The following is a 140,493-nucleotide window of genomic DNA, read 5'->3' on the forward strand; positions in this document are numbered from 1 at the left end:
TGTGCCAAATGCCTCCAACTACCACATTCCCACAGATACCTGGCTCTTGGGATGAAATGGAGTCTGACAGTTCGCTTCCGGTCACTTCACCTCTTTGAGCCTCACTTTTCTCATCTGCAAAATGGGACCAATAACATTCCCGCCTTCATCTGGGGTTCTTACCTTTGGCACTATTGATATTTGGATATTATTCTGAACATTTCTTTGCTGTGAGGGCCCATCCTGTACATTGTAGGATATTTAGCAGCATCCCTGGCCTCTACCCGTTAGATCGCAATAGCACAAATACCCCCAGACCGCACAGTTGTGGCAACCAAAAATGTCTCCAGACATTGGCAAATTTGTCTTGGGGGACACAACCTCCCCCAGTTGGGAACCACCATTTGACAGGGTTGTTGTGAAGATTAAATGAGATCATGGACTCAGAGGGCCCAGTGCCAGGCACGTGATCAGGGCTGCTTCTTTCTCCTCCTCCCCATTCCAGTCCTTTTCTACCTTTCAATACAAGCAGGGGAGCTATCCCGGAGCCGCAGGGGTCTAGGGAAAGGGCACACTCTGCGGTCACCACCACCCATGGCCAGATTTCTTCTCTAGCCCCGCCTGATGGTTTCCAGGGGGATGATGACAGCGGAAGTGGCACAAGTGAGAGTCACTCACCCCGCCTTCCTCCTGGAGGAAGACCTCATCCTTACACACCTGCCCACCGGACCTCAGACCACCCTCCCTTCTCCTCTCCAACCCCTCACTCCATTTCTGGCCATGACACAGGTCCTATGGGCAAGGCGGACATCTCATTATGGCTGAGGGCAAGCAAGGTCCTGTCTAATAAAAACATTCCCAAACGAGCTGTCTGGGCAGGAGGCAGTGAGATTGCAGCAGAGGCTGCGTGACTCACTGGGATTTTGCCCAGGGGGCTCTAGCATCTGGTTGGCAGCTGGATTCGATGAGCTTTTACGTCACCCTGGAGAAGTGATGAATCTGCAGTTCCAAGTAATCTTTCCCATGATGTGGCAGAACATCACCCTTCTGCCCACATGGCCTGGAGTTCCCAGAGTTCTGAGTCATTCCTTGGGGGCACTTCTGTCTCTGTGTGTGACCATAGAAAAAAGAATAGGTGAACATACATCAAAATATCACTACGATTATCTCTGGGCAATGGGATCAGAGGAGGGAAGGAAAATTCCACTCAATAAAATGAAGAGGACTGGCTCTGGAGCCAGATTACGTGGATCTAAATCTAACTTCTACCTTATATGAGCTGTGTGATCCTGGGTAAGTTGTTTAATTTCTCTGGATCCCAGTTACCTGGAACAATAATATTAGCTACCTGATGGGTAATAAGGTAATACATGTAAAGTATGTGTTTGCCTAGCACATAGTAAGCACTCAATAAATGTTAGTGTGTTTTAAGTGGTGGGATTATGGACAACTATTACCTTTTTAGAGTGAATTTTCATATATTTTTCTGATAAAAATTAACTGAATATAGATTTTAAAAGATTTTATAAATGCTGAATATACTTTACATAGTTATTCTTGTAATAGCCATAATCTCCCTTTAAAGCTGGGCACCACCTAAGTGTGGCAGCTGATCCTGGAGGAAATTGCATGTGGCTTGAAGGTATGGTGCTTCAACTGCACAAGAAGTATTTACCAAGTAACTGTTGATATCATTTGCTGTATGTCATCTACTTAGTAAGCATGGTTAAATCTTGAGTCTTATAATTTCAATACTAGGTCTTTAAAAATTATCTACTTTTTCTAAATTGAGACTTAAAAAATTCTGCTAAAATTTTTTTTCGAAACAAGCAAATTTCACAGCAACTAATTTGTCTTTAGGACTATTTTTGCTTTCTACTCTAATTAAGGCACAAATTATTGCTCCAGAACTCCTGTGGATGTCTCAAAATTTAGAGTAATTTTAAAAGGGTCTCATGGCCAGATAATGCTAGGAAGGGCTGATCTAGATGCACATTGGTCTCAAGATTTATTTCCTTATTGATCCCTGATTGCCCAACACACTCTGGGTGTAGAGGGAAGGACTTGTGGCTTAGCTTAGACCAGAGCATCACAGGGAAACAGTGCCACCATGTGGGGTCCAGTCTGTGCTGGAGGTGGGAATCAGCCCCTCCCTGGAGAAACTTTTTCTTTCTTTTCAGAAAGGCTGCGATTCTCTAATAATTCTCTTTCATTTTTAAGGCATTATGCATCCGACTATGGCAAGACCCATTTCGGTTGGCAGATCTCTTTGGTCAAAGCCTGGCCTGATTTCTACCCTGATGGGCATTCTGACCTCAACTCGATCTTGAACCAGAAGCCCAAATGTGCCTTTCTGGATGAGATGGCCAGCTATGTCCCAGACTTTCTCTGATGACTCATTTGAGGGCCTTCCTTCACTCCCCAAACCCAGGTATTAACCTTCTAGAATCCAGCCACTACAGATTTTACAATATCAACATCACTTCCACATCTAGCAACAAAGAGGAACTACCTCTTGTTTATTGCATCTCCCTAGCACCTGGCGTGGTGCTTGGCATATGGTAGGTGCTTGGAAAATATTTGTAGAATAAATGAATGTGCCCCTGAGAAGAGTGCTCCAGCCTCTCCCATTCCCTTCTATAAGAGGGAAAGGAATGCCAAGAAGGAGGGGGCATTTGTAGGCCAAGTTCCCTTCCAGGAACAAATGGCTTACACAAAAGGGCTGAATTATCAATCATTTTAACAGGGTTCTTTACAGAGGAGTGGGCAAGAATAAGGGAACCAGTAAGGGAAGGGATCGTGATGCATCCAAAGACAGGGAGCTGTTAACACCCCCACAATTGAAAGAGCAGGGAGAAAGAATTGTGTTATTGGAACTGAGTGAGCACCAGAGCCATGGAAGAGGGACCACCAATAAGAGCTGTAGCTGCAGAGGAAAGCAGCCCCTGTTTAAACCACAGCAGATGTGGAGGGAGTAGGAGGAAGTAAAGACCCCAACTTATTTCTCCTCCTGGCCTCCAAACTCTTGCCAATATCGTCCCTTGACTCGACCCATCAGTAAGCCAGTAGGCTGGGAGCCTGGGTGATGCAGTCCAGAGGGGGTCAGTCTCCTTGGGACAGAGCAGGACTAAGCAGAAAGAGCATAGGTTGGTGGAGGGGGCAGGAGAGGAGAATAACCAGCACAGTGGTCAAGGATGTCAAAGGCAGCAGAAAAGCCAAGAAGGGGAGGACTAGGAGGAGGCCACTTGTGACTTCTAAGGATCAGATTCAAAGGCGCAGTTGAAGAACATGGACAGCAAAGCCATCTCTAAACTTTTTTTTAAATAAAAGAAATACAAGATACAGAAGCAAGAAGAACTACAATTCTGCAGCCTGTGGAAGGAAAACCACACTCACAGAAAGAGAGACAAAATGAAAAGGCAGAGGACTTTGTACCAGATGAAGGAACAAGATAAAACCCCAGAAAAACAACTAAATGAAGTGGAGATAGGCAACCATCCAGAAAATAATTCAGAATAATGATAGTGAAGGTGATCCAGGACCTCGGAAAAAGAATGGAGGCAAAGACAAAGAAGACGCAAGAGGGCTTCCCTGGTGGCACAGTGGTTGAGAGTCCGCCTGCCGATGCAGGGGACACGGGTTCATGCCCCGGTCTGGGAAGATCCCGCATGCCGCGGAGCAGCTGGGCCTGTGAGCCATGGCCTCTGACCCTGCGTGTCCAGAGCGTGTGCTCCGCAATGGGAGAAGCCACAACAGTGAGAGGCCTGCATACCACACACACAAAAAAAAGATGCAAGAAATGTTTAACGAAGACTTAGAGGAATTAAAGAACAAACACCTAGAAGAATTAAAGAACAAACAAACGGAGATGAACAGCACAATAACTGAAATGAAAAATACACTAGAAGGAATCAATAGCAGAATAACTGAGGTAGAAGAACAGATAAATGACCTGGAAGACAGAATGGTGGAATTCACTGCCACAGAACAGAATAAAGAAAAAAGAATGAAAAGAATTGAAGACAGCTTAAGAGACCTCTGGGACAACATTAAACCCAACAACATTCGCATTATAGGGGTCCCAGAAGGAGAAGAGAGAGAGAAAGGACCCGAGAAAATATTGAAGTGATTATAGTTGAAAAATTCCCCAACATGGGAAAGGAAATAGCCACCCAAGTCCAGGAAGCGCAGAGAGTTCCAGGCAGGATAAACCCAAGGAGAAACATGCCAAGACACATAGTAATCAAACAGACAAAAATTAAAGACAAAGAGAAATTATTAAAAGCAACAAGGGAAAAATGACAAATAGCATACAAGGGAACTCCCATAAGGTTAACAGTTGATTTCTCAGCAGAAACTCTACAAGCCAGAAAGGAGTGGCATGATATTTTTAAAGCGATGAAAGGGAAAAATCTACAACAAAGATTATTCTACCTGGCAAGGATCTCATTCAGATTTGACAGAGAAATCAAAAGCTTTACAGACAAGCAAAAGCTAAGAGAATTCAGCACCACCAAACCAGCTCTACAACAAATGCTAAAGGAACTTCTCTAAGTGGGAAACATGGAGAAGGAAAGGACCTACAAAAACAAACCCATAACAATTAAGAAAATGGTAATAGGAACATACATATCGATAATCACCTTAAATGTGAATGGATTAAATGCACCCACCAAGAGACACAGGCTCGCTGAATGGATACAAAAACAAGACCCATATATATGCTGTCTACAAGAGACCCACTTCAGACCTAGGAACACATACAGATTGAAAGTGAGGGGATGGAAAAAGATATTCCATGCAAATGGAAATCAGAAGAAGGCTGGAGTAGCAATACTCATATCAGATAAAATGGGCTTTAAAATAAAGAATGTTACAAGAGACAAGAAAGGACACTACATAATGATCAAGGGATCAATCCAAGAAGAAGATATGAAAATTATAAATATATATGCACCCAACATAGGAGCACCTCAATACATAAGGCAACTGCTAACAGCTATGAAAGAGGAAATCAACAGTAACACAATAATAGTGGGGGACTTTAATACCTCACTTACACCAATGGACAGATCATCCAAAGTGAAAATAAATAAGGAGACAGAAGCTTTAAATGACTCAACAGACCAGATAGATTTAATTGATATTTATAGAACATTCCATCCAAAAACAGCAGATTACACTTTCTTCTCAATCTTCAGGATAGATCACATCTTGGGTCACAAATCAAGCCTCGGTAAATTTAAGAAAACTGAAATCATATCAAGCATCTTTTCTGACCACAACACTATGAAATTAGAAATCAATTACAGGGAAAAAAAGGTAAAAAACACAAACACATGGAGGCTAAACAATACGTTACTAAATAACCAAGAGATCACTGAAGAAATCAAAGAGGAAATAAAAAAATACCTAGAGATAAATGACAATGAAAACACTACTATCCAAAACCTATGGGATGCAGCAAAAGCAGTTCTAAGAGGGAAGTTGATAGGAATATAAGCCTACCTAAGAAATAAGAACAATCTCAAATAAACAATCTAAACTTACACCTAAAGGAACTAGAGAAAGAATAACAAACAAACCCCAAAGTTAGTAAAAGGAAAAAAATCATAAAGATCAGAGAAGAAATAAATGAAATAGAAACAAATAAAACAATAGCAAAGATCAATAAAACTAAAAGCTGGTTCTTTGAGAAGATAAATAAAATTGATAAACTTTTAGCCAGACTCATCAAGAAAAAGAGGGAGAGGACTCAAATCAATAGAATTAGAAATGAAAAAGGAGAAGTTACAACAGACACCACAGAAATACAAAGCATCCTAAGAGACTACTACAAGGAACTCTATGGCAATAAAATGGGCAATCTGGAAGAAATGGACAAATTCTTAGAAAGGTATAACCCTCCAAGACTAAACAGGAAGAAATAGAAAATATGAACAGACCAATCACAAATAATGAAATTGAAACTGTGATTAAAAATCTTCCAACAAACAAATGTCCAGGACCAGATGGTTTCACAGGTTAATTCCATCAAACATTTAGAGAAGAGCTAACACCCATCCTTCTCAAACTCTTCCAGAAAATTGCAGAGGAAGGAACACTCTCAAACTCATTCTATGAGGCCACCATCACCCTGATACCAAAACCAGACAAAGATACTACAAAAAAAAAAAAATTACAGACCAATATCACCGATGAATATCGATGCAAAACTCCTCAACAAGATACTAGCAAACAGAAATCCAACAACACATTAAAAGGACCACACACCATGATCAAGTGGGATTTATCCCAGGGATGCAAGGATTCTTTAATATACGCAAATCAATCAATGTGATACACCATATTAACAAATTGAAGAAGAAAAAACATATGATTATCTCAATAGATACAGAAAAAGCTTTTGACAAAATTCAACACCGATTTTTGATGAAAAACTCTCCAGAAAGTGGGCATAGAGGGAACCTACCTCAACATAATAAAGGCCATATACGACAAACCCACAGCAAACATCATTCTCAATGGTGAAAAACTGAAAGCATTTCCTCTAAGATCAGGAACAAGACAAGGATGTCCACTCTCGCCACTATTATTCAACATAGTTTTGGAAATTTTAGCCACAGCAATCAGAGAAGAAAAAGAAATAAAAGGAATACAAATTGGAAAAGAAGAAATAAAACTGTCACTGCTTGCAGATGACATGATCCTATACATAGAGAAACCTAAATATGCCACCAGAAAACTACTAAAGCTAATCAATGAATCTGGTAAAGTTGCAGGATACAAAATTAATGCACAGAAATTTCTTGCATTCCTATACACTAATGATGAAAAATCTGAAAGAGAAATTAAGGAAATACTCCCATTTACCATGGCAACAAAAAGAATAAAATACCTAGGAATAAACTTACCTAGGGAGACAAAAGACCTGTAGGCAGAAAACTATAAGACACTGATGAAAGAAATTAAAGATGATACCAACAGATGGAGAGATATATACCATGTTCTTGGATTGGAAGAATCAATATTGTGAAAATGACTATATTACCCAAAGCAATCTATAGATTCATTGCAATCCCTATCAAATTACCAATGGCATTTTTTACAGAACTCGAACAAAAAGTCTTAAAATTTGTATGGAGACACAAAAGATCCCGAATAGCCAAAGCAGTCTTGAGGGAAAAAAACGGAGCTGGAGGAATCAGACTCCCTGACTTCAGACTATACTACAGAACTACAGTAATAAGACAATATGGTGCTGGCACAAAAACAGAAATATAGATCAATGGAACAGGATAGAAAGCCCAGAGATAAACCCACACACTTACGGTCAACTAATCTATGACAAAAGAGGCAAGGATATACAATGGAGAAAAGACAGTCTCTTTAATAAGTGGTGCTGGGAAAACTGGACAGCTACGTGTAAAAGAATGAAATCAGAACATGCCCTAACACCATACACAAAAATAAACTCCAAATGGATTAGAGACCTAAATGTAAGACCGGACACTATAAAACTCTTAGAAGAAAACATAGGAAGAACAGTCTTTGACATAAATCACAGCAAGATCTTTTTTGATCCACTTCCTAGAGTAATGGAAATAAAAACAAAAATAAATGAATGGGACCTAATAGAACTTAAAAGCTTTTGCACAGCAAAGGAAACCATAAACAAGACAAAAAGACAACCCTCAGAATGGGAGAAAATATTTGCAAATGAAGCAACGGACAAAGGATTAATCTGCAAAATATACAAGCAGTTCATGGAGCTCAATATCAAAAAACAAACAACCCAATCAAAAAATGGGTGGAAGACCTAAATAGACATTTCTCCAAAGAAGACATACAGATGGCCAAGAAGCACATGAAAATCTGCTCAACATGACTAATTATTAGAGAAATGCAAATCAAAACTACAGTGAGGTATCACCTCACACCAGTTAGAATGGACATCATCAGAAAATCTACAAACAATAAATGCTGGAGAGAGTGTGGAGAAAAGGGAATCTCTTGCACTGTTGGTAGGAATGTAAATTGATACAGCCACTATGCAGAACAGTATGGAGGTTCCTTAAAAAACTAAAAATAGAATTACCATATGACCCAGCAATCCCACTACTGGGCATATACCCAGAGAAAACCATAATTCAAAAAGACACATGCACCTCAGTGTTCATTGCAGCACTATTTACAATAGCCAGGTCATGGAAGCCACCTACATGCCCATCGACAGACGAATGGATAAAGAAGATGTGGTACATATATACGATGGAATATTACTCAGCCATAAGAAGGAACGAAATTGGGCCATTTGTGGCGACATGGATGGATCCAGAGACTGTCATACAGAGTGAAGTAAGTCAGAAAGAGAAAAACAAATTCCCTATATGTGGAAACTAGAAAAATGGTACAGATGAACTGGTTTGCAGGGCAGAAATAGAGACATAGATGTAGAGAACAAACGTATGGGCACTAAGGGGGGGAAGTGGCGGGGGGTGGTGGTGGGATGAACAGGGAGATTGGGATTGACATGTATACACTGATGTGTATAAAGTGGATGACTAATAAGAACCTACTGTATAAAAATAAATAAAATAAAATTCAAAAATTAAAAAAAAAGAAATACAAGATAATAAAAGAACACCAACTGAAGGGGCAGCAGAGACAAACGAGGGGTTTTCAGGACAGGTGAGACTGTGCCCATGTGAACACGGAGGAAAAAATGGCTCTGGGGTGGGAGGGTGGTAGAACTTAAGGATACCGGAAGAGAGAGGACATAGGTGAGAAAGCAAGTTCCTGGGGATTGTCAAAGGCAGGGAGGTGGGGAGAGAGAGACAGAAAGAGAGAGAGAGAGAGAGAGAGAGAGAGAGAGAGAGAGCAGTCATCTTAGAAAAGGAAAATGGAAATCTGGGATGGACATAGACAGGAGGAAGAAAGAAAGAATTTAGAGAAAAATATATTGAAGAGGGAGGAAAATAATGCCAGCTCCTTTTTTTGAGCACTTGACAATGTGCCATACACATTTACATACCCAGATAGTGAGGCCACCCGGAGAGTTAGGAAACCTGCCCAATAGCTAGTAAATAACAGAGCTGGGCTTACTCACCGTAAGAAGCAGAGCCTGTGTGCTTCACCCCTACTCTGTAGTTTCAATTTCTGTCCCACTCAGCCTACCAATCCTACACTCTGCCCCATGCTCAGGCTAGACATCTTCCCCTGCCCCTGCCAGATCTGGATCACCCCTGATCCAATCAAGTGGCAGGTGAGATTCCCTACACCTATGATGTCTTTCACCAGGTTCAGTGCCTGGGTCCCTTCTTCTAAGCTCCGGTGTTCTCAACCAGATCTTCCCTTTGGCTGGACATCCTGCCTCACTATGGCCCCTGGACAGGGGTTGAGATCTTTAGCTTAGAAAATATGAGATCTTAATAATGGGAGAATGGCCTCAGCTGGAAGTGGCAGAGAGTGACAATGCAAATACAAAGAGAGAGGTGGGAGCACGTCAAGTCTGTGAGGGATGAGAAGTGAGAGAGACTTTGGGGGTGAAAGGCAGGGGTTTGGATCCAGGAAGATGAGATCAAGCAAAAGCAGGACAGGACCAAAGAGGGAAGTGGGAAAAGGAAATCTTAAGTGGCTGCTTAGCAGCAGATGATGTTTGTAGGTTCTAATGTTTGTGGTTGGCGGTCCCAGCTAAGGGTGGAGTGGGTACCAAAAGTCACTCTCTCAAGCCCACTTCTCAGGCAGGGCTGGGCAGGGGATTTCCCAGGTTGGGCTGACGGTGTGCCTGGATAGAGTTTGAGTTGTTCCAGTTTTGAGAGGCTTATTTCCCTGCCAGTTGTTGGCAGCCACACCCTTCCCCATCCCAGGGCCTGTCTGGGTGCTGGCCATGGTCCTGACTGGACTCTTGTACTTCTCTGGCCGCCCAGGTTGGCGAGAGTGGGGATAACAAAGAATCTGAAAGAGGCTGAGGATGTTCACATGTGTTGATCTTGATTTATTTCTAGGGAAGGAGGGGGAGGAGAGCGGTGTATTTGAGGATAGTGACGATTTGGAAGAGCTGCTCTAGGCAGTTTACTAGGAAACTTCCAGACATTCTGAAAAGGATTACCCAGCAGCTGTGAAGTCTTAGCCAAAGTTAGACATCAGGAGTATGTCAGGTGTCCAGTCATGCCTCTGGTTCTAGGGCTTCCCTCAGCAATGGTCACCGCTGTATCCAGGAACACTGAGGCTCCAAGAGACCTGAGTTCTCCAGCACATACATGGTAGTTGAATAAATGCATGCATCCGTGAATGATGGCGTTCAGCTGGACTGATGTAATAGAGAGGAAAAGATCTCTGTGCCCAAGTGTGAAGTGGCAGGTATCTTTGAACTCAGATTTAGCACAAGGAAAGGAAGGACCCTGTGCTTGGGAGTGGGGTGGTGCAGAAATGTTCCTATGCTCAGACATGAGAATTAGGGGATTGAACTACAAATGAGCACAAGCTAAGAGAAGAGAGAGTTTGATGTGCACATGCTGTGAATTCATATGCATGAATTGGCAAAGATTTCTTGGTGCCTGCCCTTTGCTATGAGGCTTAGAGGAATAAAAAATACGCTTTTCTCAGGTAGGAAGGATGTGAGAAGAAGAGGTCAGAATGGAGCACAAGTGGGACAGAAAGTAAGATAAAGATTCATGGGATTTCTGAGTTCTGCTTCTGCCTAAGATACAGAAAGCTAGAAACATTTAAAATAGCACCAAAATCATGACATACTTAGATAGAAATTTAACAAAATATGTGCAAGATTTGTATGCTGAAAACTATAGAACATTGGTGAGAGAAACCATAGAAGAAATATGTCCATGGATTGGAAGACTCAATAGTGTTAAGATGTCTAGTTCCCTCCAAATCGAGCTATAGATTCAGTGTAATCCCATCAAAAGCCTAGCAGGCTTTGGGGAGAGTGTAGGGGGGAGAAATTGACATACAGTGTCTAAAATTTAGATAGCAATGTTACTAGAACAGCTAAAACCATTTTGAAAAGGAACAATGTAGTTGGATTACTCACATCACCTGATTTCAAGACTTGTTATAAAGCTACAGAGAGTAGTCAAGATGGGGTGATATTGGTAAAAGGATAGACACATAGATCAATGGAACAGAGTAGACAGTCAAGAAGTAGACCTACATGTCAAGTGATCTTCAATAAAGATACTAAGGCAACTGAATGGAGAAACGGTAGTCTTCTAAACAACTGAGAAGGCTGGTACAGGCAGGACAGTGGACTGTCCTCTTGGAGGTCTGGGATCCGCTGCTGGGTTGCAGTCGTGGCTCCTCCTCTCCTCTCCTCCCCCACCCTACTCCCCCTCCTTGAATCATAAAGTCAGATCCCAGTCCTGCTGATTGCTCAACCTCCAGTAGCCAGTTCCTGTGGGCAGTGCCCGACGAGCCTGACCCTCTCCTTTCTGCAGTTCAAGGGAAAGACGAGATCTTGCACAAGGCACCCTGCGTCTGTCCTCCACAAGGGAAGGGTGACATGGAGCCTCTTGGGCTGCTCATCTTGCTCTTTGTCACAGGTAGGATTCCCTCCCTCCGCTGCCTCCTTTCCCTCTCCTTCCTTGAGTATATGGCAAGTGCATGGGTGGGTAGGGAGCACTGAGCCAAAGTGTGAAGATGGCTGAAATTCTCGGCATGTCCTGCACCCCCTCTTCTCACTGTGCCCCATATTCTTCATCATCTCCCTCTCTCCCCAGCATCAGATTCTTCATGTACACGGAAGTGTCAGAGGCTGGTGGATTCGGACACCTAGAAAGGGAAGGAGTTCTGATGGTGGCATCTCAGGCACTAGCTATTAGTTGGGGGAAGTTCTGGGGGGCACTGGTAAGAGCCCCTAAAATTATGAACCACTTAACTAGTCCCAGAAGAGTAGCAGCATGGGAGGGAGAAAAGAACCTGGTACTGGCAATCTGCATCTTTCCCATGCTCTGAAGGTCCTCTTGTCCTCAGCCCTGGATGGGAGGTGAAGGGGCTAAAGATTTTGTGATTGAGCTGGGGGGACTGGCACCCCAGGTTCTTGCACATGACGGCCTTTTCTCGTTGGGGAAGGGTGCCTCTTGCTCTCCCGGAGCAATAGACATACCTGGGTGAGAGGAGAGACTGTTCCAATGGAGCTGGAGCTTCTTGGCTGGAGGTGGAGTAGGGGAAGGGGGATGCGTTGGCCTGCCCAAAGGCAGAGGGATGGTCTGGGTAGTATGGAGGGGGCACTGCTCACCAGGTCTCTCTGGTTACAAAAGACAGGTCACCAGCTCCCCAATCCTTTTTACAAGTCTCTGTCACCATGTGGTTCAAGATGTAGTTGAAGAGAGGGGAGGCTAAGGCAGAGGGCACTGGGTGATTCTCTTATAGCCCCTGCCCTGGCAACAGACTGGCACTCTAAGCCCACCCCAAGGAGGGTCCCTAAAATAGCAGCCTCATGTCTCTCCCAAAATAGTTCTGAGACGCATCCCTCTTGAAAGGGGAACAAAGGCACAGAAATAGGGAAGCTGGAAGCTAAAGGTCAGAAAGAGGAGAATGCAGTGCTGGTATGAGCGTGGGCAGCTGCAAAGTAAGCAAGGATGGTGGGCGTGGGGAGGGGGTGCCCAGCCCCACGTGGGACCAGGCCCAGGCCTGAGAGGGCCACTGGCCCTGCTCTCTTGAGATGGAGTGGGAGAGGGGAGGGCTTGATTTCATGTGACAGGAAGAACATGAGCGGACTAGGACTGGAGGGAACATCAAGACCAAATGTCTCTGGAAATAGGCCCAGAGAGGGTCAGTTATTGCTCTAAAGATGTCCAGCAAGACCAATGGTGATAAAGCCAGATCCAGGACCCGGGTTTCCTGGTTTTCAGCTTCCTATAAACACATACCTGGGTTATGTCACCTTCTCCCAACCTGTGTAAAGGCCTGAGTTCCTTAAGTGCAGGATTTCTGTCTCTTCTGTTCATTGAACATAGTAGGTGTTCAATAAACACTTGGTAAGTGAAGGAATGTCTCCTCCCCAGAGCTATCTCGAGCCCACAACACCACGGTGTTCCAGGGCATGGCAGGCCGGTCCCTGAGGGTCTCCTGCCCCTACAACTTCTTGAAGCACTGGGGGAGACGCAAAGCCTGGTGCCGCCAGCTGGCTGAAGAGGGCCTGTGTCAGCAGGTGGTCAGCACTCACCCCTCGTGGCTGCTGTCTTTCCTGAAGAGGTACAATGGGAGCACGGCCATCACGGACGATGCCCTGGGTGGCACACTCACCATTACGCTGAGGAATCTTCAAGCCCACGACGCTGGCCTCTATCAGTGCCAGAGTCTCCATGGTAGCGAGGCCGACACCCTCAGGAAGGTCCTGGTGGAGGTGCTGGCTGGTGAGTGGGCAGCTGACTGCAGCGTGGCCTGCCCTTGGGTCTGGGGTCATCTTTAGTGTCTGAGCACAGGACCGCCCTCAGGGCTTTCGGGGACCCTGGGAAATCCCACAGTGTGGATCTTGTCCCTCCCCACCCCACAACTCAGGGTCACCTCAGGGTCACTGTGGATGGTTGTGCAGGTTGCTAACTGCACAAGGGGTCACAGTCCACCCCTGCTGTCTCTCTCCAGGCTGTGCTCCCTGGTGGAGGACTGCATCACGTGCAGGAAGGGTACAGGTCTCTAATTTGCACAAGGCGCTTTATGAGCTAGCTGTGGTCCTGCTTCCCCCAAACAGCGTTACCCAGTTGGCATCTGGTTAGGACGTGAGCACTGAGGTGGTCCTTAAGGAGTAGGAGGATATTCATCTATTCCTTCACCCAGCCACCCAATGGACCTACCAACATAGATTAAGCACCAACCTGGTACAGAGAAACAACCCTAGAAAGGAACACTGCTGTGACCCTGGGCAACGTGCTTCTCCTCTCTGGGCCTCCATTTATGACATGACAGAGTTAAAAGTGCTTGGGGGTGACAGTCATTGCCCCAGCCTCCTGCTGCTAACTGCTTGGGATCCTCATTTTAGGCTTGACTAGGTGAGATGGGCAGTGGTGGGGTCCTTCTCATCCCTGAGCTTGCACAGGGGATGCCCTTCAGGAAAGCTTTCTGTCTGTGTCCCCAGAACGTGATTGTGTCCCAAAGGAGAACAGATCTGAGGTTACGTATCCCTTTTCTGACTCTCCCCTTGTCCAACCCCTCTCCCCAACATGGCCCCTCATCATGGAAATGAAGGTTGAAAGTAACATTTGTCTAAGGTGGGGAGGGTCGGGGACACCGCCTGCCTTAGACCCCAAACCCTACCTCCATGAGAGTAGGGGGCGAGGACACACAGATTTTCAGCCCTATCAGGGTCTAAGGCTCAGCTGACTCCCAAGAGGATAGCAGGAAAAGAATAACAACAACAACAACAACAACAACAACAATAACAATAACCCATAGCTGGTATAGGCAGCTTGACTGTTTACACAGGACTTTCAAAAACACCCATTATTTCGTTTGATCTTCCTAAAGACCCTGTGTGATGGGAGGGTGGGAGTTGCAGTTACTGAGCTCCTGTGAGGGGATGGGCACTACACAGGATGCTTTCACTGTATCCTGCAACACTATTATTAAGAAGGTGTTCCTAATTGCCCCACTTTACAGGTGAGGAAACTGAGGCTCAGAGAGGTTAACAACTTGATCCACCCAGGGCCATGTCCCAGAGAGCCTCACCCCACCCAGAGAGGTTCTCCCCACTGTGGCATCAAGGAGGGGGGCTAGAAGCTCACAGGCTCTGTCTCCCACAGACCCCCTTACTTACCAGGACCCTGGAGATCTCTGGATCCCTGAGGAGTCTGAGAGCTTTGAAGATGCCCAGGTGGAGCACAGCATCTCCAGGTAAGGTGACAAGTCTTTCCTAAAATCCCTGGGCAGACCTCCACCCTGCAGAGCCAAGGCATGGGGTGGCAGCTGGGGGGTGGCATGTGCCAGGAGTACAAATTCCACGGCAATTAGAACACTAAAGTGTCTGCATATGATCTTGTCTAAACACCCCTCCAACCAGCCAGTGTGTGTTGGTATGACTGTGCCAGTTGTTAAAATATTGCAAAACTTCCCTAACAGTTTGTAAGTAGCTGCTGCTCCAAGACTCCTGAACGGTCGGCCTCCCACCCCTTCCCCTGGCAGCCCTCAGACATCTCCACAATTCAGCAACAATGAAACTTTTAGTATTTTAGTACAAAACTGGTACCCTCAGACCCCTGCTTCCCTGATGGGACCAGAATCAGTTCCGACTGGTTCTTGATTGGTGTTTAAACACTGTGAGTATAACCATGAAGTGCACATGTGCATGCAGACACACACACACACACACACACACACACACACACCATACTACACCATCATGCAGAAAACTGCTCAGCAAGGGAGGTAATTGTTTAAAAGCAGTCAGCAGGCAGATCCATGCCTGGAACTCAGGTCTCCTAGCTACAGGCTCCCCCAAGCCCCGCAAAGCCTCATCCAGGGATGGTGCTGGATGGGGAGATATCCTCAGCCCCCGGAGCTCCTGGTGTCTCCCCATTCCTTCTATGAGGGCAGATTCCAGTCTGTGGGTCCCCTCATGGCCTCCCACATGTCCTCTTTTTTTCTCCAAGGAACCTTTCTGAAGAGAGCCCCTTCCCACCCATTTCCATCCTTTTCCTCCTGGCCTGCATCTTTCTCAGCAAGCTTCTGGCAGCCAGCGCTCTCTGGGTTGCAGCCTGGCATGGGCAGAAACGGAGGACACCCCATGCCAGGGGGCTGGACTGTGGCCATGACCCAGGTTACCAGCTCCAAACCTTGACAGGTGAGCTTGGCGAGTACGGTGGCGGCTGGGGGCTGGTGAGGTAGGGCTGAGAGGGGCCGAGTGAGTACTCTGTCTGTTGCAGAGCTGAGAGACACGTGAGAGGAGGACCCACGGTGGAGGAGAGGCCCGGGAGCGGTCTGCACGGACCACCCCAGCCTGCTGCACACCCGCCCCTTGGCCACCAAGTCTCCTGGTTCTGCTTTTACAAAAGGCCACTCTGCCTGTACCCTGCTTCTCCTGGCCCCTGGAAGCAGGGATTTGTGCGTGTGTGTGTGCATGTGTGTGTGTGTGTGCATGGGAGGTGGGAAGGACATCTACCAACTTCTGGACATTGGACATTAAACACTCTCACAAATAAATCCGAGACTTCATGTTTAACCAATGGTTTAGGGCATCATGAAGGTCTTCTCTTTTGCTACAGGGCTAGGAGAGTGAATTCAGATGAGGAAAAGATAAAAGGTCTGGCTCCTTGGGGCCTAGGGTCTTAGGATGTCATGTCCCTCCATTCCCACAGGCTCCAAACTGGCCAATCGTTTTTTTTTTTTTTTTTTTTTTTTTCTTTTTGTGGTATGTGGGCCTCTCACTGTTGTGGCCTCTCCCGTTGCGGAGCACAGGCTCCGGATGCGCAGGCCCAGCGGCCATGGCTCACGGGCCCAGCCGCTCCGCGGCATATGGGATCCTCCCGGACCGGGGCACGAACCCGTATCCCCTGCATCGGCAGGCGGACTCTTAACCACTGCGCCACCAGGGAGGCCCTGGCCAATCGTTTTATTCTTCTCTCTCCCTCCCAGAGATCTGATTACCAAGCGCTGCCTCCTCCTGTGGAATTTCGCTAGCACCCTCTCCTCACCTCCTCCTGCCTCCTGTCCATCAGTTCCCTAGGATGACTGCTGGGCCCCCTGCCCCAGGGCCCCTTCCTCCCTCCGCCGCCCTCAAGTCCATCCAATTCCCAGCTGACTCAAACCTCTAGCAAACCTAGAGGTCAGCTTTTATCATGTTACTCCGCCTCCGGAGAAATGGCAAGGGATTGGGTCGCAGAGTGCAGCGAGCCAGAGCTGGGGACTTCTGGTGCGAGCCCCTTACCCTGTGGAAGGAAAACTGCGGCTCAAAAGGGAAAGGATTTACCCAAAGTCCCTCGCAGAGCCTGGAAATCCTACTTTCACTTGGCGTTCAAGGTGTCCTTCCCTCTAGCTCAATCCTACTCATTTATTTGTATATTTATTCAAGAAATATTTTCTGTGCCAGGTACTAGTCTAGGCATTGGAGACACAACAGTGAACAAAACAAGCAAAGATTTCTGCCCGCACAGAGCCATGTTCTAGTGGGAAGAGAGCAGACAAACAGAGTAAGTCAGTCAGTCAGTCAGGCTAGGAGTACGGGGAGTGCAGAAGGCACGGGGGATGATGCAGTTCTGAAGAGTACTCAGAAGGAACCACTTGAGAAACACTTTGAGGAAGCAAGGGGGGAAGAGTATTGGGGGCACAGGGAACAGCCGAGGCAGCTCAGGGAACCTTATCTCTCTCTTCAACACACACATGCCACCTGAGGTGGAGTGAGGAGAGTGGGATGGAGACTACCCTGAGGGTGGGTTGCCCCGAAGAGGAGGAAACAAGTTGGCCACATCCTCAGGTTCTCTGTCCTGGGCCTCAGAGAGGTGGAAGCCCAGGAGCCCCTCTGGCCATGGCCACACGGGGCTGCGTTGCCCCCTAAGCTGGGGGTGGGTACCTGGGGTTTTGAATCACTGGGAAGGAGCCCCTGATGCAGTCCTGTGTTCCAGCCTCATGTCAAAACATCTCTCCCCTAACTGCAGTCCTGCCCCAGCCCCGCCTCACCCACTCCCTGCTTAGGCTGCTCCGCTGTCTCTGTCCCCAGCTCCAGGTCTCTGGTCCAGTCTGTGTTTCCCTGGTGTCCCTGACTCAGCGGCACATGAAACTTCCCCATCGGGTCCTGGGGCAGTCGTCTCCTTCCTGCAGACACAGGCACAGTCTAGGAGCCAAGGCTGAGCAGAGCCCAAACTGAGCCCCCTGCAGCTCCCTCGCTCCCGCCCCGTCTGGGCACCGAGGGTGATGAGATGGAAGGGGAGGCTCCAGGATGTGCCTGGCGGTGGAGTGCCGCTGGAACTTTCCTCCCCTTGGGAGCTCAGCCTTTTCTCCTGCCTGCTGTGCCATGTCAGAGACATCTACCCTGGGATTCGGATTGCCATCGGGATCCCCTGCCTTGGACTCTCTGGAGTGCACACTGAACAGAAGGGCTTTTCCAATTTCAAGTTTGCCTCCTACTAAGAAAACTTAAGCAAATTCCTTAACTCCTCTGAGCCTCAGGGTCCTCACATGTGAAAACAAACAAAAAACCCAACACCAAACGAAAACAAAACAACCCTACTCCGGTGTGTTTTTATGCGATTGAAAGGAATAACATTAAAGTCCTGGCCGGATGTGTGGCACATAGTAGGTCCTGGATGAGCACTGGCTTCCTTCCTCTTCTCTAATGCCCAGTGATAGGACACCTCCCTGGATCCTGGCCACCTCTGTCCTAGGCACGCAGCAGCTACTGTATCTGTTTTAGGCACTCAGTAAATATTGAAGAGAGGTCTCCTCCTCACACAACGCTCCCACATGGCTTGTTAGTGTGAAAACAATTTTCTTATGGGGAAATCAAAGAAAGCCTGATACATACTGGCAGGACAGATATACGTACTTCCATATCACTCACTGGGGAGACCCAGCTGTCCAGTTAGCCAGAGACTCTGCCAGTGTTAGCACTGAAGGTCCTGTCTCCCAGAAACACCCCCAGTGCCAGGTAAACAGGGACAACTGGTCACCCTATCACCATGTCCATGAGGCTCAGCTTAACGTAGAAGCCGGCTTTCTCGGGCTCCTGATCCCATTTTCCCATTCTCAACTCCCTTGCTCCTGGAGGAAGGAGAGAGGCAGAGAGAGGGGAGGAGGAGAGAAAAGAGGACAGAGGAGGGAGGGTGGCTTTTTCATGCCCCTTTCCAGGTGTGACCATCTAGGTCAGAGCAGTGTGTCCTCCCAGCCATCCCCACCTTGACTGCTCCTGTCTCTCTGAGCACTGGTGCTCCCCCGGTGTCAGCAGGTTTATTACTCACATTCCATGCAGGATCCCCAAACCCCAGTTCTGCACAAGGTGACGTGAATGAGGGCCAGATGTTCCCTGTGCAGGGAGTGGGTTTGTGTCATAGGACAGGAACCCCAAATTATGAGACTTGGAGCTTATATAGAACATCTGGCACGTTGGCCCTTCTTCCTCTCTGGGGAGGGAGGGAGGGAGGGAGGGAGAGAGAGAGAGTGAGAGAGAGAGATCTTTACTCTGGAACATGAACTAATCTTCTCCAGGGAGGGAGGGGAAGGATGGAAGCAAATCTCTCTGGAGCTGACACACTGTCTCTAACTCCCAAGGCATGTTTGCTCTTCAATCGCCCTGGAACAAAGCTTGTTCAGTGCCCTTTCCTGGGAAGGCCCGAAAATGTTCATAGAGAACTGTCTCCTAACAAAGAGGATAATGCATTCATGAAACAAAAATAATATGCTATAAATAAGAAATGCTTGGAGAATAAAAAGTCTTGTAAATTAAAAGCACTAAGGGATAAAAATCTGAAGGACAAGGAGAGAAGGGATGGAAGAAAAAGATGAGGCTATCTTCTAAGAATCAGAACAAAAAGATGGAAACTGAGAGAGAAAAGCTAGGAAGATGAGATGAATACATGAGGTTCAATATCCAACTAATTATCAAAGCAATAACGCAAATTCTAGAACTGGAGCACGTGGTCCACACTCAAAGTGTCTAGGGAGCGCCCATCTGAGGGAATGAAGACAGGCCAGCCCAGGGCGCACCATCAGGGTGGGGCTTCCTGGAGATCTCCTGAGAGCTTGGGCGGGGCACTCACGCAGAATTTAAAATCAAGATGGCCTCGGGCATGAGAAGGACACTGTACTTCCCTCTGTCACAGCTCTGCATCATCGGAGTCTATATTTGGAATACCCTGAGGATCATCTTCCCCCTTTCTCTAATGCTCTCTGGTTGTCACACTCCTCCTCCCCGTCTTCATTCCTTAGCGGGGGGCAGGCTCCCAGCCTTCTGCTTTTCCTTGGGCCTTCTCACCCTACCTTGCCCATTCCTACCCTCAGGGATAGTTCCTGAGCACTGAACCAACCAGGGCTTGAAAGAGCTCCTTCTCCCCACCCACGGAGGGGCCCACCAGTGCCTGCTTCCCACCCCATGGTCACTGAGGACCCCACGTGACTGTCTGAGGCAAAAGTTTCCTGCCCCCAGGGGAATGCTGTGTCAGTGTCCAGGCAAGCCCCAGAGCTGACGTCTCCCTGCCCAGCCATGGGCCCCAACCTGCTGCTGCTGCTGCTCCTGGGACTTGCAGGTAAGGTTCAGAAGGAGCTGCACTCTGGGCCCCATGTACCCCGCTCCATGAGCAGGAATAAGGGCATTACCATGGCAACAATAACATGTAGGCCCAGAAGCTGGACCTCTAGATCCCTGTGCCCCTATGCAGTGGGTGGGCCAGGAGATGCCCTGTCCAACATCCCTGCAACTTTCCTTCCCCAGGCCAGGGCTCGGCTGGCAGCCTCCCTGAGGTGCTGCAGGCGCCTGTGGGGAGCTCCATCCTGGTGCAGTGCCACTACCGACTCCAGGATGTCAAGGCTCGCAAGGTGTGGTGCCGGTTCCTGCCAGAGGGATGCCAGCCCTTGGTGTCGTCAGCTGTGGATCGCAGGGCCCCAGCCAGCAGCCGTGTATTTCTCACTGACCTGGGGGGTGGCCTGCTCCAGGTGGAGATGGTTACCCTACAGGAGGAGGATGCCGGAGAGTACGGCTGCGTGGTAGAGGGAATCTCAGGGCCCCAGACTGTGCACAGAATCAGTCTGGATGTGCTCCCTGCAGGTGAGTTATCCCAGCCTGGCCACCACCGCTCTAACCTGCCTTCCTGCCCCACCAGCTGCTCTTGGGTCCTTGGTGGGTAGGGGCCCTTGTGGGGGAGGAATTGGGAGCAGATATCCTTTTGACAGCTCTGCAGGGAACGGAAACCAAACTGGGTGAGAAGTCTGAGATAAACCAGCCACATAGCAGTCCCCTTTCCCCTCCCGCACAAGTGGGTCTCCCCACAGGAAGGCAAATTCTCTTTCCCCACTCAGGGCCTTGGCCTCCTTGTCCAGCATTTTCAACATACTTGATGCTATTATTTTGCTTAGAAATGTTTTAAACAAAGTTTTAATTCAGACATATCAACTGGAGTTAATTTTTTTTACATCTTCCAGGTTTTTATTGCTGTAATAACAAGTCTGATGGCTTAAAAACTATTGAATTTATATCTTATTTAATTTTATAGGTCTTCACTGAGCATCTAGTATGTGCCTCACCTACAGGCAGGGTACATTCAATGCCTGAATTCCTTCAACTCATTCAGTTTTAAAAACAGAAAAAAGTGTCAGCAATAGTTAATATTATAGGGTTGAGAATAGTTGATATTCTCAACCCTATTTTCAGTATAGAAACTATTTTCACAGGTTTCATTTTCATAGCCTGTAACTTTCTCATGTCTAAATATTTATTGAAAGTACATTTTAAAGTATTAATTTTTTTCCAGAAAAATAGGATATTGTAAAAAAATAAAGTGCTCTGTCGGGAACATGGTCAGCTACCTGAGGAAGCAGAAACTGTCCTACCTTGCACTTATGGATGCTGACATTTTTTTCATTTTCAGGTCTTCCTTTTTCAAGTAATTGGTGCCAAATGCCCAAAATAATGAAATTTAGAAAGGCATTTTTCCTTCTCTCAGTTTTTTCTCCATCTTTTAATTAGGAGGATGGGCTAGGCTCTCATTAGAATCCCTCTTGAGTCCACAATCATTATTTATATTATAAATATACTTCTGTTAACCTTAGTCATCCTTTGTTCTCCTTCTTCCTTGACACTAAGGTTTAGTAACTCAAGGTTAGAACTCCCTAAATGGCAAGCTGTGACAAGACAATGCACTGGGAATAGGTGGCAGGGAGACAGGTACCTGCAGTGAGGCAGGTGCTGAGGATCCCAACAGCTGTAGAGAATGGATGTTCAGGCAAGCAGGTAGAGCATGGTATCCAGGGAGGATGTGGGTGATTTAAAAAACTCCAGGAGGGGCTTCACTGGTGGCGCAGTGGTTGAGAGTCCGCCTGCCGGTGCAGGGGCGCGGGTTCGTGCCCCGGTCCGGCAACATCCCACATGCCGCGGAGCCTGCGCGTCCGGAGCCTGTGCTCTGCAACAGGAGAGGCCACAACGGTGAGAGGCCCGTGTACCGAAAAAAAAAAAAAAAAAAAAAAAACTCCAGGAGATCAGGACATATGCAGCAAGATTGGGGCCATAGCGTCTCCAGTTCCTGGATTGTAATGGGTTGGGTAGTGGGAATGGTGAATCTCTAAGAACATGGCAAGACTCTCCTCTCAGAGGGTCTAGAAGGACTGCCCGGGTTCCCAAGGCAGATCCTCAGGCCCAGAGAAACCAACCCTGAGTCCCACAGACAGAAGTTAAGCATGTTGTTGGGATGACAGAAACCTTGTCACAAAACTGAGTCTCAGGGTCCAAGCAAGGCTCTCAGCAAGGATCAGTTGGCATTGTGTCACATCAGGGCTGACCCTTAGCTCCTGAGTGCAGAGCTTGGGGTGGAGCTCAGCCAGCCTGCAGGGGCGGTCACAGGGTTGCAGGTATGTGGAGAGGTCTAGCAGGCTGGGCTGAGGCTCCTTTGGAGGACAAGTGATGAGAGCCAGGAGCAAGGTCTCCAATGAGATGAGTGAGGTTGGGTAGGGAGGTGGACACAGATTAGCCAATAGGGTTTCTGCATAGTCTGAGCAGCCTGGGTACAAGGGGAGCAGGTGGAGAAGAAATGCAGGGGGAGAGGGTTGGGAGCTGGTGGTAAAGGGGAAAGTGAGCATATTCACAACCAGATAAAGACATAAAGAGGCCACTCCCTGACCTCCAGAATGAGAGGCCCCTAAGGAATATCCCAAGCACCCCTTCTTTGTGCTCCTTACTTGGGACTTCTCCTTCCTCAGCTCCACTCCCCCAGTCCCTCAGATCTCAATAGGCCCTTGAACCCTGCCCACAATGGGTATGTTACTCATTAAGTATTTCCTTCTGACTCAGCTCCTGGCCTGAAAGAGGACGAGGAGAACCATCAGGTCAGCAGTCTGGCTGACATCTCCTCTTCAGATCCTGTAGGCAGCGCCAGCCCATTGGATCCCAGCCGAGATAAGAAGAGGTACTGACAAGAACTGTATTTGGGCAGCTGGGAAGGGGTCGTGGTGAAGATACGGCTTGTTTAGAGCCCCAGACTAAATTGAAAAGAAACTTTATGATTCTTTCCACTCCTGGGGAATTTCTGACCAGGCAGGTAGGCAGACAGACAGACATACCTCCCTATCCCAGTTCAGCACTGACCCCCTTCATCCCAGATCTCCAGCCAGGATACCCTGATAGTGTCTCTCTCTGCCCTGCCTGAGTCTGTCCTCCTCATTCCATTCCAAAAATCTTTCTCCAACCATGGCTCACCAAGAACTGCACCTCTGTGCCACTTCTCTAGAATTCCTGGCAAGCAGCTCCCTGCCAGCTTCAGGGCTAAGTTCACCTACTACTTTGTATCTCTCAGCAGACCCTTGATTTGGGGTGTTGTGCTCCTGCTGGGCCTGCTGGTGCTGGCGGTGGTGCTGTTTGCTGTGATGGCCAAAAGGAAAGGTAGGTAGCTGTCCACCTGCCTATCTCAGAATGGCCCCCTGGTCCTGTATCAGCCAGTCTTGCATTCAAGGCTGAGAATCTAGGTCTGCTCCCCCTACAGATGGGCTTCAGTAAGGGTCTCCAGACCCTAGAATTCCCATGGCTGAGGGGTAGAGGAGAGCAAAGAGATTCAGTGGGAGGCGGCCTGGGGAGAAACAGGAATTGGAGAGGGTGAGACAGTGGGATTGGGGAGAGGTGACTGGAGGAGGTGGGGGATTTCGGGAGATGGATTGAGTGTTGAGGCAGGTTGAGGGGAGCTGTGGAAGCAGTAAGTGGGTGGGGGGAGAGTTAGGGCTGGCTGGGGGTGGGGGCTGGGGAGATGGAAGGGGAAAACTTTGCTGGTGGGAGTGGGGAAGGTGAGTATGGGCTAGGACAGAGGTTTCCAAAGTTTCTGAAGGGCGTGAGGGGGGGCACTGAGTCAGCACAAGAAGCAGACTGTGCGTCTGTCCTCTGCCCTGCCAGGGAACAGGCTTGCTGCCTGTGGACGATTTCAGAGCAGTGGAGTCTCAGGCTTGGTAAGAGACCTCCGCAGGCCCCCAGCCAAATTCCCCAGGCCCTCCCTCTGCCACAATCATTGAGAAGTCCCAGGATGATGGGGTGGAGAAAAGACTGGGACCCAGTAGAGGTCCAAACCCTCTTCCTAAATGCTGTAAACTTGGCAACAATGGGCTCCCACCTTCCCACCTTGCTATCCACCTCCCCAGATTTGTAGAGAAACTTGGGGCTTGAAAATCTTCAAAGGGAAGCCTTCTTGCCCACTGACATGCTCAGGATTGAAGAGACAGATCCAGTCTGGTCCTAGGCTTCCCATCTAAGGGAACTGGGGCAGAGGGAGGCATTTTCTCTTTGCCTGACTTGCCTGCTTCTGTTACAGGCCCCCTCCTCCGTGGTCCACCACATCAGTGACTCTGGACTGGCTGCTGACTTGCCATCGGATGTACCGTATGTTAGGCTCGACTCGCCACCTTCCTTTGACAATAACACCTACACCAACCTTCCTCTTGATTCCCTGTCAGGGAAACACCCACCCCCAGCCCCGTCCTGTTCGCCCCCTCTGCCTCCTAAGGCTGAGATCTGCTCCAAGCCTGTGACATACGCCACAGTCATCTTCCCTGGAGGGGACAAGAGTGGAGGAGCCTCCTTCGAGCCAGCCCAGGATCCACCTAATAGCGAGATTCCACCCAGCTAAGCTGTTCACCATCCTGTAAACTCACAGAGATCATCCCCAGGGTTCTGTGTAGCCATCCACGCAGCCTGTGCCCTAGATCCTTAGGATATCAGAGCAACGAGGGTCTTTAGGATCTGATCTAATACCTTGACTTTTCTCACCTGGTGATACTTGGAACGATTGAGGTGTCTGGGGAAGCCCCCCCAACGCTAGTTCCTCTGCCATTACACCACACGGCTAAATAAACTCCAAATGATAATATATGAGCTCTTGATGCTTGAGGGGGAAGGAAAGGGCCCAAGTTTGACTTCACACGGCCCGAGAACTGAAAAGACTGGTCCAGGGTTTGTGCTGTATGATCTCCTGCCTGTTCTGCTAGTGGGGAAGTGGTTTCCCTCCCTGGTCAGAATACTGCACACAGTTTGAATTAAGGGGCATCAAGAAGACTTCTTCAAAAGTATTTCCTGCCTTTATCAGGATACCTGAAAGTATAGAGTCATTTGCTTGAGTCTAGAAATCTCTTCTGCTTTCTGCTCTATACCTTGTAAACAAGTGACATCTTGTGATGTAACGACGTATGGTGGGAGAAGGGGGATAATAATTAGTTAAAGGAGACTCAGGACAGGTGGGGTATGAGAGATGGAGTTGCAAAGAAACAGGAGTAAGATCAGAAGCTGAAATAGATACCAAGCTTAATCCTTGGCCGGACAAAGGATTTTCAAGCACCAGGAAATAAAAGAACTTTGCAGACCTCCGTTTTACCAGAGCTGGCTCCTTCTCAACTGGGTGATCATCTGGTAGTTCTGTTCCCTTTGGCCTGAACTCTGAGCCTGGGACGAGTCCAGTGGAAAAAGGGCATGGGGGTGAGGGGAGGAGGAATAAATGGTAAGGGTATGGCCATGGTTAAGTGTAAATGAAAGCTAGTCCAGGCTGGGGATAGGAGGCCTTTTAAGGTTTCTGCCATGATTTCTTCTCAACTGTTCAGTTTGAAAATATTTGCCCATACTGAGATGAGAGACTTAAATGGAGAAGATGAGGTGCTCAGGAACCCAGTCTTTTATAATCATGGAGAACTAAGCAAAAGGAGGTTTTCGCCATCTGGACCATCTGGAAGGGCCCTAAGCTTGGTCTAGGTATCTGAGGAGAAGGAACAGGCAGGGACTGTGTAAGTCTAGTGATGCTATTTTCAGGAAGCTCTGGCAGGATGTTTTGAGCTTCCTCTGATAAAGTCTCAGCCTGTGACAGAACCTAAATTTACTCTGTCCCTTAGGGAGGCAGGAGCTGCCCACCAATCAACTAAGCCCTCATTTCCCCTGGCTTAGATGACTGGGGACTTGCCTGGTGGGAAGACAAGGTGGTGGTGGTGGGGGGAGGGCAGGAGAATGTGGGGGAAGGGCAGAATAGGTCTAAAAAGCACCCCTCTGGGAGAAACGTACCCTGGTCTGAATGTAGTTTGAACTTTGTAGAACGTGACAGAAGTAAAGGTATATTTAACAATACAAAAGAAAATACTAAGATAATCAATTGGCTGGAAGAGAAGAGGGAAGGAGAAATATATTAATTCCATCATTGCTTTGGTTGGTATTCATAGACTTCCAACCAGAGTCATAGGTGTAAAAGTAACTGCTAAGATGAAAATGCTAAACTAAATTTCATTATAAGAAACACAAAAACAAAGCAAAGAAAATGCAGGTGACATGGTGAGATGACTGCTTCATATCAGAACCTTTGGAATTCAGTTAAAGAAGTTCTCAGAGGAAAATTCACACCCTTAACAAGAAGTAAGCATCTTACTCAAATAGCTAGTTAATTTTAAAGGAGAAAAATGACATAACTAATACATAAATAAAAGAGCTTATTCTTTGAAGTAAAATGAAATAACAAAGTGTTAGCTAACTTTACTCAAGAAGATGGATGAAATAAATGACAAGGGGGAAATCATCACAGATATAAACACAAGGAATACTGCTAAGACAGCAATTCTCTGCAAATTGATTTATAGATTCAACATAATCTCTATCAAAATTACAGCTCTCCTTTTTGTGGAAACTGTGGAAACTGACAAGCTGATCTAAAAGTCATATGGAAATGCAAGGGACCCAGAATAGCCAAAACAATCTTGAAAATGAATAATAAAGTTGGAAGACTCACACCTCCTGATTTTAAAACTTAGTACAAAGCTGCAATAATCAGGACTGTGTGTATTGGCATAAGGATAGACACATAGGCCAACGGAATAAAACCGAGAGTTCAGAAAAAAACCCATATACCTAATAAAACCATAAATCAACAGGAGTGTTCAGTCATTTAAATGGGGGAAAGAATAGTCTTTTCAAAAAGTGGTGCTGAGAAAGTGTATATCCACATGCAAAAGAATGAATTTGGAAACTTACCATTCACTATATGCAAAAATTAACTCAAAGTAATCAAAGACCTAAATAAAAGCTAAAACTATAAAACTCTTAGAAGAGAACAGAGAAAAAGCATCTTTGTGGCCTAAGATTGGCAATGGTTTCTAAGATATGATACCAAAGTATAAGCAACCAAAAAACAAAAACAAAACAGATAAACTGGACTTCATCAAAACAAAACACTTCTGTGGTACAAAACAGTACCATCATGAATGTGAAAAGACAATTTATAGAATGAGAGAAAATATTTGTAAATCAAATCTGATAAGGGTCTAGTATCCAGAATATATACGAAACTCTTCAAGCTCAACAAGAATGCAAATATTCCAACAACAAATGGACAGAGGATTTGAATAGACATTTCTCCAAGAAGATATACAAGTGGCCAATAAGCTCATAAAAAAATGATCAACATCATTAGTCATTAAGGAAATGCAAATCAACACCACAATGAGATACCACTTCACAATCACTAGAATGGCTATAATCAAAAAAACAAATAATAACAATTGTTTGTGAAGATGTGAAAAACTGGAATGCTTACACATTGCTGGTGGGAATGTAAATGGTACAGCAACGTTGGAGAACAATTTGACAGTTCCTTTAAGAGCTAAACAGAGAGTTTCTGTATGACCCAACAATTCCATTCCTAGGTATATACTGAAGAGAACTGAAAACATATGTTCATACAAAAACCTGTACACAAATGTTTATCGTAGCATTATTCATAATAACCAAAATGTGGAAACAACCCAAATATCCATTAGCTCATAAATGGATAAACAAACTGTGGCATATCCATAAAAAGGAATGTTATTCAGCCACAAAAAGGAATTCTACAACATGGAAGAACCTTGAAAAGATTATGTTAATGGATCTCATCTTATTATATAAGATGGAATCAGTTCATCTCAAAGCCTCCCTGGCCTCCGGTCTAGCTCTGATTCTAATTTCTGCCATAGTTGCATTAATGACTGTTAAGAGTTAAGAAAGATCTAAGTTTCATGCTTTAGAAACACAGGCTTTTATTTTGACAAAGATATAGATAAAGGCTAGCATATTTAATATGTTTACTATACAGTATCTTAAAAAGGAGACTTGAGGGGCATATCTTTGTATTACATGGAATAAAAGAATCATGGTTCCTTCAGATGATTTTTGTTCGTTTGTTTTAACATATATATTCTTGAATTTCTTCTTCATCTTTATTCTCCTTGACATCAGCCACTCTGACAAATCCTGAAAATAGGAACATAAAGAGTAATACAAACACAAAGAATTTCCTCAGCAATTACAAATTTGACTCATGGCCTGGAATAGGAGGAGATTTGCTGGGCCCTAAAGCAAGAAACTATATTCTTTCCTCTCTTTTACTTGCCCATATCTTATCATTTACCTTCACAGACATTGTGGTTTCTAAGGCCTTCTTTCTCCCTTAGTGACCATCCAGCTACTCCAAGGGAACAATCTATTTGTTTAAGCTGGGACCAAGGAGGAACTTCCTATGCCTAAGGGTTATAGATGCTGAAACAAAGGGCCAAGAGAGGCTCTTACACTGTTGAACAATATAAGGGGTCTCTGTCTAGGCTGGGTCCGGCACTGTGAGAGGAGGACAATTACCTCTGGAGCAAGGACTAATCCTAATAATTATCTGCATGTCCCTTCTTATTTGGAGGTACAGTCTTTGACTGCTTGTGAGTAAGAATCTGAGACTGTTCTTTATGTCTCTCAGACAAGGGTTCCAGGAAGGAATGCTTACTCTGCAAATTTCCTTCAAAGGAGTTATCTTCCTCCAGGAATTCTCCCTCTATCCAAATCCTGGTCAAGCAGGTGTCAAAAGGTCTGATGACGTTAGTCAAGGACATGGACTCTCTCTTTCCGTATCTCATTACAGAGGCTTTAAGCTCAGAGACCCACTGGTGATAGACAGGGCAGGTCACACATCGAGAGAAGAACTCCTTAAAGTACTGAAAGGAAGCGAAGGTCCATTAGCTCAGGGATTAGTACCTTCCTTCCTCCACTCCACTCCACTCCATCAGAACTTACAGCAGTCCCCACTCAGCATACTCACTCAGGGCTGGGTTAACAGAAAGGAGTAAAAGTAGGCCCAGATGGTAAAGTAGGCCCAGAAAGTCTGTTTTGAGATACAGAGGAACTGGAATGTTTTAGACTCAGAAGGCAGGGATGCAGGGAGATGTGTCAAACTATAGACTGAGCCAGAGTGGTCCACTGAGAAAGGCTAAGGGTTAACATTTTAATGGTACTGGGTAGTAGCTGTGCAAATCCAGAAAGTTAAGGAATCCAGTCCTGACCATGCAAGAATATCTGGGAGGATACATGAGGTAGGTGGAAAGACTTTCTAGGTGGAGTAAAAAAAGGGTTCAAGGGGGAAAAAGAGACAGAGGCAGCAAGGAGAAGAGTAAGGGAGAGATGCAGGTGGCAGAAAGAGTACCATAACTTAGGTGTTAGTTGAAGGGTAATGGAGATAGGTACCTTGAGGGTTTGGCGGGGAGTCTCTGAGGGAGTATGCACGAAGACACCCTCTGGCATCTTCTGTAACATTAGCACATGGCATTCTAGGAATCGCACAAAGCCATGTGAACCAAATAGTGAGGCATTGGTTCTTTTCACCAACTGGCGAGCCTTGGAGAAGTGGTGCTCAAATAGCTTCCACTGTGAGTCCTGGGCAAACCTGAAAGGGAAGAATCACAGCTCTCAGCTCTCTCCCCTGCTTACCAACCATGGCTCTTTCATAGAACTGTCACTTTTTTAAGGCTCTAAGATCTCCTAGATAGTCAGAATTGTGATTCTGGTAAGTGGCCAAGGCTACTAACTCACATGTAAGGAGACTTAAAAGGAAACCAATGATATTCAGCCTTGCCATGGGTTATCTTGCACTTAAATGTAACTCTAAACCAAACCCTTAATCTATAAGCCCAAACCTGTTAAGGGACAAGAAGAACCCTACAAATAAGATGGGGGGTAAATGGGAGGTGGTCTTTAGAAGTGGGTTGGATGAGAGAAGCCGCCGCAATAAGAAGCCCACACACTGCAATGAAGAGTAGCCCCCGTTCGCCGCAACTAGAGAAAGCCCGCACGCAGCAACGAAGACCCAACACAGCCAAAAACAAATAAATAAAATAAATAAATTTATTAAAAAAAAACAAAAACAAAGAAGTGGGTTGGAGATGTGGAACAGTCCTGCCTGGGAGGGCAAAAGGCAATAGTTTAAATGAGTTCATGGTGTCCTCAAATTTCTACCCTTTCCCACAGCCCTGAGTAACACACTGGTACCCCACATTACCACATAGCTAGAGAGGAGTGGACCCCCAGCATGACATTGCTCTGAGAATTTAGAATGCAGCTATGCTCATAATGTTGAATGAAATGCAGACATTCCCCAAAGGGCCGACACAGCCATCCTGTGGACAGAGAAAGTAACCAGGTTAGTATAAGTTGTCCACGTAGGAAGTGGTATAGAAGGTGTGTAGTACAGGGGAGGAGACAGCACCTGAAAGGCAGACATCCCTGAATCACAGCGTGGTTCCTAGACCTTAAGGAACCAGAGGCCAGGAGCAGAGGCCATGCCTAAGGGACAGGCTCATGACTGCCTATGTTCCAAACCCAGGGCCCCACCTGAGGTCTGAATCCCTCAGGAGTACAGCAGAGCCCAGCACAAATTTACCTTTTCCATAGAGCAGCAGATCTAAGCAAGCAGAATAGAAGCAGGCCAGGCCAAGGACATCATGACCCTGGGAAATGAGCGCCCACTGACTCTCCAGCACACGGACACACAGGTCAAATCTGCCGAGAGACAGAGCCACTGGGACCGGCTAGAGAACGGGGAGGGCAGTATAGGAGGGGAGGGGATCTTACACCTTCAAAGCAGACTAATATCCCCTAAATCTCCTCTCCATAACTCTATTTATATAGAGAGCATCTGTGCCTGGGATCAGACCTGTCACTAAGGCAAAGGAAGTGGGAAAATGACTCTGAGACAATTTCCAGGGTCTTGATCAATTACCTACCTCCCTGCAGAAAAATGGGGGAAAAAAGGAATATTCGGTAGCTCAGACTCTGCATTTCTACTCCTGACCCCTCAAACTTAGGACAATGCTTCCTGGAGTGACTAGAGAAGAGCCAGTCCTGGCTGTGGAGAGGGGACAATTTCTCCGTCTCCTCTAAGCTTCTCTGGAAGGTCATACCCTCCCTTCTAAGGCAGCAAATACAAAGGACAGAAAATGATCTCAATACTTTTTCTTCAGAAATGCAGATCTGAAGAGAACTGAGAGAACCAGATTCTCCAGAGCTGGTTTCTTGAGGTGTCTGCACATCTCACGAGCTTGAAGACCTAAGGAGGTTAAAGAGCATCCTGTGAGGTCTAGAGGCGAACCTGGCCTCTCTAAAAGCCCTAGGCCCACCAGCGTCAGGCCCCATTACCCAGCCTGATGGAGAAGTCAAGATGGCCAAGGCAGAGCTTGGTGTAGGCCAAGGCCTGCACGAGCTGGGCTGTGGCCAACAATCCCTCCCTGGAGAACCAACATAGGCTGTTCTTCTGAATGGCCATCTGTTCACAATGCAGCCATTTCTCCTTGTCACCCATGTTCTGGGAGAACTGGGAGAGGGCCACGTAGGTAGAGACAACCTGCAGGGCAACAAACATGGGGTAAATATTCAGACTGTACAGTCAGGCTGCATCTCCATCTCGTCCCTTTCCTGCATAAGAGCCCCCTGCGTGCTTTGCGGCTCACTCAGTCAGCACTCCTGGGGGCCCCACCACTCACCTCAACTCCAGCTATGAAAACACACTCCTTCTCACCCCTACACTTCTAATTTGGTCATTCTCACTGCCTGTTCTTGAAACAAACCCCTTTCTCCATCTGTGCCTCTTGTTTCTCCCCAATCTGAGACTTTCCCCTTCAAAACGCTGGCCAAACTGCACCTCTTCTATGTTTTCTCTAATTAAGTCCTCTGATTCTTGCCCCTTAGAACTCTTCAGAACTGCTGCCTAGATCTCTGTTATCAGTTGCATGCACACGTGACATCATTGATGACACTCTTGAAACACTGTGTTCGTTAGGTTTCCAATAGAATAATCTTATTAAAATATAAGCAGACTCGGTCACTCCACTTCTAAGAAGCCACTAACAGCTTCCCACCTTCTTTAGAGTAAAAGCCAAAACCCCTACAGTGGCCTCCAAGGTCGGCACCATCTCCCATCCCCCTCCCTAGACTCTGACTCATCTCCTGGGTCTTCCACCTCTCCTCCCTCCCCTCTAGTCACACTGGCCTCCTCACTGTTGCTCAAACACAGAGGACATGCCTTGTGCATTCGCTATGCCCTCTTCCTCTCCACTCTTCACTCTTCTCCCAGATAGCCATGTGGCTTACTTTCTCATCTCCTTCAGATAGTTGCCCACAAGCCACCTGCTCAGTAAGGCTTTCCCTACTATCTTATTAAAATTGCATCCCCCCCCGCCCCGCCCCGCACCCAGTTCCCAGAACTCCATGTCCTCTGGTCTTCACGTAATTTTTCTTCATTGTATTTATTATCACCTAACATAGGACATATTTCACTTATCTGTTTCCCTGGAACCAAGATCAGTGCCTGGCACAGAATAGGTGTTCATCAAATATTTGTTGAACAGATGGATAAAAGAGAGATATAGACAGATGGACACTAAAATTAGGAAGACATATTGCCCTTTCTTCTTTTTTCCTAAGTCAGCAATTCCGATCCTTTTTTTAGACCACTGGCTTCTTTGAGAACCTGATGAAAGCTATGATCCCTTCCCTACTTCCTATCACTCCCCAAATGCTCTTTTGAACATACACACACAAGTCAACATTCAGTGCAGAGTGTTCACAGATAGCTTCGTACCTGAAAGCCCATGTATAAACTGCAAATTGAGAACCCTGCTCAAACACAAGATCAGTGGTGTCCTGTTAAGTCTGGGTTACTGTGGACCCACACTTAACCAGGGACTTGGCAGGGTCTCTCCCTACCATTTTAAGTTTCTGAGTGAGGACAGACGTAAACCAAGGGCTGGCTTACCTGGGCTTCACTGGCAGACTCCTTGGCTGAATTCTCCTGCATAAGAATGGCCAGGCAGGCAAACCTGCGGCTGCTGGCTGTGGCCTCCAGGTTGTAGAGCTGCCAGAGCAGGGAGAGGCATTGCACCTGCTGCTGCAGGATTGCCAGCTTCTTCTTACTGGTGTGAAGCAAAGGGTGGTTAGCATGCCCTTATTCTTCACCAGTGTCTGCTATCCTTCCCCACAAGAAATCTGAGTCTACTCACCCAGACTTTCAGACTCAGAAAGGTTCCTGGGATCCCACTACTTCTAACCCAATATGCCTTTGAAATTCATCCCTCTCAACCAGAAAAAAAGTTTTCAGAGAGGTTTTTTAAAAAAGGTTTCATTCTTTGAATTGCTCTTTTGGTTGAATACATTTCCTATAAATTATTATAGCTCAATAACCAGGTAGCAACTTAGTATTATGTGTATATATATATCCGAGAAATAATATTGATATTAAGTTGCCATATATGTGTATGTGTACACACAATACACATATATGTATCTTTATTTGAAAGAGACAGGATAATACCATACTCCAAAAACTAAAGAAGTCCTCATTCAGCTACACTGAATTGGCTGTAAAAAGAGCAGTCTTTATAGTCAAATAGGCAAAACTCCAGGCTGGGTCCTAGTTTAGTTCTCTGTGGCCCTAAATGGAAGCAGGACAAGTTGGTTAGGCTTCTCACTTCTCACTAGGATTGTCTGGGGGTTGGCTCTGGGAACAGGAACGCCAGCATTTCTCTAGGAATGTTTGGAAAACGACACCAAACCAGGTCCAAGGGAAACTCCTTTTCAGCAGACGAAGGGCTTGCCTAGCCAATGTTTTGGCCAAGGTGATCTGTCCCATGTTGAAACAGACCTGGAGACGGTAAAATGAGAAACAGTAATGTAAACGTGGGAAGAGTATTGAGGACAAGGTTCTGGATGTAACACACTGGCTTTTATTTTGGAATGTGTACTTGGGGCCCTTGAGCTGCTCGAGTGAGCTGAGTTGGAGCAGAGCCTGGCCACGCTACCAGGCACCAGTGGGGCCACGAGCCAAGTAAAGGAGTGAGAAAACAGAATTAGGGAGAAAGCACTCTCCTTTCTCATCTCCCACACATTTGTCAGTGAGTAGTAGAGGAAGGCTGTGATTTAGAAAGTGATGCTGCTAGACTCAGATGGGATTATCATTTGGGCAGAGACTGAGATGCTTCAGATGCCATGGAAAGCATCTGAGATATCATCCAATCCCATATCCCTCTTCATAAACAAGTTGTACCACCATAGTGCATTTGAGGGCAGGATCTGAGGAACTACCTTGAGGTTATCATATACCTGCATGTTCTATGGCTAAATCCTCCAAGAAAATGATAAAGTCTATGGTAATTTCTGAACAATCTTAGGAAGACTGCACAATAATTCTTTCTTATAAAGGGAAAGAAATAATTATTTAACTTTGCTCTAAAGACCTTTTGGTTGAAACACAAAGAATGCAATACCTTGGACAACTCTAATATTCCCTTTGGTGTTCAAAGGCATTTATACACATTAGGTTTACTCTCCTAACCAAGGTATCTTAAGGTTCACATTGAAACTAGTTTTTATTTATTTTATTTTAAAGCTCGGCTCTCTAACAAAACATCCCCCATGGTTTTATGAAGTCATAATTTATAACTTGATAAATAATCATTCCAACATATTTTGTTCTGTTGGATTTAACAGTAATGAGGCTGGGAGAAGTTGCTGTTATGAGTTATTCATCCAGAATAAGTAAGTTTACCCTTATTTGTCTTTTGAAAATGGAATATCTCATGGCATGCTTTCCCCAGAGTTTCTATTTGATATACAAATCTCATTCCCTGGGGAAATTTGTTATAAATGATATAGAATGATCTACAAGGTATATTTATTTATTTATTTTAAAACAAGATGTGGAATGGAGTATAGAGAGCTCCTATTTGTATATAACAAAGGAAGGGGAAAGATTATATACATTTATGTATGCTGAGCCCCTCTGGTAGAATACATAAAGAGAGGACACAGTGGCTCAGTGGTAGGATTGCAGGGAGAGACTTTGAAATGTATGTTCTTTTCTTCCTTCTAGCCTTATTGAGATATATTTGACATATAACATTGTGTAACTTTAAGGTGTACAATGTGATGATTTTTTAAATTGAGGGATAACTGACATACAACATTGTATTAGTTTTAGGTGTATAACATAATGATTCGATGTATGTATATACTGGAAAATGATCACTACAGTAAGTTTGATTAACATCCATCGCCACATATAGTTACAATTTTTTTTCTTGTGACAAGAACTTTTAAGGTCTACTCTCTTAGAAAATTTCAAATATACAATACAGTATTGTTAACTACCGTCCCATGCTGTGCATCACATCTCCAGAACTTACATCTTTTGACTACCTTCATCCATTTTGTTCACCCCTGCATCCCCCTGAATTAGTTTATATACACTCCAGTGAGCAAAGGACATGACAGGCAATTCACAGAAATAAATGACCAATAAACATTTAAAGAAGACTTATAATATCTGATGTTGGTAAGGATGTGAAGAAGTGAGAAAAACTCAAGTTCATATAATACTGGACAATTTGGCATTATATTTATTAATTGTGAAATCATTCATATTGTCTGCCTTAGCAAAATTTCCACCTCTGGAAATTTCTCTTACAGAAACACCCTCACAAGGGAATAAAGAGATATTTACAAAAATATTCACTGTAGAAATGTTTATAATAACCCCAAATTAGAGACAACCTAAATGTACATGAAGAAGGAAATGGCTAAGTAAATTTGATATATGGATATAACGTAGTACTTGGCACCTGTTAACTATGATTGGATGTATGCCAATATGCAAATATGTTCCATCTGTATTTTTAAGAATAAAAACCAGATGCAGAAAAAAGACAATGTAGAATTATGATTCTACTTTTAAAATAATGGAAAACAATAATGATATGACTATGTGTGTATAGCTGGTGGAATTCACACCAATTATTAACTATGCTGGGGGTGACATGGGATTAGTAAGCGCTCTTTCACTTTCTACATGTATTTCTGTTTTGAATTTGAATCACATTTATAATTGCACACAAAAAAAGAGATTTTAAAGGAAATAACAGGATATTCCTCAAGGAGAAACAACCCAAACTTCAAGGTTACCCCGTCCTCACCTCTGACCGAAGACAGCAGAAAGTGGCCTCCTCAAACTGACAGATCTTCACCTTGTGCTTTTTAAAAAACGAGAATGCTGAGGGTTGGCCCAGAAGGCTGCTTGCCTTCCTCAAATAAAGGAAGGCCTCCAAACGAGACAAGGGATGGAGAAAATGGATTAGGATTTGGATGTTGCTAAGCGTGTGACTGGGGCGAGGGCTAGATCAAGGTTATGATGAATTTGAACTGGGGCAGGATTTAGTTAGAAATGGGGAGCTGGACTGTGTGTGCAGGAGTTGGGGCAGGGCTGGCAGCACACGGTGCTCCTTCACCCCCACTTCATATTTTCTCCTAGACCCCTTACAGCTCCTTTCTCTCTCCCACTTTCCTCCACTTTTCATTGCAAGTTACTTGATGGTAAGAAATCCCTATGACATTCCCCTAGTCATAGGGCTCAGCTCAGGGGCAGAGAGCAGAGCTTGCTCACCATGTAATTATCTGACAGGTCCAAGGAGGCAGCAGCAGCCTCCAGCAGGTAGTAAAACGCACAAGTGGTTTCTCCAATGACCAGGCAGTGCTGGGTGAGGGGTGACAGCGCTAACTTCAGGACTTCCTTACAGTGGCAGGGCTTCGTGGTCAACATGCCTCTCTCGGGGCTGGTCTGAGCCAGTTTCTTGTTCACTTGATCAAGGAACTCTTCCTCTGTTCTTTGTGGAGAGAAGATGAAGAGCTGAGAGTGGCCGCCCAGTAGCCACTCTTGCTGAGGCATTACCAGGTCTCAAAGCCACTTTGTCCAGGAAGCTTTCCTTTGTAATTCATTAATTCTATGTCTATCTTTCTCCTCCATTGCTTCATAAGGTTTTGAAAGTCAGGGACCTGGTCTATAATGGCAAAGCCCTATCAGGGAGTTTTAAAAACCTAAAGCCAAAGTACCTCACAAACTAAAGGAAACGGCCACACCTGAAGAATAAACTAACACTGTTACATGAAAACATAAAAATGATACAAAGCAGTAAGTAATAATACCTTTATCTATTACCACATTTGAACTCCATCATGGCATATTTGAATATTATTTTATACAATACCACCACCTTATCCTACAATAACCCTGCCATTCAGGTAGGCAAAAAGTACCTCCCTCTTACAGATGAGGAAACTGAAGCTCAGAGAGGTTAAGTGACTTATGTATGACCTCACAGCTCCTGAGTAGAACCAAAACTAGAGTTCACCTTTCTGACTACTAGTCCAATGCGCTTTCTAAAGGCACCACGAGTTCAAAAGAGGTCTGATCTCTCTGAGATAGAATGATCGAAAAAAGTGGGAACTGAGGAGGGCTTTGAAGGATGGTGAACATTCTGTTAACTGGAAGGATGTGGATGCCACTGAGTATGTTTAAAAGGGAGAACTGTGTGAGCAGAGACACAATACGTGTGGGGGTGATTCATGCAGAATATAGATTTTTGTTTGAAAACTGAAGGAAATCAGGTTGGATAAGTATAACAGGAAACTCGAGAGTGGCTGGTGAATTCAAGGTAGGAACATGTAAAACTGATAAGACAGGCATTAGAAAGCCAGGAGGTATATAGTTATGAAATGTAAAATCATTTTAATATCATCTGGGCTCAAAAGTAATTGAGAAGGCAAATTTATAGCTGAAAACAATCTGCTACACGTACAATACATTTGAGAGCTATTAAAGTTTTTCTTAAGCACTAAAAAATAATTTCCCTACAAACAATCAAAAATTGCCTTTCTGATTCTCTGTTAACTTGAATTTTGGGCTGAGTACAAGAGTCACTGCTCCTGGGTGGTCAGATGCCTTCCTTGTCTGCAGGTAAGGTGAGTGCCCTAGTTTAATGGGTATCTGTGTCTCACTTCCTGGCCTCCTCCACGCCCACTCTCAGCATCTCCATCTACCTGCAGTGTTCCCTTGTGGAGGCCTCCTGACTTCTGGGTGATTTTGTCTGGAACTGAAAACTGTCTGTAGGGAGAAAGAGATGATTATCTTTAATTGCGCATATTTGTATTAACTGAGAATATTTAAAATTCCTGACTACCTTTCCACTGCAGCTTAGTTCATGACCCAATTGCCTCCCCCATTATAAAAATGATAAGTTTAGGTTTAAAATTAGCCTTACACACAAGATTAGGGTGCTAATTTTTTCCTTAAATGCAACTATTTGTGATTCAAATAGTAACTCCTTTCATTCTCAAACTTCCCAAACCAATTCCTAATTCTGTTTGCAAAAGAAATGAATAAAGAATGTGTTCATCTGGTCTGATGACTAATTCTAATAGGAGAAATCCAAGAATATATCTTGATCAGATTTACGACTAGATGGGAGCGAACCACAGATCCTAAGACCTAGTGAAGCAAATCATGAGTGCATAAGATGCCACGTCCCACCAGAGTCACAATGACCAGCAGAGGTTTTCAGCTTTACCTAGCTGGCCTTAAATAACCTTTATCTTCTAGATTTGCCTTTTTCTCTGCAGCTGTCTTCTGACCAAAAAGCAAAGACTGGGAATGATGTGGGGATGTTACCTATTTGGGCTCAGGAGCACAGGTGGTGGGACTGAAAAGAAGTCTAAGAGAATAATTATAGGGATGACTTGTGTTAAGTAAAAGGACTGGCTCTCTGGTTATTTAATGATGTCACCTAAGGTAAGGTAAAGCAAGGCTAAGGTAACTAAGGAAACTGGAATTTGGCAGCACTACTGCAATGCACAATTCTCAGGGCATCATCATATCACAGCCTGCGTGAATAACACCCTCTGTTCTACATGGTCATGCACAACAGCCCTGGGTCTGAGAAGCCTCCTCAGGGTTCGGATGTGCTGGAAAGGTCTTGGGCCTCTCTCACAGCTAGACTGACCAGGCTGTCGAATCTACAGCTGACAGTGACCTCTCAAAAACAAAAGGCCATATAGGAAATATGAATGATAGTGTGATTTCTTCATAATACCAACCAGGACATTCACTACTACTTTCCTCTTTCCCCTCAGAAAGTACAAAAGTGCAAATGACTGTAGAGCTCATCAGCCAGTGACCAATTTCTCCAAGTCACTGGTCCACCTTCATAGAGTCATAAGAATGTTATGGCCAGAAGAGGCAGGATCATAGATCAACATCTTCATTTTAGTCTTTTACCACCACCGATTCACCACCTCTCCCATATCCCTCTCCCCTGTCAACACCAACACCAACTTCTCTTTTATCAAAGTAGAAAAAGAGAAGATTTGCCTGGGTCTTGACAGCTGTCTTCAAATATGAAAGAAGGCACAACTCTGAAAAATGAGTGAAAAAGTTGCAGGAAGGTAGAGTTCATCTTGATGAAAGAAGCTTTCTAACAGCTACTGAGAATGAAATGGGATGTCCTACAAGGTAAGCTAACTGAAAATGTTAAAACAAAGAGGGTGAACTCTTGGCCCTCAGCAGTGAAATCATGGAGTCCTAACCACTGGACCACAGGGAATTCCCGAGGGTGAACTCTTATCTGGGATGTGGTAGAGGGCTATAGGCTTTCGGGAACATCTATCCACTAATCCAAGCTTCTTTAAGTAGCTAACTCCTACTTATCCCTCAAATCTCACTCAAGGGAGAGTCTTATCTTACTCATTTCTCAGGCTGGGCTAATGGCCCCTTCTCTAGGTACCCCAACTCCTATGTAATCCGTTTTCATCACCTTTATCATGCCATATTGGAATTCTCTATTTATATGTCCGTATCACCCCCCAAAAGCTGATAATTTCATTTTATATTATTAACACCTAACTGCAGCATCTGATACACATAAGGGCTCCATATGTGTGTACTGAGCTGAATAATTATAATAATAAAAACAATAACTAAAATGTATTGAGCACTAACCATGTGCCACTATTCAAAGCACATATTTTAACTCATTTAATCCTCACAACACTATGAAATGTGTATTGTTATTTTCCTCAATTAACTGAGGTTATGTAACTTGCCCAAGATTGCCAACCAAACCAAGAATAATCTCTAAAGTTCCTTTTAACTCTGAGATCACACTTTTCTTATTTCTGGTACTTCAGTGAGAAATGGCTCTCTCCACCTATTTTTCTCTTTTAATCTGCTTTCACCTTTTGAATAAAGAGCTCCAAGTACACGAATTAAGAGAAGTGCTGCCCACGTGTCCTCTTTCTGCCCCCTGGATTTACCTTGGGGAGAAGGCAGCTGCAATTTGTCTGGGATCACTTGTGTTAGTATCGAGCCAGTATCTTTGTAGCTACAGAATCGGGAGGTCCCACTGGATCTCTTAGTAGAACAGATGGCAAAACGGTGGAAGGGGACAAAGTCCCCCCCATGACAGCTCGCACAGCGGCAGGCCAAATCTCGAAGAAACCAGGCACATTCAAGGTGTAGGGCTGTCTGTTGTGCCTTGGGCCACAGCTCCCAAGCCGCTTCCTGCAATAGAGGCACTCCAAATTCTAGCACCTCGGTTTGAGGTAGGGATAGTTCCTCTTGTAGCCTGAGAGGAGAGCCAGTATCTGAAATATAGGAAAATCTAAATGAGAGTCTCCCTTAAAGTCCTTTTATGCTACCAGGCAGCAAACTCCCAAGCACATGCTGCTAGCGTATGAGAAAATTTTATTTATAATTCCTATTTGGTATTATGGTTTCCTTTGTATAAAGAATTTTATACCAATCTGAGAGTGATATTGACTGTATCTAGTATGAAGTACAACAGGGAAGAAATGACTAGTTGTAGAGAACTACACTGGATAGATTTCTTAGTTTTTCCTCCTAAATTGAGCTTTTTTACTGCAAATTATTATTATTATTATTATTTTTTTTTTTTTGCTGTACGCGGGCCTCTCACTGCTGTGGCCTCTCCCGTTGCGGAGCACAGGCTCCGGACACACAGGCTCCGCGGCCACGGCTCGCGGGCCCAGCCGCTCCACGGCATGTGGGATCCTCCGGGATCGGGGCACGAACCCGTGTCCCCTGCATCGGCAGGCGGACCCTCAACCACTGCGCCACCAGGGAAGTCCACTGCAAATTATTATAAACATCAAATAATCAGAAAGGCTCTGCTCAAATATGAGGTCCAAACATATTTCAAAGTCAAAGGGAAATTATTTGTGGATTACATATGCTTTGGGTAGTCTATGTCACAATTTTATTCTTTTTTGTGGAGAATATGAGATTGCAGCTATTTAATGTATATCTTGCTTTGTTCATATGTTTCAATATCACGTGTGTTTAACGTCCTTGTGAATTTCTAAAATTAGAAACAGTTTATCCTATTTTCCTATTATTTATCCCAAGGAGCCAATAAAGGACTATGGTAATATTTTCTGAACCAAAAGTCAAAATACAAATACTTAACACACGGGGTTAACATGGAGCTAGAATTCTTGAAATTAAGACGATTCTGAAAAATACAGGCTATTCGTTCACTATAACCATGGGTCTTCCATGGTTAAAATAATTAATTTCCCCAACCTCTTAGACATAAGCTTTAAGAGACTGAGGCCCATGATGTATGATATTGATACTCTTTCTGAACACAGATACCCTCACCCTGAGCTCTCTATTCAGTCCTGAGAACTAGGGAGCAGCTCTTCCTCACCTGACTTTCTCTCCTCTTTGGTTTGTTCAATAATCTCGATAGAGGAAGGCATTAACATTGGCTCAGCAGGAAGCTCTTGGCTCTTGTTGCAACAGCGGAGCACACGTATATCCACAAGAGCCCTCAGTACCTGAAGTAGCTTATTTTTACCCCAGCCAGGCAGGAGGTGCTGCAGCAGATCTATGTGGAAGGAGTGACCAATGACTGCAGCACACTTAACCAGCAACTGTTCCTCTGGGCTCAGTTGATCCAGTTGGTTCACTGCTATTTCTGAAGAAAAAAAAAATCTGCAATGAACAGGCTTTCTACAAACATAGAATACACTGTTAACAGTCCGTTAATTCAAAAAAAAAAAAAAAAAAAGGGCTTGCTTTTTTGTCCATCTGTTCTCCACTCAGCCAAATCTCTTGAAAGAGCCTTATCTCCATGTCCTCTTTTGTCCCCATTCCCCATTCATTATTCAACCAACAATCAGGTTTTCAGCACAACACTGAAACTGTTCCTCACGGTCACCAAAACCTTTTGCTGGTAGATCTATTTTCTTCTTACTTTCAACTAAACATGGAGGCTGGGTTTCCTGGTCCCAGAACTCTAATTAGTATAAAGATCTTAACTCCAAGCATTTTAGTAAATCTCTCCATATTCTGACCCATATATTAAAGCAGTTGGTATTGAACCAGTAAGTCACCAAGCCCAAAATCTTGGAATAATTCTAAACTTTTCCCTCTCCCTCACAACCAACTTGTCACCCACTCATTCTCTTTCTAAATGTTCTGGAATATACTTCCTCCTAAACAATTTTAGTATAAGTAGTCATTTTCACCTGGATCACTATGCTACCCTGTTCTAAACATCTCTAATTTCCTCTCATTCTTATCTCAATAACACATTAACTAGTGGTAGAACTGTACACCTAAAGTACAAATATAGTCATGTCAGCTCCCTTCTTAAATACTTTTATAACTTACATGGCCTTTTACCATGTAGCTTTGGCCTTTCATTTAGACCAAGGCCTTGCTGACTGGACTGTTCATTTTAGCTTATGAATTAAATCCTTTTTCCTTCCCTGTGGACAACACTGATCTTGGGTTAACTTTCTAGCTGTTTCCTAGGATCCTTATAAAATTAGAATGTCAGCTGAGTTACCAGGTAACACTGCTTATGCAAAGAGTGATCCCTGATTGGAAACTGAATTTGGACAAGAAAACTGTGAATAAGCCACAAATACCTGGTGGTAAGCCACAGCTTTGGCGTTCCTTGAGTGTAGTAATTCTTGTAACAGGTCACAGTGCCTAGAAACTATGCCTCCAGGACTATTATAAGAGATACCAGTTCCTTGTTGGGAAATGGGGCGTCTAAGTACCCATCCATCATGGTCTCATCCCATCACATGTAAGCTATTCCTTGAGGCTCCAGAGAATAGCAGTGGGAACTGCTGTGAGGACCCCCACTGAAGAAAACCACTTGCTCCTGTTCTGCTACAGTGCTGTGTTTCCTGACCTGTACGCTTCTAAGTTAGTAAAGCCAATGCCAAGTGTGGCCTATCACAGTTGTAGGAATATGAACTGTCCAGGTGGACCTAAAACCACCAGAGTGAACAGCTTATAAAAGCTAACAGTCATTGACTATTAATTATATACCATGATTTATTTCATTTACTCTTTAACTACCCCCATGAGGTAGGGGCTATCATTATCCTCACTTGAGTATGAGAAGACTAAGGCTTAGATAAGTTTATCTAATGTTTCACGGCTACTAAGTGGAGGAAGCAATGGTACCCAGGGTTTTCTGACGCCAGAGCCCTGGCTCTTAATTACCAATGTGTTCTGTACTGCTGTTTCACACGCGTGTCTTATATTCTCAGTAAGACCATGCTTGACTTGAAGACATGCTTATCCATCATAACATTCCTCAAGAAGGGTTAATGAAGTACACTGGCCACCAAACATTTGAACAGAACATTAAAAAAACCCTCCTCATCTCTAAAAAGAACGCCGCCTGTCTAATTATGCCTACCCAATTCTGACGACTTTATTCTTTATCTCATCAGTCATTATAAGCTTACTTTGCACTCTTTTTATTAACCCCCCCCGCTAATACTGTCTCTTCACCAGCACCATGGATTTTCCTAAATCTCAGCAGCATTATCTCCCTTGCTTACTGTCTCCTCCAGCACAGGAATATGCACAAAGGGAAACTCAGGTCATAGTTTTTATTAAACAACTAGAAAACTTTCCCAGGTTATCAGGCAGCCTCAAAGAGAACAGTGGGCTCATGTACATAAAACATTACTCAAGTAGCATTACAAGTCTTTAAGAACTCTTCGGGCAGTGTCAGAATTTATTTCTGGAAGGCAGGTTTCTTTTTTGAAGAAATGAAGCTAGCATGATAATGAGGGATCTATAATCAATCATCCACCAAATTACTAAGTGCAATGACACCTGTAATTGATTCACTTGAGGTCTTCAAGGGACCTGCCTTTTAATAACGGTGGAAGGAGCACTGTATCCAAGTTCACATCATCCTTGACTGTGCAGACATAAAGTTCCTGGTCTTCAGAGCTGGCAGGAGAAATACTATACATTGTGGATTTCATGGCATTGGCTGTAGAGAAAGAAGACTATGACTGAGGAAAACACCATGCTGAGTGACTGTAGTTTTAAAGGCACAAAACCACAAATATTTAGTCAAGAAACTGAAAGGATTAAGCTAAATGGAGCATACACGTTTAAAGTGGTTTACCCCACCCATCCTGCCTGTTCTCTCATTTTCTCTTAGGAACGAACATTTTCTGTTCTGTACCTAACATTCTCACCCTTCCTGTTTACCTTCCAATAGCCCTCTGTTCTATGACATCACAGCTCTAGGATGCCTTTGTGGGTTTACACATACTTCTATCTCTTTCTTCCTCCCTTCTCCCCTCCCCCACTCAAACCCTCAAGTCATCTTTCTCATCAGTAATGTGCAATTCTCTATTACACTGTCATGTTTATCAATCCTCTCTGATGTTTATAAATCCTATTTTCCTATCCCCGCCTCCTGGGCTGCTCAAAAAGGAACTAAAGTAGATTGACTCAATTACTTTTTTTTTTTTTTTTTTTTCTTTTTGCGGTATGCAGGCTTCTCACTGTTGTGGCCTCTCCCGTTGCGGAGCACAGGCTCCGGATGCGCAGGCCCAGCGGCCATGGCTCACGGGCCCAGCCGCTCCGCGGCATATGGGATCCTCCCAGACCGGGGCACGAACCACGTATCCCCTGCATCGGCAGGCGGACTCTTAACCACTGCGCCACCAGGGAGGCCCCTGACTCAATTACTTTATCTGAGGCAGGTAGTTTGTGTTTTCAACACAGCTGCATATTATCTGTATAGTACACTTAGCCAGGAAGGTCTAATCTTGCTTATCATGGCAGCAGGGAAGAGGCACATGCCTAATTAGGACCAGGTGATGCCATGTTCAAGAATGAACTCCAGCAGTGGGATCAGGGTAGAACCCTGGGAAGCTCAGCTTACCTGAGAGGGTCTCCCACTTGCTGTTCTCCTCCTCCTCCTCCTCCTTTTGGAGGCCATGAAAGAGCAGAATGTTTTTAGAGAGAAGGTCCTGGCATAAGACCTCACAGTAAAGGGGGTTTCCAAAGCACCTGCGGAGAAGGTAGCTGTAGAGAGGTAAGCAGGGGATTGCTGACTAAAGATGCCCACTTGAAGAGAGCCAAGCGTAAGGGTATTTCATACTGAGGAATATTTCTTCTTTTGTTAAAGTCAGTTCTTGATGATATACACTAACAGAGGGAAGCAGCAGCAAAGAAATGTACAAAAAGGTTTCTGATTGGTTTTGGCAGTAACTTTTCTCTCAACTATTTTGCTTCTGTTGATGTTAAAAGGAACTAACATCCCCTCGCTAAAGGGTCCGGCGGAAGTTGGCCTGACCGCACATAATGGACCTATTAAGCAAGCCATCCAAGTCCTAACTGTCCTGTGAAAACCTGGGTGAAGAGCCCAGGGGAGACAGCCCTTTACTGGGTTACTAGGAGACTGTCTACTCTTAAATGCAGTTTGGGGCCTCATCATGGTTTCTAATGCCATACTCTCCCCCAACTCCGGTGTGAGACCTGAGCCTTCTCTTATACTACGGCACTGGCTCCTCCCTTGATGAAGTGCCCAGCTAGTCCCAGCCACTCACGTCTGCAGCTCTTGGGGGATGCTCACCACCCCCAGTTCCCAACATGCCATTCTCAACAGTGAGGTCGCTGCCAACTTCGAAATGGGCACAAAGATAGCCCGAGGGCTCTGCAGGAAGTGCTGGGCCCAGCCACAAAGGGTGAAGGTAGGGGTCAATGTCATCACCATGATGATGGGCACACTGGAGAGCAAAGTTCCCAAAAACTCCCAGGAGGCTGCATCCATATACTGGGCCTCATCAATGAGGAAAATCAGTGGTGTTTCCCTCATTGCCTGGAAATAACAGTAAAGAAACAATGACAAGCTCTGATTAGAAATGAAGTCATCTGATTTTCAAATCTACCATGAATTTCCCATCAACAATTTAAATAAAATGTCAACAAAGACTGGGATTTTCAGAGTAAAATGTATTCTCAGTCCAGGTAATATTTTACTTTATAAATATAAAATACAGCTTATATATCTAATTCCTAAAGAAATGTACTGAGTTTCTTTGAACAAGAAAATACTCTTAACTGAAATATGAAATAAGCATCAAAATATTCTCCAAATCAAACTTGAAGCTTTCAAATACTTCATTTTAGCAAGAGATTCAAACTGTGTGGGAATTCACAGTATTTTTAAAACAGTAATTTCCAAACCAGGCTGCACACCAGAATTACCTGGGAGTGCTAGCTAAAGCTACCAATTATAATGCCTACTCATGTAGACTTTAAAACAAATGTATTCTCTTTTATCCACATTCCCTACTCCCATTCCATTCCTCACTGCCACAGGTAACCATGCCAATGTGTTTATCATATTACCTTCTGCTTGTATTATGTTCTTATAAAATGTGCATTGTGGTTTTGTCATGTAAATTGTTTTTATGTAAATGGTACTGTATAACAGGTCTCATTATTTCTCTTTTTACTCAGGATTTAAAAAATTGGTTGATAACATTATATACTTTTTATGTGTACAATATTATATTTCAACTTCTGTATACATTACATTATATCACCAAAGGTATAGTTTCCATCCATCACCATACAGTTGACCCCCTTTACCCATTTTGCCCTCCCCCCACCCCCCATCCCCTCTGGTAACCAATACTTAGTTCTCTGTAACTATGTGTTTGTTTTTGTTTGGTTTGTTTGCATTTTTTTTTTTGATGTGGACCATTTTTTTTAAAGTCTTTATTGAATTTGTTACAATATTACTTGTTTTATGTTTTGGTTTTTTGGCCATGAGCCATGTGGGATCTTAGCTCCCTGACCAGGGAAACCTGCACCCCCTGCATTGGAAGGAGAAGTCTTAACCACTGGACCACGAGGGAAGTCCCTGTTTGATTATTTATTTACTAATATTCCACATATGAGTGAAATTATATGGTATTTGTCTTTCTCCATCTGATTTATTTCACTTAGCATGGTACCCTCAAGGTCCATCCATGTTGTCACAAATGGCAAGATTTCACCTTTTTTTTATCCAGCTATTCCACTACTGGATATTCACTGGAAGAATATAAAAACCCTAATTCAAAAAGATATACGCACCCTTGTGTTCACTGCAGCGTTACTTAGGAGAGCCAAGATATGGAAACAACCTAAGTGCCAGTTGATGGATGAATGGATAAAGAAGACGTGGTGTATATATATACACAATGGAATATTACTCAGCCATAAGAAAAGATAAAATATTCAGGATTGTTTTTAGATTACTCCATGTTGCTATGCTTTCATCTACTGCCTTACTTCTAACTTCTGCACTATAAACACTCCATAGTGTTCATCTATGAATTCATGCCAACACCTCCCTAACCTCCACAAACAAACACTGCAATGAACAGACTCCCCGGGATATATATCTAGGAGTGGAAGTGCTCAGTATAGAGGATGAATGTTATTAAAATTTGTCTGGTTACTTCAAGATAGCTTTCCCGAATGGCTACATCAGCATCTCCTCGTACAGATTATTGACTCTGTAATCCTAGGCTGGGGCCTGAGTATCTGTATTTTTAATAAATAGGAGGTAAAATAGCTATCAACCTGCATCCAGAAGCTACTGTTCTAAGTTACTAAAATTTCATTAAGAAACAGGGGCTTCCCTGGTGGCGCAGTGGTTGAGAGTCCGCCTGCCGATGCGGCAGATGCGGGTTCGTGCCCCGGTCCGGGAGGATCCCACATGCCGCGGAGTGGCTGGGCCCATGAGCCATGGCCGCTGAGCCTGCGCGTCCGGAGCCTGTGCTCCGCGGCGGGGGAGGCCACGGCAGTGAGAGGCCCGCGTACCGCAAAAAAAAAAAAAAAAAAAGAAACAGGATCAGGAAAGAGCAAAGACCTTTCCTTGTATGCTGTGCTTTAGGATGGATTCAAGGTTAAAGGTAGATAGAAACAATGAAGATATCAATAAATAGGCAGGCCGAGAAATGCCCAAGTGAAGGTAAGATGTGGATAGATTGAAATGAGCATAAACCATCTCCACATATTAAGAGTTAATGGTATGTAGCAAAAGTACCCACCTTCTGCAGCACTTGAAAAAAACATGCTTTAACCTTCTTTTGTCTGGTCAGGTCATCCATGTGTGAAACTTTGAAGGATAAGGGAAACTGACCGGGAAAATTATTCATATATTATCATTCAAAATGACAATCTAATAAGAATATACAGGTTCTCAAAAGGGAACAGAAAATTATTCTATTTTGAGTGAGAATGGATTTCTACAGGATTAGGCATAGGGTTACAAATACCAATCCAATGTCAATATACAGTTCAGAGGGTGAGACTGAAAGTCCACAGGTGGTTAGAGAGAGATAGCTCCTTTCCATACTGGACTCTGGCAAACTCTTAAAGGATCATGACTAAGGAATAAAGTGACAGGTCAGAGTTAGCAATGTCACTTTGGACAATTCCAGCACCCCAGTTATTCCAAGTATACCAGAATGAATGTGTGCATGAGGCTTGTGAGAAAGAACTGCAATGGACATCTCCAACACTGTGCTAGGCTAAGGCACATGAGCTACAATGGACCTGAGAGCCAAAGTGAGGCTACTCCTTGACCACTTCGGCCAGGGCCCCAGGTAAGGCCTGTCTTAAGACAGGGCTATGCTGAGGGACTGGACAGATTTTTGTTTTCTCTGTTTTTCATTAGGTACAATGCCCTGCATGCTGGGTAGATTAGAAGTGATGGAGGATGGACAAATGGAATTGTGGACCAGGGAATTCTTAGCCTACTCGCTATTGGGTACCACATAAATCCTAGACCACTGGAAGCTTCTGAGATTCAGATGCTGGTTCAAGTGACATACTCCATGACCCAGGAATGGAAAGGTAAGGTTAAAGAACAAAATGCTGCAACCAACTCAAGAACACATGCATATAATTGCTGGATATACACATCTGGTCAATATCACATTGACAGATTTTAGTACTTTCACATTTACGATGCAGTCTCTTATATACTACATCCTCTAAAATCCATGCAAAAACCATATAAAGTACTACTACTGTCATTTCACAGGTGAAAAAAATTGAGGCTCAGAGAGGCCAAGTGATTTGTGCCAAGATATACAACTAGCAAGTTTCAGAGTCAGTCCTAGAATCCACTCTCCTCAAAAAGGAGAAGGCCTGGGATCTGGTGTCAAAGACTTTTCAAATCTCAATCCTGCCACTGCTGACTGTGTGTTCTTAGGCCGTATATGTATATGTATATGTGTGTGTGTGTTTTAGATTCGAAGACAATCCTGGGTCCAACTAGCCACCAAAGATATCAGTAATCCAGTTCAGAAAGCCACTGCCTTTGTTACCTTCACAAAGAAGAGGTCATTAAACAGGCAGTGAAGCGAATCCTCCACCATCCCATGGAGCTGTTTGTGGAGGCGCTCTTGCCGGTAATAGGCTGGGCACGTATCAATCTCAAAGAAGATGGCCATGAGGGTCTGGATGGCATAGAAGCACTGCTTGGAATCTGCTTCCTTCAGCTTCAATGGCAACACCCTGGTGAATGTTACTATGGTCACTGGGAGTCCCCTGATCCAGAGAGGTTACTCAATCCGCCAGCCCAAGGATGCTGAATCTAACAATACAAGAGTCTCACCAACAAGGGAAAGGAGCCCCAGGAGAAATAGACGCTAAGTCAGAAAGCCGGAGTCTTTACCTGTGCCCTTCTTTCTGGGCCAGGAAGTTTATTTCAGCCAACAGCTGACTTTTTCCATAGCCTTTTCCACCTTCATACAGAACTGCTTGACCCTTCTTCTGGTGCAAACTTCCCTGCTGTGCCATTCGGAAGGCTTCCAGTTCTTTCTCCCGGTCTGTAAAGAGACAAGGAGAACCTAACACTCCTGTGCTTTTTAGCAGACACTTATTTATTTGAATTAATTTGTAAAGGTAATTCTCAGAATGGCTTTTTCCCCAGAATCCTTGACAGAATTCCATTATTTGGTAAGCCTTCACATCTTTTTCCAGAAAATCAACTCCGTACTATAAAGAAATGTATGCTGGGCTTGGGGGCTTGCTCCAGAGCCTACGTAATAACATTTAGAACAACTAGGCACCACATGGACATGGGGGCTACTACATCTTCTTAGCTTTTTGTAAAAATTTCCATTCTAACAATTTAGTGTTCAAGGTCTGTCGCTGCTATGTGACAATAATGGACTAATGGATCTAGATAAAACAAATATAAAGATAGGGGACATATAGCGTGGGTGGAACAGTCTCGGTGCTACTGTCACTATCTCAGGATGAGGAATTTCCCTCTAAAGGTTTCTCTCTAAAGATGAGAATCCTTACAAAGATTTCGTACTAAATGTTGGAACCTGAAATTTAAACATTCAACATGGAAAAGAAATGGCAAGTCTTCTTCAAAATTAACATACATTCACTAAGAAGGTTGCTCTCTATTTTTTAATACAAGCTTAGAAGCATTTAGTCTCAAATTTTGCTTTTTAAATCACATTTAACCATCTACAGATGAAAACAATATGATTTAAGGTTAAAAAAGAAAACTTACCTAGCAAAGAGTGATTTTTATTTCTCTCTCTGGCCAGATGTCTCTTCCCAAACATTCTGGGAAAAAGGGAAATGTGTTAATTAAAAATAGACTGGGATAGACAGATAATATGTTTTTAAATAGACAGAGGATGAGTTGTCCTTATAAATAAGTACTTTCAGACAACTAAAGAGGTCCAGAGTTCTGAATCAAAGAGTTTTAAAAAAACAAAAAAATTTTGGAAGGGGAGAAAAACTATTTATTGTTCCAGGCTCAGGGAAGTAAATAAATTGTGAAGTACACATAGAAAAAAGAACATCTAGACTAGTGACCTACTGCTATTCTCTTCCTGTAGGACAGAAGTTGTTCCCTGAGGAACTAGCTAAGAGCTAAACTTAAACGCTAAAGATCTCAGATATGAAACCCTCCTCTTATGTCTCTTATTCCATCAGGCCAGTACTAGAAGCATCTTTCTTTCTAATTTCATATAATCAAGCATTGATTATTCCTATGCCCTGATTCTATAAAAGAGATGGGACTGAACTATCACATGATGACACTCACATACATCTTCTATGGCCAAGGTATTCATACATCTTCCCTGGGTTGGAGATGTTTTTCATCATTTTCTCTGGCAGTTTCTTAAAGTTGTAAGCAGGTAGCATAGATCTTAGATACGTTACCTCATCACAGGACACCAAACCTGGATAAGCAGTTATCATTCTTGCCACAAGGCTTACTTTTGGGCCAATAACTGTATCAGGGAGACAGAAAAGGATGGAGAATTTTTAGATCACCTCCTTTACCTTCACCCCCTAAGTCACAGAGCGAACAGTCCAATGTCCTATTCTACCTGTATATTCGTGTCTTGCTACTGCCCCAACCATGCCACAGAATACTGGTCCACTGGTGATACTGATGGAAACAAGCCTGGGGATCAGAAAAGCAACCGTGGGTAAATATGCACTCGGAAGCCACCAAGTCCAGCACTAGATCTGCCACTCCCTAGATCCAGAAGTCTAGTTTTAGAGCTCAGAATGCAAAAGGTCAGAGGCTGCTGTCAGTTTGCATCACATGGTGGGTACAAAGTACTGAATATTAGGGAAATAGTCAAAAGGAACAAAATGGTCCCCCTACTCTAGGAATTTTAGTTGAGGAGCTATTATTAGTAAAAACACTAAAAACACCTTATATCTGTCAGATACTCTTTATGTGCTTTTTGGAGTATTTTCAAATTCATTACCTCATCTGATTCTTTGAGGGATAATTAACAACAAACATGTGAGGTACGTAGGGCAAATATTTAAAACCCATTTGACAAAAGAAAAAGAAAAACTGAAGCACTTAATTAACTTTCCCAGAGTTGTACAAGAGTTAATATTAGTGCCAGAATGAGAATCCAGGCCTCCTGACTCCCAGACCAGTGCTATTTCCACCACACCATGCTGCTTCACATGAAACCCCAAAATGAAAAGTAGATCAACAGATCTATACAGGGTTAATGGATCAAATAATGCCAGAATGTGAGAGTAAAGGAATACTCAGAATGTCAGGCTGTTGCTGGAAGGCTTGCTGAAGCAAATTAGTCTTTGAAATAAAGTTTTTAAAAGGAGTAATATTTTTTCATTCATCCATTCACACATGCATACATTCAGTCACTTAATAAGCTCTGAGAAGCATGTACAGTACCAAGTACTGGGCTAGGTGTTTAAAATACCCTGTCCTGGAGAAGTTCAGTCTGGGCTGGTGAAGGAGATTGAGGGAGGTGAAGAGATATATTCATAAGTTAGCAAGAAAATACTACATACTAGAGATCAATACCGCAATTAACAGAGCAAACAAAGGGATGCATTAACTGATACTGGAGATTAGAATAAAGTATTCATAACGGAGAGGACACACGATCAGACCTTGAAAGCTGAAGTACTGCCAAAGTAAGGCAACAGCATTTTGTCCAGTGGGAAAAGGCACAGGCTTTAGCAATCCTGGTGTATTTGTGCAAAACTAAGTAGTTCAAGATGGCTAGAACACAGGAGGTGTTTGAAATAGGAAGAGGTGGAAGGAAAAGTGGTCCTACCTAGGCTGTGGATGGAAAAGCACTAGAAACATAAATTATTTTTAAAAAGGGCATATACTATTCCAGGTGAGGCAAAGGCTCAAAGGTGGCGATGAACACTTCATGCATAACAGAATCAGCAGATTTACTTGACTGTCGTGAAAATTTCATGCGACAGGCAACAAGGTATACATCTGGAGAAAGAAGGTGCAACGAAGCATAATTAACTTCAAGTTAAATTTACGAATAAACAGTTTTCAATTGTTCACGGAGAGCACGAAAAGTGGCAACAATCCTAACACTGATGTCTCCCAGACCATCAAACTTTTCCTGTCTTCCTCTAAGGACAGGATTGAGGACTCCTACATTCACTCACTGGGCCCGCTGCCCAGGGTGAATCAGAGGCACTCAAGACAAGAACTAGGCAGTTGGTCCTGCTACCACCCCAAGAATGACTGACAATCAGCTGATGTCTCACAATGCTTCCTTTGTCTAAAATACTCTTCCCCACTTTCTCCACCTGCTGAACGCCTTTCCTTCACAACTGGCTCAAAAATCATCTCTATAGTCAAGACTTCTCTAGTACCTCTGGGGAGAACTATTTCTTCCCATAGCATTTTTTTTTGTAGCTCCTAAGGCGTTTTATTCCTACATTTAAGTTTCACTGTATTAAAATTAGTTGTTTACAGAGCTGAGGAGGTAGTGTCTTATTTCTCTTTATGTCTACCACACCTAGCACAGTGCCTGGCTTGAGGCTTATTCAATGAATGCTTGTTGAATGAATGCATTTATGCATGCCAGAAACTCAGCTGTTAGCAAGACTATGATAATGAAACAAGTAATACTTTTTTTCACTTGGTTATTTCTTATTTCTTTCTGTTGTACTTTATAATTCCCCCTTGCTCTTCCTGGTGGTCCATGTTCTATCCTTTCCATAAAATATTTTAAAAAGTGTTCTTCATTGAGGAAATATATATTATTTACTCATATATGTAAAGTATTTCTGGGGCTGCAAAACTGTTATGTTGAGATATGGAGACTGTACTCCCTGGGTCTCAAAAATATCCTGGAGAAACAGTCACAAACCAGAAAAGCCTGATCAATCACTGGACACAGGGAATCATCTTTCTTCTGTAAATGAACTGAAAACTGAAGGTTATTTCCTAGATTAGAAAGAGGAACTTAGAAGATGACCCAAGGTGAACAGGGTCATTGAGACAGGAGACATGGATGTGGTTTTGGGTCTGGGTGAGGCTGGTGCGATGCAGAGAGTCATGAGCAACAGTATCTGCTACCGACGCCACACAGGCACCTCTGAGACTCTGTCTCTAAACTTGAATTACAGGTGAAGAAGGCAAGCTTCAGCATCTGGTTAGTGCAGCATTTCCCAAAATATGCTCCTCAGAACATTCATTCTTCTGGGTGTTTACAGGTCTTGGTGTCTGGTGATCAAGTAAATTTGGGAAATGTTGAATAAAACAAAATATAACAAATTTCTTTACTGTAAGACTGCTCAGAAACTTTGATGTTAATGTATATTGTGAATCTTTAAGAAGGAAATATAGTTGCATCAATTCCCAAACATATTTGGCCATGAAAATATTTTTTTCAGGATTTTTTAAGGGACTAATGTTCTACCAAACACACTTCGGGAAATTACTAAATTAGTCATTATCTTCAAGGAAAAAAACACTGACCTGGAAACTAGCTTTTAACACTGTCAAACTATTTGGCTTTCCAACGTAACCTCTGGATCTTACTTTCCTTAAGTTAAGGAGGCCAAATGAGATGAACTCTTAAGATCCTATCTAGCGCCTAACATCTACTATATTCTCAACTAAAAAAGACTGAAAAGACCAAGTTATGGTCTAAGAGTCATAGAAAGCATCCTTAAAGGCATTGTAAGATAGCCTCTAATGACCAAGAAATGACTGCCTTATTCAGGAGTAAGGGCTAACAGCAGGAATCTTGAAGACCAGAGGTCGAGGCAAAATTTGAAAACAGAATAGACCAGCACTGAAAGGAATGGCTTAGCACACTCACACTGGAGATGCGACTGGAAAGCAGGCTGTAGGAGTATCTGCAGATCTCACCGAGCCTGAAAGAAGTGCCACCACGTATCTGCTTTGGACTAAGAGTTTGAGTATCTATGAAGCAACTGTTAGCATCTTTGTTATCTATAAAATAAGGAGTTGGATCAGATAATCTCTAAGTTCCTTTTCAGTACTAATGTCCTATGAGTATGCCTCTACAATGGTATCACAGTAGTAATATATGCTATCCTTTTGGGGGAATATTTGTATTTTATAAGAGGCAGCTGTGAGGTAATGAAAATAACACAGGATTTGAGGACAGAAGTTTTGGGTTTCATTACCAGCTTTGCTACATGCTACTAACTACTCTTCTGTGGTCTTAGTTTCGTGTGTAACAGATACAAATATTCACACAGGTAGCATATACTAAAGTATTCTAAAAATGTTAAAGCATTATGTAACTATGTGAGATAATTTGTATTCATCTTGAATAAGTATGGCAAGCAAACAAATCTTTGACTCAGTGCTGACATGAGGAATGAGCGTTTTCCAAATCTATTCACGTACATGCTTTCCTCATAGCTTTCTAGTGAAAAAAGAAAAAAGGTCACTTGAAAAATTCCAACCAAATCATGTCATAGTTGCACTACAGAAAATGGAATTTTCTATAACTTCATTAGGGCTAGGCTTTTGTAGGTGGGAGGGTGGGGTGAATACGGAGGCAGGAGATCAGTTCAGTGTGAATTCCAAAAAAATCAACAGGACTGGGAAAGACCAAGAGTGAAAGCCAAGGAGAGCATTAACCAGCTGCGGTCCCTTCCTATCTAGGCAATTGTCCCACATCTGTTCCCACGCCTCCCCTCCCCATAGACAGGCAGCCTTCTCTTCACATACAGATGTATTATGTGCATATTAATTTATATGTTTGCTTGTTGCTTGAATCTTGCTATCCGTATTCTATAGCTCCCCCCTCCCACCCCACTGGACAGAAACTTATATCCATTTCCCCTGGCTATCTAGTACATAGTTCTGTACCTAGTAATTTCTTAATATGTCTTGTTTTCTGACTTCCCTCAGCATGTTCCCACCCCTTTAGGCAGACACTGGATGCCCTCAACCCCTGTTACTTGTTACTGCCTCCTACCCTGCCTGAAGAGCCCCCTGGGCCTGAGAAGCTCCTCTCTGCCCCACCTTCCTCCTCACTTGGTCTCAGCAAGATTCTCCCAGCAGAAGCTGAATATGCTGAAGGAGCTCTCCAGGGCATGTGCACACTCATCTGGCTTCTTATCCCCAGGAAGGCCGAAAACACAGAGGAACATGCAGCCCTGAGATAGGTGACAAAGAAAGAAAAGGGAAATTGACCTGGGGAAGAAATATGGCTCGCCTCAAATGAACCAACTTCCCTAAATGAAGCCAGACCCCTTCCTGGCTGGTTTTCTATTAGGAATGTAGGATTCTATAAGATTCATGAAATGGACATTCTAGGCCACATCAACATGGACATTTTAAAAAAAGAAGAAAAAAAATCTTGATTTAACTATTTAAAGAACTGAAATTTAAAACATAAGAAAAATTGATGTTAAGAACTTTTCAAAAATTCAGTTTCTAGTGTCTACCTTGAGCTAAGTCCATCTGCCTATATTTTGTTTACCTATAATGTCAAGTATGATACTGCTCTTTTTCAAGCTCCTAAATTACCTCAGAAGGATCTGATTATACTTACTTTACTAATAGAGCCAGAAAAACATTCTTCATGCTTTCATAAGGATTTTTCAACAAGAAGAGAATAAAAAAGATATGGAGGATAATACTCAGTTACCCTGAAAATTAAACTACCTAGAACATCCCGTTCCTTAAATATTATTACTTGAAGTTTTAATGTAACATAGCTTATTATAAAATAAGAAGCAGTCTGACTTATGTCTGTGTTATGTGAGAGATAACATAAGATGTTATAATAATAACATAAGACTATTATAATTGTCTTAAGACTATTATTCCTCACTCACCTTTAATGTTGATATGTCAAGTTCCCTTGTACTTACTGTCTCAGACATAAAGATCCGGCTCAGCTGGCCACCCCCTTTCTCTATCACTTTGGAGATGTATAAGGCAGCCTCCTGGATAAGGTGACACAAATGCAACATCCATGCCGTCTTGTGGAATTCTAGGCTGACCAAAACCATAGTCACAGTACGGAATTCGGATATATACTCCATAGGTTGGCCTTCATCAATCTACAAAGACACAGTGAGTTACCTTGACTGTATCTTCAACTTTTAGTATCATGTTTAGGCAGTTAAATTCTATGGTCCATGGTAAACATGAGAAAATGACTTAAAGATGTCAGACAAAAAACTTAAAATTCAGGTTCAAGAGGTATAGAAGATATACAACCAGTGCACTTGGAGTTAAAATCGCTTGACTTTAAACCTAATTCACTGATGAAATTTGCCAAGCTTTTATATTTCCTCTCTAAGACACAGTTTGATATGTCCAATTCTATTAGTCATTATATCACTTACTACGGGATTCACATATAAACAATCAATCAACACTTATTTACCAAGCACATACTCTATACCCTGTTTACAGTGTACTAGTTTCTAGAGGGACAAACAAACAAAAACCAAATATGGCTTCTACTTTCTAGGACTGAGAAATCTAAACTTATAAGACATGTCATCACAGTAATTGGTGCAGATGGGAAAATCTGCTGGTATTACAATGGGAAGCGGGAGATGGACTGGATCAATCAAATGGTTGTCACATTTGTACATGTACACTTGTTTACACAAACACACACACACAGTCCACACACAATGACTCAAGAGCTAGGAAATAACCTTCTTCAAAAGGTTCTTCATTATGTGCTTCCGCAGGGTTTGCTCAAGTGCAGAGTCTGGATCCAACTCCAGGGCAGTTCTTAGAATGTCTGAGAGAAGGAAAGCAAACAAAATGTCTCCAGCCATGTGGAAAATTAATCTTTGAAGTTTTGGGCATGGGTATAATAAAGGACAAAATAACTTACCAGCACTTGTCCGGTAATGTGGCAGGTAATCGAGGCACTTGTAAAAATGCTCATCAAAGTCAAATGGGTCAATGATCCGCATATCTCTTAACTATAGAAAGGAAACTGCTCAATTCTGTGCCCACCCACCGACTGGATTACCTTTGGTTCCCTAATAGAGGGGCTAAGGATGCCATCTCCCTTGTTTATCACTTATCTTTTCAGCCTTACTGTTCTGCCTCATCTGTCCTCCTGCGAGAATATCCCTCACCTCCCTCCAAAATAAAGTTCCAGTGGTTGGTCTGGTCTGGTGTTGAGCACCACCAGAGCACTGCCCTATGCAGTAGGAAGGCCTTTTCAGGACGCTCAATGGATGTGACCAACCTCCTACCTTCACAGCTTCATCCTCCCTCATGATTTCCACTTCAAACATGTACTGCTCACAGAGCTTCCAGCAGTTCCAGGACAAGACAATCTCATTTGCCTGGGCCAACCGCTGAGCTAACTGGACACTGTCTACATCGCGCCCAATCACCAAGAGGTACTGTCGCTGATCGTCTCCAACAATAACCTGGAAAAATCGACCTGCAGACAGACCTATCCAGAGAAAAGGAGACAAGTGGTGAATAGACAAACTCAGCTGGAAAATTATGCAAAGGCTGGGGTCTGGAATCCTCACACTGCTTTATGCATCACGCCATATCTCATTGTTACCCACAGTTGCAGAAATATTAGGTGAGCTCCCCCTCAAGAAGAATACCTTGCCTCAGATTTCCTTCTGTCTTAAACAGACCTAGAGACAGACATTCAGACCAGCCTGGGTTGTATGAGGGAAGAAACTCTTGGATCCTAGGCATCCAAGAGTCTTGTCTCTAAATTGCTCTTCTAATGGACAGCTAGGTCCTGACGGCAGAGACCAAATGATGATGCTCAGAAGCTGCTGCCACCGTGACCACACCAGCTCTCCTCATATGTAAACAGGGCTCAGTGAGTAGACAATCAGTATTTTACCACATGGGCTTCACCACACCCTTTATTTCTTGTCCTGGGGGATTTCTTACTGCTAATAACAGCTGAAAAACGGGTTTGCTTGCCAGGGAGGAAATTACTATAACCAGGAGAAGTGTGCCCTTAAGTAAGTCACCCAATCCACACTAAAAACAAGGGAAAAAGCAGTTTTAAAAGAATGGCAGAGACATATACTTTTGGCCAACGTGCAGCAACAGGAAGTGAATTTACTTTAATGCCTGGAACAACCAAGGAACTGGAAAAATACACAAAACAACAGTTTTCAAGATACTGGACATTAGGTAATTAAGGACAGTATGCTTGAGAGATGAGAAACAAACAAGGCGAACTCTCTGATACCCCAGCTCACCACCGCCTAGAGGGAGTTTCCAGTACACATCTCAGGGAGGGTGAGCCCAGGTTCAGCCCCGAGGACTCCCTGAGTTGAGGAGACAGAGGTAGGAGTCTGAGGAGGCCAAGCTAGCTAGAGCTCACAGGGCACTGTGAGTGCTGGAGAGGAGAGTGTGTAGAGAGAAAATGCCACAGAACTCCAGAGAACTGAGTCCCCCTCAGGTCTTTAAGTGCATCAGTGTGAGGAAACAACCTGAGGCTAGGGAAAGAGCCCCCTGAAAAGATTAGAGGGAACAATCTTAGTATCACACGGGGCTGGGATATAGTTCCCATTTCCACTAGCCAGAGTATTAAACTTCATACTTCACAGGAATTAGGTACAGTACTCGGAAGTGGTCTGCCTCAGCAATGGGGCAAAACTAGCTCTGGACTAAACACTGCTCTGGTCCTATCCAACAAAATTTGAAAGCAAAACCTATTAAGCTAACCACATCTCAGAACTAAGTTCAAGAATATTTACAAAAATATTTAAAAATCCAGCACTCAACAAGGTTAAATTCACACCTGGCACCCACCAAAAATTACCAGGTATGCCAAGAAAAAGGAAAATATGACCCACAATGAGAAGAAAAATCAATCAATCAAGCCCAATGTAGAATAACATAGACGAAAGAATTAGTAGACAGGATGTTAAAAGTTATAACTATATTCCATATATTCAAGAACTAGAGAGATACTAAACAAGTAGGGACATGGAGGATATGGTATCTTCATATCGATGAAAACCACAAGGCCTGAGATGAAAAATACACTACAAAAATACACAAGAAGATATATTAGATCAAAGGCAAATTAGACTTTTCAAAATAAAAGATCTGTAATCTTTAAAACATAGCAATAGAAACCATCCAAAATGAAACACAGGGAGAAAAAAGACAGAAAAACAATGAACACAGCATCAGTGAGTTGTGGGACAATTTCAAGCAGCCTAATATGTGTGTAACTACACAGAGGAGGAAGAAGAGAGAAAAAATTATTTGAAGAAATAATGGCAGAACATTTTCTAAATTTTGTAAAAACTAGAAACCTATAGATCCAAGAATCTCAATGAGTCCCAAGTATAAGAAAAATGAAGAAAACTGTACCAAGGTACATCACAATCCGATTACCTAAAACCAGTGATAAAGAAAAAATCGAAAAGCAGCTGGGGTGGAAGGGGAGGGACATTATATAAAAGAAACAAAAATATAGATGAAAGCAGATTCCCTGTTGGACATACTGCAAGCTAGAAGACAGTAGAACAACAGCTTTCATGTAAGAGGAAAAAAATTCCTGTCAATCTAGAATTCTATACCCAGGGAAAATACCTTTCAAAAACAGAGGTGAAATAAAGATTTTTTTCAGACACACAAAAGCTAAACTAACCCATCTCCTGCAAACCCACACTATGAGAAACGTTAAAGGAAGTTCTGCAAACAGACAATAATAAATGTTGACTAGGACATGGAGAAATTGGGACCTTTACACATTGCTGGTGGAAATGTAAAATGGTACAACCACTTTGGAAAAAAGATAAGCAATTTCTCAACAAGTTAGACATGCATCTACCATTATGACTCAGCCCTTTCACTCCTAGGTATTTAACCAAGAGAAATAAATGCATAAGTCTACACAAAGACTTGTATACAGATGTTCATAGCAGCCTTATTTGTAATAGCCCAAAACTGACAACACTCCTATTGTAGATCAAAAAGTGTATAAATAACCCTAGTCAGAGAACTAAGATCCTGCAAGCTGGCTTAAAAAAAAAAAAAAAAAAAAAAGCAATGATAGAAAGATCTGTGGTTGCTTGGGGATGGGGAGGGGAGTAGTGGGATGAAGAGTCTATAAAGGGGCACAGGAAACTTTTTTTTTTCTTTTTTTTTAATGACTTTATTTTTTTTTGCTTTATAACAAATTTAATCAGTTATACATATACATATGTTCCCATATCCCCTCCCTTTTGCGTCACCCTCCCAACCTCCCTATCCCACCCCTCCAGGCGGTCACAAAGCACCGAGCTGATCTCCCTGTGCTATGCGGCTGCTTCCCACTAGCTATCTACCTTACGTTTGGTAGTGTATATATGTCCATGCCGCTCTTTCACTTTGTCACAGCTTACCCTTCCCCCTCCCCATATCCTCAAGTCCATTCTCTAGTAGGTCTGTGTCTTTATTCCTGTCTTACCCCTATGTTCTTCATGACATTTTTTTCCTTAAATTCCATATATATGTGTCAGCATACAGTATTTGTCTTTCTCTTTCTGACTTACTTCACTCTGTATGACAGACTCTAGGTCCATCCACCTCATTACAAATAGCTCAATTTCATTTCTTTTTATGGCTGAGTAATATTCCATTGTATATATGGGGGCACAGGAAACTTTAGTGAGTGTTGAATATGTTCATTATCTTGATTGTGGTGATGGTTTCAAAAGTATATAAATATGTCTATGTACAGTATCAATTATGAAATATCTATCAATAAAACAAAAACCAGAAGAACAAAAAAAGGATGGTAGGATAGGAGAGATGCCATACAACTCACAATATGATTCTTCACTTCTGTTCCTCAAAATACAGATGAATAGCTAGAGCCAACTTCTGCCCTAACTTAGAAACCCCTTGAGGTTTCTGGACTCCTGAGAAGCAGTTTTTCATATAGAGCTTTGCCTTCAATCCTGACTCTGTTGAAACTATGGCCTCTGTGTACAGCTTTTAAATTTCTATGGCATTATATTATATTTTTGATAATGTAATACAGTAACATAATTAAAAAACCAAACTATGTAAAGAATATACATTGAAAAGTCTTGATTCCACCTATATACCTATCTACACTATTTTCCCCCAATAGGTAAATTTTATTCGTTTCTTATATATCTTTCCAGTGTTTCTTTATACAAATATAAACAAATAAGAAAAATTCTTATTTTTCCTCCTTACTCACAAGGTAGCATATTTTTTTAAATTAATTAATTAATTTATGGCTGTGTTGGGTCTTCATTTCTGTGCGAGGGCTTTTTCTAGTTGCGGCAAGTGGGGGCCACTCTTCATCGCGGTGCGCAGGCCTCTCACTATCGCGGCCTCTCTTGTTGCGGAGCACAGGCTCCAGATGCGCAGGCTCAGTAGTTGTGGCTCACGGGCCTAGTTGCTTTGCGGCATGTGGGATCTTCCCAGACCAGGGCTTGAACCCGTGTCCCCTGCATTGGCAGGCAGATTCTCAACCACTGCGCCACCAGGGAAGCCCACAAGGTAGCATATTAAACACAGTGCTCTGCATCTTGCTTTTTCTCATCTATATTTTGGAGATACTGCTATATCAAAACAACTTTTTTTAAAGTGGCAGAGACTCTCATTGGGTAGACCTATTATTGTTTATTTAACCAGTCTCCTACAGATAATTTTCAACCTTTTATCACAATCTATGTTGCAATCAATAATCTTATACATATGATATTTTATAAATACTCAGGTATACCTATAGGATAAACGTTGGGGTTGAAGGATACATGTTAGGATTGCTGGGTTGAAGAATAAATGCCCTCTTGGCGCCCAGGGCTTCTCTGAGGTAAGGGTCGGCAGCCACGCTCTCGTGTCTCTGAGTGAGAACCTGGCCTTGAGGCCACCCAGTCGTGCTGTGAGAAGGAGCAGAAGCCTCAGCAGGGTAAGATGCCGGCAGGGCCGAAGAACAAGGTCGCCTCTGCCCCTGGCGACACCCGTGAGACTGAAAACCCCGATCCCAGTGCCTTGGTCCCCACAGTCTCGAGCAACCCATCTCCGTCAGGTGGCGGCGCCCCAGGCGGTGGCACAGCAGGTTCTTCATCCTGCAAGGTGGCTGCCGCCGGCGCCATTTTGCTCACCGGGGAGGACCCGGGGCCCCCCTCTGTGGACGGTGTGCAGGAAGGGGGGTGCCCCGACCTCCATGGCGGCGGGAGTCCCTACGCAGAGCTGAGCTGTGTGGTGCCCAGGACGGGCCAAGGCGTCCAGACAGTGCCTGTGCTCAGTGGGGCTGCCATCTGGCAAGCCGCTGGGGGCGCTGGCCAGCGTCCAACCCAGACCACGAGCCCAGGGGATGGATGTGGGAGGAAGCGGCCCAGGTGCGAGGAGGCTTCCGGGTCGGCGAAGCCATCTTCTCCAAGGTCTGAGCCCAGCAGTAGTGGCCATTTTCAGGTTTCTCTGGGGAACCACGCATCACAGCCAGGTCCTGTCCTTGAAAGCCAGGCTAAAGCACCAGGCCCTTCTGTCCGCAGTCAAGCAGTCAGACCAGGCCCAGCCCTCTGCCGCCACGCCACCCAGTCTGGCCCTGCTGTCCGCAGTCCTGCTTCGGTGCAATGCCCTGCTCGCCGCGGCCGCACCTCCCCGTCGGGTCCCGTTCTCCGCAGTCAGGCAGCCAGGGTAGGCCCTGCTCTCTGTAGCCACGCATCTGGGTCCAGCGCTGCTCTTGGTAGCCGTGCAGCTGAGCAGAGACCTGCTCGCCGCCACCACCGTTCACCCGAACAAGGCGCATCTCCTTGCCGTCAATACGTGCCGGGCGCTGGTCTCCGGCGCCGAGCATCAGTGCCAGGCCCTGCTCAACGCCGCTGCTGTACACCCAAGCCAGGCCTTGCTCATCGCCGCCGCCGTGCTTCCGTGCCAGGCCCTGCTTCCCGCCGCCGTGCATCTGGGCCTGGCCCTGCCATCGAAACCACTCCAGCCTGCCAGGGCCTGCTCATCGCTGCTGCCGTGCTTCCGTGCCAGGCCCTGCTTCCCGCCGCCGTGCATCTGGGCCTGGCCCTGCCATCGACAACCACTCCAGCCTGCCAGGGCCTGCTCATCGCCGCTGCCGTGCTTCCGTGCCAGGCCCTGCTTCCCGCCGCCGTGCATCTGGGCCTGGCCCTGCCATCGAAACCACTCCAGCCTGCCAGGGCCTGCTCATCGCCACCGCCGTGCTTCCGTGCCAGGCCCTGCTTCCCGCCGCCGTGCATCTGGGCCAGGCGCTGCCGTCAACAACCACTCCAGACCGCCAGGCCCTGCTCATCGCCGCCGCCGTGCTTCCACGCAAGGCCCTGCTTCCCGCCGCCGTGCATCTGGGCCTGGCCCTGCCATCGACAACCACTCCAGCCTGCCAGGGCCTGCTCATCGCCGCCGCCGTGCTTCCGTGCCAGGCCCTGCTTCCCGCCGCCGTGCATCTGGGCCAGGCGCTGCCGTCAACAACCACTCCAGCCTGCCAGGGCCTGCTCATCGCTGCCGCCGTGCTTCCGTGCCAGGCCCTGCTTCCCGCCGCCGTGCATCTGGGCCAGGCGCTGCTGTCAACAACCACTCCAGACCGCCAGACCCTGCTCATCGCCGCCGCCGTGCTTCCGCGCAAGGCCCTGCTTCCCGCCGCCGTGCATCTGGGCCAGGCCCTGCCATCGACAACCACTCCAGCCCAACAGGCCGTGTTCTCCGCAGCCGCGCACCCAGGCCAGGCTCTGCCCTCGAAGCAGCAGCACGACTCCGGGCTTTGTGCTCCGGAAGCCATGCCACCCAGAGAAGATCAGGCCGTAGCATCCGCCCTTTCCTGCCTGGGCTAATAGCCAGAGTCCTCCTTCATCGCCTGGATTCGCCTTACGAAGGGTAGTCTTCCAGAGCAGCTCAAGCTCTTATGATTCTGAGGTCCCAAACTTTCCTACCCAGCAGGTTTGGCATGCAGTTCGTATGCGTGCCTCCTCACCATCACCTCCTGAGCCATATGCTGACAGTTTCTCCTCCTCCTCCTCCTCCTCCTCCTCTTCCTCTGCTCCTTGGTCTCCGGGCCAGAGCCCCTCCTCCTCCCCCACTAATTTTCCTGGCAGGAGTTCCCATAGGTTTCCTGGCCTGAGCTCCATCTCTACTCCTAGCCCCGCTAGCCTTAGGCGCATCTGGCTGCTCGAGTTTGATGCCCTGAACCCTCTCTCTTCAGAAGAGCTGGCTGAAATAGGGAGCATGCCTCTCTCTCCTACATTTCCTATGTTGTGATCCTCCATGAGCAGACTCATAAGGCCTGCAAAAGAAATCAACATCCACCCACTGTCCTGAATGGGCTGCCTGCTCTGCCCGTTAACTGTGAGGTTTCCAAATGCTCTAGCTATTAAGCAACATCATGAGCAGTTTTGAAGTTGTTGTTTGAAGAGGCAGTTTTGAAGCCTCCCCTCCCCATAATGGCAGTACCTAGCACTTATCTGCTGTTGGTACTTGATTCCAGCACCCCCTTATCCGCCAAAAGTGCCTGCCTTGGCCTCTGAGATTTCCCTTTTCCAAGTTGCCTTTCCATAATGAAAGTTTTGAGTGAACAAATTAAAATGTTGGTTTCATTTAAAAAAAAAAAAAGAATAAATGCATTTGTAATCTTGGGAGAGATTACTGAATCACCCTCCATGGAAGCTGTACCACTGTTGACTCCCACCAGCACTGTGTGAGAAGGCTTATTCCTCACAGCCTTTTCAACAGTGTGTTCAGCATCTGAATTTTTCCATATCTATAGGTAAGAAATGATCTCAATTGGTACTTTCAATTGGCATTTTTCTTATTATGAAGTTGACCAGTGTTTCACAAGTTACAAGGGATGATTTCTATGTTTATGTGTTGTTTATTCATGTTCTTTGCTCATTTTTCTGTTAGAATGTTAGTCTTCTCTTGATTTCTAGGTGTTTTTTCTATGTTAGGAAAATTCACCCATTGTCTACGTGATATAAGTTGCAAATATTTTCTTCCAGGTTGTCATTTATCTTTTGAATTGTTTATACTGTTCTGTTTTTCTTTTTCCAACTGATCACTCTTTTAGTAGCTAATACCTATCTTTAGCTGCAGGTCCTGGCCTTCTCTGGTATGGTAGATCCCAAATTTCTCCTGTATCTCCAGACTGCATTTTGCCACCAGGGTAATGATGTCACTCAGTTGATCCTGTTCCACTGTCCAGAGTGCCAGGAGCACATTCCCTGTAGAGACACAAGATAGGCTGACAGAGATTAAACATCTGGATTCACTTGCCAGAGCAAAGCCCCCAATAATGCAGAAGATATCATGCAAGGTGTCAGACAAGGTTTCTTGGCCCTATACATCATACTAAAATACGGCCTTAGATCCTTAAAACTATTCAGCGTATAAAAACATGACTAAGTAGAAGCTGAAATGTTCCTAAAACCTAGGGCTATTTTTGGTACTCTTCTCTCCATCAGTATACTAACAGATCTAAGAGGTTCACAAAGTGTAGGTTTACATTCAAGTTGAATTTTAAGATTTTAGGTGGTTTCTTTAAGTTTAAATGAAAAGATAGGCCAACTCTATGGCATATAGCTGTTAATAATCCTAAGAGTTTTCCAGATAGGAGACAAGCTAGACTTCTTACCTACTTAGCTTCTGCTATTAATGACCAAGTTTCTCATTAGTTTTCTCATGAGTGCTTTATAGGCACTTATTTTCCTGTCATTCAATGTAAACAAAATGTAAAGTACTTGGGAGCTTAATATGGACAAGGCTTTTCCATTAGACTGGGAGATCATTTGACGCAGAGACTGTGTCTTCCTCATCTTTGTTTCCCCAGGGCCTAGCAAATACTAAATAATCAAACAATGCTGAATAAACAAACATGCCAAATTCCACCTATAGTCTTCCTTGCTTACAGTGCTTTAAATATTTAGAAAAAAATGAAAAATACCTGTGATATTTAGGATATCCCCTCCAAAACAGAGCACATCTGAAATCAAGTAAGGGAGAGAGAGGAAAATGAGTCAAAATCAGAGACATGCCAGATCATGGCAGAATAATATATGATGAAAAGAATGGCCTACAGAGTTTTTCCTCATATCTTTTCTGGTCAATTTATTCACTCCAAGGCTTAGACTCCTTCTTCCTTTCTCCTAGCTTCTCCTCAAATCTGTCTGTTCCTATATCCATCTTCTCTAAAATGGAAGAAAAGTCCTCCTGTTATCTTCAAAGCCATCCCCCTATTCGTGCTCTGCATCCTAATCCCTCTCACCCTCCCAAGAACTTCACTCCTTTCCTTATCTTCTCTCTACTCAATCATTCCCATTAATATCTTTTTTAAAAAAAACAAAACACAACAAAATTAACCCACCTAGTCTTGACTCTGCCTTCTTCTCTAGTTACTAGCTCAATTTTTGTTACATTCCCAGCAAAACAACTCTCAAAAGAGCTGGCGATATACAAGTTTCTCCTCCTATCAAATTCATGCTTAATTTTCTTCCTCTACCATTCTCTTCTCAGTTTATTCCAATCTGACTTCCATTTCCACCACTTCACTAAAATGATCAGAATCATCACAGCATTCATTTTGCTAAATTCAGTATTTTTCAGACATCACTGTATTTGACACTTTTCATTTTCAACCCAGCTGGAATGGGCCTCTTCTTCTAGAGACACTACCTCCCCTTTGGCTTCAGGAATACCACAGAATCCTACCTGACTGGCTGCTTTATAGTCTCTTTTGTAGGTTCTTTCTTCCTAATCATAATCCTCCCCTGGACTTCCTTAAGCCTCAGTCTTAGGCTCTTTTTCTTCATTTACACTCTCCCCACGTGGACTCAATCAGTTCTTTAAGTAACATCTTTATGCCATCAATTCACTTTTCATCTCTAACAGATCTATTCTCTGAGCTCCAGGCTCAATCATAACTACTAACTTCATTTCTCCAGTTGACTGACTTATTAACATCTTAAACTCAATATATTTAAAACAGAACCCTTGATTTTCTCTCAAAGCCATCTTTCCCATCTTGATAAGTGACATCACCATAAATTCAGTTATGAAAGGCAAAAAACTTGAGAGTCCCTTTCCTCACCACTTCCCACTGAAATCCAACACATTAGAAAATCCTGTCTGCTGAACTGCAAAATATATTTCAAATCAATTCATCTCTATACAGCTCCCTTCATTGCATATATCTAGACCAATGCTTTCAACTTTTACTGCACACTGAAATCGCCTATGAAACTTTAAACATCCTTATTCCTGGGGCAAACCCAAGACATTCTGATTTAACTGGGGTGAAGCCTAGACCTCAGGATTTTTAAAAGCTTCCTAAGTTGTTATCTAATTTGCTGCCAAGGTTGAGAATCACTAACCTAGATGAAATTGCCATCACCTCTCCACAGCTGCTCCAAATGCCTCTTCCAGCTTTCATTCTTACCACCTACCCTCCCAATAATACAATCTCCATGAGGGCGGACACTGTGTCTTTCTTATTTTTCCATGTATTTCTAGTACCCAGCAACTCCTGGTGTTATAATACACACGATACATAATTTCTATTTCTTTCATCTAAACTTGATGAAATCAACTGAAAGACTTTTTATTTTTAAATTAAAAAAATAGTTTGGGCAGTGCCGCTTGGCTTACAGGATCTTAGTCTGAACCCTGGCCCAGGGATTAAACCCCGGCCCCGGCATTGTAAGTGCAGAGTCCTAACCACTGGGACGTCAGGGAATGCCCAAGATATTTTTTATACTTGTTCCTCAGGGGTAAGGGGTGAGTCACATAGCCACTTTATGTGGCTAAAGAAGATGCCACAAAGTAATCATTCTGGTGAATCTCAGAATGATGGACATAACTCAACAGGATACTGTCAGTACAAGAAGGGAATGTTATATTAGTACTAAAGGGTATAGGGCCAGAGTCATTTCTGTTAGGTAGACCTAACTAGACTGAAAACTCGAAGAATAGGTTTTTGCACTCCCTGCACCCATTACAGTGTTATGTCACAGAGTAGGTACTCAAAACATGTTTACTGTACAAATGAAAATGTTTTGGTTTTTTTTTCCCCTCAGATTAGGCACATATCCACAAGCTTAGTATTGATACATGGCAGAAAATAAAACACTCAGTCCTACTTCACAGGATCAAAATGCAGTAATACAATGGGAAGGTGTTCTGTAAATTATATCTGATATACACACGAGGCACATTATATATTACTGTTAGAAGACACAACCTGAGGAATACTTTATTTTGAAATAAAACACAAACATGCAAAGTAAAAACCAGCATTCCCCCCCCCCCCTTTCTGAACACCGAGTCAACAGGATGTGCGACTGGGTAGAATGGCAGATACAGGCAAAGATCTAGCTTGTCAGAGGCAACCTGAAGAAATAAAGGATGGGTGACACTAATAAAGGATGTCACTTTAGTATGTTTTAAAGTGCCCCCAAGCCCCCTTCTGTTACAAACCCTCAAGAGCCCATCACCACACCTCCTTGCTCCCCTACAACGGTCACTCACGCTCCACGATGTCACTAATGTAATAACTGAAGATGTGGGCCAGTGTGTCCATGTCATGTTCCGACTTGCAGCTCAGGCTGAACCTGTCCATTAATGCAGTAAACCCTGACCAACAAAGCAAAAATTACGATGTTAGCTGCAAATCCTAAACTTTTAGGCTCTATTCCCTCCACACATCAGGCCAGTGGAACGGAAGCGGATCTTTTCAAGATGAGTAATTTCATTATCCTTTAACATGGTGTTACTTAGCAAGTACTCAGGGCCAGGCTGGCTGCTGCTGCCTCTGGGAGTCCAGAAGGCCACCCTCCCCATGTTTCTAGAAGCTGCAGATGGTGAAGATTCACCCACAAGTGCCCTTTTCATTGGAATCCAGCTACTGCTTTCCCATCATACTCTTAAGTCTCCCTGGCCAAGGGAACCTGTAGGATTCCCCTCTCCCCACCCACGTGAGGGATAGAGAAATCACTGACAAGAATGGATGAAAGCTTTATGGAGAACTCATATGGTGAGCTCCTCCGAGGACAGGCACCCGAATCACTCATCTTCATATCCGTGGCACATAAACTCCACAAATACCTGTTAAATGAACGACTCTCATAGTAGCTGCTAGGTCTCAACTCCTAGAACAATGGCGGGCACCTACTTATGGACCCAAAGAAGGAAATAACTGAACAAATAAAATCATTGGATGAAGCAGAATGCTTACTGGAAAATGCTCGGGACTGGGGAAGAACTTGGGTCCAAAGCCTGCCATATGGCCCCGAAAAAGTCCTTTCCGCTTTCTGAGTCTCAATTTCATCATCGCTGAAGTGAACTCCAGGGCTACGACAGGTCGTCCGAAAAGGCGTCCTCCTGCTCCGAAAATGACCCTCAGGTTCCGGCGGAGGCGGCGAAAGTGAAATGAAACCGTGCCTTTAGCTCGCCCCGGGGCCAGGCCCGTAACCGCCGCGGCCCCTACCAGCTGTGGCCCAACGGCCGCCCCTCCGGCAGGTCGGGAAAGCGACGCACCTCCCCTCGCGCTCACCCGTCACGTGGACGCCAAGGAGGACGCCCTGGGCCGTGGCAAGCTCGTGCTCCGTTCCCCGGGGCTTCCTGAAGACCAGCAGATCTGGAAGCAGCGCCGCCAACCGGGCCTCTACTGGCCACAGAGGCGACGTCGCCACCCCCTTGCTCGTCGCCATAGCGGCGGCGGCAGCGGCGAAATTTTTCGCCGAACAACCCGAAACAGCGTTCCTCCACGTAGTAGCCAATCCGCAACGACGGCCCTGACGGGTCCCTCCCGCCAACCAATCAGTGCGGGCTCCCTTGGGGCCCCGCCCACCTGTTTTCAACGCTTTTGCGTTCGCTCAGGATTCCGGGGGTGGAGGTGCGGAAGGAGGGCAGGGCGGAGCGTTCGGAGGAGTAAAGGCGGTTTTAAAATCTCTTTCAAACGTGAAGCTGCTATTACGATAAAACTGATTACCTGGGATAAATATCAATAGGGTGGTCTTTTCCTCGTATCAGTTTCTAAGGACAAGTTCCATTGGCATCTGACTAAAGCAAACTCAGGATGGTTTTTAAATTTAACAGTTAGACTAAGGCCGTTTAACACAGGAAGTCTTGTTCTTTGTTAGGGAACATATTCCACTTCTGTTGTCTGCCAGGACAGGTCATTTGGTCTCATGGGAATACTCCCCCGAGCCCTTTTGCTCACACTTCCGTGTGGTAATGGCCCATTTGAGGCTGCCGGTCTGTGGCCCAGATTGGTGAACACAAAGCAATAAAAGGACGAGCATGTTGTGGATTTTTAACGATCAGAGATGCATCTATGTTTTTCTGCATAAATAAATCTAAAAATTACATCTTTACTATCTTTAGTTCTACAATATATAACAATGCTGTTTTGTTGGTAACGTGGAATTAATTCATCGTGTTTTCATGAACACTTACAGTGGGAAGACCAAATGTATGATCAGTCCACAGGCGACAGAAAATATTTCCTCAGTAGGGTGGGAGGGTCAAAAGGGAAGGAAAAGAGATCAAGGGGAGACACAGCTGAAAGGCTGGACACTCTCAAGTTTGACACACTGTCCACAGAGGTTACATGCGTGTTTACAGAGTTCACAATATCAGCATTATAAACACAACCCAGAACCCAGGGGATGTAGACTCCTCAAAATTCAGGACACTTTTAAAGCATTTTATAAATTTATTTTAAAAAATAACAACTGAAATGACATCAATGATCAATCACCTGTGCTCCCCCTACAGCTGAGGGAAAAAACCTTCTGTATAGTTGAGTCCCAAAGGAAAATCAAGACATTATCAGGCACCCATTAGCCAGAAAAATGCTGTTGGTCCAGTGGTATAGACACTGACATGTTCAATGTACCAGTGCAATTAAAATATATATTTACAATTATCCTGCAAAAAAAAAGCACTCAAGAAGTGAAATAACTATGCATTAAACCAGTTATTCACTCATCCATTCACTCTTTTTGCATCTATGAAGCCATCACTACAGTTACAAGGACAAATGAATAAAAGAACTTCTAGTAACAAAAAAATCCAAACCTCACCCCCACTTTGTGGGTTATTATGTGCTAAAATGACCGCAATAAAAGGGCCATGAGCCACCTGAAATGGCAATGACAAAATGACAACTGAAGCATTTCAAATAAAACCAAACTCAAACTCGTGAAAAAAAAAATCCGCAACAATATGAGGTTGGTATTACTATGTACAAACTTACAACAAACACAAATAAATAGCATTTTAGAACTGTTGTTGGCTTAAGTACTAGAAATTAGGTCTGAGGAATTTCTTTCTGAACTCTGCATCTTGAAGGTTCCTAAACAAACCAAAGGATATGAACTCTTCATTGTTTTTAGTAATCTATCGTCTGAAGAACTTGGGGCTTACTGAATAAAGTTAACACCTGAAACTCACACAAAGAGCCAGAAGTTTCTAGTGAGCCCACAGGTCAACCCCGCCTAACATCTGCAAGCCAGGATAGATGACTAGATTCAAGGGACTAGGGAGATACTTCACTTCCTGCTTTCTTTGCGTAGCTCTGTACCTCTATTTTGTACCATTACAGTGTTTTCCCTTTGTGATGTTTTCTTTAGAGGGTTTAATTTCTTTTCCTTCTTAATACAGCTACAGTGAAATCAAATAAAGAGCCAGACTCTACTCTTGGTATTTAAATCAAACCCAAACGTTCTTCAAAAGGATTATGTTTTCTTTCTTTGTTTCCAAGAAAACAGTAACTCTTCTGAACTATCATCTTAGTTCTCCCAGGGTTCCACGTCTAGAAAAGAAACAGATTACTGAGGCACAATCCACTCTGGGAGTTGTGGCCCTGTTCCTGACCCTGCAGGAATCTCTATTTCCAGTCCGCAGTTTATCCCCAGAACACGGACGCAAATGTGAAAACCTTTCCGCACAATGCCTATGGAGAAAAGGGGAAACAAACAGAAACTGGCACCAAAGAATCAGCTGCCATGGGAAGAATGAGAATGTTCGCTCTCCAGGGCCAGCACAAAGCGCAGGAGTGAAGCCAACATACACTTCAAGCTCTAGCAGGCAACCTGGACTATGTCCAGGATAGCTTGATTGAACAGTGCTTTCCAGAAATTGTCAAGGACCAAATCTCAGACTTTTCCCTTTCCGTGCTTGTTAAAAGGTTATAGTATAAATGTAAATTATTCTCTTCATCTTAATGATCCATCCCAGGCATCCATCCACTGGTGGATCGTGCTATGACAACATGAGAGTATATATACTACCCTTTGTCCTTCTAGACTGAAACAAACATGAACCTTTCTATTCCCCAAATGCTGTCACAAAGCCTGTGATTGAAAATCTCTAGTTCTGCTCTGTTAAGTAATTACTACAAATGTCCTCAGCACTTCAGCACAGAAGTTCTATAATTTTGTTCTCTACTTAGGAAAGGCAGTGTCGAGGTCCAGCACACTCTAAATTGTCTTAAAAGTAACCACAGCAAGAACTACAGTCCATATGACCTGTCGACAGACAAGCAGACCACAACTTGTCAAAGCTAAGAGATTCAGCTATATTTTTAGTGCTTGAGTCTTTTATCAGTCTATCCCCAGAGTTAGCTTCTTCTTGGCTGGAGTCCAAAAATACCAACCTATCATCTGGGTAGAAGAGATTCTTATTATTACCACAGATTAGATGAATGCATCTCAGAGGATTTATTGTTTCCATATCACGAGATGAAGTTTCCTTGCCTGGAAACCATCTCTGAATACAAAGTGTCCATTAGTCAGCCTGAGATCCCCCATCAGAGGGATGGGTGCTGTTTGGAATCCATGGGAAGGAGTGGGCTGCAGCTTCCCTGACTGCAGTTTAGGTTGAGAAGGTCGTTCTCCTCTGCTGAGATGGCTGGCTGGCATTACCAGTCAACATTAAGTGCTAGGTGTGGTACTGCTGGGCTGGCACGGGTCCCCTGCATCATCCCAATCCATGAAATGTCAATGTCACCAACAGTCTGAAATAAGTCCTGACTGAAAGGGTGAGACAAAGGCTTGCGACTTCAATTTGCCAGACATCCTTGCAATTATAATACTAAGCCACTTATTAAAAACTAAGTGGTTTCTGTCCTGTAGAAAAGGGCAGAAAGTAATCGTCAGTGTCCCATTGGAAGAGCTGATCAGTTTCCTTGGAACAGTGGGAAACAGTGCGAGGAACATGACCTTGATCAGTCCTATCACATGGCCTGGGGTTAGGACACTCGGATGATCTGTGTCATAGCCTCTTCATCTGCTTGATTTGGATCCTACAAAGAAAGCATAACAATTAAAGTCCTTCGCAAAAGAACTGGGAACTCATGGCTCTCACTACTTATCACCAAGGGAAATACACAAACTAAGTAAACCAAAGGCTTGTGATGTATCTAAGTCTGCACACAGGGATTGAAATGCAGCTCCATTAGCTAAGAAGAGACAATACACCTTATTCATAAAAAGATTCCAAGTCTGGCCTGGCATTCCATTAATAAACACTCCAGAGTTGAGAGTATCTCTCTTTTCTAAGCACCTATGCTGTGCTCTATGCTTAAGGATTAAGGGTCCTTAGGCGGCTAAGAAGACCCAGAGAAACCAAGTCATGTTGTATATTTTCTGATCATCATATTTAAATACTGAGCAGCAGGGCTGGAAAGGACGCTGGAATTTATTTACTTTAATGCACTCATTTTGTAGATAAACCTGAAGCCTGGATGGGTGAAGTGATTTGCCTGGACTAGAGTCAAAAAGTTAGTGAGGAGCCCAGCAAGAACTAACTCCCAAACCTCTTGGCTACGACTTAATCTTCTTTCCATTAAACTCTGCCTACTGCCTGCCTTTTACAAAAAAACCTGCAGTGTTAAGACAAGGAACAGTCCTTGGGAGTTCCCTGGTGGTCCAGTGGCTAGAATCTGGCGCTTTCACTGCCATGGCCTGGGTTCAATCCCTGCCCGGTCGGGGAACTAAGATCCTGTAAGCCGTGCAGTGTGGCAAAAAAAGGGGGAGGGGATCAGTCCTTGGAAGCTTTTTGCAACACTCGACAGTAACCACCTTCAGTTCCTCCACACCAACACTCTGAAGCCTCAACTGGTGTGATCCAAGAAAAAGCGGAAGGTGGTAGGACCAGAGGCTGGGTCTTGATCAGTGAGCATGAACAATAACCAGCCTCTACTGAGCTCTCACCATGCACTAAGCACTGTGCTAAACAGGTGCCTAAAGTGACTTACTGCATGAAATCCCAACATTCCTATAAAGTATCAATAGCATCCCACTTCACTGGTGAAGGAAGTGAGGCTAAGTAACTTACAGAAATAGTTTGAGATCTGCTGCAGAAAGCAATGAGCAACTAACGTGCATCCTTGAGCACGGGACTGACATGACTAAGAAAGCACCATCTTATAAAGACAGATGTGACAGTAGAGCAGGTGGGATGTGATGGGTATACAGAATGAAGAATCAGTAAATGGGAGGAACACATTAATTCAACAAACATTTACAGAGTGCTTGTTCTTCAATGTGCATCATGCGAAGTACAGTCGAGAACAACAATCCTCGACTTTCTGCACAGCTTACGGTCTAGTGAAGGAGACAACTACTGCACGATCACACAAATAAAACAATAGGATTATTATCAATATTGCGCTCGGAAGAAAAGGAAGATGTGAGAAAACAATGGGGTAGAAGAGACCTCTGGATATGGCCTCTCAGATTTAAACCAAGACCTAAAACAAGGAGATAGCAAAGCAAAAGGATGGCGTGAAAAGCTTTTCAGACCAGCTATTCTGAAGACAAAGGTTCCTGAACACCACAGCAAGAGCATAAAGACCAAGCAGCAGGAGGAAATAAAGCCAGAAGTGGGCAGGAGCTAGATCATGCAGGGCCTTGCTGGCCATGGTAAGAACTCTGTATTTTAGTCTAAGTGCAAATGGAAAAGGGTGGGAGTAGAAGGGATTTAAGCAGGATGGTGATGTGATATGATACACGTTTAGAAAGATCACACTAAGATGTGGAGAGTGAACTAGAGGGGCACAAGAGGGGAAGAAGGGAGACTAGGCAGCTGCTGTAATAACTGAAGCAAAGAAGAGCAGGTTAGACCAGGCTGACAGCAGTTACGAGGGAAAAAAGTAAGGTGATTCAGAGTATATTTTAGAGTTAAAACCAAGAGGACTTCAAGAATTGGACAACTGTAGCTTTAATAACTGGGTGAATGGACATGTCACTTGTTGAGATGAGTGTCTGGTTTAGGCATAAAAAAATAAAATAAAAACCAACCGTTCTACTCTTGCACTGCTGGTGGGAATGTGAATTGGTACAGCCACTATGGAGAACAGTATGGAGGTTCCTTAAAAAACTAAAAATAGAACTACCATATGACCCAGCAATCCCACTACTAGGCATATACCCTGAGAAAACCATAATTCAAAAAGAGACATGTACCAAAATGTTCATAGCAGCTCTATTCACAATAGCCTGGAGATGGAAACAATCTAAGTGTCCATCATCGGATGAATGGATAAAGAAGATGTGGCACATATATACAATGGAATATTACTCAGCCATAAAAAGAAACGAAACTGAGCTATTTGTAATGAGGTGGATAGACCTAGAGTCTGTCATACAGAGTGAAGTAAGTCAGAAAGAGAAAGACAAAGATAACACATATATATGGAATTTAAGAAAAAAAATGTCATGAAGAACCTAGGGGTAAAACAGGAATAAAGACACAGACCTACTTGAGAATGGACTTGAGGATATCGGGAGGGGGAAGGGTAAGCTGTGACAAAGCGAAAGAGAGGCATGGACATATATACACTACCAAACGTAAGGTAGATAGATAGTGGGAAGCAGCCGCATAGCACAGGGAGATGGGCTCGGTGCTTTGTGACCGCCTGGAGGGGTGGGATGGGGAGGGTGGGAGGGAGGGAGACGCAGGAGGGAAGGGATGTGGGAACAGATGTATATGTATGACTGATTCACTTTGTTATAAAGCAGAAACTAATAAAAAATAAATAAAAAATAAAATAAAAAAACCAACCGTTCTATTTTGGACATACTGACTAGAAATGCCAATAAGATACAATCAGTGAAATCAGATGTAAGAACCAGTATGGTTACAGACTGAGTTCTGGAATTACACTGCCTAGGTATGAATTTCAGTTGCACCATTTTATTAAATATTTTACCTTAGGCAAATGACTTAACCCCTCTAAACCTCAGATTCAAATGTAAAATGGAAACTATAATTCTTACCTCATGGGGCTTGAGCTTGTTGTAAAGATTCAATGAAAAAATGCTTACAAAAGAAAAGTGCTTAACATAATGGCTGGCAGTTAAGTGTTAGCTGCTGCTGCTGCTGCTGCTGCTACTACACTAAGAAACAAACTTGTTCTTTGAAAATCAAGAAAAGTGAGAATTTCAAGAAGGAATTAATAGTAATAACTGGCAAAGACTGGAAGGAAAAAAGGCCACTGATTAAAGACCTTAGTTCTTTTAAGGTGAAAAGGGCTCTAAGGCACACAATGTTGCATCTAGTTTAGAGACTGATTAGTCCCTAGTTTGAAAATATCAGGAGGACAGTGTGAAGGCTTCCACCCAAGAAAATACAAGGCAGTAAGAGAAGAATAAAAGGTATAAATCTTCTTACCTGCATATGGGGACTATCTTTTTCCTTTGGAGAGAAAAATCGTCCACCTTCACCACGCTTCCGTGCCATGGCATGACGGTGCCGAGACTCATGCAGGTATTTCTAAAATAAGAAAAATAAAACTACTAGCTGAAACTAGCATAGCTGTCTAATGCTCAAAAGTTTAGGACAGCTGTGATCAAACCCACCAGGGGCAATTATGACCTTGTATTATGGAGAAATCTTTGGAGAAAACACAAACAGCAGCTAACCATATCTAACTACCGTAAGAATGTAAATGCCAAATGAGTAATAATAAAGATTCCCCAAAGATCTGAGAGATCACTACCTACCTCCCAATATATATCCTCTCCTTCACTTTAATAACAAACCAAATTTTAGTTGGCTGCTCAGTAAAAAGACTGCATTTCCTATACTTATTTGCAGTTAAGTGTGGCCATGTAATTAAACTTTGGCTAATGAGACGTATGGAACTTCTTGAATGTTTCATTGAAAGAATGCCTTTCTTATTCCCTTTGCTCCTAGGCTAAAGCCCAGACAGTCATCCTGGACTATGGACAGCATACTAAGAATATCAGGACAGTAAGAAAGGAGGAGAATGGGTCTTGAGGACTGGAAATGTGCTACCACAGCCCAAGACAATTTATCTCTGGACTTCTTTTACGTAAGATAAAAAAAAAACACCCTACTTATGTCATAGTTATTTTTTAAATATTGTAGTTGCAGCTCCATATAGCAATAATAAATGCTTTTACAAAAGGTAACAGCTATCTAACTTCAATGTTTGGAAGGTACTCAAGGAAACAAACTACATAAAAGGTAATTTCAAAAGTAGAACCCTGCCGTTCTCATCCTGTATCCTTCCCAATGTTATACATACCCTTCTTTCCTTTGGAATTTTCCCTTCTGCCTCTAATTTAGCCCGGGCTTGCCTCCTCTTAAGTATACGGTGGTACTGTTTGGCATTCACATAGAGAGGCTCTTCTTCAAGCATCTCTGCCCCAGGGAGAGGGATTCTCTGGATAGCAGGCACAGAGCCAGCACCAGGTACCATCTGTGTGAAAAGAAAATCAGAGCTTATTAACTAGCAACATGAAGTATGGACATGGGAAACAGTTTATTGGTCCCTGTTAGTTTTCTTCTGAATGCTACAAAAAGCAGCTTTTATAGGACACTTATTTAAATGCAGATTCTTGGAGAACATTTACACCAAAGGCCTGCATTTTATTTTATTTTTTTTAACATCTTTATTGGAGTATAATTGTTTTACAATGGGGTGTTAGTTTCTGCTTTATAACAAAGTGAATCAGTTATACATATACATATATCCCCACATCTCTTCCCTCTTGCGTCTCCCTCCCTCCCACTCTCCCTATCCCACCCCTCTAGGTGGTCACAAAGCACTGAGCTGATCTCCCTGTGCTATGCGGCTACTTCCCACTAGCTACCTATTTTATGTTTGGTAGTGTATATATGTCCATGCCACTCTCTCACTTTGTCACAGCTTACCCTTCCCCCTCCCCACATCCTCAAGTCCATGCTCTAGTAGGTCTGTGTCTTTATTCCCGTCTTACCCCTAGGTTCTTCGTGACCTTTTTTTTTTTCTCTTAGATTCCATATATATGTGTTAGCATACGGTATTTGTTTTCCTCTTTCTGACTTACTTCACTCTGTATGACAGACTCTAGGTCCATCCACCTCACTACAAATAACTCAATTTCGTTTCCTTTTATGGCTGAGTAATATTCCATTGTATATATGTGCCACATCTTCTTTATCCATTCATCTGTTGATGGACACTTAGGTTGCTTCCATGTCCTGGCTATTATAAATAGAGTTGCAATCAACGTTGTGGTACATGACTTTTTTTTGAGTTATGGTTTTCTCAGGGTATATGTCCAGTAGTAGGATTGCTGGGTCATATGGTAGTTCTATTTTTAGTTTTTTAAGGAACCTCCATACTGTTCTCCATAGTGTCTGTATCCATTTACATTCCCACCAACAGTGCAAGACGGTTCCCTTTTCTCCACACCCCATCCAGCATTTATTGTTTGTAGATTTTTTGAGATGAAGGCCTGCATTTTCAACAAACATTCCAGATGATTCTGTAATAGGGGCCAAGGAGCCATACTGAGAAATGACACAACCATGTCCAAATTTTTGTCCATACAACTGCTCCATTTTCTAGGAATGTCTGCTGCCATCTGATGGTCATGAATGGTAATCGTAAGGCAATGAAAGAGCACAAGGAAAACACAAAGGAACATAGGGTTCAGATTGACCAAGTGCTACTAAACGCTTTTAGTTATATAAATAATTTAATTAAATTGTTAACTTACTATATAATTCAACCCATATTTTCCTAAACAAACAAAAACAAAACACTGTACTAAATGTATGAGGAAACAAGTAACGGGCTCCCGTGCCCCACTACCTTCCCAACTATAACAACTTTGAATGGTTGTATTGTTTTTTCTGGTAGTTCCTCTACTTCTCTGCAGGTCTGTACTACTCATTCTTAATTTATCCATTTTAGGTACTGTACACTGACACCGTACTTTGACATATATGAGGATTTAGCTTTCACTCACACCACCCAACTCCCCTTCCCTATCTTCCCAATATATTTACATCACAGTTTTTGGTTTCTCTATTGATTACAATCTTTCTAATTTTGAACTTACTTCTTGTTTTACCCACTCTGGGCAATATGCTTTCCAGTTCCCAAAGATCAGTAGCTAGTATCTCCCTTCATTATTTGAATTAGGAATAAGATTACAGAAAAGCAAATACATCTGTTTATCTTCTGCTCTATCTCTAGCACCTAGAATAGTCTCTGGCACATAGTAGGTGCTCAGGATGAATTAAGGTTTGTTGTAATGTTTTTTGTAAAAGTAGATCTCTGTAACTGTCTTAAGGGATTAATCACAATCCCAAGAGGTCAGCATTATAAACAAGCTTTATGAGAGATATCAAATTGCAAGTTGAAGAAATTTTCAAAGACAAAGATACATGGAAAAACAAATTACAGATGAGAACAGTGAAATGAAAAATCAATTTTCTTACCATGACCATCCCTCCTGAATTGACCACATTGCCTGCCACTGGTAGTGTCACAGTGACAGTCCCTTGCCCACTGCTGGTTGTGTTGGTATTGGCTCCGGTCTGAACAATCTGTGCTCCTGCCAAACTGGCTGCAGGGATGGTGATCATGCCTGAAACAGGGACTGTAACTTTAAGAAAATAAAACATAAAACAAACAAAAAACAGGTACACAGAAAGGAGGGAACACAGTTAGTCCCTCTTCTATGTGGCACACACTTATTCACCCTGGAAAAATATACTCAATAGCACAAGGAGAAAAAAAGCACTCCTCCATTCTCTCCCTGGTTTGCTGTATATAATCCAAGTAATCACAATCTTAGAAATTCTATTAACTATCTGGGTTCCAGTTCTGAATAAAACTACCCTTGAAATGGATAATTCCCTGGGTATTCCAATAATAGTTTTCAATGGGTGACCAAAAAGTTTAGAGGCTTCCCTTTCTATGGGTCAGTATGACTCCAGCTGTATCAACTGTTCTCATATATATGAATAACCTGCTTCAGGATGAAGATTTTTATAAATTTTTAATTTGTTTACCCTAAATTGACAATGAGTCAAACAGCTGCAGGACTAAAACTTCCAATTAAACCAGGTACTCCAAGCCCCCAAGCTATCAACAGCAGCACTTGAGGATTTGTTCATCATTCTCTGAGCTCCTGCCAGTTCAGGCCCGAGTCATGGGAGAGCACACTTACTGCACTCACTGGATCTTGTATGCTGCTGAATTTAATCACATGTCAAACCTTTAGTCATAGAATACATACCTCTAATAAGGGCTATGCACTGTGTTTATTTGGTCACATGCATGTCTCACTTACTAGATTAGAGGGTCTTTGAGAAGAAAACTACTTTAGTAATGTGCTACATATATACAGTGGGCATATAAGTCTTTTTGGAATAAATTAATAATGAAGTGGCCCAGAAAAAAAAAAAAAAAGGCAGCAATAGCAATAAATGCCAACTTGACTTACGATGTATGTCTCTACCGCTAAAGAAACTCCATATTTCTAATCTTCTATTTAGAAAACATTTCTTCCCAGAAAGAATAAAAAGCTTATATAATCCTTAGGGTCCTAGTGGTTGTCTTTAACAACCACTGTAGTTCTACAAATGGAATCAACGTTGGTCGCATATTGGTGACAAGGAACTAAACAATCAACGGAGACTTAGAGGAAATTCTGTTGTTTTTCAAAAATATGTCGTATAGAGGTCACCACAAAATTTCTAAAGCAGTCATTTGCTCAAGATAAAAAGGATGCCCCCAAAAGTGCCACAGAAATGATGGGCACACGTACCTTGCTGGAGAATGGTGCCATCTGCGTTAACTGGCTGATAGACGATGGTCTGCCCTTCGGCAGTCTGTGCCACTTGCTGCCCCTGGACAGCAATCTGCTGTTGCGTCTGTAGGAAATAAATAATGCCACAATTTAACGGATTCCAAAGACACCACAAAGAAAAGGACTATGTAGTCCTTTTTTTTTTTTTTTTTTGCAGTACGCGGGCCTCTCACTGTTGTGGCCTCTCCCGTTGCGGAGCGCAGGCTCCGGATGCGCAGGCTCAGCGGCCATGGCTCACGGGCCCAGCCGCTCCGCGGCATGTGGGATCTTCCCAGACCGGGGCACGAACCCGTGTCCCCTGCATCGGCAGGCGGACTCTCAACCACTGCGCCACCAGGGAAGCCCTATGTAGTCCTTTTTAAGAAAAAGAAATTTTTTGGATGGTTTTCTTCCCCATTTCTACTACATGTGAAATATTTGACCCAGTTGTCTAACCCTCCCAAAGCAGCTGTGCTCCTGTGGTGACACAGTGGACAGTGGAATTACCTGCGTCTGGCCAGCAGTGACGGCTGTCTGGGGCTGCTGGATGATGATCTGCTGGGTCTGGCCCTGCTGGCCCTGTACCTGCACAGCCTGCCCACCCTGGATCTGGATCTGTCCAGGTGGGACCAACTGTATCTGCGGAACAGAACATAAAAGATTAGTATCCTGCTGACACTGGCCTCCTATGGTTCTGGAGTATTAGTTACCCAAATTCCTCTAGAAGGCAGGAAATGCCCTAAAGAGGAAAAAAAGAAGTCCTGTTTTGCTCTATTATGAATTAGAGATAACTTGTTTTCCATTTGTGAAACAACGGGGGAATTCTGACCACTGTCTAGATACTGGATGATATTAAGGAATCAATGTCAGTTTTAAAAACGATGATAGGCTGGCATGGGTATATATTTTTAAAAGCATGTTCATTTAAAAATATACCCTAAATATACCTAATATACCCTATTTTTAATAGATGAAATGGTACTACATATATTCAAAATAGCCCTTGAGTAGGGGAATACAGATGAAAATGGATTTACTTAAACATAATACTAGTTTGTGTGTTAAAATGGGTGATGAGGATTCACCATACCATTCTCTTTGTTTTTGTCTGTTTGAAGTTTTTTATAATAACATATTGAAAAAAATTTAAGTAATTCCTAATTTTTCCAACTGGGATTCTATAAATATGCATATACAAAATCCTTAAAAGATGTTGTACAGAAAGGTTGAGACTATCATATTAGACACCCCTGCAGTCAACACTGAGATTTAACAAATTAAATTAGAAAGTGTTGGTAAATAAACAAGTAAAGAAATTTATCTGGTTATCTGGATCTTTTTCTACCTGTTTTGGATAGCAAGGAATACGTGTTACTGGTCAATAGGGTTTCCTCTTCTATCTATTCATATTCTTTGCCCATTTTTCTACTGGATTGTTATTTTCATATCAATACATAAAAATTTTTTTTAATGTATTCTGGATACAAACCCAGTAAGTGTTAAAAATACCTTCTCCAAATTTTATCTTTTACCTTTGTTTCACGATATATTTTGATGTATACAAGTTTTTATTTTAAAGTAGTCAAATCAATTTATTTTTGTCTTTAAGAAATCCTTCTCTACCCCACAGCATAAAGAAAATATTCCTATAAAGAGAACATAAAAGTTTCCAAGTATGCTTTTTTCCATTTAGATTTGTAATCTATCTAGCAAGCATTTTTGATATAGCATGAGAGAGAGATCTTTTTTGATATCGTTCTTAAACAATTTCTTCACTGATACTTTATACTATTTTTGTTATATACCAATTTCCAATATTCTTGCATCTATTTCTTGGCTCTCTGCTTTAGTTTCATTGTCTATATCAAGCCAGGGATATTGATCTGAGAGCATAGGTTTCACTGGAATTCTAAAACAGAAGATGCAATCCAAAAAAAGGTTAACTACACTTCTAAAAGATGCGGTTATTCAAAAACCACTAAAGCAACCTCTAATAAAAATGGATTGACATTTTAAGCATTCTAAGGGAGGCTCTGGGATCTTACCTAGAGCCATATTATATAACATTAACAGGAAATAATTTTTCCAAGATGGTTTGATTAGTTACAGTCCTGCTTGGAGGGAGGGGAATAAAATAACAATTTCAATGTCTCTTAAAGGCCAAAAAAAAATCCCCAAATTTAGAGCTTGAAAAAGCACAGAATTTAGAGCTGAAATGAACCCTAGCAATCACCTGATATAAACTGCATTTTCAAATGAGAAAACTGACCCTCAAGTGACGTGGCCAAGATCAGAAAGTTTGTTTAATGGCAGACCTGTGAATGAAGTCAGGTCATTGCACTCGTGGTACAATGTTCCTAGCACTGAATCACACTATTTCTATTCAACAGAGAAGAGGGAGTGGCAAGGGGGGGCTGGAGATGAGGCAATGACACAAGGACAGAAGTGAAACAGCAGTGTGAAACTGAGGCAAGCACACACACTAAAACATACTTAAAGGCTCATACATTTACGCATGGAGAAACATGGAAACTATTTTTAATCCTAACTAAAACTCTATCTTGGCAAAAATATGCAATAGCCTTAAAAATGATCTTACCCTTTGCCTAACCAATTCCAAAGGAATTACCGTAAGACTAAATTCAACTGAAAAAAATAAAGCTGTAAAATTCAAATACATTTATAGTAATCTTACCCATAAAAGCAAAAAAAAGAAAAATAAAACAAAAATCCCTAAATACACTTTGTAAATTCGGAATTCTGATTCATCAAATTGACCATGATGAAGGAATTAAAAATGATAAGAAAATCACGTGGGGGGGAAAAAAAGCAAAGTAAAACAAACAAAAACACCAAACACACAACAATGAAAACTATATGCGTGTGTATAACTATGTCTGAAAGGTGTGCACAGGACTACAAGGGAATATGCAAAACTTAAAAGTTTGATTTATCAAGCATAGCCAAATTTTTTCAACTTATATTACATTCCTCCAGAAAAATGAAGACATGAATGAAATAATTGTAACTGTTAAAACAAATTAAAGATATAAACAGCTTTAGAAAATTTTAGTAAAAAGTTCGTAAACATATATACTCATTGGGATTTAGCTATTAATTACAAAGGTGAGATGACTTAAGTATATACTTCTCTGCAAATTATTTCTCACTAAAAATACTTCAATATTAACCCCTCACCCAAAGTCAATAGTTCCTCCTTTTTAACAAGGACATAACACTCCATGTGAATATAGTATGATGTATTCAACCATTTCTTTATCCTTATTAACAGACACTCAGGCTACAATTTTTTATTTATTTTTTTGCTAGTAGAATGCTGCAATAAATGTCTTTGTACATTTCTCTCTACATATTGATGCTTTTGTTCCTATAGAATAGATTCTCAGAAGCAGGACAGGTAGATCAAAAGGCTTATGTAGTTAAGAGTGAGATAGCTTTCCAAAATGACTTTAAAATTTGAAAATTACCAAAAACAATGAGCGTTTCATTTTCTTCACACCCATTCTAGCACTGGATATAATTACTATTTAAAATTTTTGCCAACAAGATAAAAATCCCTCTAAAAATTTGATGCCACAGAGTCGTGTGTCCTGTTTACTTTTGTTTTCTGTTTCTGAATCAGTCTTTCCAGTGGATTTACCTAACTATATGTCTGTTTAAGGAATCAGCTTTTATTCCTTTTCTACATTTGTTGGTTTTCTACTTCATTAATTTTAACCTATCTTTTGCTCATTTTGTTCTTTTCCTAACTTTCTAAGAGAAATACCATTGTTTATTTGCAGTTCTTTTAAAATATTTAAGTTTATAAATTTTGCTCTAAGTACAGCTTGAGGTGTGTGTGATAGGTCTGAACTGAAATATTTCCATCACTTGCTGGATAACTCAAGTTATAAATTACATGGAAGGAAATGAAGACTATAAAATTCCCTCCCCCAGTGCCCAGAAGTGCCAACTGAGATCACACCAATGAATTACTTTTATTAAACTAGATTCTTTTTATATTCTTTACATTGATTTGAGATCACGTCTAATATCTTAGTCCTTACCAGAGATGTCCAATTTCTGTATAGCTCTGCTTTATATCACTGACACTACAAAGGTGGGAAATTGACTAAATGCGAACAGAAGGTAAGAAACAATTAAGTGCAATATCAATTTTCAGTTTGCAACAACCTATTTCTTAAAACCTGTTTCCTATTATTCTGTCTAAACATTTTTAAAAATACCACTCACCTGCTGCAAACCCTGTGTCCCAGATACAGGCACTTGCATGATGGTTTGACCTTGTCCACCAGGAACAGCCTGGACCATGATGGGTTGGCCAGTTGATGTGATTAACTGGCCTCCACTGACTTGTACCATTAATGGCTGCCCCTGGACCTGAAATAAAGTAAAATAAGAACAATGAAATAACATAAGACACAAAATGGTTTTTACCAAAAGACAATCACTGCATCTACTCTGCTGCCTTGCTAGAGGAGGAGAAGGTAGGAGAGACACTAAGAAAATAAGTCTCAAGTCCTCATCCTCAAGTAGTCTTCTTCGAAAATACAGTATCTTTGACTAAATGCCAAGCTGAATACTTTAAGGTCAGATATAATGGAGAATAAGCAGAGTCTTTGGGAAGTCTCAATAGATACAAGGCATTTATCATCAAATACAGGCTAAACCCATGAGAAGTATTTAATCAAATCATCAAGGCTATTTTCGTTTTTAGACCAATATCCAGGAATGGTCTCTAGTGAAGGCTGGAGAGGAGGCAATGAGAGGGAGGGCTGATGGTGGGGATGGTGGTTGACTGCAAATAAATTCTAAGTAACTTGTAAGGAGTAAATCAAACTGTACCTAGCAACCACTCTAGGTTAGGTAGTGAGCAGCTCTGGGAGCTTATATAGAATGCCCTTCCTCCCTACAGTTTCTCAAGCATAAATGAAACATATACCTTTTACCCTCTTCACCTCACTGAGAATTCTAGTCCTGTGGTTGTTTAAGGAGCCCACTAGCAAAAATGCCTAGAAATATATTGCTGGTCAGTTTACAATCTCTGTGGTGGAACTTCTCACACTGGACCCTGCAATACCTGCATAGTTATTTTAGCTTTAACAAATATGAAAATTATACAAAGCACTCAAGTGTACCAAAAAACTCCCAACTTTCAAGCTCCAATGAGTACATGGATGACTCTAGAAGCCAGGGCACTGTAAGGGCTCTGTAACATCTTGAGTCTCAATATAAAAATATCTAGCTAACTGCATTCTGAAAGCCAAAAAGTAAGCCACTTTAGTTCAGTAGAATAGCTAAAAGTCCAAGCTTTCTACCTTTGTTTTGAGGAATTATTTGTAACAGATCAGAAGAAAATCCGTATATCTGAAATAATCATTCTTTTTTTTTTTTTTTTTTTTTTTTTTTTTGTGGTACGCGGGCCTCTCACTGTTGTGGCCTCTCCCGTTGCGGAGCACAGGCTCCGGACGCGCAGGCTCAGCAGCCATGGCTCACGGGCCCAGCCGCTCCGCGGCATGTGGGATCTTCCCGGACCGGGGCACGAACTTGTGTCCCCTGCATCAGCAGGCGGACTCTCAACCACTGCGCCACCAGGGAAGCCCTGAAATAATCATTCTTAATGCTAGTGAAAATATGTTCAAATAAGAGGAATTAGTTAAAAGACCAATCTGTCCTAGATTAGTAGATTAGATATTAAGCCTCCCCCCACCCCCAAGCATATCATAATCTTCAGGAACGTTCAAATCCTGTATTTTGTTAAACTGTTCATGGAGAAATTCCACTTTACTTTTTAAAGACTTGCATATGCTCTATGAGGAAAGACTTTCCAGAATATTTATTGCATGACTAACTGAAAGAAGTATTTAAAATTCTCCAAAATAGTGAGAGCCCTAGAGGAAAGGTTTCCATTATTTTCATAAAGTACCTCCATTTCTTTAAATAAAATCTGCCTAAGTAGGAAACACAAGTTTTAAGGCACAACTATTAGTAATTTTCCGGCTATCCATCATCTTAACGTTTCCCTTCATTGACACACTTTTCCCTATATATGCACATGATCAACTATTTGAGACTCCAAGGAACCCACTGTTTTTACAACATATGAATGAATACAAGCATACATGCATCAGACAAGAAGCCATACAGTTAAGAGCATGTTACATTCCCATTCCACAAGTGGTTAATGACAATACTGTTTTATATTTCAATAAGATGAAGCAAGCATGAAAAACATGAAAAACAAACTGCTGAACTGAGATTTGAATATAGTTTGGGAGTACCTATGAGCTCAGCTTATTTCAGCTTAATTTATGTGCCGAATTGGCTGTACATCATCATCAAACACTATGAGTGGCAGGTTTGGGAGTGGGGCTGAAAGGGTAAAGTGAAATGATTACAATAAGGGGTAGTTCACTGCAGGATACTTGCTAAGCAGCACTAGTAATAAAGTGAGATGCCAGTTCTACATTCTAGGTCCTACCCTGAATCATTTCCATTCAATGGAGGGAAAAAGGCAGGGTACTCAAATCTTGTCAGTTTCTCAAAAATATGGTCCTTTTAGTTAAAGTAACCTATAAACTCAGAAAAGACTTATGCTTCTTCACTTATCTTTACATAAGATCCGGCCAAAATATAACCCCAATTTACATATTTAACTTGGTCATACATAATGTTAGGAAACTGCATTGTTTAAGTAGGAATTCTTATGGTGGCTATAATACTTAAGACTTACAGAAAGCATATCCCACCTCTGTCCAAGAGCTATGGGGCAATCTCTGCAGATCTAACAATAAGACAAGTCATTATTTCCCTAAGAAAGGTAATGAAAAGATAGCAGTTAAGAGATTAACAAGGTTCAGTGATTAGATCAATCTTGTCAAGTGCAATCATTATTGCAGGACAGGACAGCCAAGTTGTCCTTTTAATAAAAATAAAGCACAATCTACCCTAGTAAAATGTATATATTTTCTTCTCCACTATCATAATACAAACTCAAGAAAAGTTACCATGCAATCTTATTACAGTTTGATCTCTAAATAGGTTCTAATGCCACTTGTAAGAATTTCTTCCTGTCCCTTATACTGATTCTTTCCCAGACATTCCCAAAGAATATTAGCCAAAAGGCACTTTTCAGAAAATTGATACTGAGGTCACTACATGATTTAGCATGAAACATTAGGAAACTGGCATCTTCTAAGCCTCAAAGACAAGTTAGCAGCATCAAAGACATGCAACTGACTTTGCCATTTCTCCATGAGATCCTACCACAAGCAGCACCAAACATGAGGAGAGGAGAAGTTCATGCAGTGCTTACAGAGAATCAGAGAGGGCACCACTACCTGGAGGGTCTGGACTTGCTGGCCTGAGGCGGATGCCACCTGGGCCTCAGTCTGCAACTGGACAGCAGTAACACCACCCTGCTGCTGAGAACAGGAACAGGAAGAGCTTGAAATGTGTCAGGAAGGAAATGTATAGCACAAGACATGAGGTCACCTTACCTCTTGTGGGAGAGGGAGGGTCTTCTTTCAATAGCCCCACCCTACACAGGACTTTCAAACTGTAGACTCCCTATACTGAAGCTGTTTTGTTGAAGTAACAGATTACAGATATTAGCCCTTTGTCCCCAGAGTGGAACTCAAAACACACTTCCATGACTCAAAAAAACCAATATAGCTAACATCATTAACAAAAATTTTTTTTAACAGTCCTTCCCTCCAAAAATAGGTATTTGATCCTTCTTCGTGAAGTTATTTTAAAGCTCTTTTTATTTCCTCAAATGAATTCACAAGAACAAAAAAGCTAATCAGGTTTTAGTAGCTTTTTTTTTTTGCGGTACGCGGGCCTCTCACTGTTGTGGCCTCTCCCGTCGCGGAGCACAGGCTCCGGACGCGCAGGCTCAGCGGCCATGGCTCACGGGCCCAGCCGCTACATGGCATGTGGGATCTTCCCGGACCGGGGCACGAACCCGTGTCCCCTGCATCAACAGGCGGACTCTCAACCACTGCGCCACCAGGGAAGCCCAGGTTTTATCAGCTTTGAAGCTTTGTAGCTTCAAAGACGAATTTCTGGAACTTAAATGCAATCCCCAGAAAGGAAGAATGAAGGTAATCACTGTGAGCCAGAATCACCTTCATGAGGTCACTGCTTCCATGTCCCCAAACCAGGATCACTCCTACTCAGCTGGACTGCCTTAGAAGCAATGTGTTCACAGATTCAACCTAATTATTACTCCTAATAGTAAGTTCTGACAGAACAAGAATTCCCCCACCAGGGCATTGGTATGAATGGAGGGTCCTCTGTGGAATCCCCTTTTCTACCAAGGCAGTTGAAGGAAGCTGCAGTTACGTGGAAGGAAAAGCCAGCAAAGGAATTTCGATAATTAATCTCTCTCTCTCTCTCTTTTTTTTTTTTTTTTTGTGGTACCTGGGCCTCTCACTGTTGTGGCCTCTCCCAATGCAGAGCACAGGCTCCGGACGTGCAGGCTCAGCGGCCATGGCTCACGGGCCCAGCCGCTCCGCGGCATGTGGGATCCTCCTGAACCGGGGCACGAACCCGTGTCCCCTGCATCGGCAGGCGGACTCTCAACCACTGCACCACCAGGGAAGCCCGATAATTAATCTCTTTTAATCAAGAGTAGCTCCTTTCTTTGATCATTAGATGGAACAACTCACCATCAAAACATCCTCTGCCCTCCCTACTAACTACTCTTCCATATTATTTAAGTTCCATTTTAGAAATAAAACATTCCCAATCTTGGCCTAAGGGTAAATCAATGCACAATAAATTTCTTTTCTTCCAGGGAGAAAAAACAAGTGAAGTTTTCCTAAAATAAAGCCAGGTATAAATCATCAGAAAATGTAATCTGTGTATAAATTCAAGAAGGCAACCTACCTTAATTAGGATAAACCAGCAGCAGGGAATTCCTTTCTAATATGTGCTTATCCATAAGTGTGGCTATCTAAATATTATCCTCATGTTAAACTAGAGCTTTTCAAAATAAGCACTGTGATGGATCAAATCAAAGGACAGTGGATTTCTTAGAAGCTACCTTGGTTTGTTTTTTGTGGCCAAAGCCTTACTAGACCACAAGGTAGCTTAATCAATAAGAGAAACAACCAAATTGAATCCAGGAAGAACAAAAAAAACCCCTCCATAATTCCATCTGAAAACAGACTAGGTGTTGGATTTCTAATACGATGAAAGGGGGCAATTTACTATTAAACCAGGCTCCCATGAAATCAAATTCTAAGTGGTTACGGACTGGATATAGACTTCTGAACAGAGAAAATGAGAGAAACTGCAACAAATCTAATCTTTGAAAAGCACTTCAGCACAAGTCACCAGACCCACTCTTAGAAGATCTGAGACCTCTCGATTCCGCTACTGAGCAGTGTTATTATCAGCTCTTTTGCTGTGATGTTTAAAGCAGTTTTACTTCCATACCTGCTGCTGAATCTGTCCAGCCTGTACAACAATCTGCTCTGTTGAACTATTGCTGTTTGCTGTATACTGTTCCATGGTCCCTCCAAGTTAGAGTCTTGACCACAATGAGTTTCACTCTGGAGATCCTAGAAGACTTCAAGATGCACTCCTATTAGAAAGGTAGGAAAAGTTAAGTGAGATTGTTAATAAAGGCTTCACCGGATGCTTAACCTTGATAACGCTATTTAACATATATAAAAAATGCTTTGTCATTTCTCACCAGCAAACTTTCCTTTCAATACTACTAGAGCAACACTTAAGAAATTCTCATTAAGCTACATCACTTTGTTACAAGGCCTATTTAACACTGATTTTCAGGTCTGCACATGTACTTTAGAGAATAGTTTCTTTAATTTGTAACACATTTGCACTACATATGGTAAGCAATTTAAAATTTCAGGGTTTATTATTTAGTAAGTAATTACCCAGACCTGAAGTCAAACACGTTGCTTATCAAAATTAAGTAGTGTTAAGTAAGAAAGACCCAGCAAAGGTTTAGGAGTTTGCGTTTTAATCCAGAGCAAGGAATAAAAAGGAATTACAGAAAGAGCAGGCTATGATTTTCTCTGAAAAGAATTTAAGTTTTCCTCAGTCATGAATCTGAATGCCTAATAATACCCCACCCTTTATTGTATAATTTTAACTTTTACTATGATAATTTTCAAAATTGTACCAAAATAGTGAGAACATTATAATGAACCCCTATGGCCATTACCCAACTTCAACAATTTTCAACCCATGGTCAATCTTATTCCACGTATATCTTATCCACTTTCCACCCACCCCTGCATTATTCTGAAGCAAATCCCAGACACTTTATTATTCCAAAACTCCAAAAATACGTCAGTATCTATCTCCAAAGAGTAGATTCTTTTCTTTATCGTTTTATCACAATGACATTGTGCCTCTACAATTACTTCAAAACATTAAAAAATTTGTAAGCTCTTAATATCAAGTATGCAGTCAATGCCCAAATTTACTATTCTCATACACTTTAACAGCTGAAAGCGCCTTTTTTTTTTTTTTTTTGCGGTACGCGGGCCTTTCACTGCCAGGGCCCCTCCCATTGCGGAGCACAGGCTCCGGATGCGCAGGCCCAGCGGCCACGGCCCACGGGCCCAGCTGCATCGCGGCACGTGGGATCCTCCAGGACCGGGGCACGAACCCGTGTCCCCTGCATTGGCAGGCGGACTCTCAACCACTGTGCCACCAGGGAAGCCCTTAAAACTCCTTTTTGAAATAAGCACACAATTAGATAAACTGAAGTGATATTTGAGAACCTTGAATAAAGACCTGATTCAAAAATTTTAAATTATATAAATTATCAAAGGGTAATTCACCTTGGAAACATGGGGGAGGTACAGTTGTATATAAGCAAAATGTAGGTAAATCTTTCCCCAAACTTTTCTCCAGGGCTTCATGAATTCTAAAATTTGAATGACAAAGTTATGTGAGTTACATGATCTGCACATCACAGCAGCAAAGCAGTGCACCACTCTCCACAAATCCACACATGGTGGATGATATGAATCACCCACCATGATTGTAAGGTGTCTCAATATGATGTGAAGAAATCAAAATATATTCAAGTGCGTGCCCAAATATTAGGAAGAAGTATATTGATGGATGAATAGATGGAGAGATAGATATATATATAGGTATCTCTCTGAAAAGGCAAGTATAGTACATTAACAGTAGACTCTAGATGAAGGGTATACAGGTGTTTATTGTAAAACACTTTCAACTTCACTGTATGTTTGAAAATTTTTATACTAAAATGTTGGGAGGAAAATCTAATAAAAATCGATTGAGCCTATTACTCATAACCAAATTGGTATGTAGTATAAGAGTGTAAGAGTTATAAACAAGTGACAGGATGACTATGTCATCACAGCATGATGGTATGTGGTGATGTGGTTCTTCAACTCACTACCCTTGCTCTAATGGAATGTTCACCAAGCACACATCTAGCTATAATTTAGATTTACATATACAGTAGCCAACAGGGAGCAGATATGATCAGAAACACAAGTAAACTTGATAGTTATTTCTCATTGCATACTGAAAAACTGGCTTTCTGATTTTTATGTCTCTTCTGAATTGGGTGACTCAGTTGGCTCCTGAGAGATTCTGGGAACAGTACAGAAAATCAGATTTGCAGCCAGACTAAGTGGCTCTTCCGGGGAAGTGAATGGTCTTCCCTAAACTCTATCTTGTCTCTAACTGCAATATACACAATACATTTATGTTTCTAAACTAATAAAATTAAAAATTAAGGGTCATGATACAAAACAGTGGTGTGATTTCATTTATATGAAACCCTGAATAGGTAATAGTAATCTAGAGAGAGAAAGCAGATCAGTGGTTTCCTGGAAATGGAAAAGGGGGAAGAGGGGAAAGTGGGAAGTTGATTGGGATAGAGCATTTGGAACTTTTCTGGGGTGTAAAATGTTTTATATTTTCACTGTGCTGGTGGTTGCATAGGTGTGTAAATTTGTCAAAATTCGTCAAAATGTCCACTTAAAATGATTATCCTTTATGTCTAAACTATATCTCAAAAGAGTTGATTAAAAAAATAAGGATCAGGAAGGAATGTCCTCTATATTTTAACAACCCACCCCACCCCAAATCCCCTTCCTGTATAAGATTTTTTCCTTGACCACTAATTTCCAGAAGTTTACATCGCACTGGAAGTGCAGGGAAATGACTAATAAAACGTCATGCAGATTTTCTTCTTAACTAGTTTATTCTGGTAATACAAATGCTTCAATTTAAAAACACTTAAATTCACTATACTTTGAAGGGTCAAAAGGAAGCAGCTTCAAGTCTAACAGCAATTCTATGTCATAGTAACGAGGGAGCGATTCAGCGTGGAGCATGATATTGAGACTGCTAATGGTGAAGGCTGGACGCAACTGGCTTCTATGAAGCCACATGTTCCCATTACTGTGAGCTTCAGTTAGCAGAACTGCAAACATCGTCGTCTTTCCTCAAGTGCCTTTCGGCCACATTCTGACAGAATTAAGCCAGCCAGCTTTAGTCTGTCTAGCTCTCACTCCTAACTCAAAGTTTGAATGTTTTTTCCTCAAAGAGAGAAAGTGAGTATGTTTATTCCGGTTAGCAAGAAAATTTCCCTTCCTCTTCACTTCAAGCTGCAGAACCTGAAATGCAGCTAACTACTTAGGAATCCATTCATTGTGGACCCACACACATTTTAATTTTAAACCTAAAGCTTCCAGAAACTCAACTATAAGCAAGTGAAAAACCCCGTAGAATTATCATATTTGACAATCACTACCAGGTAAAAACTAGAACGGCAGCTTTCAAACTTTTTTGATAACTCACAGTAAGAAAAACATTTCACATCACAAATGCACATGCAACATATTAAAAAAGTAACTAAAACAAAAGTTTCATGAATACTTACCTTCATAACATAAGATGAACTGTGGTATTTTCTATTCTATTATAAAAAATTACCAGCATTGGCCCACTAAATGGACTTCACAACTCAACAAACAGGTTCTGATCTGTGTTTGATAAAAGGCTAGAGAACAAAGGGCTGTCCAGCTTCCCCATCATCCAAAAGGTTCTGGATTGCAGTTCCTAATTTGCTTCTTAATCTCCACTAATGATGTACCACCTGTCAGACACCGTCCTGAAGGTTTCAGAAATAAAAGTAAAACTGTGACTAAGATTTTAACTTCAAAGGGTCTTTAAATTTAGTAAAGGAGTAAAAATCTGTACTGAACCCCTAAGAGAAAAACAAAGTAATATGGGAGTATGGAGGACACAGAGTTCTTCCAGTTGGGGATCGATAAGAAGGCTTTAGAAAAACGTGGCATCTGACCTGGTCTTAAGCATGAGCAGGATTTATATATGTGATGAAGTGGGAGGGAATGGAGTGCTCCAAATGAGGATAGAGCATAAAAACAAGGACAGAAAAATTTCCACATAGGAACAGCATATACAAGGCCACGTGTCAAGAGAAAGCTAAGGCCAGATTACTGTATCTCAACATTCCCAGCTAAATTTTTCTGCAGATAGGTGGAGTCTCTAGAAGGGTTTAGCAAAAAAGTGACCAGACTATAATTGTCGTTTAGAAAGAAGTCTAGCAAAAATGTTTGCTGGTTTTTTAGTGACTAGATATAACCATTTTTAAGTACCAAGGTATTCATCCAGTCCAAAGGCAAATGTAAACATTCTAAAAAATATCTAAACCACAGTGCTCCATCTGTTAGATATTTTAAGAATTAAATAAATTTTAAAAATGACTTAAACAATGAAAAACTCATTACAAAAAGTGAAAACAAAAACTGTCCCCAGTGCTTCCCTGGTGGCGCAGTGGTTGAGAGTCCGCCTGCCGATGTAGGGAACACGGGTTCGTGCCCCGGTCCGGGAAGATCCCATATGCCTTGGAGAGGCTGGGCCCGTGGGCCATGGCCGCTGAGCCTGCGCGTCCGGAGCCTGTGCTCCGCAACGGGAGAGGCCACGGCAGTGAGAGGCCCGTGTACCGCAAAAAACAAACAAATAAACAAAAAAACTGTCCCCAAATTTTTAGTAGTGGAAAGAGCACTACTCCTCAGGAGTAGTTTTCTGCAACCTACCAGTTGTATGACCTTAGTAACTGTGATTATACTAAAGGCCTACTCTATGTGGCAAGGACTGCTGCACTCGGTGCTTCACATGTGTAAAAACTTTTAAAGTCCTAGGAGAAAAATCTTCCTTTTCCCCCCAAAGTCAGCTGCTATTGTGGAGCAGAACCCCATAAGCCAGAAACTTATTTTTCCAATCTTAGAAAAAAGTGTGTTTCTAGATTTCTCCTATCCGAATTTCCACAAAATAACTGCTTCCGAAAAATTCCTTAGCAAGATATACAAGTGTTTGTACCAACTGGGCTTTCCAGCCTAAACTCTCACGGCAACTGCCCACTGCCCTATACTTTCTTCCCCCTTGAACGCACAGCAAAGCTTGGTGCCTCTGCACTTGCTTTTCTCTTTGTGAGCAATGCTCTTCCGTTCTTTCTTGTCCGAAGAAATCCCATTATCCTTCAAGGCCAATCAAAAGTGTGGCAATGCTGGCCTTCCGCCGGGGCTGTTGGTAGCTCACACATCAGTGCACCACAGAACTGAACTTGGCCCCGTTACAGCACTAACCGTGAGATATTAATTACTTGTTCACCTGTCAATCTCCACCAGGCTGGGAAGGTTCTTATCGACCTCTAACCACTCCCTCTCCAGCACACAGATGGACGCCTGGTACATACTAACTGTTCGTGATACTTGGTTGTCAACGGAGATTTCCTTTCACCCTAACCAAAACCCCACAAGACTGTTACGTTTCTATAAATACCTGCTGAGAAAACATCAACATACTGGAAAAAAAAAAACCAAAAGATGGCTGTGGACTGAGCTAATGAGTGAAACCTGACACGTTCAAAGTGACACAGAAAGGTTAAAATAATTGTGCATTCCCAAGGGAGCGAGAATTCACAAGATGAGCAACAACAGATAAGACTAATGAAAGCAAATTGTGCAGCCTCCGGTAAAAGGAATGCACAGGGCTCGCCACCTTGTATAGTGAGGTCCCAGGCACCAAATGGACAGGCCTTACAGCCCGGGCAAGGACGGGTGACCGCCTGGTTGCGCTCCAAGACGGAGGTGTGCAGTTCTGCCCGGCGATCGGGGCGGGGAAGAGAGGAAATGACGAGCCAAAAGGGGGTGGTAACGGCGCCGGGCCGGAGACCCGGGCCGAGCGTGCTGGGAGGAGGGGCTCAGCGGGGCCCGGGAGTGGGTGCACTAATGGATCCCCTCCACCGATCAGGGGGACAGCGGGGACGGCGGGGCGGGCGGGGCCACCCCTCTCCGCGCTGCACGCGGGGCCCGATGGCTGCGGCGCGCGTCTTCCCCGGGCCTGCCTCCCGACCCACAAGGGCTGCAGACAAGACAGTCCCGCTCACGGAGGGGTGGGGTGCGCGGGCCCCGCGGGGGGAGACTTCCCGTCCCGAGGGCCAGAGCGTGTTGAGTGCAAGGGCGGGCTTAAGTGTGAGGCCGGAAGGACCAGGAGGAAACCGCCAAGGCCCCGGGCCCGCGTGTGTGTATACCTTAGCATAGGGGCCTTGGTGGCAGGCAAACCCAACACCCCCCCGGCCTGGGGCCTGAGAAGCTGCGCCTAAGGGTCGGGGGGACGGGGACGCATCGCATCCCCAACTGGCTCTGGCGCCCTGCGAGGCTCTGGACCCCGAGATGCCTGCTCCCGAGGGCGCCATCCCCGCGCGGGGCGGCCCCCTGCAGGCCTCGGCCGGGAGTGCCCCGGGGCGGTCGCAGGCTCCAGCCTGGGCCGTCGGGAGCCCAGCTCGGTTAGGCTCAGCTCGACTCCCCGGGCCCGACGGGCGCCTGGGCCTCTCCTGAGTGGTCAGCGAGACCCGCCAATCGGGGCGCTGGGGCCGGCTCTGGGCCGCTGGATATTGGCTCCTCACACTCACCGTGCCTCGCTCCCCCGGTTCGCTGCCCGCGCTGATTGGCTCCAGTACCGGACCCCGAAACCCAATCAGAGGCTCCAGCCGCCGCTGCCGCCGCCACTGCCGCTGCCTAGCAAAATGGCGAAGCCGAACAAAGGGGAATCGGGCCTCCCTCCAACAGCCTCCGCGCAGGCGCCTCTGAGACCACGCCCCCTAACCCGAGCTCGGGCTCGCCCCACCCCCAGTTGAAGGAGCACTGCTCAGGCGTCCCCTGAAGCCACGCCCACTTCCCTGATTGGATCACACCCCCGGCTGAAGGAATACGCAGGCGCCTTCTAGACACGCCAGACCCTTCAACCCTTCAACCTTCAAACACCGCCCTGAGCATAGTACCACGCAGGCGCTAACTAACTCCTTTGCCAACTGCCCTCCCCCGTCTATGGCGCCCCTGGAGACACGCTCCTGGGGCTAATGCGCAAGCGCCGTTCTACCCAACTCGCTGTCTCGTTACGCATGCCCGGGCGGCGGCGGGGTACTCTATGGAATTTACCACCGGAAGTTCGGCGGCCATCACCAAAGAGTGCAGGTTCGGCTAGCTAGCTAGAGGGGCTCGTTTCCGCCCCGCTCCCAGGTGGTGGGCGGCCATCTTAGGTGCGTGCAATTAAGAGCTTTGGCGGGATTGGCTCCACATCTGGGCTCTTCTCCTGCTCCCCACCTACCAGAGCCCTTCCCCGCGGGGCGGGACCTCCTAACGGCCGACTCCTTTCCAGGTGAAGGGTAACCCCGGTACGTTGGGGCTTTGAACGAGCCTCCCCGCTCCCTACCACGGGACCCCGGGACAGGCCCCACGCCCTCGCTGATCCGCCCTAGGGTAGGAAACAGAGAATGGGAGGCCTCTCTAAACTTCTTCCCCCAGCTCCCCCCAAAAGATGGGGGTGAACTTTCCTTGAGAGGCCGCCTTCCCTCTCCACCTGCCCCCGCCTCGGCAGTACACTCCCCCAGGCCTGTATACTCCCTAGTTGCGGCTTAACGGGACTGTGGCCAAGTCCCACCTTTTTGCTTCTGGGCCAAATCCAATGGGGAAATACTTTTGCATCTTGCAGGGAAAAGGAGACTGTCTTGAATCAGCCTTACTCGGCGCGGGCGCGGGGAAAGGAGGAGGCGGGTCCTAGGACCGCCTTTCTTCTGCTCCTGGAAAGCGCGAAATGCGAGCGGGGCCCGTCCACCTCCGAAACCAGGCATTCTTTCTTTTTCTTGCTCCAGAAGAGTTTTGCATTACTTCCTAGAGGCGAACTTACTTTCAGCGATAAACGGTGGGGGGAAAATGTTCGTACGTGGGTGGTCAGGGCAGTCTGAACGTAATATATTCAGGTTGCCTAAGCATTTTTACTTCTTTTCCCCTTTTTATAGCTGAAGAAACACTTAAATTCTGGAAATAGCGACTCAGTATCATGGCTGGCAGCCCTAATGAAGATTCAGAAGGAAGCAGAGTGCGTAACAACTATTAATTTATTGGTGAACTGAAATTCAGAATAATTGAGGTCAAAAGCATAAACACTTTTTAATTAATAATTAAATAATTAATAATTGAATTGTCTTTCTCTCTCTCTCCTGCTGATTTACTTTAGAAAGGCTGATACAGTCCTAGGCAGAGACCACCCATCACTTTCTTTTGCGCATGCTTTAATTCGCTTTAGATAACACCTTAAATTAAATTCTGAGGATTTGTCTTTAAATGAAGGAGGGACGGAGGAGAAGTGGTGGTGGGCACAGTAAAGGAAAAGAAATAGCTTATTTTTCTGTCACTAATAAAACTTTTCTTTCCCTTTGCACATTTTAGATTACTTATATGAAAGGAGACCTTTTTGCATGCCCCCAAACAGACTCCTTAGCCCACTGTATCAGTGAGGACTGTCGAATGGGCGCTGGGATAGCTGTCCACTTCAAGAAGAAATTTGGAGGGGTGCAGGAACTGTTAAATCAACGTGAGTTTTGAAAACAGCTGAACTTATCTGCCCTGGCTAGAGCATCTTTTGATGCTCTCGTTATACTTAATTATTAAACAAGATATACATGCACAGATGGGGTTCCTAACTACTGAGTCCTTTTAACTCTGCAGATTAAGTGTTTCCTCTACAAAAATGGCCTCTAGTTTGGGTCCTTATCACACGAAACCTGAATTCTTGTAAAAGTTTTAAATTTCTTCCCCCTCTTTTATAAGTCTTTCTTGATAATATTACTGCGTTTCTCTGAAACCTTTAATAACTCTGAAGTGCTTAGCAAAGTCCACAGATTTTAGCTTGTCATTCAAGATCCTCTGTTTACCCATATTGTGCTTATGCTTCAAAGAGTTTAGAACCTTTTCCTTACAGACTCCTCCCATCACTTTCTACCAGTGATTTTAAACCAGAGATGTGTATCAGAATCACACGTGGGCTTCTGAAACAGTTGCTCAGACCACAGTCCAGGCTTACTGAATCAAAGTTTCCACTGGTGATTCTAATCCCAGCCTTTAAAAAAGCAACTTCTTACTGCTTTGTATTATATTTATTTCTAAACATGACATGTTCTCCTGATTGAAAACTCTTTAATAATTAAGCACTTTTTAATACATCTATGTTCCCCTTAATGCTTAACACATTAGCTGTTTTTGTATGTAGAAGGATTATTATTAAACACACATTTGGCAAGTAAAAAGTGCTGTACATTCTAAAACATTTCACGGCAATAGACATTAAAGTTTTTTAGGTGAACAAGTAAGGGTATATTTGAAAATGCAGCAGGACCAAAGATGGGGTTTGAGGAAAACATGATTCAGAAAACATTAATAAGAAAGCTGGAAGTTACGGAATACAGTATTTAGGAAGGCTGATAAGGATCAAAGTGTTCTTCAGGGTTGAAAATTAATTCTAGTTCTGAAGTAGACTCAAATTTATAAAGGTTTTTAAAAAATCTAAGAATGGAGATCAGTGTTTTGGTTTTCTTTTTTACTATTAAATAACTGTTTTTCTTAGAAAAAAAGTCTGGAGAAGTGGCTGTTCTGAAGAGAGATGGGCGATATATATATTACCTGGTAAGATGGGGCCAATTCTCAATAAGTTCTAAGGATTGGTAAACCAGTGGGCTGTACTGCATTTATGTTGATCACAATGTTTCATTCCAGACAACCAGAGATGTCAAAAAGCCGACCTCATGCCAACTCAGATCCAGAAGTGGTGGCTATTTGGTGCACTGGATTAGAAAGGAACATGAAGCTGTATCCCAGCTCCATGGGGAAGAGTAGTGATAGTCACCAAAGACCTGTGTTACGAGACTTGCAAAAGTTAGGGATGCCTCCCATAGTTTAACTCCTTCCTAATCATAGTAAGATAGAGACAGTAAGGTCTCAAGAGATAGATTGCCCAAAGGAGTTTTTCTCTGTCTTCCCTATCAAATGCAGTGCCAAGTAATACTCATCTCCTTTCCTGCCTGCTTCCTCAGTGTGGGATTCTTCCACTATCCAAATGGTCTTTGGCTTCAGAAAGAGTGCAGCTTCTTGGCGATGGTGCTGGATGACTTATAGCCAAGGCACTACAAGCCTGATTTGGACAGCACACTGAGTGGGGACATGTCCTAGCCTCTTTGAATGTCCTCAATGCTACTGTGACATCCAATCTTGTCTGGAATGCTACCAGTTTGTTCTTTTATAGGGAAATAAAAGGCAAGCACAGTTTTTAAATAAATAAACCTGACAGGAAATTTTTAGGTGTTATGGATTCTTCCTTGTTACAGATATGCAGCTTATTTCTTGGAAGTGGCACAGAAACTTTCACCTACTTTGCTTAAAAACAGTAGACAATAGGCACACCTGCTAATCTGGTTTTCTTGGGAAAAGGAAAGATTATTATATGGCAGTGTCTGGGTTTCTCAGGCTCTATGTAGTGGATTCCTGAGGAGCTCCCGTAACTGGAAGGGACAGTATGACATTTGTCATCTAGACTATTCTATAAAAATATACTTAATACTTTAATTATCAGGATGTTGGGAGAATATGATGACTTTTCTTTGGCTCTCATTTTGGACTAATGGAAATTTGAATTCGTTCTTTGTACTTAGATTACAAAGAAAAGGGCTTCACACAAGCCAACTTATGAAAACTTACAGAAGAGTTTAGAGGCCATGAAGTCCCATTGTCTGAAGAATGGAGTCACCGACCTCTCCATGCCAAGGCAAGGAAATCCAGGGCCCTAAATGAAGACTTGGTTAGTGGGGTTTACTGTCTTACCCAAAGACAAGTGACTTAAAAGCTTAATGTAACCTAAAATACAGACTTAAAGGTGGAAAAATTTCAAAACATTTAAAAATCATCAGTAAACAAGTTGTTAGATCTTAGCCTAAGGCGTGCCCATCTTTTAGCCTGGGCTGAAAATCAGGATGATTAAACCACAGACCTGCCTCAGCCTACTTAGTAGGGAGGAACCGTTGTTCACAGACATTTGTTGAATTCTGGGCATCCTCTACCTGAAGCTTGGCCTCTATTTCTGAAGCAATACAACTAAAGAACAAAGACTGAGTAATTGTGATTTCTCTCTGGGCCACTTCAGGTGTCCCAAACCTGTTAATTCTGTGTGAAGAAAGTTGTAAGTTATCACTGCTTTTGAAACTGCATGCTTGTTTGTGTTCAGTGTGGACAATAGCCAGAGGATAGGTCCCTTATGTAATGTCTTAGACCCTAGATATTGGGAACTTAAGGGACTGACGTTAGGGGTTCAATATCCCCTTTGTTTCCTTTTCAGGAAATAGGCTTGGGGTCCCTTCTCTTCTTGTCAGACTAGTTTTGTCAGTGCTGAGCATGCATGCAGGTTTATTCCAAGGTCCAAGTTCCTTACGAGCGTGGCTACATGGTCCCTTATCTTACGCTGGTCTTTAATATGTTCATCGCTTATGTACCAGGAACTTTTTTTTAATCACAATTTTTTCAGGTACTTAACCACATTTACAGAAAATTAGCAGTTTTAAGCGTCTCTTTTTCCCCTAGGGATATTGAGGATCAGTTAAGTAACATCTTGGAAGAAAGGTGCCAGGTAGTAAGAGTTTTGTGGGCCGATTGAGGTTTCTCACCAGAGTGCTGCAAAGATCTGAATTACAATCAGCTTGGCATTTCCCAACATTCCCTCTTGACTTCCTGTGTGCAGAGATCGTGTCCTTTGTCACTCTCCTTTTTATCTTCCTTAACATTTCATTATCATAAGTGTATTTTAAAAATACCAACCTTTTGCCATCCACCCACAGCTAGTTTTCATCAGTAGAAATAGAAGGATAAGTTCTTCCATCTCAGGGCAGTTATACATACATTTCTAAAATGTAGACTGAAGTAACTGGGAAGTGGTACTTCCCAGGCAAAAGAGAAGTGACAGCTGTTGGATGTTAGGGCTGTCTAGGAAACAGCCTTAGGTGACTCACAATAGGAGTTAACTTCCCAACTCCCACCATGGCTGCCTATAGGTGTGAGACCAGATGATATCTTAGGCTTTGGGTGGATGCAGCCTAGAGGAAGAGGGAAGGCGTGTTTTCCTAGATACCTTCATCACAACCAGTGGGGATGTTTTGTCTTTTTCAGGATTGGATGTGGTCTTGATCGTCTGCAATGGGAAAATGTATCTGCGATGATTGAGGAGGTCTTTGAGGCAACAGACATCAGAATTACTGTGTACACACTCTGAGCAGATGAGCATTTTGGATATGTCTACCTTCTGTGTGATCTGGGCCTTAGGACTGAGCAAACTGACCTTAAGATGGTCAGAGGAAAGTTTCATGTGAATTAGTCTGTGTCACAGGCCAGACTTCGGTTGCTGTATTCTCATGATTGGACTGGGACTCTGGAGGAGGGATTGCTTGGGAAGTGTTGCTGGGAATTTTTTTTTTTCCAGGAAGGGAAGGCGAAGATGGCCTGACACTAGGTGGGGAAGCCAAATGTTGGGCCTATGACCCCTGTTTTGCTAGGGATGCTACTTGATTTGTTTGGGTTGCCACTAGGTGTCAGCACTGCTTCTACTTCTCTGCTGTTTAAGAGAAATTTCAGGAAGGATGAACATTTCAGTTAATTTTGCGTCATTTGTGCACTTACCAGGTATTATCCTTATGTCATAAAATTCATCCTAGGAGAGAATTATGGGTTCAGTTTTGTTTAAATTATGAGAAAGTTTTATGTTGTTAACAAGGAATTTGTGGTGACAAGAATGGAAAGATAAGTTCTTGCGGGGGGGGGCAGGCAGTGAGGTTCTGTGCACGTCTGTGTTGCTCTGGACTTGGGTAATGTAGGATTCACCTGTAACTTAATCCGGAGGAGTCAGAGGGTCCAGTACGAAGAGCAGCAAGGTGAGAAATAAGACATCAGAATGGGCAAGAACTGTGGGTCAGCACACACTGGAAAGGCAGGCTTTAAGAATCTCCCCGTGGTGAACTCCTGCTCTCTTTTGTCCACCACATAGGTTCTGTGATTGAACCTGTTTGAATTCAATCATGAAACAAATAAAATACTATGTGAAATATGTGGCAGAGTTCTTAGTGTGGAGTAATGACTCAATAAATCAATAGTTCTCAACGAAACCCGTATGAATCTCCTTAAAAAAAAAAATAAAGGTCCACTTCCTCCAAAAAGAATTCTAATTTGGTAGTGGGGGGGTGCGGGGGAGAGTGGCCGGGTTTCTTTGTGTTTTTAAGCTCCGTAGGATTCTGATGTGTAGCCACCTGGGATCGAAAACAGTAAATATTAGTCCCCTTTTCTTCTAAGCTAAGAGAGCAGTGCTTTGTCCACTCTTGATTTCCATGGTGGAAGAATTAAGGTTCATGGATTTAGCCAGTGGTTCAGTATCAGAGGTGTGGGGAAAACTAGTAGAGTATTTCAACCCTCCGCCCCCTTACTGTGGTGTTGAGTTCAAAGAGACAGACCTACTATTGATTTTCTCCCTAGAGTGAATTCTGGGTCTGTCATAGGACTTGCTGCTTTCCCAAGTGTAGAAGAACTGGATTTTAGAAGGGGCTCGTTAAAACACCAGGAAAGCACTGGTTAAATATAATCTTTGCACCTTAACCTTGTGTTTTTACCGCATCTCAGCCTGAACGCGGCAGCAGTTTCGAAACGTATCTCCCTTCATTTGTATCTCTACGTGTAACAGACAAGCTCTCCACGTTGTTGGGGGCAGGGCCAGTGCCAGGGGCAAGTTCACTGTCAAACTTCTAGACTAAGGCTTTTCTTGGAGCTTTGTTTCTGTCCACATACACACAGTAAAACTGAAGGGGAAGAAAAGGGAGAGAATGTCTCTACAAAACAAAATGAGTGGAGTGGTAAGGGGAAACTTAGAATTAAAGTATTTTGCCTAACTATGCAAATAAATCTTAACACTGGGTCAAAACATTGATTTTTCTAGGCTGCTTCTACATTTTAAGGGATTAGGGTTAATTTTTTTCATGGAGTATGAGCCTCGTTCATCTTTCTTTAACAAAACCTAGTTTTGTGGAGGTCTGGCTGTGAGTGGAATTCAGCAGGGATGTGATAAAGTGCTTTGTCATTTGCAGATAGTCTTGGGGTCAAATTCCAATGGCTCACCACACTTGAAGCCTGGGGAAAGGAGGGGCATGGCCTGATGATCAGAATGGACACATTATTCCTGGAAACCTAGTTAGAGTCTGGGAAACACCCAGAAATTCACGTGTGAAATTTTGCTTCTACATAGGACTCAAACAAGCCTTTTAAGAAATGAGACTTTGGACACCATCCTACCGCTGCCACCAAGCACCACATACTGACTGTTCTTACATTATGTGTATCTGAACATTGAAATCCTGCTTGCCCTTTCCTCTTTTATTTTATTTTATTTTTTTTTCTTTTTGCGGTATGCGGGCCTCTCACTGTTGTGGCCTCTCCCGCTGCAGAGCACAGGCTCCGGACGCGCAGGCCCAGCGGCCATGGCTCACGGGCCCAGCCGCTCCGCGGCATATGGGATCCTCCCAGATCGGGGCACGAACCCGTATCCCCTGCATCGGCAGGCGGACTCTCAACCACTGCGCCACCAGGGAGGCCCGCCCTTTCCTCTTTAATCAAGGTGCTAATTGCCTATGAATTGGCACTTGGGATGTTTATATCCCTTAGAAACAGATTTCTTGTGCCTTTTGTTTCATCCTCTGCCATACTCCTTGTCTTCAGAGGAGGGAAAAGATACTCATTTACAACTAATCTCAGAATATTTCATGAAGGTCAAGACCAAGGTGTGAAGTCTGCATGGGAGAGTTAGTACATCCCGTGTTGCTTAGGCAAGTTCTGGTTTAAGCCTTCCTCCCACTTTATATATTGTCATGGCCTGGTTCATAGCCTGGGACATCCCTATTCCTGGGACTTGCTCACTGTCCATAATAACTTCTAAATGTCCAAGTTCCTTAAAAAACTTGGTCACAGAAAGACCACACCACCTCTTTTATTAATGTTGCTGTTTTTCTTAAAAAAAGATCCCAACTTAAGATGCATTTCTGGACATACTTCAAAGGTCTGTGCAGACTTTGGGTCGGAGGCTCTTCGACCTAAGCAGCCCAACTGAGGGAATAATGCGGACCTTCAGCCCCACGGATGCCTGGTGCCCACGTATGGTTGCCGTTTCTCTCTTCGCAGCTCACTTTCCTCTTTCCCAAGAGCAGCCTTAGAGAGAGAGGCACAGCTTAAGTGATTTACAGCATAAGTGTATTTTGAGTCCTCGGAGGGCGTTGTGCAGTAGGATTGGTTCGTGTCAAATGTTGTCCAGCTCCAAGTGGTATTGGGACGTCAGGCATGTCCCAGATGGCCACACGTGACATTGCTGTCTCTTGGTGGCAGCAGACAGACCTTAGTGAGAAAACAGAAAGCATGTTACTGAGAGCCCTGCTGGCCCTAAACAGTGAAGGGTTTTCTTTTTGAGTTAGGGTTTCTTTGTGCCCTCCCCAGCAAGTGCCTGAATTTCTCCACAGTCTCCTGTGATTTCCGGTTTACTCAGGACTGGATTTGTTTCATTCATGTTTCGGTGTGGTTCGCACAGAGAAAGCCCCAGAAGAGATCTGCTTTAAATGTTATCTTGAGTTAAATATATGGTTAAATCCTATTCTGTCATTTTTCAAAAAGACGGAATAAGAAATATGAGACAAATTTTCTTTAACAAATGCTCATTTCTTGAGAATATTTTAATTAAGCAGAGTTCTTTGGGGCTTTTAGATGACAACTTGATTTCATACCAATTTTTTTTTAACTTGGTACATTTTAACCTTTCCCTTCAGGAATATGAGCAACTAAAATAGAGTACAGGGAAGCATGTTAATGGGTCCAGATAATACGGTTATGTACACTAACGGAAGGAGGCTTCTAATGTGGAACATGTCCAATATTTTATTTAAAAATAATTTGACTTAGAAATGGACTTTTCCCTCAAACTGATTTATCTATTTTACTTGTTTATTTGGATTAGCAAAAGATATAACTCTCAGTTATCCAAAGTTAAAGGCTCTTTTTAATCCTTGAAATGCTTAATTTTTATAGGTTTAGCTATTTAATTATTTGACTTAATGGACAACACGCACACACATGCACACACACACACATCCATCTCTGAGGTCTTGTTAGTTTGGCAGCTGGAAGAAGTGGCCTGTGACTCAAAGATGTTTAAGAAGAAAATACACTAGAGTTAAAATTAGGCTACCAGTCATCATTCTACAGAATCTATGTAGCGTTTATAATTACGAGTGACAGTCCCTATACTAATAAAATCTTTGAGGAATTTAAGTTAATTTTGTATTTTCAGAGGTCATCCATAGAAATCTGTTTGTATCACTACTCACCACCACTCAGAGTGGTCTTATTTTGTGTGAGCAAAGTACCATGTGGCATTACCTGACCACAGTCTCACTGAATTCAGTGAATGGGTCCTGCTTTTTGTAAGAAATGGCCAAAAACTGTGTTTTCATTTGATTGGTGAGCGCTCAGCTGGAGAATGATCAGGCACCCTGTGTGCATGTCTAATAGCAAACACCTGCCAACATCAAGCCCCGGAACACTTAACGTTTCCAAAACGTGTCCATGAAGCAACATCTTCTCTTTAGAGTGAGAGACACCAAAAATAAGTTTAATATCTTCATGGAAGCATGCTTTCATGTTTTATTAATATGTGAGGTGTTCCAGAATTAAAGTTGGATGAGAGGGTGGTGAAGACCCTTTCTCTGTTATGGGAAAACTGATGGGTAACTCAGGTCTTGTAAGGAGACTTAGTCATTGCACTTCTATGGGAGCAAACTAGATCAGATGAAATTCAAAAGGAGGTAGTAAAGGATCCTTTACACTGTTTCCTGAGGGCAATCGTCCTGTTCTCTAAGAGTCTGGTTTACCCTCAGCAAGAGGCCAAATTGTCCTTAATCGTGTCCTAATTATTTGCTTAAATAGCTAATCTTTACTTCCAGTTCTATCACATCTTGATTATTTGTAGGAGGCTACTTCTGAGCTGCTGCCTAATTTACAAACATCTTTTTAACCCTTTAAACATTGCTGTATAGCAGAACTTGTTGCTATATTATCCTCTTTCCCGCATTCATCATTTTTTCTGTGAGTTCTGATGAGGTCTTCTCAACATTAGGGAAATGTTCTTGCATTGTACATTCAAACAGCAATTATTGGTCTCCCTCAAAGCAGAACCATTTGTCTGAAAACATGAAAGCTTCTCTGGCCCCCAAAAAGTTGAATACAGATCCATTCGGGGACTTTCAAAAGTACCAAAAATGAAAAAAAAAAAAAAAAAAAAAAAAGCCCCTGTAGGAATGAAGAACCTGCATTAGAGAAAAATGGAATGGTAAGATTGCAAATGGGGTGGGGGCAGGGCGTCTAGAAGGTGTCCAGAGTTAGTAAGTCTGAACAGGTGGACATAGGGACATGCTTAGGGGACTGAAATATCTTTGCTGTTCAGTAACAGGTCCTTGCACCATCTAAATCTTACTATGAAAGTCATTCTGTCTCATCAAAGCTTCTGGATTCCTGTCACCCTTGAGCACTCCAAGTTATGGGGAAAATCAGTTTGATATAAAAGGGTAGGAGAGAAAAGGATTTAGGGAGAGGGATTTAGAAGAAAGAGAAAAGGAGGGATCTTCTAAGAATGTTTTTACAACCAACCAAAAACAGAGATGAAATCCTATCAAAGGAAAATCAAAGGGACCACTCATTCCACCTGACCTTCTACCCAAGTTAACAGTGAAAAGACTCACGTGAGGCTGAGCCCACTCGCCTACTTCAGGATGTCAGCCAACTTCTCTTCATAGTACAGGAAGTTCTCCTGAATGTCCTCCCAGGGCTCAAAGGCCTTGGATTCACCCTCTTCTTGCTCCACGAAATTCTGCCAGACGTACTCGAAGTCTTGGGGCTTCATGATGCGCAGTTTGCAGCCAGCCTCCTTCAGCTTCCTGAGAGCTGCCTGGATCTCAGGCTCCTCCCACATGAAGAGCCGCCCTACCAGGAGGAGCAGGCGCAGGTTCTTGGTCTTGTTGAGGGTCCTGACGATGCGGTCAGCGCAAGCTGCGCAGGGGCTGGAGGACACGTACCAGGTGACCAGGTAGCGCAGGGCTGGGTCGAAGGCTGGCATGATGGTGTTGAAGAAGGCTTCCTCCGCGTGGGCGGCGGCGTGCTCGTCCTCTAGGTATCCCCGCGAGGCCTGCAGTTGGCCTCCCTTGCTCTGCGCTTCAACCACATAGCAGAGGAAGGTCTTGTTCCGCCCGGAGCTGTACTCCACATTCCGGAACTGAAACTTAAAGAAGTTGGCAGGCAGCCGCTCCCTGTGGGTCAAGGAGGCAAAGGCCCAAGGGAAGGAGAGAGAATGATGAGTTCTTGTTCTCGGACTAGCATGGAGTGGATGGCTCTCCAAGATAAGTACCTCTGAGACACGTCCACTCTCACTACCGAAACAGGACTTGCCTACGCTGACAGCAGTGACAAAAAGACACGAAGGAATTCAAATGTTTTTCTAAAGGAGAGGAGAGAATTTGGAGTGAGGTGTGCATCCTGGACACCTCATTAGCACAGGTCTCCAAACACTCCACCTTCACTGCCAGCACACAGCACACGCTCACATTTCTAGATCAGTGACTCTTTAACCTGGCTGTACATTAGAATCTGCTCGAGGAGCTACAAATGTCCATACCCAGGCCCCAAGCCAAGCCAATTAAATGAGAACATTTGGAGGAGGCCCAGGCATCAGCATTTTTAAAAAAAGTACTCCAGGGCTTCCCTGGTGGCGCAGTGGTTGAGAGTCCGCCTGCCGATGCAGGGGACGCGGGTTCGTGCCCCGGTCCGGGAGGATCCCACATGCCGCGGAGCGGCTGAGCCCATGAGCCGTGGCCGCTGAGCCTGCGCGTCCGGAGCCTGTGCTCCGCAACGGGAGAGGCCACAACGGTGAGAGGCCCGCGTACCGCAAAAAAACAAAAAACGAAAAGTGCTCCAGATGATTCTATGTGGCCAGGTTTGAAAAGCAGTGTTCAAATAGTAATTTTACAAAGTAGCAAGCCTGTAAAATATCTCATGACAGAGCAAGAACATTTCATGCTTTCATATGTCTCCTTGTCAGTCACGGATATTGCATCTTAGGTATCGGATGGCCTAAAACTTGCAGTCCCAGGCTCTCCCAAGGACTGTTTTTCTCAAGTCTGTCTTTTCCCTCAGGTGAAAGAAGGGTTGTCATGTAAGTGTCCAAGAATGTTTATCTTTGAGGCCAGACTACCTAAGGGTACCTTGATATGAACTAACTTGTATAGTATTGACACATTTCAAAACCATAAAAGACTTGGCCTCTGCCTTCCAGATGCTTGTAACCTAGCAGCTAAGTTATAGCTGGGAAGAAAAGATGTAAATAAGACAACTGAGAACAGTAGAGGACCACTAAAAATGAAGAGGTAGAGTGGAGGACATGTGATGAAGGTTCTTGAGAGTTTAGCCTTGACTCAGGAGCCAATAGAGAATTGTTACAGGTTCCTGAGGAAAGAAAGGTATAATGAAAGTGAGGTCCATGGAGGAGTACCGGGGTGGCTTTAGGCAGAGAGAGTGAAGCTGGGGAAAAGCCTGAAATTTAGAAAGCCCATTTGGTGTCTTAGAGCACCAGACTTGGTAATGAATATGTCCAAGGGGAGATGGATGATTAGGAAATGAAAGCAGCATAAAAAGGCCAGGTGTTTTGAAAAGTTTAGTAGTAATAAGGGGAGAAAAAAGGAGAGGGCCTAAAGAAAGCATCAGAGGTGAAGATTGTTTTCATCTTTACGTGTATGTGCATGTTTTTCTAAAATAGGGAAGATTTGTGCAGGTTTGAAGTCCAAGGAGAATGAAGAGGCTGCAACAGGAGAGATTGAAAAGGTCAGAAGGAGAGGAGTGGATGAGTACCAGCTGGAGAGGCTGAATGTTTTCTTTTAAAAAATGTAATCTCTGTGGTTGCCCCAGAACATACCCTATGGCAACCATTAACTCTGCTCTTGCTTCTCTACACCCCTTCCCTTCCCCCAGAGAGGTCACCCAACTCCCTGGGCTGCAGGGGGATCCCTGGTATCCCAGGGTCTTGGCTTCTTAGGGGTAAGTAGCAGGTGCCAAAGAGCTGAGGAAACTTGAGCTATTTTCCTGCAGTCCTTCCGTCCCCCATCACCAAATTTTCTCCAGCCAGCTTTCCATGTCCCTTGCTGTGAGGTTAAGTTTCCACTGTGGAGATGGATATGTTTGGGGACCCAGCCCTGGGATTCCTTCGGGTACTATCTTTAGCTCCCTAAGTCCCTCTGTCCCTGGTTGAATGTGTTTATATTTACTTAACATTTGGGGAGGATGGACGGCCTGATGATTCCCCTGTCGGCTTTCAATCCCTGCTGGGAATTCACTTACACTGGGCTTTCCCCCATTAAACTCACCCCACCAGACCACTCCTGAACTCAGCCAGTTGCTAAATGATCCCTTCACTTCCTAGAGTGGCTTTTTTTTTTTCCTCCCGAGAAGCATAGAGCTTACCTTTCTTGCTGAAACTGTTTTTGTTTGTTTTTTAATTGGAGTATAGTTGCTTTACAATGTTGTGTTAGTTTCTGCTGTACAGCGAAGTGAATTAGCTATATGTATACATATATCCCCTCTTTTTTGGATTTCCTTTCTTCAAGGCCTTTTGCCAGACCACTTCCCCAAGTCCAATCCAGAGCTACCTGTAGGATGGATTCTCAGGTAAAACTTTTGGAAGGATTCATGGCTGCTTGGTTGGCTTGGGGGCTTCAGCAATAGCTGCTTGTTGGTCCCTCAGGTTTCCTTCTGGAAACCCCGAAGTATTGCTCCAACTTTGCCAAGTACAGCCCAGCCGAGAGGACATGTGTGGCCCAGTGTGCAGTTGCAGGTTGGCTGGATGGTCTACAACTGATGCTTCTCTCAGCCCATCCTCCTCTTCTTTAGGCAAGAGGAGAGGACCCAGAGAAACCGGAAACCCAAGGGAGAGGAAGAATGTTCACCTCTCTATAAATATCAGTTTCCAACCCCATGGGCCAAGAGCCCCATGGTCTACCCTGTCCCTCAGCAGGGCCTTCTGGACTAGGGACCTCAGGAACGGAAGTGCATCCAAGGGGCAAGGGAAAGTCACGGAAGGTCTTGGCTCCCAGTCTTTCCTTGGGCTTGCTCAGAGACTGAGCTTGCTTGGCTTCCCAGTGGGATTCTTGGTCTTCTAGAAGGAGCATAAAGGTTGAATGAGGTTCTTTGGGCTTCCCACAGACTGAAACAGCTCGGCCCTGGAGGGCTACCAGGAGAACAGAGGCAGTAGAGGTCTGAAATTTCTCCAGAGAGCTAGCCAACATGGCCATCTTGGGTTATATTATAGAATCACATAACACTTATGCCCACTAGTGGAAGGAAGGAAATAGTGACAGTGATTTGGTAGATAATCACAAACATCTTTTATTTTCTAGTAGCATGATATGCCCAAGTACCACACTTACTTATATTATAGCCCATTGCTGTCAACTCTAGCAGATATTTTATGGCTAAAGTGTGTGTGTGTGTGTGTGTGTGTGTGTGTGTGTGTGTGTGTTGGAGTGGTGGTCAGGAGAGAGATGCTGATGGTAGATTCCTTCACCTGGACTCAGTCCCTTCTTCAAGCACAGAAACCAACAGCATGATTCATACCCCCTCCTGCCAACTTCAGCACCTCTTTAGGCACCACTTCCTCATACTTTCTGCAGACAAGGCCATTCATACTTCATCTGCTTAGACCCTGGTTTCTGGGCATTGCAATTCTCTAGGCAGAAAGTGGAGAATCCTTATATCTAGAAAAAAGTGGGACAAAGGTCTGCTTGATGGAGGGAGAAGAGATGTGAGTCAATGTAATATATGTGTATATATATATATATATATATATATATATATGTATGTATATATATATACACTCTCACTTTCACATTAAAAAACATTTGCATTTCCTAAGCATAAATCTAGAGAGTGAAAGGAAGCAACCTGGAGGGCAGTGGAACCTAGTCCAAGTTTAAACATTTGCCTCCAAATAATCCATGGAGTGGAAAATCCACTCACAGGTAATTGAGTGTTGACTCGTTTCCGCTTTGCTCACGAGACCTTTCGTGACCTGCTTGAAAGAGGCAGAATTGCCAGTTTCAGTTTCCTTTTCCCTTTTTCAGACCACTTTTCAAAGAAGATGCTAGGAGTGGGCATCCTCAGAAGGAGGAGTGTAGGAAGCAGAGAGTTCTAACAGCCGGACTTCCTAGAGCTAAGAAGGGGTTTGAGGAACTGCTGGCTCCTGACTGGCAGTTCTGGACGGGATTCCCAAAGCCCTGGGCCCGCCCTGTTTCCCCGGGAAACACCATCTCTGCACATGAGATTCTGCCTTCCCCCAATCCTCAGTGGAGGCCAGGGTGGCCAGAGTCAGTGGCCGTCTTCTGTTCTTTATAGAACAAACTTTCCCAGGCTGCTCCAGACTCCAGGTGAGGGGCGAGGGGCCATGGCATTAACAGTGGTGTCGAAGGCCCCTCACTCTTTGCCTGGCCCTTCTCTGAACCCTGCTTCTTCTCTCTATTCCTCACATGGGTGGAGTAAACTACTGGGGGCTAGAGAAGTGGTTGGAAGGAGACTCATCGCCTGTGCCAGTTATCTCTATTCTAGAATAATCCCTTTGATAGCAGGTTCAGCTTTGTAAAATCATACACAACCTAACTAGAGATGAAGACAAACACACAGCAAGGGGAGCTGCCAGGCAGAGCTGCAGCTGGGGTGGAGACATGGGGAGCCAACCCATTCCGGTGCCCCAGAGCTTCCCTCAAGCATGCTGAGTTCAGAGGCAGGCATGATCCAGTGGAATTCTCTTGTGAGCCTAGCGCTGCTGGATCTTCGTATATATATCCTGAACTTCTCTCCTCAAGAAGACATCCCCCCAATTAATTCCCTACCCGAATGTCTGGCAGAGAGCCTACCACACAATAGGTGCTCAATCATGAGTTCACTTACTTATTCAGCAAATGCTTATTGAGTACCAGTTAGGAGCTGGGTACGATTCTTGGTGCTAGAGAGAAAGCACCTAAAAGGCAGAGTCCCCCTCCTCATGGAGGTTAAGTACTTCTGGGGGAAACAGGTAGTAAACAAATGACTCCTATTCAGAAAATATTTGTTGAATATAAAAGACTCTTTTTTATGGCCTTTTAATTAATTAATTTATTAATTTATTTATTTATTTTCTTTTTTTGCGGTACGCGGGCCTCTCACTGTTGTGGCCTCTCCCATTGTGGAGCACAGGCTCCAGACATGCAGGCTCAGCGGCCATGGCTCATGGGCCCAGCCGCTCCGCGGCATGTGGGATCTTCCCGGACTGGGGCACGAACCCACGTCCCCCGCATCAGCAGGCGGACTCTCAACCACTGCGCCACCAGGGAAGCCCTATGGCCTTTTTAGATGCACTTGCATCACTATCAGACAGTCTGGGGGTTCACACCCTACTCCATCCACTAGCTTTGGACAAATTATTTCTCCCTCTGAGGATTGGTTTCCTCATCTGAAAGATAGGTTGAGTAATCCAACCTCTCAGATTTTGGACAGCAGTCGACACTCGAGAAATTAAACCTGGTACCGATGGATGGTACCTTCTCCAGGCCTCAGATCTTACCCCTTAAGCACATCCCTCCTCTGCTCTCCTCCTGTTCAGAGGGTTCTCTCTTTCAGTGCTGTGCTGGTTTAACACCCAGCTCTCTGAAAGAAATTTTTTTTAAAGGCACTGATTTCTAACATTTGCTGATTCCTGTAAACACACCCATTATGGAGATTTCAGGAAACCAACAGGATTTAGTGAACACAGATTTGGTAAGAGATGCACCCGATTGACTCTCAGCCAAGAGGCGTGAGCGGGCGTGGGCACGCTGCCACAGTTATAGACCTTTCTCTAGCACTTTCTACCCCATTATTTTTAATGTTCTTAGGTCTGCTTTCTATTTTTTTTTTTTTTTTTTTTTGGCCATGCCACGAGGCTTGTGGGATCTTAGTTCCCCGACTAGGGTTTGAACCTGGGCCCTCGGCAGTGAAAGCTTCAAGTCCTAACCATTAGACTGCCAGGGAATTCCCTTAGATCTGCTTTCTATCCCGAGTGCCCTATTCAAGCCAGAATCACGATAAGTGGGCATGTCTCTCCTTATTCCTACCCGGTACTCCCTCCTCCCCTCAGACTGTTTCCTGGAAAGCCATCTGCGGTTCTAGTCTAGGGCCCTGTTCTATGGGTCAGTGTGGCTAGACCTCTCCTCCGTGGGAGTCTAGGCTCTGCTGGTCCTTTGACTCCAGGTCGCCTGGAGAGCGAAAGAGAGGAAAGCTGTTCCCTCTTCCTGTCCCCGCACAGACACAGACACAGCCACACCTCTAGGCTATTTTAAGCTGTCTGTTTACTTGGAGGGGCCTAGGAGACAGATCTCCACAGCTGTTCCTTGTGGCTGGGAAACACGAAGGCCTCCACCTCCCTCCTGAACTGCTCTCAGAGCGCCCAGAAAGCTGCCCTACTGTGCCTTTTTTTCTGAGCCTGGGGTCAGGGAAGCCTCTGAGCCTCACCATCTCGAGGATGGAGAGAGGTGGAGCTCTGTTTGGGAGACCAGTGGAAAGGATGCTGGGTGGAGTCAGAAAACTTGCCACTTATTGGTTCTGTGGTCTTGGAGCAGTGACTGGATCTCCCCTACTCTCAGCTTCCCCATCTGCAGAGCGGCAATGATATAGCTCCTCTCCTGGCCTTGTGCCAAGGCTTGAATGCACTCAGGCCTTTGAAAGTGTGCTGAGATTATAAAGCTCCAGACACATGAAAGTGACATCAGAGGATTTAAGCTTTCAAAACCAACCACCCTGAGACCTCAAAGCATGTTCAGTTCAACAAACATACTCTAATTCTGTTCTGAAGCAACCCTGCCCCTGTGCCGGGGAGATCACAAGATCACAACACTGCCCAGAGTGGGTGTGCACGTGCCCGTGTGTGTGTGTATGTGACCGAGGCCAGCATGGACCAGCATGTTTAAGCGTTAGAAAAAGGATCTCCTTCCACAGAGAGCCACTGGAATCAAGGATTCTCCTTGCTGGTGGCCCTAGGCTCTCCCTGTGAATGTATTAATCTGTGCCCCATTGCTCCTTTAATCCTGGGTTGAAGGTGACATTACTTGGTTGGCCATGGGCGAGTGCAAGTTCCGGGGCTCTTTCCTGAAGTCTTGCCTCAGGAACTAGGATGCATTTCCCTCAGGTTCTCTTAGAAATCGGAAAATATCTGAGTTGGAAGGGGCCTTGGGAATCAACTAGATAACTTCCTCATGTTACAAATGAAAACACTGCAGCCAGGATTGGAAAAGCACTTGCTCAGCTCCAAACAGCAAGTCCAAATTGCCTCCCAGGCCCCCTCCTGCCCCTTGAAGGCATCAGGCCTCCGTTCTTCCTGAAGTTTCTCTTCCTGTGGCCCTTCGTCTGCTGTGGGCATGGTTGAAGACTCCCGTGAAGGAATCCTAGCGGCCCCACGTACTCCCTTCTTATTCTTTGATTAGGAACTTAGCAGAATCTTCTGCCAAAGGGACAGAGAGGGAAGAGGAGGAAGACAGCTTGGTTTCATTCCTAGAAGTGGCATAATCTGGAGAAGACAGGGGGACCCTGTGTGCAGCCCCCTCTATGGAGCCTCAACACTCTTTGCTCTAGATCCTGCTTCCTCCAGCCTGTGGCTGAGGGTGTTGGAACCCCTCCTCTGCCCAGAAGCTCTGGGCCTGGCCTGTAACTTCTCTGTTTCCCTGGGTGGGGGGGGGGGGGCGGATATAGGCAGCCCCTGGGGAGACTCAGAAATGATTCAGCAAGCAAAAAAAAAATCGCTTCTCAGTCTAGCTTGGGAAAGGATGGATCTGTCTTTCTTGTCTTAGGATCTTCTAAAGAAAGTGAGAGACATACAGGTAGAGGAGAGGCCCACTCAGAAGCAGAGACAGATGCTGAGGGAGGGGCTACTTTGGGACCACATTGAAATGTACCGGTGGCATCCCATGTTTTTACCAAATTCCCTGGGACTAAACAACCTCTACCCAGAGAGGCAAGTGATGCCTCAGGGGTAGTTTCCTCCTCTGGGCCCTGGCCTCCACGGAGTTCCCCCACCTCCCCCTGACTGGAGGTGTCTGAGAAGCCAAGAGAGATTTGCTGCTGCATGCCCTGCAGCCCCTGCTGTGCACACCTGTGCACTCTCATGGCTGCAGCATGGTGACCCCAATTCCTACTGTTACCATCCTAAGTCCCCCCAGCCTGTCCCCAGCCGGTGCTCTTCTAGGGAGGAGGAGCCCAGTCCACACCCAGCTCTCACCCTGTGACGATCTCAAAGGGCGGCAGCTCCACCAGTTCCGTCAGCTTCTTGGGGTCCTCCAGGTTCTCCAGATCCTCGCCATCCTGCGAGGTAGGCGCCGCGGCCGCAGCGGTCTCTTCTTTCTGGGCCATGGAGGGGCTGAGGCTTGGGAGTCTCTGAGAGAGAGGAGAGCCGGAGGGTCTGGGCCAAAGCCTGGCGGCAGAGTCCCAAGCAGCTGTCAGCAGCTAAATCTGCCTGGGGGTGACAGGAAAAGGATCTGGTAGTCCAGGAGTGTGCTCACCCGCTGGCCCACAGGCTTTATAACCAGAGGCCCCTCCCCCAGGCTCTCTCGCTCTGTCTTTTTTTAATTGAGTGACGGCGGGTGCCGGGATGGGGGGAATGGAAAATCTGGCCATCGGTATCCCCTATTTATCAGAAACAGACAGGAAGCTGGCAGGTGGGGATGGCTTGGCCTGCTCTCCCTCCCCACACCAGGTCACACATGTATTTCTATTCTCTTTCTTCTCCCCCTCCCTCACTATGTATCCTTCACCTTTCTTTCCCACCCAGCTCGCCTGGGGAGATTGTGGAAGGGACCTAGGGTGGGTGTGTTTTCGGAGGGAAGCTCTCTCAGAGGTTTAAGCAGGACAAGGCTTGTGTTGAATGGGGCATTTGCAAAGAGACCCAGGCCAGCTTGGTTGGGGAGACTTGGGTTCAGGGAAAGAGGGTCCTGAGACAGGGGGCGATGAGTAGTGCAAATTGGGAAAGAAACTGTGAGTTGTTACTCAAAGGGAGTGGATGCTGATTTACCTGTTATGATGCATAAGCAATGTCACATCGATGGGGAGCCTCCAGAAGTAACACTATTGCCATTTACTAAGCTTAGTTTTGGAAATAGGCCAGGCAGTGAGTTTAGTGTTTTTTATGTGAAATTGGACTTAATGCTCTCAATAGTCCTGGGAGGCATTGTGGATTATCCCACATTACACATGAGGAAACTAAGATGCACAGAAGGGTTAAGGGCCTTTTTTACGGTCATAAGCCCCAAAATGGCAGGGCCAGGATTAAAACCAGGCCTTTTCACTCCTGAGGCCAAATGTCCAACTGCCATGTATGTTCCCTCTCAGTTGGTCCTTTATTCATTTAACAAATATTTATTGAGCATCTACTATATGCCAGGGGCTGTTTCAGGTACTGGGGTATGGCAAAGAACAAAACAAATGAAAATCCTTGCCCTCACGGAGCTTGAAGGGGTTGAATAATATACAGGATAAGTAATATATATGGTCCATTTGGTGGTGCTAAGGAGAAAAGGCAGGGAAGGGGTCAGAGTGACATGTTTTTATAGGGTGGCCAGAGAAGAACTTTGAAAAAGGAAATAATTGAGAAAAGATCTGAAGAAGGTGAAGGAAATAGTCATAGGGTCATCTAAGGGGAAAATGTTCCAAGGAGGGGAAAAGCAGGTGCAAAGGTCCTGAGGTGGGAGCTTTCCTGGTGTGTTTGAGGAACAAGTAAGGACATACACATGGCTGGAGAGTCCTAGGAGATGAGGTCAGAGAGATAAAGGCTAAGTAGGCTGGGGCCTTAGGGGCTGTTATAAGGGCCTTGGCTTTTTCTCTGAGTGAGATAGGAAGCCATTATCTTTGAAAAGATGGGACACATGGTCCGACATATTTTTGTAGGATCACCCAGGCTGCTTTGTTGAGAACAGAGCAAAGGTGAGAAAGAGCAGAAGCAGAAGGACTGGTTTTAAGACTATTAAAACTAATGAGAGATGAGTGGGGCCCCTGGAATAATCCCTGAGCTGGGACAGCATCGGGAGGGGCTGGATGATTTTTGCAGTTGACACGGTGGGTGCTTAGCCAGGGCCATGGGTTTTCATGTCTGGGGCAGTGCAAACATTCTAGGACATTCTCAGGGCAACAGAAGTGTGGGTCAGAGTCACCTAGATGTTGAAAGTGAGGAACCTAAGAACGCTGGGGACCTGATCTGAACACAGCTCCCAGTGCAGGTGGGTGGTGGGAATGAGAAGGTAGGGGACCCCTTCCATGGTCGGGGTACAGGATAGGAGTTAGGATGATTTGGAGGATTTGGGGCTCTCCCCTCCAGAGAGTTCTGAGCAGCATTGCGTCCTATGAGTAAGATGTCCAAGCATTTTGATTTGCCCAGGATAATCATAGTTTATATCTGTTGTCCAGGCATAATTGCTACTGCCTTCCCTTTCACTCCCAAAGTGCCCCAGTATAGACGAACTATATGGTCACCCTACCTATTAGGCTTATTACTAAAAGCATTCTTATCCAGAAGTTATTATTATTATTTTTTTTTGCGGTACGCAGGCCTCTCACTGTTGTGGCCTCTCCCGTTGTGGAGCACAGGCTCCGGATGCGCAGGCTCAGCGGCCATGGCTCACGGGCCCAGCTGCTCCGTGGCATGTGGGATCCTCCCAGACCAGGGCACAAACCCGTGTCCCCTTCATCGGCAGGTGGACTCTCAACCACTGCGCCACCAGGGAAGCCCCAGAAGTTATTTTTTTTTATTCAGTCATTTTTCCAGGGATGTAAAGCACAGGGTAGCGGTAGTAGTGCCTGTGTCCACAAAGGAAGGCAGTGATAAGTGATAAATAGCAAACACACACATTATTATTATCATCACACAAACATACAACATTTAAATGCAAAGAGTTTACTTCGTTCTTTTATTTTATCAACATTTATCTAGGGCTCCTACATGCCAGGCACTACTGTAGTAAATACCAAGAATCCAGAGAGGAATAAGGCACTGCCTCACCAGGAGCAGCTCCCAGTTTTTATAGCATTTGGGGTCATTCAGGCACTCAGGCTCTCATTATCGCCTTTGGTCCTCATGCCAGTCTCACGCGGGTGTGTATTATTGTGTTCATTTTGCAGGTCAGGGCCCTGCAGCTCAGAAAGGTGATTTGTGTGAGATCACACAAAGATTTAAGTTCAGGTCTTCTGAGCCTACATTCTTATTTCTAGGGATGCACCCAGCTAGTTCTGATGAATACATCTTTAAAGCATTCCGGTCGCAGCTACAGTGATGTGCTTGGATTGATTAAGGAAGAGTAAAATGTCTTGCAGGGAGGAAAGTGGGGAGAAGGGATCCTTTCAGCTCACTGTTCCCTTGTGGGGAAGACTTCCTCCCTGAGGATAGATTCTTATATTTTGGCTGTAGTGTATACCCTGGATTGGGAGTAAAAAAAAAAAAAAAAAAAAAAAATCCGTGTTCATATCCACATCTCAATCCTTGATTCACTGTGTGATCTTGGCCAAATCACTTAGCCTCTCTGGGTGGGCCTCAGTGTTCCCACCTGCGATGCAGGCTGAGTGATTGCTCTCCATTCCAGGACGGTAAAGGGATGAAAATGAGGAAGCAGGGCTGGCTCCTGAAGACCTGCAGGGTGGAGATGAACAGTGTGGAAATTTTCTGACTCTGAGTGATGTTGGGAGATGGTCCCCAAGCTGGTCCTCGCTGAAGGTGTGACCCCTCACTCCTACCACATCCCTACACTTTTACCTTTGACATTTGGGAGAGTGCCCTGGATGCTCCCTGGACTGAAGACTGACAGTTTCCTTTTCCACTGCTCCTTTCCAGCCCTCCTTCCCTGGAGGCCCTCTGACTCACTCTGGCTATTTATGGCACCTCCTGGGGGCACACATTCCTGCCTGGTCCGTGGCTCTCCTTTCCAAGTCAGTCCACTCTCCCCTGCTGGGCCCAGAGCGCAGTAGCTAATCTGGGGGATCAGGTGCCAGGAGCCGGATTCCTGCTCCTGCAGCTGCCACTATACTCTTTTTAGTGCAGGCATTCCCCAACCCCCCGTGTTAACACTGCTATGTACGTTTCTATCAATACACCCCTTTTGTAGAAGAGGAAACTGGGAAATAAGGTATGTATTTATTTCAGTGGGGTCAGTGGAGTGCTGGGATTTGAACCCAAGTCTGTCAGCCTCCGAGTTCCATGCTTTTCCCACTGGGTTATGCTGCCTGGAATTCAGTAACATGAGAGCTGACACGGGCCGATCCCTCCCTGGGGCTTGACGTGGCTCTAAGCAGGTCACGTAAATGAACTCACTTACTCCTCATAGGGATGTCGGGGTAGGTACTATTATTATCCTCATTTTATTGGTGGAGAAATTGAGATCAGAGAGGTTAAGTGACTTGCCCCCAAAGTCACACAGCTAGTGAGAGCAGAGCTTTGTGCTTCCAGAGTCTTAATTCCTTTACCATTGAGTCCCTACTGCTACCAGGACCCCTGAGGCCAGGCTCTGAGGGAGGAGGGGCAAGAAGGGGACAGGGGCAGAAGGAGTTCTTGCAGGGAGATTGGGCTCTGGAAGGAGTTAGTATATGAGGTGTGTGTGCGTGTGTGTGTGTGCGTGTGTGTGTGTGTGTGTGTGTGTGTGTGTATGTAGGGGGTATAGGTATAGAGACACCAGACAGCGGGTGAGTGGGGTTGGAAACCCAAAAGGGAATTCTCCCAATCTGTCTCTGTAAGCCCCAGCCCCTCTCTGTGTCTGGGAGGAGCTGGGTTAGGCCCAGGGTAGGCTGCGGCCTGCCCCATTTCCCATGGTCATTTCAGAAAATATTCCAAGGTTCTAGGAGGTGGCTGAGAGGAGGAGACAGGGTCAGGCACGGCTATTCCTTGGGTCTCGGCGGGCTGCCGAGCTGCCGTCACTGGGAAGGGAGTAGAGAGGCCGGGGTGGGGTGGTGGGCTGGAGGAAAAGAGCAGCCTCACCAGGGGAAGGTTTACATTCTCACTCTGCGAAGGAAGATACCTTGGGAGCCCGTTGACAGAGTGGGTGCTTTATGTGCAGGGACAGCTGGGACCGCAACAATGCGTTGCCCCAGAGACCCAGCCCTGGCGTGCCCGCCCCTCGGTCACTACCAAGACGAGGTACACAAACAACGGGCCACGGGCACCAGGCACCACCCTGGCGGGCAGGAGCCTGCCCCTGCTAGCAACCGCTCTGTTGACATAAACACAGGGGTGTCCAAGAGCCTTGGCAGGGTGTGGGATGGGGGCCAAAGGTCTCCAGAGTCTGAGGCCAGGAAGGGAGGAAGCTCTAGAGTCACAGGGCAGGCGGGAGTTTCCAATCTCCTCCTGTGCGGGACATCACGGTTGGCTGGCCATGCAGGACACAACACCCTGGGGAAAATGGTGACACCTGGGACTTTATTCCTGGTCACCGCGGTCTTCCATTCCAGTGGCCACTCCTGGCACCGCCTGGCTCCCGGTGCCTTGAGTCTTTGAGGCGAGCGATCTGATAAGAATCATGCCCATTAATAGTGTTCCCCTTTGAAAGGGTGTTTTCAGGGCCTAAGAACCTACTGGGAGAAAGCGATAAACTTAACAATCACCTTTTGAGAGGAGATTTTCAGCCCTTAGAAGTGTGTTGGAGTAGGTGAAGGTGGAGGGGGGAGGGGCTTTTTCGGGTGCTCCTCTGAGCAGATCATTTCTGGGCAGGCTGGGGGACCTCAGAGATATAGACACTAGAGGGACAAACGGGGTTGATTAGATACCACTGAGGCTCCTGGCGTGACAGAGAGGGCTTCTCTTAACTCCCACGCCAGAAGAGGGGACCTCTGTTATGAAGGGTCCTTGAAACCTAGGTAGGGGGAAGGGGCCTCGGTGGACTCTGCTTGAGGATGGAAGTGGCAGGGGTGGTCCAGATCTGAGTGGATCCCCCCAAAGTCAGGCTTTGTTTGGATGGGTAACTAGTTCGTCACTGATGAGGATCAGCAATAAGTCTTTAAAACAAAAGGGTCTTGTGCTTGTTTTCTGGAACAACAGGAAAAGGGATCTCTGGGAAGACTCTGAAACTGGGTTTGGAGTGCAGGGAAACCCCAGGAGATAGAATGGATGGTGGCCACCACAAGGGAAGCAAGACTTTGAGGCCCTGGCCCGGGCCTGACAGTACTCGGGGGCCTTACGCCTCCACTAGGGCATCACCTCTACCTGCCCGTAGGTAGGAGGGACCAGAGATGCACAGAGAAAACACTTCCTGCACTCTGCCCGCCTCCCAGCCCAGCCGACCAATGTTTATCCACTGGACATACACCTACCGTTCTGCCCACCTCACCTGCCCCTATGTATCCCCATTCTGCAGACATTGGCAAAAGGAAGAAGAATGAAGGGATCAGGGGAGAAAAGAGGAAACTAGGATACAGTAGAATGAGACATCACACTGCCTCCTGGGGTTGCTGTTTCACCTGGAGCTGCTCCCCACCTCTCCAGACACTGGTGAAGGCCTTGTCTGTCCCCTACCCACCGAGTGAATCATATTCAGACACCAGGTGCCCACTCAGAGGCAAATGGAAAAACACTGCCCAAGGACACAGAAGCACACACACGTGACTTGGATGGTGGAATCCCGGGACACATCTGGCAAAGAGAGAAGGCAGCTCCGATTCGATCTGGGGACAACTCTAGGTAACAAGAGAGGAGGGGCCGAGGGCAGTGTGTGCTCCAGACCGGGCTCAGAACTGGGAGGCGGGGTAGAGGAAGGGCAAGAGGCCAGGCAGGTGGGGAGGCTGGAGGATTAGAGGCTCCCACTCAGGAACCAAGGAGTTGGTGCTGAGGGGGATTTTAAGGATGACTTTGGGGTCAGAGTATACGAGTTTGGGGTTGGAGATCCTGCCCTTTCTAACTGTTTTTGCACAAAGCCAGGAAGCTGTGCCAGGCAGTCAGGGCTTGGGACACTGCCCAAATCAAGCTTCCTTCTAGGGCCAATATCCAAAACTAGAGGCATCTGGACCCCTGGACTTGTGGTATCGGCTTGCCCTGCAGAGGTCACAGTCACGTGACAGGCATGGTGCATCCTCTCGGAGGGCCAGTTTAATTTCTAGAATTAGTTGGCAACATGAATAAAATGTGGTAGCAAGTATCTGCAATGCCTACATGAGATGGTGATGGTAATGACAATGACAAATACTTCTGGGGTGTAGACTTGTTTAAGTGGAACTAGGTTAAGAATCCATGCAGTGTGGCTCCTGAGCCTGTCCTCGATCAGTATTTATAGATTACATTTATAAATTTAAAACAGTTACCTGGATCAATGGAGTTACCAATTTAACTGAAAGCTTTAAAAAATCTGATTGAGGGGAAGTCAAAATCCATGTGAATGTGTAAGAAAAAGAGCCCATCATTTTGTGTGTGTAACACTGGTCAGGCTGGCCCACAGACCTGCGGGGAAGGTCACTCGCTCTCCCGGCCCTTAGGAAGTCTGAGAAGTACTTCCGGGGTCTCAGAGCAGGGTGGGTCCCCATTGCAGTGTGAATCAGAACCATGGGTGCTCATTAAACAGGTGGCCTCCTGGGGTCCCCTCCTAGGACAGCTAACATTTATTGAGCACCTCCTCTGTGCCAGACACATTTACTCTTACCCCAAAGTCTCTGAGGTCCCCATTTTACAGATGAGGAAAATGAAGCACAGTGAAGTAAATTGTACCCGGTTACCAGTTAATGACAGGGTCAATATCCAAGCCCAAGTTGGTCTGTCTCCAAGGCTGGAACTGCAAACCACCGTACCTTATGGCCCGCATTCCTCAAGTTGATCTGATTCCGTGAGTCTGGAGCCAGGCTGGAGTCCAGGCCATCAACAAGGGTCCCAGGAGGTCCCTGGGCCGCACTTTGAGAAGCAACGCCCCACGGCAGCTGTTCTCAGTCTGCCCGCACATTAGAACCACCTGAGAAATTCCAACAACTATTAATGCCTTTCCCTCCCCCAAGAGAGAGGCTTTTTCAATTGGTCCAGAGAGGGGTGTAGGTGTTGGTGGGGTGCTGGTCAGCATTGTCTTTTAATGGGATCATGTGTTCTTTTATTCAATCAACCAATCAACAAAGGTGTATGAACACCCTCTCTGAGCTCTGTGCTGCTCTGGGGCTGGGGACACAGAGGTGGGTGGGACACTGTGAGTGCCCTCCAGGAACGCCGGTGACCGATGTGCCCAGCTGGGCAGAACACGCCCTTAGTGGAGGCGGGGAGGTTGCAGATTCCTTCTCGCTTGTCCTCACTTGGTGAGCTCCAGGAACAGCCAATCTCCTTCTCAAATGATGATGTCCTCTGTCTATTCCCCCTGTGTGGTCCTTGGTTCCAGACCCAGAACTCAGCTCACAGAACCAAAGGTTGTCAAAGCAAAAATGGCCCTGAAAGACCATCCATGCCTGGAGCTCTCAAATTTCAGCGAGCAGCTGACTGAAGTGATGGGAGCTTGTTAAATCTAAAGATGCCTGGAGCCCACCCCCAAAGTTCTGATTCCTAGGTCTTGGGTGGGGTCCGAGGAATATGTATTTTTAATAAGGTCCCAGATGGCTCTGGGGCACCCTCAGCAGTGTTTCTCAGGTGGGCTGCACATGAGGGGGTCCTGGCCGTTTTAAAAACACTGATGCCCAAGCCCCTCCCTAGAGAGTGTGGTTGGTATTTTTAAAAGCTCCTTCCGCAAGGTGCCTGGGTCTTCCAGCTGGCCTTGTTTAAGATTTGGGGAGCCAGCCCCGGGGCAGTCACTTCTTGCCACCATCAGGGCTTTGAGACAAGAGGAGAGGAAAACAAGAGGAGGGAAGAGAGGAAAATAAAAAAGCCAATAAGAAAGTTTAGAAAGAGAAGAGAGAAGGCTGGACAAGAAGCTCCTTCTGAATTCACTAGCCAGCACCGAGGCTTACATCTCTTCTTTTTCAACACTTTTTCTTATTACAATAACAATTAATTGATGTAAGAAACTAATAGTATAAGAGTATATGAAAACAAAAATAAAAAATATCTATAATCTTATCAGAGATAATGACAGAAGGTCTTAATACAACAAATATAATGTATAATATATCATAGAACCATAATATATACTATGATACTGTTATTAGTGAAATTAATATAATATAGTAATTAAAATAAATTAATTAAATAAAATTAATATAATGTAGACTATATTTTATATGTGATGCATAATATATATATTTATATATGATACATAATACAAAATATATAATCAATATAATATATGCTTGACAAGTATAATTGGTATCCTTTTTTACTTTATCTACTTTTTGGTTTTGATTTTCTGTAACTTTTCAAAAACACTTTACTTTTCAGGTAATTAAAAATTTAAGTCCTGGGAATTCCTGGCGGTCTAGTGGTTAGGACTTGCCACTTTCTGTGCTGGGGCCTAGGTTTCGATCCCTGGTTGGGGAACTAAGATCCCACAAGCCTTGCAGTGTGACCCCCCAAAAAAATCTGTTAAAAAAATCCGAGTCCTAAATTTTGGGGTCAGGTTTGTGAGGGCATGTGAGCGGAAATGGTGTGCCCACTCTTCCCACATGTGCACTCACACCTTCACTCACGTGTGCACATGCACACAGATGTACAGACACGTCTATTCCCACCCTGCAGCCCTGGACCTCATACACTCAAGTATACATTTCACATCATACCCTCACAGATAGTTAGGATTTTATTTATTGATACTACTCAATTAATTCTTATTAATACAGAATTTATTATTTTATATTAAGTGTGAAGTAAGTTTCCTTCCTTTCCCATGTCTCTGAATCCTAATGGAGAGTGGCACCAGGGGACCTAGGACAGTGGCCACATTGGAGCGAGTCACCTTCAGGGACTCATCAAGCCCTGCCACCTCCCCCTCACCCCGTCCCCACCCTAGCTCCACAGCCCTGCCTGAGGTCTCCTCTATCCCCACCCTGGCCCTCCCTCCTCTCCCCTGCCCCCTGCCTCAGTCACTCTTCTCCCACGTGGGCTGGGGCTGGTGCTCTGGACAAAGGCTGTCCCTCCACAGGCGATAGGTGATGGAAGAAACCACGGTGAGCCAGGCCAGGTAGGGCAGCAGGAGCAGGGCAGCCAGCTTGTTGATGGGGTGCCAGATCAGCGCCGTGCTCACCACCAGCCCGAAGAGCAGCAGCAGGTGCAGCAGGGCCTGGGCAGGGGCAGGGCGGTCAGGCAGGCTGCCCTGGGAACCGGCCCTCCACCTTTCTGCAGCACCCTGGACCTAGCGAGCCAAGTTCCCAGCGCTCTGTGCATGCCACGGAAGCTCAGAGAAGTCTGCCCAACCGTTACCTGCCCACACCTGACTGACCTGCTCTGCTATCAGCTTCTGGGGCCTGGTGGCCTCATCTTCCCCTACCCTATTCCACTGCTGAGCACTGGCGCCTTACCAGACCGGGCGTGTGGGCTGTGAACAAGAGAATCAGGACAGTCCAGCTGATGGCGAGCTGCACAGCATAGAGGCCAAGGGGCAGGGCCAGGGGCCGCCCAAAGCCCCCTCCCAGGTCCTTCCACACAAGGTAGGAGGCATATCTGTGGAGAGATGGTGGAAAAAAACTCTCAGAGGAAGGTGTTCTATGGTAAAAGGAGAAAGCCCTCTGGCTTAGGGCCTTTTGGTTACCAAGAGGGAATCCTTGTGGGCTGAAATCGGGGTAAGTGGGTCTAGGCATCATTTGAGGGCCGGGGGGGGGGGAGGTGGGGGAAGGGATGGGGATACTGGGAGAGGGTAGAGGAAGAGGGAGAGGTTGGAATCCGAGGCAGGCACAGAGGGGACACCCCAGAAGAGACAAGATGAGGTACCATCCCTTTAGAGGTCAGTGTACGGCAGCAATTCAGGGATAGGAGACTTGTTCCCACCCCAGAGCATGAGAAACAGACACTCACCCCGTGACAGAGTAGATGGCTGTCCACACCAGCAACAAGACTCTGTGGGATGGGCACCAGGGCAGCTTTCTCAGGCTGTCACACCAACCAGACATCCAATGATGGGTGAGCAGCCAGACCAGGGTGGGCCCCAGGAGGGGCAGGGCCACAAAGGCGGCCCCTTGAGGCCACATTCTCCTTGAGGAGGTAGAGTCTGGGGAGGAAGAGAACACACTGATGGTAGCCTTCTCCTAGTCCTTTCCCCGTGTCTGCCCATCTGTCTCCTCCTACCTGCCACTCTTCCCAGGCCTGGGCCCCTCATAGGCCTGGCCTGGGCCTCCTCCCCATGATTGACAGGATTAGAAGGAAAAAAAAATGTGGTTATTCTCAGAGTCCGGAGTGACTGCCTACTCCATCCTTTCCTGTCAAGTGTCCATGAACATGTCCTGGAGGCGCTGGAGACAGGGATGACCAGCCCATCTGCCTGTGCATCTTTCTATTTATCTTTCACAGAAGCCCCACTGGGTGAGCAAACATCCTCCTCCTCTGAGCCCACACTGCCTTCCCCCTTTTCCACCCTCCATGGACTTCCTGTCTCCACACTGCTTATTTGGCACTGGAAGTGTACTGTCTAGTATTGATAACTGCTTCTTAGTGAAGGACTCCTCTCCCCTAGCGTGTGTCTGGCTCCTGGATCTCAGGTCCAGGTAGGCCCGTCTTTTCTGCCTCTCTCAGTGGGTGGCACTTGGCCAGGTACATAGCAGGCCCTCGATGGGGACAGTGCCTCAGACTGAACTCAACCAAGCTGACATAACCAACCTGGAAGAACCACATTTGGAAGGCAGGAGCCAGAGATCCTTGGGGGTCTTTTCTAGTCCAGAACTGGCCTGCCCAACTGCCCCGGGCTTATCTTGCTATACCAGACCAGCAAACCCCAGGGGCCCACCCTGCCCGAGCTCCCGCCCAAATGCAAACTCAGCCGAGTGACACTGTAGATTCCTTTCTCCAAAGTTCTCATCTTCCCCTCAGGAGCTGGGGGAGGTTCCCCCTCCATCCCTCTGCTTCCAGAGGGTCGGGGCCACAAACACAACCACCCAGATTTTTTTGTGGCCTGACTTCTCAAGGAAACCACGCTTGGTCTTTGATTAAAACACTGCCATACTCATTTGCATGTTGCTTTGCATGTCCTTCGCATGTGGGATGATGCACAGACCCTCCTCCAACCAAGGCCCCCACCCAATACCATACTTCTCATTCGCCCGTGATATTTCAGCCTCCTCCCCATGACTGACAGGATTAGAAGGGAAAAAAATGTGGTTATTCTCAGTGTCCGGAGTGACTGCCTGCTCCATCCTTTCCTGTCAAGGGTCCATGAACATGTCCTGGAGGTTCTGGAGACAGGGAGAACCACCCTGTCTGCCTGTGCATCTTTCTATTTATCTTTCTCTGCTTCTCACCGTCCATTGCTTCACCTGTTGCCTTCCTGTGTCTCTCTGTCTGTGTTTTCTACTTTTCTATCCAGTGTTGGAGGTCTCCCCTGACCCCCCTTCCCTTTTTCCTGTCCTCCCCACTCCTGGCGACCCTTTATTTATTCCCAGGCCCGTGTTCTCCTTACCTCAGGCAGCATACCTCGCAGACTGAGTGCCGGGGATGTAAGATGTGTGGAGGGCAGAGGAGGGCTGGGGATGGGAGGAGGGTGGAGGGGGGCTCCTAGCTGGCCTGCCCTTCTCCAGTGACAAGGGTGGTGACACTGACTGGGGAGTCCAGGCTGCTGCCTGCATGGCCCGGAAGCCTTCCTCTCAGCAGGGGATGGTCTGCTAGACCCGGCCTCTGGAGGAGTCCCCTTGATGGAACTGTTGAGGCGTTGGTGCTGTGAGACCCAGACCTCTTGCGACAGCTGAGCCCCAGGCTGCCAGGCTACTCATGCCTGTAGTCACTGCATCCCATGAACCAGCTTTGTGTGCGCGGCGGTGGTGGGGACCCTCAGATTTCCCCGGAACTGGGGCTGTAACTGGGGCTGTCCCCAGTGAGGTAAGCACCAGCTTCGGAAATGATCTCATGAGACGTGGACACAGCCCCTGGTTATTGCCTGCTAGTTGGCTTGGAGTTGAGCCTGACAGTTGTTTCACAAACCCCTAGAACCTCATGACTCATAGGAAAAGGCAGCCAGGCTCCTGTGTGACTTAGACAGAGCTTTGTCCAGCGAAGTCCAACACGTCTGCCTTTCATTCCTATCAAAGTTCTGAGTACCTCTTCCTTGCTTGTCCTTTAGACATGAGGTCCTCTCCCCAGGCTGGCTGCTCACCACCATTCCTTTGCCCCATCTCTCCACTTTGGGGACCTGGGCACCCCTGGGAGGTGTTGATGCCCTCCTCCCGGGGAAGGCAGCCCAGGGGAGGGGGGTGCAGTCTGGGACAAGAGGCTAGAGAATCATTAACTAAGACGAAATCAGCAGCAGTTACTTATTTTCCATGGGAGACGATCACTTCGGGGCTGGGGGAGTGACCTCCGCTGCAGGAGGCCAGACCACAGTGACAAGTTACCACTTACTGAGTAACCATTCCGTGGCGTGCACTTTATATTTATTAGCTCAGTAATGACCATCATTATCCCTTGCAAAGTAAATATTATTATGTGCACTTGACAGGCAAGGGAAGTGAGGCTCAGAGGGGTTGAGCAACTAGCCTACGATTACACAGCCAGCAGGTGGATCACTGGGTTCAGTGTTGGCAGTCTGGGTTCAAAATGGCTCCCCTTTTCTCTCAGCTGGCCCATTCATTCATTCAAGTCTGTTGAACATCTACTTTGGATCGGGCTGTACTGAGAGCTGAGGATACAGAGCAAATGGCTGGAAAAACATCCCTCTGCACAGGGAGCTTGCATTCCAGTGGCAGAGTGTCAAAGGAAGGACCAGGCTGGCAAACGGCCTGAAGCTCAACTCTCCCCCAAGGGGCAGCATCCCTGTGGGCCGTGGAAAGAGCACGGGGTAGGGAGCAGACACGGCTGTGCCCCAATGCCGCCAGCAGCTGTGGGTCATTAACTCGGTGCCTCCACCATCATATCTGTGCAGGAAGGGTGTAGAACTAGGTGTTGTCTAAGCCCCCGGGACAGGCCGCAATGGCATCACCTGGGGGCTTCTAAGATGTAGAACCTTAGGCCCCACCCCAGACCAACGGAATCAGAACCTGCATTCTAACAAGGTCGCTCAGGCGGTTCGTGCGCATTATAGTTTGAGGAGCCCTGGTTAGGGTTCCTCTTACCTTGTTCCGTTTTTTTTTTTTTTTTTGCGGTATGCGGGCCTCTCACTGTTGTGGCCTTTCCCGTCGCGGAACACAGGCTCCGGACACGCAGGCTCAGCGGCCATGGCTCACGGGCCCAGCTGCTCCGCGGCATGTGGGATCTTCCCGGACCGGGGCACGAAACCGTGTCCCCCGCATCGGCAGGCGGACTCTCAACCACTGTGCCACCAGGGAAGCCCCCCTTGTTCCGTTTTAATAGTCTCTGGTGGGGACAGCCACTGACCAGCAGAGGGCACTCTAGAGAGGTCTCACCTGTACCCAGGGTGTCCCCCTCTGTCCCCTCCCTTCCAGACCTAGACTACTAGTCCTAGACCTAGTCCACTGACTCCTGCGATCCTCCCTCACCTTGGCTGGACTTTGCCAATAGACGGACAGACTCCCCACCCCTCCTTAGGGCAGCTGAGAGGCAGGACTTTGCCCGGAAGCGGGAAGTGCCAGGCCACTCCTGCCTGGATTCCCCGCCCACCTCCACTTGTCCGCTGGCTTGGCGACGGGGTCTGGCTGACCTCTCTGTTTCTCAGAGAAGGAACTACTGTTCCTGGACAAGCCGGCAGCCTCTGGGAGCACCTACACGGTAATGTGAACACCGCCTGGGGCAGCTGGGGGTGGGGTGAGCGTTGCGATGGGGCCACCTGGGGCTCAGGGGAGGAGCCAGGCCAGCTAGTCTGGGCCTGGCGGAGTGTGGAGACCCTGTGCTGGAGGAGGAGAGGCGGAAGGGGCTTGGGAGAGGGCCACTGCCCAGTGGGTGTGAGGACCAAGGGGAGGCACTATGGAAATATAAACTATGCTCATGAATGCTGCCCGTGACTTAGGTTTGGACTAATCCATCCTGATACCTTTTATGTACTTCAGTAACTGGAGATCTTTCAGGGAGTAGACACAATAAGAACCAGTGACGTGGGAGAAAGGTTGAGAGTTTCCTTAAAGGATATGAGCAGAGCTTTGCAGCAGGAGCCTGGATCCTTGTGCTGGAGGAGGCAACTCCCTAGGGACAAGTGATGGCAGCATCCTAAAGGACCCTCATTTTGGGGAAGTGCTACCCCCCCCAGCATGATCAAGGGTCTGGGGCAAGACAAACCAGAGGCCTGGGTAATAAAGGGTCAGCCATGGGGTTGGGAGGCTTCAGTATGCATTTACCTGGTTGCTGTGCTAATAGATTTGGGACCCTTCCCCTTCCTGGGGCAAAGGGGAGAATGGAGAGCTGTCAGCCTGGGAGAAGCGGGGCTGAGCTGGGGGAGGAGTTAACCTGCTTCCGGCCAGGTAATAAATGGGCCCCTGTGAGAGGCCCTCCAGGTTGGAATGTTGGGCAAAGGGACTCCTCTTCTGTGCCACCCAATGGGGTGAAGGGGTTTGGACTCCGGTCTTTGGAAGCCCTGGAAAGGTTGTTGCTATAGAAATAGGGCAAGCCCCTCCTTTCTTTCCCAATAGCTGGCCCATCCCCTGCTGCTGGTGCCTTGGTGGGCAGGGGGTGGGGGGGAGCATCACTCGTTGTAACACCAAGGATGTGCCTTTAGTTCCTTATGTTTATTTTTCCTTGTATTTATTTTTGTTTCTTTCTCTTCTAACTTCATTTCCTCTAGAAGTGGAAATGAAGAGACCCTGGGGAAAAAGAAGGGGCAGGGAGAGAAAGGGAGTGTTTCTGGAAGCTCTTGTCATCTTTGCTCATCCTTCCCTTCTGCTTTCAGTTGTAGCTTAATAATCTACCCTCTGTCCTCCCTGGGGGAGGAAACTTGGTTTCTTATCTGGGAAATGGAGATAAAAATAAAAGCTAGCTCATAAAGCTGTTGTGAGAATCAAATGAGCTAGGCCACGTAGAGTGCTTTAACACACTGGCTCAGCAAATCTCCGTGAATATTAGCTATTATTATTACAGTTATAATTCCAATTATCTTTACTATGGAAGGACCGAAAGGATTGGATGGGACATAAAGGAAAGTGTGCGGCTCCGACCCCCATCCCCACCAGATTCAGGCGTCGCCGGCTCACTTACTTCACTTGTGTCCCCAGCCAGGGGCACAGTCTGCAGGGTTGCATGTTAAGGCCAAGGGAGCAATGCCACGCCTTCCCTTCTTGTCTACATTTTCAATGAGGGCATGGGGGAAACAGATCCCGCCCCAGTGCTCCATCCTGACGATACAGAGGAGCTGTGACCCCTGTTGGGGATTGGCGGGGGAGATGGGAAGGGGGCTTAGGTTTCATGGGTCCTGAGAAGGAAGGAAGAAGTTGGGCAAGGAAGGAGCAGGGGGCTTGGGGCAAAGCCTCAGCTCCGGGTGGGTGGCATAAGTGAAGGGATGATTCACTAGTGCAGATCCTAGTGAATCAACCATGGGGACCCTGGGGACTTTGAAGGAGGATATGGTGTCTCACAGAACTCAGCCTTGGAGTAAATGAACCCCATGCCCTCAGAAGCTCCGTGAGAGCCGAAGAAGACATCATTGTTGGCAGGACTGAACTTCCCACAGTTCCTGGTCCACAGCTGGTGCTCAGAAATTGTTCATTTGAGTGGGAAAGCCACACGTGACAGCACATGGTCAAGAGTTACTTAGGGGCTTCCCTGGTGGTGCAGTGGTTGAGAGTCCGCCTGCCGACACGGGGGACAAGGGTTCGTGCCCCGGTCCGGGAGGATCCCACATGCCGCGGAGCGGCTGGGCCCGTGAGCCATGGCCGCTGAGCCTGTGCGTCCGGAGCCTGTGCTCCACAGTGGGAGAGGCCACAACAGTGAGAGGCCCGCGTACCACAAAAAAAAGTTACTTAGTGTGGTGGGAGGCAGCGGTGAGAGATTTCAGAGGGCGAGACTGTCAAGGGCTGGTGAGTGGGGGCCCAGAGGGTGGGTGGCAGTTACTCCTGAGCAGGAGGGGTCCAGGCAGGTAGATGAGGCAGGTGAGGAGAGCATGAAACAGAGAACAGCAGGACCAAAGGCCAGAGGCTAGAATTTATGAGCTGTGAGGAGCCTGGTCTTGCCCGAGGGTGGGGATGTTGGAAATTAAGGGAGGAAGAGGGAAAGTAGGAGGGGGAGGCAGTGGATTCCGGAGGGCCTGGGGAAGAGCTGACGTCTTCAATGGAAAGTTGCTGGAAGGCCCCAGTCTGATGCTGGGAACCGGGTGAGCCTCACCGGAGGCCCCCACCTTTGGTTTTCTTTCTCTTTTTGCTTCCACTTTTAACTTTTGTTACTCTTGTATTTTACATATCCCTGTGAACTACGCTCCAACCTTTCTGGCAGAAGGAGGGGCATAAATAAACAAACATATGTGGACAGGGTTTTATCATCGACAGAATGATTTCCACAAGATCTCATGCCATCTTCACCATCACTCTGAGAGGCTGGTTTTTTTTTTCACCTTTATTCGTTTTTAAAAAGAATTACAAAGTTAATATACAGACATCTTGGTGGGGGGATTCAAAGAGTTTAAGAAAATAGAATGTCCGCTTTCACACCTTCCAGCCCCCCAATTTTTCATCTTTCAGGAATGACCGATGGGATTAGTTTGGGGTGTGTCCTCCCAGACCTGCACGTCCAAGGCAGGAATCAGTAGCACATGCGGCTACTGAGTCCCTGAAGTAGAGAGAATCCCAATTGCGATGTGCTGTGAGTGTAAAATACACATGGGTTTCGAAGACTTAGTATGAAAAAAGAATGTGAAATATCCCAGTAATTTTATATTGATTACCTGTTGACATGATAATATTTTGAATATACTGGATAACATAAAATATATTATCAAAATTAATTTCTCCTGTTTCTTTTTACTTTTTTAATGTGGCCCCTAGAAAGTTTAAAAAGAAAGCTGCATCTGTGGCTCACGTTATATTTTTATTACCGAGCACTGCTCCAGACCTTTCTCTATCGTTTACATCTATACACCCATAAATATGTATCTACAGTTGTATATAGTTTTGTTGTTTACACTAATGAGATCAGAGGATATCTAGCTCTTTGTGACTTGCGTTTCTACTTTAAGATTTTCCTATGTCAGCCCATGTAGATCAAGGGAGCTATTTTGACAGATGAGGAAACTGAGGCACATTAAACAATAGGACAAGCTCACTCAGGCAGTGACCAAGGTGGCATTTGAACTCACATTCTCTAACTCCAAACCCAAGCTCTTTCTGTCTCAGGAGAGAGAAATTTGATGTACTAGGTCATGGGGAGCCATGGCAGTCTCTTAAGGAAGAGAGAGAGGGAGAGAGGGAGAGAAATTAATAAAGAAATTAATTTCTTTAATTTCTGTTAAAGAAATTGATCTGACCGGGGTGCATGGGTGCACTGGGATGAAGACAATTTGATCCTTCATTGCAGCCGCTTAGAAGTCAAGTCTTAGCCTCCACGACCTTGAAAAGGCTAACCTGACACTGACCTCTTTTCCCCCCAGGCCCTTGGCCTCGGCTGGCACAGGGGTGCAGGGGAACTGGGAGCATCAAGTGACCAGGCGGATGTGCTCCTATGAGAGTTCCTTCCAACCCGCCCAGTTCCTACTGCTGGTGGGGGTTCCAGTGGCAAGTGCTGTCCTTCTGGCCCAGTGCCTTCAATGGCGCTGTCCTCGCCGGCTGCTGGGCACCTGCTGGAAGCTGGAGAGCCAAGAGGAGCCAGCGTCCCATCCCACTCCCCTACCTGAAAGTGAGTCCTCCGGGGAGGGCCCTCCAGCCTCGCTGCAGGAGACGGCTGCCTTCTACCAGGAACTGCACACGCCCACCCAAGGCCAGACCGTCATCCGACAGCTGATGCACAAGCTGTTGGTGTTTTCGGCTCGAGAGGTGGACCACCGTGGTGGATGCCTGATGCTCCAGGATACGGGCATTTCCCTGCTCATCCCACCAGGTAACAGCACCCAGCTTCCTTCTCAGCGTACAGTTGTTCACATTGCACATTGGACAAGGGCACCAACTCCAAGGGAGCACCATTCAGAGACATCTTCATAATTCTGAAAATTGCTTATATGTTTAGTATGACATTTTGACTCCAACGATGGATATATGATATATTTTTTATTTTTTATGGATATATTTTTTATGACAGTTTTGTGGCAGGTGGAGGTAAAGGGCCTTGTTTTAGTGAACAGTGTGTTATGACGATTCTCCCATAAAGGGAAGTAAAATGTCTGGAGGAAGAGCACCTTTTGCAAATTCACACAAGGCCCTGAGGGAGCTGGCAGCAGCCCTTGGAGGAGGGGGCGACTTGCTCAGGGTCACATCCCAAGTCAGTCACGGTCACCTTGTTCTCCTTCTACACTGCCTCTCCATATGCCCTGCTGCACGCCTGCTCCTGGCCTCCCGCCCCACCTCCTCTCCCACTCTGGCCTGGCCTCCTCTGCCGCAGGGCTGTGCCTGCCTGCTGGGCCCATCTCAGCTCTCCCTCTCCCCAGGTGCTGTGTCTGTGGGCCGCCAGGAGCGGGTGGCACTGATCCTGGTGTGGGATCTGTCAGACGCCCCGTCGCTGTCCCGAGCCCAGGGGCTGGTGAGCCCCGTGGTGGCGTGTAGCCCCCATGGGGCCTCCTTCCGGAAGCCCTGCACCCTCACCTTCAAGCACTGTGCCCAGCAGCCCAGCCAAGCCCGTACCTACAGCAGCAACACGACCCTGCTGGACGCCAAGGTCTGGAAGCCGCTGGGGCTGCCGGGAGACCACACCTCCCGGGATGAATGTCGCATCCACCTCTCGCACTTCAGGTAGGCACCAGCCGTCAGCCTGTACTTCCTGCCCCCTTTCTCTGTCTGCCTGATCCTCACCTCTCTGTAGGGGACTGCCCCTTTATCTGTCCAAGATGGCCTGCAAACCCCGTATCCCCCTGTCCTTCCCCAGTCCCTCTGTCCTGGTGCCTGTGGCAGCTTATCTTGCTCCAACCCCCTCCAGGACCGTGTGTCCCACCGTGGTCCCTCTGCCTGTCTAGAAGGGTCTGGCCCAACCCTGGTCCTGTGTCTAGATGGGGCCTGTCCCATCTTCACCTCTGTGTCTAAAATTGTCTATCTCTTCCCTGTGTCCCAGTTCAGGACTGTCCCCAAGCTGTCTAGGGCACTTTGCCCCTCCAGTTTTCTGAGACTCTAGCCCATGGCACGCCTGTCCTTAGCTATGTCTCTCTAGGGTCTTAGGTCCCTCTGCCTCCCAGTCTCCTTGCCACCCACTGACCAGAGCAGGGCCATGCATGGTGGCCCTGAGCCCAGCATCTTTATTTCCCATGCTGGCTCTTCTCCGGACCCAGTGACAGTCACTGTGCCATGACTCACGTTCCTTCCCCCTAGCTGACTCCTCCACCCCAGTTCTTCCCTACATGCCCTGGAATGTTCTCCTCGCCTCCTTGGGAGCCGGCACAGAGGCCCCTGGTGCGGTGGGAGCCCGGGGGCAGGTGGGCTGGTCTCCCAGCCTCCCTTGCCCCACTGTGCACGGTCCCTGCCACCGTCTCTCCCCGCAGCCTCTACACCTGTGTGCTGGAGGCAGCTGTGCGCAGGGAAGCCCGGAAGTGGCTGCAGCTGGCCGTGTTCTGCTCGCCGCTGGCTCCGGGGCAGTCTCACCTGCAGCTGCGCGTCTACTTCCTCAACAACACGCCCTGTGCCCTGCGGTGGGCTGTGACCAATGAGCAGCCGCACGGCGGGCGCCTGCGTGGGCCCTGCCAGCTCTTCGACTTCACCGGGGCCCGAGGGGACCAGTGCCTGAAACTCAAATACATCTCCGAGGGTGAGGGGGACAGGGCCAGGCGACGGCGCGTCGGGGAGCCCGTTGGAGGGAAGGGTCTGCGCCTCCTCTGTGGTGGAAACCTGGGGCCTTGAGTTTCTTTTTGAGATTCCTGGGCAGGCAGCAGCTTCAAGGGGGCCTTCTGGCTCTTGCTGCTGCCTTTTGGAGACCCCGGCTTTCCCACTTCCTCCCTCTGCTGCCCACGGAGCCCCGGTCCTTCGGTCCTTCCGTGGGAGGCCAGCCGAGTCAGGTGGGTGGTGAGAGGAGAGGCATTGCACCCGCAGGGGCAGGGAGGGAGCGGGAGGCTTCTCTTGTCCCACCTGGATGGAGCCGGTGTCGGAGGGGGAAGCCCAGTCTTCTCTTCCCTCGTTCTTTTGTGGGTCGGCTGCAGGAGTTGACAGTGGGGCTAAGGGTGTTTGTGGGGTCGTGGACAGGGCGCGCATGCGTGGCTGCACCTGGGCTAGTGGATGGGAGGGAGGGGGTTGAAGGGGAGGGTGGAGAGGTGGGGGGAGGAGTCTGTGTGCCGGTAGAAGTAAGACCGCTCCCAGGGTCCCCACCCAGGCTCTGGGGCCTCCCATCCACTTGAGTCACCCTCCTGCCTTTGCTCCCTCCCCATGCCTCCCCTCAGCGCCCTGCACAGTGCCTGCCACAGGGTGACCTTAAACCCTTGTGGAAGTCTCCCCTCTAGAGGCCCTCTGTCTCTCTGCCCCCTCCCCAGGTTGGGAGAACGTGGACGACAGCAGTTGCCAGCTGGTTCCCCATCTGCACATCTGGCATGGAAAGTGCCCCTTCCGCTCCTTCTGCTTCCGGAGAAAAGCAGGTAGCCCAGGAGCCCCGTGTCTACCTCCTGCCCTCTCCTCTCCCCTCCTGGTCACCCTGGAGCCCTACAGCTCCTCATTCGGCCATGCCTGCAGACCCTCTCTTAAAGGTTGGGGCCGCAGCAGATCTCTGCAGAGAGAAAGATGGGGGGCGACGCAGCTGCTTCAGATTTCCAAAGCCTTACATTGGAGTCCCTTTTGCTTTCCTGCTGTCTTCTCCTGGGCCTTTTCCTCTCTCACCTGCTACGTCTCCTCTTTGTAGCCAGTGAGAACGAGGACTGCTCAGCACTGACCAATGAGATCATTGTCACCATGCACACCTTCCAGGATGTGAGTTGGAGCTGAGGGGCAGAGGAAGGGCAGGGCCTGGGGGAGTCCTGGGCAAAGTGGGCGAGGGTCTGGTGCCTAGGAAGTATGGCTCTAATCACATAATCAAGCAGGTGAAGAGGGCATTCTTCCAGGGGCAGGGACTGCCTGGCCTCCAAGTTACCCTCCATCTTTGACTCTCCTGTCTATCCCTGGATGAATCTAGCAGGAGGGTAAAAGAACCAAACCCTACACGAACCCTTTCTTCCAACCTGGAGGAACTTGGGCATCAAAGAGAAGTGGTTTCTTTCTGGACAGATTGTCTGCATCTGAGAGAGGGTGCTGTGTATCTTCAGGTGGAGAGTGACCCAGGAAGGGGGTCTTGAGTAGGTGGGATGGGAGTTAGAGATCCCACTCTCCAGAGGGAAGACATGAAGAAATCAGGATTGGAGAGTCTTTGGGGAACCATGTGCCATCTTACTGGAGAGTAGGCAGATACCCCTCGGGGTATCACTTGGGGAGGAGGAACCAAGGAGAGGAGGAATGGAGGAAGGTGGCACGTATGC

At 45.2% G+C, this 140,493-nt stretch overlaps 8 protein-coding genes across 23 annotated transcripts in view; 4 read left to right on the plus strand and 4 right to left on the minus strand.

The window, feature by feature from the left end:
* The first annotated feature begins 11,416 nt into the window (after positions 1–11,416).
* TREM2 (triggering receptor expressed on myeloid cells 2) lies at positions 11,417–18,785 on the plus strand. The gene is made up of 6 exons (XM_060111446.1): positions 11,417–11,537; positions 13,002–13,352; positions 14,736–14,826; positions 15,582–15,812; positions 15,878–16,032; positions 18,772–18,785. The coding sequence occupies exons 1-6, from the start codon at positions 11,498–11,500 to the stop codon at positions 18,783–18,785; spliced, it is 882 nt and encodes a 293-aa protein (XP_059967429.1). The 5' UTR covers positions 11,417–11,497.
* Positions 18,786–20,122: 1,337 nt separating this feature from the next.
* Positions 20,123–24,734, plus strand: TREML1 (triggering receptor expressed on myeloid cells like 1). 2 transcript variants are annotated; one of them, XM_060110920.1, is made up of 7 exons: positions 20,123–20,165; positions 20,351–20,683; positions 22,223–22,225; positions 22,934–23,033; positions 23,421–23,506; positions 24,008–24,060; positions 24,420–24,734. In XM_060110920.1, the coding sequence occupies exons 1-7, from the start codon at positions 20,123–20,125 to the stop codon at positions 24,732–24,734; spliced, it is 933 nt and encodes a 310-aa protein (XP_059966903.1). The 2 variants fall into 2 exon arrangements, with proteins under 2 accessions (XP_059966903.1, XP_059966904.1); XM_060110921.1 differs by lacking the exons at positions 20,351–20,683; positions 22,223–22,225 and having other exon boundaries at positions 20,123–20,170; positions 22,936–23,033.
* Positions 24,735–28,764: 4,030 nt separating this feature from the next.
* LOC132497902 (adenylate cyclase type 10-like) lies at positions 28,765–71,030 on the minus strand. The gene is made up of 33 exons (XM_060111447.1): positions 70,874–71,030; positions 69,850–69,954; positions 67,271–67,309; positions 66,408–66,551; positions 65,917–66,093; positions 63,095–63,130; positions 58,608–58,813; positions 58,238–58,328; positions 58,053–58,141; positions 57,252–57,443; positions 56,410–56,531; positions 51,971–52,047; positions 51,682–51,871; positions 51,139–51,194; positions 50,284–50,437; positions 49,934–50,123; positions 48,650–48,736; positions 46,151–46,422; positions 45,484–45,626; positions 44,452–44,577; positions 41,974–42,243; positions 40,559–40,888; positions 38,291–38,354; positions 36,858–37,077; positions 36,391–36,516; positions 33,892–34,064; positions 33,180–33,336; positions 31,565–31,769; positions 31,379–31,475; positions 30,810–30,928; positions 30,429–30,546; positions 29,618–29,816; positions 28,765–29,091 (listed from the first exon to the last, which is right to left on the minus strand). Exons 1-33 carry the CDS (start codon positions 71,028–71,030, stop codon positions 28,765–28,767), a joined length of 5,058 nt encoding a protein of 1,685 aa, XP_059967430.1.
* A 1,000-nt stretch (positions 71,031–72,030) lies between these two features.
* On the minus strand, positions 72,031–99,456 carry NFYA (nuclear transcription factor Y subunit alpha). Of its 8 annotated transcripts, none has more exons than XM_060109763.1 (12): positions 99,438–99,456; positions 98,410–98,515; positions 93,266–93,351; positions 91,887–92,034; positions 89,780–89,866; positions 86,676–86,822; positions 82,929–83,060; positions 82,401–82,506; positions 81,067–81,233; positions 78,881–79,054; positions 78,001–78,102; positions 72,031–74,629 (listed from the first exon to the last, which is right to left on the minus strand). In XM_060109763.1, exons 4-12 carry the CDS (start codon positions 91,959–91,961, stop codon positions 74,576–74,578), a joined length of 1,044 nt encoding a protein of 347 aa, XP_059965746.1. In that variant the 5' UTR covers positions 91,962–92,034; positions 93,266–93,351; positions 98,410–98,515; positions 99,438–99,456; the 3' UTR covers positions 72,031–74,575. The 8 variants fall into 8 exon arrangements, with proteins under 8 accessions (XP_059965746.1, XP_059965747.1, XP_059965749.1 ...); XM_060109764.1 differs by lacking the exons at positions 98,410–98,515; positions 99,438–99,456 and adding exons at positions 95,353–95,583; positions 97,497–97,574; XM_060109766.1 differs by lacking the exon at positions 93,266–93,351 and having other exon boundaries at positions 89,780–89,863.
* On the plus strand, positions 98,758–104,973 carry OARD1 (O-acyl-ADP-ribose deacylase 1). 7 transcript variants are annotated; one of them, XM_060109774.1, is made up of 7 exons: positions 98,758–98,971; positions 99,489–99,623; positions 99,796–99,875; positions 100,226–100,370; positions 101,400–101,458; positions 102,481–102,593; positions 103,985–104,973. In XM_060109774.1, the coding sequence occupies exons 3-7, from the start codon at positions 99,837–99,839 to the stop codon at positions 104,085–104,087; spliced, it is 459 nt and encodes a 152-aa protein (XP_059965757.1). In that variant the 5' UTR covers positions 98,758–98,971; positions 99,489–99,623; positions 99,796–99,836; the 3' UTR covers positions 104,088–104,973. The 7 variants fall into 7 exon arrangements, with proteins under 7 accessions (XP_059965757.1, XP_059965758.1, XP_059965755.1 ...); XM_060109775.1 differs by lacking the exon at positions 99,489–99,623 and having other exon boundaries at positions 98,758–99,036; XM_060109772.1 differs by lacking the exon at positions 99,489–99,623.
* A 4,679-nt stretch (positions 104,974–109,652) lies between these two features.
* APOBEC2 (apolipoprotein B mRNA editing enzyme catalytic subunit 2) lies at positions 109,653–118,345 on the minus strand. The gene is made up of 2 exons (XM_060111146.1): positions 118,215–118,345; positions 109,653–110,196 (listed from the first exon to the last, which is right to left on the minus strand). The coding sequence occupies exons 1-2, from the start codon at positions 118,343–118,345 to the stop codon at positions 109,653–109,655; spliced, it is 675 nt and encodes a 224-aa protein (XP_059967129.1).
* A 9,577-nt stretch (positions 118,346–127,922) lies between these two features.
* Positions 127,923–130,870, minus strand: TSPO2 (translocator protein 2). 2 transcript variants are annotated; one of them, XM_060110671.1, is made up of 4 exons: positions 130,459–130,870; positions 128,865–129,057; positions 128,372–128,513; positions 127,923–128,133 (listed from the first exon to the last, which is right to left on the minus strand). In XM_060110671.1, exons 2-4 carry the CDS (start codon positions 129,035–129,037, stop codon positions 127,933–127,935), a joined length of 516 nt encoding a protein of 171 aa, XP_059966654.1. In that variant the 5' UTR covers positions 129,038–129,057; positions 130,459–130,870; the 3' UTR covers positions 127,923–127,932. The 2 variants fall into 2 exon arrangements, with proteins under 2 accessions (XP_059966654.1, XP_059966655.1); XM_060110672.1 differs by having other exon boundaries at positions 128,865–129,077.
* Positions 130,871–132,703: 1,833 nt separating this feature from the next.
* UNC5CL (unc-5 family C-terminal like) overlaps positions 132,704–140,493 on the plus strand; it is an 11,018-nt gene continuing 3,228 nt past the window's right edge. The window contains exons 1-6 of the mRNA XM_060111163.1: positions 132,704–132,716; positions 136,513–136,958; positions 137,503–137,803; positions 138,544–138,806; positions 139,522–139,623; positions 139,884–139,951. Coding sequence (XP_059967146.1) covers positions 136,574–136,958; positions 137,503–137,803; positions 138,544–138,806; positions 139,522–139,623; positions 139,884–139,951 — 1,119 coding nt within the window. The 5' untranslated portion in view covers positions 132,704–132,716; positions 136,513–136,573. The remainder of the gene's footprint in view (positions 132,717–136,512; positions 136,959–137,502; positions 137,804–138,543; positions 138,807–139,521; positions 139,624–139,883; positions 139,952–140,493) is intronic.

This window comes from Mesoplodon densirostris, chromosome 10 (assembly GCF_025265405.1).
Source record: "Mesoplodon densirostris isolate mMesDen1 chromosome 10, mMesDen1 primary haplotype, whole genome shotgun sequence".
NCBI classification, from domain to species: Eukaryota; Metazoa; Chordata; class Mammalia; order Artiodactyla; family Ziphiidae; genus Mesoplodon; species Mesoplodon densirostris.

Bases quoted from the DNA above. Each gene is read 5' to 3' on its own strand.
- TREM2 (XM_060111446.1), top strand. From the start codon at position 11,498: ATGGAGCCTCTTGGGCTGCTCATCTTGCTCTTTGTCACAG. The intron at 11,538-13,001 runs GTAGGATTCCCT...TCTCCTCCCCAG, and splicing joins CATCTTGCTCTTTGTCACAG to AGCTATCTCGAGCCCACAAC. The intron at 13,353-14,735 runs GTGAGTGGGCAG...TGTCTCCCACAG, and splicing joins CCTGGTGGAGGTGCTGGCTG to ACCCCCTTACTTACCAGGAC.
- TREML1 (XM_060110920.1), top strand. From the start codon at position 20,123: ATGGGCCCCAACCTGCTGCTGCTGCTGCTCCTGGGACTTGCAG. The intron at 20,166-20,350 runs GTAAGGTTCAGA...TTCCTTCCCCAG, and splicing joins GCTGCTCCTGGGACTTGCAG to GCCAGGGCTCGGCTGGCAGC. The intron at 23,034-23,420 runs GTACTGACAAGA...TGTATCTCTCAG, and splicing joins CCCAGCCGAGATAAGAAGAG to CAGACCCTTGATTTGGGGTG.
- LOC132497902 (XM_060111447.1), bottom strand. From the start codon at position 71,030: ATGGCGACGAGCAAGGGGGTGGCGACGTCGCCTCTGTGGCCAGTAGAG. The intron at 44,578-45,483 runs GTAAGCTGAGCT...CTTTCTCTACAG, and splicing joins CAAGTGGGAGACCCTCTCAG to CCAATGCCATGAAATCCACA. The intron at 40,889-41,973 runs GTGAGGAAGAGC...CCTATATTTCAG, and splicing joins CAAAGAGGAGAGAAAGTCAG to ATACTGGCTCTCCTCTCAGG.
- NFYA (XM_060109762.1), bottom strand. From the start codon at position 91,961: ATGGAACAGTATACAGCAAACAGCAATAGTTCAACAGAGCAGATTGTT. The intron at 89,867-91,886 runs GTATGGAAGTAA...TCCTGTTCTCAG, and splicing joins CTGGACAGATTCAGCAGCAG to CAGCAGGGTGGTGTTACTGC. The intron at 79,055-81,066 runs GTAAGAAAATTG...CTTTTCACACAG, and splicing joins ATTCAGGAGGGATGGTCATG to ATGGTACCTGGTGCTGGCTC.
- OARD1 (XM_060109775.1), top strand. From the start codon at position 99,837: ATGGCTGGCAGCCCTAATGAAGATTCAGAAGGAAGCAGA. The intron at 99,876-100,225 runs GTGCGTAACAAC...TGCACATTTTAG, and splicing joins AAGATTCAGAAGGAAGCAGA to ATTACTTATATGAAAGGAGA. The intron at 101,459-102,480 runs GTAAGATGGGGC...CTTTGTACTTAG, and splicing joins GGCGATATATATATTACCTG to ATTACAAAGAAAAGGGCTTC.
- APOBEC2 (XM_060111146.1), bottom strand. From the start codon at position 118,345: ATGGCCCAGAAAGAAGAGACCGCTGCGGCCGCGGCGCCTACCTCGCAG. The intron at 110,197-118,214 runs GTGAGAGCTGGG...CTTGACCCACAG, and splicing joins CCCTTTGAGATCGTCACAGG to GGAGCGGCTGCCTGCCAACT.
- TSPO2 (XM_060110671.1), bottom strand. From the start codon at position 129,037: ATGTGGCCTCAAGGGGCCGCCTTTGTGGCCCTGCCCCTCCTGGGGCCC. The intron at 128,514-128,864 runs GTGAGTGTCTGT...ATCTCTCCACAG, and splicing joins GCCATCTACTCTGTCACGGG to ATATGCCTCCTACCTTGTGT. The intron at 128,134-128,371 runs GTAAGGCGCCAG...GCCCCTGCCCAG, and splicing joins CAGCCCACACGCCCGGTCTG to GCCCTGCTGCACCTGCTGCT.